This window comes from Mixophyes fleayi, chromosome 5 (genome assembly GCF_038048845.1).
Source record: "Mixophyes fleayi isolate aMixFle1 chromosome 5, aMixFle1.hap1, whole genome shotgun sequence".
Lineage (NCBI taxonomy): Eukaryota > Metazoa > Chordata > Amphibia > Anura > Limnodynastidae > Mixophyes > Mixophyes fleayi.
Window position 1 is genome coordinate 141,531,856 of NC_134406.1, and position 144,179 is coordinate 141,676,034.

A 144,179-nucleotide genomic window follows, 5' to 3' on the forward strand; every position below is an offset into this window, starting at 1 on the left:
CTCAACCTCTGATTCCTCTCCCCCTACAGTGTGTACTTCCTCCTCATCACACATTATCAATTCGTCCCCGCTGGACTCCACAACCACAGGTCCCTCTGTAGTATCTGGAGGGCAGTGCTGTACTTCATTGAGGAATTGATTATTCATTTTTATAAACATCATTTTTTCAACGTTGTGAGGAAGCAACCTCCTTCGCCGCTCACTGACCAGGTTCCCCGCTGCACTAAAAACTCTTTCCGAGTACACACTGGAGGGGGGACAACTCAGGTAAAATAGAGCCAGTTTGTACAGGGGCTTCCAAACTGCCTTTTTTTCCTGCCAGTAACAATATGGACTGTCTGACATGTCTACTTGGATGGTGTCAGCAAAGTAATCATCCACAATTTTTTCTATTGTGACAGCATCCAATGCAGCGAGAGTAGACATGTCTGCAATGGTTGGCAGGTCCTTCAGTCCGGACCAGATGTTATCAGCATCCCCGCCAGTGCCTCTTTTGGGAAAACTGAGCTTTTTCTTCGCAGCCATAGATGTGGAAGAAAATGAGGGTGGAGCTGTTGGCATGTCACGGTCCTCTTCAGAGGACAATCTCCTGACCAGCAGGTCTTTGCACCGCTGTAGACTTGTGTCCGCCGGAAACAGAGACACAACATACGCTTTAAACCGAGGATCGAGCACGGTGGCCAGAATGTATTCCTCTGACTTTAAAAGAGTGACCACCCTCGGATCCTGGCAAAGCGTACGAAGGGCTACATCCACAAGAGCTACATGCTTGGTGTAATCGCAATGGCTTACCAGCTCCTCCCTCACTTTCTCCAGCTGCTTCTGCAACAGCCTGATCAGGGGAATGACCTGATTCAAGCTGGCAGTGTCGGAACTGACTTCTCGTGTGGCAAGTTCAAATGGCTGCAGAACCTTGCACAACACGGAAATCAGTCTCCACTGCGCTTGACTGAGGCGCATCCCCACTCCTTTGCCTATGTCGTAGGTGGCTGTGTAGGCCTGAATGGCCTTTTGCTGCTCCTCCATCCTCTGCAGCATATAGAGGGTGGAGTTCCAGCGCGTCACAACCTCTTGTTTGAGGTGATGGCAGGGCAGGTTCATGCTTTTTTGATGTGCCTCTAGTCTGCGGTAGGCACTGGCTGAATGCCGAAAGTGTCCAGCAATTTTGCGCGCCACCGCAAGCATCTCCTGCACACCCCTGTCACTCTTGAGGTAATGCTGCACCACCAAATTAATGGTGTGGGCAAAACATGGGACGTGCTGGAAATTGCCCATATTTAATGCCGCACAATGTTACTGGCATTGTCTGACACCACAAATCCCCATGAGAGTCTAAGTGGGGTAAGCCACTGGGAGATAATTTCCCTCATTTTCTCTAATATGTTGTCAGCGTTGTGCCTCTTATTAAAGCCTGTAATGCACAATGTTGCCTGCCTTTGCATGAGCAGCCATTTTGTAGATGCTGCTACTGATGCAGCTGTTGCTGTTGCTGCGGAAGGGGATGCATCTACCCAGTGGGCTGTCACAGTCATATAGTCCTTCGTTTGCCCAGAACCACTTGTCCACATGTCCGTGGTTAAGTGGACAGTGGGTACAACCGCATTTTTAAGAGCACTGAGGACACTTGATCGTACTTCTCTGTACATTTTTGGTATCGCCTGCCTAGTGAAGTGGAATCTCGAGGGGATTTGGTACCGGGGACACAATACCTCCATCAACCCTCTAAATCCCACTCCACTGATGGCGGACACCGGGCGCACGTCTAACACCAACATTGCAGTTACAGCCGCAGTTATACGCTTTGCAATAGGGTGACTACTATCGTATTTGGTGGTCATGGCAAACGACTGTTGGACGGTCAATTGTTTTGTGAAAGACTTAGCGGTCTTACGACTTCCCCTCTGGGAAGATGACTGACTAACAGCAGCAACAGCAGCAGTGGCAGTAGTAGGCGTACCGCTGCAGGATTCCTCGGATGAATCCCGTATTGAGGAGGACTCAGTCTGGCTGCTGACTTGGGCTGCAGGACTGAATCTGATGGAGATTGTGGAGGAAGTTGACGAGGAGGGTGTTGCTGGTGTGTATCCAACTGGACCACGGGATTTAGGTGTCCCTGTACCGATGAGGGTCCTAGCCCCAGTTCCTGAACTAACCACTGAACTATGAAGGTTATTCAGGTGACGTATAAGGGAGGATGTTCCTAGGTGGGCAAGATCCTTACCCCTGCTTATTTGAGCTTTACATAAGCTACATATTGCCATACATTGGTTGTCTGGATTTGGATAAAAATAACTCCAGACCGAAGAGGTGCATTTTTTGGTCTTCTGACCAGGCATGACGATGGGCTTTTTCATCCCATGGACATCAGCTGTTTCCCCCCCTGGTGCCTCATTTACAATAACCACATCACCATCCTCATCATCAAGTTCCTCCACAGCGCCAGCTACATCATCAATAGCCTCCTCCCGAGCCACCTCTTCCCGTACAGTGATGGGAAGGTCAGGCTTGACAACCACCAACACCCTTGGACTCGCCTTGGGGATTTGTGATAATTTCTCTTTAGAAGGCAGAGTTGTTTGCTGTTTTGTTGCTGACAGCATAACTCTCTTCAATTTTTTGTAGGGGGGGAGGAGGAGGAGGGCTAAGATCCGTGGGTGAAGCTGAACCACTAGTCATGAACACGGGCCAGGGCCTAAGCCGTTCCTTGCCACTCCGTGTCGTAAATGGCATATTGGCAACTTTACGCTTCTCCTCAGATGATTTTAAGTTTCTCTTTTTGCTACTTTTTCTTAACTTGGGCTTTTTGGATTTTACATGCCCGGTACTACGAGATTGGGCATCGGGCTTGGAAGACGACGTTGATGGCATTTCATCGTCTATGTCATGACTAGTGGCAGCAGCTTCAGCATTAGGAGGAAGTGGGTCTTGATCTTTCCCTACTTTATCATCCAAATTTTTGGTCTCCATTATATGTAGCACAAGATACTGCAGAATGTGTGAACTTGGTAATATTGCAGTACCAATGGACTTATACTGCTGGATTGGTTTTGCAAATTTGGTTATAATTATTATATATTTATTTTTTTTTAAATTTTTTATTTTTTTTTACTTTTTTTTTTATTTTTAAAAAACTTGGGAATAGTGGGGAAATAACTATGCCCTTAGAAGCACAGAGCACAGGACACAGCACCACTGGACTGAACAGGACACGGCACAGGACCCAGCAGCACTACGGAACTCAGCAGGACAGAGCACAGGACACAGCACCACTGGACTGATACTGCAGAATGTGTGAACTTGGTAATATTGCAGTACCAATGGACTTATAAATTATAATGCTGGATTGGTTTTGCAAATTTGGTTATAATTATTATATATTTTTTTTTTTTTTAAATTTTTTATTTTTTTTTACTTTTTTTTTATTTTTTAAAAACTTGGGAATAATGGGGAAATAACTATGCCCTTAGAAGCACAGAGCACAGGACACAGCACCTCTGGACTGAACAGGACACGGCACAGGACCCAGCAGCACTACGGAACTCAGCAGGACAGAGCACAGGACACAGCACCACTGGACTGATACTGCAGAATGTGTAAACTTTGTAATATTGCAGTACCACTGGACTTTTACTGCTGAATGTGTGAACTTGGTAATATTGCAGTACCAATGGGCTTATACTGCAGGATTGGTTGTGCAAATTTTGTGGTAATTAAAAAATATTAAAGTAGTTTTTGGTATTTTTTAAAAAAACTTTTTTTTATTTTTTTAAACACAGGGGAATATTGGGGAAATAACTATGCCCTTAGAAGCACAGAGCACAGGACACAGCACCACTGGACTGAACAGGACACAGCACAGGACCCAGCAGCACCACTGACCTCAGAAGGACAGAGCACAGCACACAGCACCACTGGACTGATACTGCAGAACACAGCACAGCACAGCACAGCACAGCACAGCACAGCACAGCACAGAACTAAACAGCACAGAACTAAACAGCACAGAGGACCACCTAACACACCCTCCCTCTACCCTGATCAATGCCCGAGTGAAGATGGCGGCGACTAGCGGGGAATTTATAGGATCCGAGTATCGCGAGATCCGACAACGGGATTATGAGTCAGAGCCTCAGTTTCACTTTTGAATTTGGCGCCAATACCCGGATCTGTCTCGGATCCGACTCGGATCCGCAACGTTCGGGTGGGCTCGGATTTCATAAATCCGAGTGCGCTCATCCCTAATAATTACCTGACTATATATAGTGCCAAAGGGTTGTCAGCTGTAGCTCAGTTTAGGAAATTGTCAATTCTAGTGCATGTGTCCACCATCCACACTGTAACAAACAATATGTGTTCCACCCTGGAACGCATATGAAGGTCACATGGTTTCAGACTTCTTTTGATAAACTACTTCTAAATACTACATTCTACAACAACACAGTAAATATCATTTCCCATTACTCCACCAATGAACATATCCCCTTCTCCAGACTCAATTTATAGCTGCACAACAAATTAGCTATAGATTCTTTAATACAAGTTCATAATTCTAATTTCGTCATGCGTTCCACTGTGGAACACATAGCAGGAAGTCTAAGAAGGCATTTCTGGTTCGGAGTCTCAATGTATGCATTTTGTTAGAGGAACCAACAGGTGATGTATTTATCTTCAGCTTGTCTTGTCTTCTGTTCAACGAAAATCCGTCTTGAAAAAGGTCTGGATGTAAGACCGAAATGTTGACTATAATATAAACGAACTGGATTGAAAATAAAGAATATCTGTTTGAAATGGTGAGTGCCCTCTCTATTTATTGATTATCTATCTATCTATCTATCTATCTATCTATCTATCTGTATGTATATATTAACTTTGTGTTTTGGTTTTGGTTTTGTCAAAACCTCCGTTGCATGTTTTTGTTTTTGTTTTGGTTTTGGATCCCAATTTTTTTCTAACATCCTTATTTCTTTTTCTAAAATCACATAAGTTTGCTTTTTTCCCCAATACATTACTATTAACCTCAATAACAATAATTTCAAGTCATTTGCAGTCAATTTTGACCACCTCACAGGTCACAATATTATTTTCATACACTTTAAAACAAAGAATGCAGCAGTTCTTGCCAGTGATAAGAAGAAGGCCATTGTAATGCCTGGGCATAAGACCAAAAAATTCACCTTTTTTGTGTGAAATTATTTTTACACAAATCCTGATAGTTGTCTAGCCATTTGAGAGCATTATAAAGCCACACTCAGTAGAGGTAGGGACTTTAACCATCTAGGAACCTCATCCATGTTTGAGGCGAGTTCATGGAAAGCTTTTGTGAAAATCAGAAACTTACGCTAAAAAATAACAACAAGCAGTCCAGCATCAGTTACCTCCCTTCTCTTAGCTAGATCCCAGCACCTGCGATCTACACCCGCAACACCTTCATCATCAATATCCTCACAAGTGATTGAAGGTAGCCCTGCTTCCATGTTTCTAAGGCGAGATGACTTCTCCCCTATCCAGGACTTCTCAGAAGAATCCTTCAGCGTTAGGTCCACTGCTGCTGCTCATGCTGCTGGTGGTGGATCTTCAACCCAGAATCAGACCAAGAAGAAGACTACTAGTAGTTTAAGACAATTGACTGTTAAATAATCCTTTTTCACAGATGCCATGGCGACTATACTAGTATTAGATCTGCGTCCAATATCCACTATTAATGCAGCTGGTTTTAGACAGTTACTTGAGGTCTTCTGTCCCCGTTACCAAATTCCATCACAACACCATTTTACTGGAAAAGCTATTCATCACCTCTACCAGAAGGTTCGTAAAAATGTAATTATTGGGCTACAAAATGCCATTCTACCCACTGTACACTTAACCACAGATATGTGGACAAGCGAAGCTGGGCACTCTAAAAATGATATGATTGTGAAAGCCCACTGGGTTGGTGATTCGCCTACACCAGCAGGGACAGCAGCAGCATATACCAAAGGATGTCACAAATTTCAGAGGCTACTCTGTGTATCATCTACTTCACTAAGAGGCATATTATTATTATTATTATCGTAGATTTGTAAGGCACCACAGTGCTCCACAGCGCCGTACATTAGGGAAGGCAAGGACATACATAACACAAGACATACATAAAATAAGAACAGTCAAGGCAGAATAAATTAATGGAGACATGAAAACAAACGGTATGGAGGACCCTGCTCGTTAGAGAGCTTACATTCTAAAGGGAAGAGGGCACAGCTGAAACAAGAGGAGCAAGTGTGACTCAGAGTGGAGATTGGGATAGTTGTGAGGGTGCATTAGTGTAAATAGTGTTATCGAGGATAAGGTTGTTAAGCACATCTAGTTGCTATCCAATAACGATTGTCGATTGCCGTAATGTGGTTCCAAAGCACAATGTGATTTAATAGCTAAAAGTAGCAGAATAACAAATCAGAATAAAATAAGTACAGCCGTTACTTATCGCAGGCGCCCTAAATCCAGTGTACAGTTATTCAGGTCTGAAAGCTGTGGTCAAGTAGACTGTCCACTAGGTCCAGAGCCTATATATACAGTCAATGAATACAGTAAAACAATGCAGATGATGTGGCTTGCTTCTATAGGTCCAGGCTTCAGGAGGGTCCAGTGTAATGCAAGTCATAGACCAGTCCAAACGAAAATATCTAAAGGTAGGGGTCAGCTCTCCAGGGTTTGCACTCCAATTTTCCCTCCAAGAATCCAGTTTCAACAAGTCTATTAACATTACACAGACAGTATAATTTTAAACATTTATTCCCTATCATCGCTAGAGTATGCAATGTGCAATCCCTTCCGCGAATGAACCGTACAACTGTGGATAAATAGGGGATTAAAATGATACTAAACATGACATATTTCCTGTAACCCGAACCTTTGATTTCACTAACATGTATATAACTTATAATATTAACCTACCTTTGCTACATTTTGACATAAATAACTATATGTTGTAACTACAATTAGTGTGTACTAATTACAAATGTGTATGTTCGTGTGAATGCGTGTAAATGTGTAAAACCTGTTATTTCCACGTGTTGCGGCTGGATACGCTTCTCCATGCTGTAGCGTGCTCTACGCATAATTTTCAGACAAAGACGATCAAGTTTGCTAGATATTAATTGAAATGACTTTACCCAATTAGTTGACTTCGACAGCTCCACCCTTTGATGGTATAAGAAACTATCACCCAATCATATTCTCAATATCAGGATTGTAATGTATTTCTTCAAAGACCATGGTTTCCTTATCCCTCACCACCATTTCATTCTCATTTTTAGTGTTTACCTCAGTAGACTACTTTCCACACTTCCACACAGTAGAAACACATCTGACACATAAGCCAATTACTAAGATGACACCAAGGGGTAAATGTATCAATATGCGGGTTCTTCAACACCCGCGTGTTCAGCCTCTTCCGCGATTAAATTTCAAGCAGCGCTGTATTGTAAAGGGTTAACTTCCCTTTACAATGCAGCGCCGCTTGAAATTTAATCGCGGAAGAGGCTGAACACGCTCGTGTTGAAGAACCCGCATATTGATACATTTACCCCCAAGTATGAGGAGAAGAAGCTTACCTATGCTAGCAACCATTTCCTGCACCCACTCTCCTAGACCAGAGAACCATTTTACAGGATTTAACCATAAGAACCATCCTGACACCTTTTCTCCTATCTCATACAATGAAGAATTATGGTTCCTTCGAAATTCCCATTTCAGTTGCAAAATTTCATCCATCATCCGGTCTATGACTTCCTTGGGGTCATCAGTATTATTGGTGATGTATGTGCAACAACATTTGACACCAAACTGGGTGGCCAATGTCACACAATATCCAACATTAATAGATGTTAGATAATTCAATACCAGTCTATTGTCACTCACCGGACTGTGAGTGCTACTTCTAAGGTAGCTAGGAACCGTGTCCGTCCATTATTATGAGGCACTGCGCATGTGCAGTCCCTTTTAACCTTCAGTTCTGTTCCTTTAACTTAATTGGCTGATCAGGCAACACTCCCTATATTAAGCACCTGTGGTCAATACCACGTTGCCTGATCTTGGAGTCTCATTCCTCATGAGTCTCTGAAGGTGTTCCAGTGCCTGCTCGTGTGTTCAGCTTATGCTGATTCCTGTTTGCCGTTTGTGGTTTCCAGACCACTTCTATTCCTCGTGTTCCTAGTGTCTTCAGCAGCTGATTCCTATCCGCTGTCTCCGTGTATCTACAGTTACAGATTACTGCATACTCTCCTGTGTTTCATCGTGACTCCAGCAGCTCATTCCTATCCGCTGCCTCCGTGTATCTACAGTTAAAGATTACTGCAAACTCTCCTGTGTTTCATTGTGACTCCAGCAGCTGATTCCTATCCGCTGCCTCCGTATATCTACAGTTACAGATTACTGCTAACTCTCCTGTGTTTCATCGTGACTCCAGCAGCTCATTCCTATCCGCTGCCTCCGTGTATCTACAGTTACAGATTACTGCAAACTCTCCTGTGTTTCATCGTGACTCCAGCAGCTGATTCCTGTTCGCTACTTCAGTGTGTCTACAGAGTCTGCCCATCTCAGCGCTCCAGTCTGCATTCTACCTGCCGTCAGTTGACCCGCTGCCTACTGCTTCTACAGTGTGTCCATTTGTGTCAACTTGCCTGTTGCATCGAGTCTACGCTCCTCGGCTTCCAGCTTTGCTACATCGCTTCAACTCTCCCGTGGTCTCCTGCTGTTCTATTCAATATACTACTGCTTCCTGAGTATTTGTCATCCTTGCTGGCCTACCTACAGTGCGCTGCACCTACCTGCCGCTTCCATTCTGCAAGGACTTCTCATCTCGTCTGTTCCCGGCCGCTCAGGTATCCCTGCAGCTATCTCTAACAGCCTGCTCATCTGAACCACGGTATGCATACTTCTCATTGACTGTGCTGGTGTATTGCATATCCATCTGGACTGAGTTGTTCTCCTCCGGAGTTTCCATCCTCTGAGACTATTGCTATTATTGACTGTGTTTCCTTTTGCTGGACTATTTGAGTGACTTTATTTATCTGTGCAGTGCTGTTCATTCATTATTATCATATTGTGCAGTTCAACGTGGGATCAAGTTCAGTGTACCCGTGTAGACTCTGCATAGCATTGATCTCCTCGTGTCCTTCCTCACATATATGTTCAGTGGTACAACTTGCTAGAGGCAGACCACTGATTCCTGTTTCCCTGTGTCACCAGTTGCATATATCCTCTCACATAAGCAGTGGTACAACTTGCTACTCGCAGACCACTGACTTCCCCGTTACCTTCACCTGGATTCCATTCCTTCACTACAGACAGCGGTACAACTTGCTAAACGCAGACCGCTGACTTCCACCTCCTTATTACTCCTGGACATTCTTCTCACTATAGCAGTGGTACAACTTGCCGTGCGCAGACCACTGACTACCCTCACGTGTCCTTGTCCATCCAGATCCTCGTGTTCAGTTACCTATTGTTTACCAGTGCTGCTAGTCATAGACTTTCTGAGCATTCTCTAACCATCTGCTGTTTCCAGTTCCATTATCACCCTGCCATCAGAGTATCATATACCAACTCTACTGCTCTGATAAGACCATCAGCGGGTGATACTGGGTAAAGACTCCTAGTGCCCGTGACATCTATGTTGCACCAACTCCTTTTTATAATCTTGTAGCTCTCTTCACGTATACCTGAAAGTGTCATCATACATCTCGGTGATATTATCTATCAATTTAGCTAGATCTTGAATATACTTCAAATTTAAAGTTCCCCGATCGCTCCTGGTGGAATCTAGAGCAACCATAACCTGAAAACCAGTGGTTTCACTAATCAATTTTGTATCTATGGGTTCTTCACCAGGAATCATATTTCTTTTGCCACGATGTTCATACTGTGTGTGTATGTATGGTGGAGATGTAGTCTTATGATTACCAACCATTTCTTCATGTGTAGTAGTCATGATTTTAGGAACTAGTTTACCTAAGAACCACAAACCCTTGGAACTCGGAGCTAACCAGGAATAAGCCTTTCTCCCACAAACATAGTACACCACATCTGGGAGGACATAAGGTACAGTACAATCGCTAATAATATTGCACAGTGTCTTGACAAAACTTCCCATACCTATTGTCTCCATCTGTTCAAAACAAGTTTCGGCATGGATTATATCCTGACAATAATTCTGAGGAACCCTCCCAACGAGTACTTTCTTATGTCTGTTGATGCGTCCCAGTCTATGATGCCCATCAACATTTCTGCCTATTGAATTGGTGACCTTGCAATTCTCCCTCCAAAATGAGTGTGGCGAGCCATTGTCTGATCTGGTAGGTTAGCTTCCCAATTCTCCAGTCGTTTTACATGTAAGATATTTAGACACAGTAAAGACCAGTCTAAAGAGTATTGGCGAAGCTTCAGACTAGGCAGGGGCGCACGGAGCATTTTTAAGGGGGGTGTTTTCCCTCCACCGAAAGAAAAAAAAAAGCAAGAGAGCTGCGTTTACAGCACCACCGCGGACGCTTCTTTGACAGCACCGCGGCTGCTGTATAGTACAGTGCCGCTATATAGGGCACTTTTTTAGTGGAGGGGAGGGGCTTCTAGAGACCCAGAAGCCCCCCCCCTGCGTGTGCCACTGCTAGGGGACTGTCAGGCGCCGTCTCCGCACTGACACTTGGTGCAGGAGATGGACGCCTGCACCTTCTCAGCAACCACGTCCTGTTGCCTAGCAGCGGGATGCTATCTCTGCTCACCTGTCTACAGCCAGCATGTCTTACCGCCAAAATCTCCCTAACCCAATCAGAAGGCACCTTAGGGTATATAAAGCAGCCTCTGACACAAGTCTAGTGTCAGAGTGTTTGGTCTTCAGCTTTGCTCCAGTGTTTGTTCCTGTGTTGCTGTTATTTGGATTCTGACCCCAGCTTTTTCCTGACTTCTCCTTTGGTTCCTGATTCTGGCTTAGAGTGATATTTGGTATTGACCCGACTTCCTGACCATTCTTCTGCTTCTGATTTGGCTATATCCGTTCCTCTGGTTTTTACCCGGCTTGCTGACTTCTCTTCCTTCCTGCCTCCTGGTGGGCTGTCACCGCTGCCTCAATTGTTACCTCGCCAGCTGACTGATACTGAGGGCCACGACCTGCACGTCCCTTGCAGTAAAGTCCATACCTCCTTGCGGGGGATTCTGGTGAAAACCAGGGGCATGTTAGACTCCACGCCTCAGTACTCAGTAGTGCCAACTGCTGGCAGGTATCATCAATTCCACCTAGTGATTCTAACAGGGACCTAGTGTTATTGTACTTCCCTTCTATGGACCTTCCTCCCCTTAATTTGAGGACCTCAGAGATATTTAGTGGGAATGGCACTAGTCCTATGTTATGCTGTCCATGAGGCACATGAGAGCACACCCAGCACTCAGTTTGGTTTAGGAACTTACCCACTAGGTAGTGATAATCCTTCAGAGGATGCCCGCCCATGTCCAGATTACTATTCGACTGGCATCGCTGGATGCATTTCTCTTCAACTAGGGAGTCACAGTACTTACAAATACAATATTCATCAGACAATAGCCCCTCACACTGTCTCCGTGTTCCAGAGCTAGCAGACCTTTTCATAACCCCTAGACCAAGCTTGATAATGCGCTGGAGGTTCTAACAACCTTTCTTCCAACTCCATCTCATCAGTATCACTACCAGATCCTGCCTCTTCATCCATCCTCCTTCACAAAAATAGGGTGTCCTATAAAAAATGAAAACAAGAAAAATCCTGGGACAGAAGAAAAACATAAATCGCCACTCCATTGCTGGGAGGATAGTCTGGGTAATGTCCTTGGCTCAGGTGTCTTGACTGCAGGCTTTAGGTCTCCCGGAACAGATTTACGAGTGACAGATCAGTATCGTCGGTCTCAGCTTTGTCTCGCACTTTCTCTGGGCTACTGACTTTCCTGCAGTTAGTGGAATGGACCCAAGTGTCTCTTTCTGCAACCTTCAGAGATGTGCTACTAGTCATCAACACTTGCTACAGGCCTTCCCAATGATCTGTTAAACAACCTAAGCGTTAGAAATTGCAGATTATAATATATTCCCCAGGTTCAACATCATGACAGTTCGTTTCTGGCATACCAGGTGACAGTATTTTCAGCTTTTGTTGTTGTTGTTTTAGCTGTCTGCTCATTTTTATGAGATATTGTGCAGTCACTTGATTATTGCATTTCAAATCGTCCTGTGGACTTATGATTAAATTAGGTTGTCTGCCAAAAAGGGGAATAGATTAAGAGGAGGTCTGGGAGTGGTACTGATGCTATGGAGGACTAGTGGCAAAGCTTCTGGCCACGCCAACCCAGTTTCAGCCATTATCTTACACAGCTTGTTCTTAATGGTACCGTTTACCCTTTCCACCTTACCACTGGCTTGTGGAGTATGAAGTCTGCTATTGATTCCCATGAGTTTACACATGTTCTGAAAGATATCACCGGTAAAGTGGGTACCCCTATCACTTTCTATTATTCTAGGGATACCGTATCTACACACAAATTCCTGAACAAGTTTCTTTGCAGTGAAAACAGCAGTATTAGTGGCTGCTGGTTATGCCTCTACCCAACTGGAAAACACATCAGTACACACTAGCACATATTTGAAATTCCTGCAAGGTGGTAATTGGATATAGTCAATTTGTATTACCTGAAAAGGTCCGTCTGTAGGAGGGATATGGGATGGCTCAGTTGGTATTGTCTTCTCGACGTTTTTCCTCAGACACATAAGACAGGATATTGCCTTCTTACCGGCCTGAGAAGAAAAGCCAGGTGCACACCAGTATGCTTCCACCAGTTTGCACATACCTTCTTTACCCAGATGAGTCAGACCATGTGCTGCCTCAGCCAGGTTTGGGTAATATGCTGTAGGAGCTACGGGCCTACCTTGTCCATCTCTCCAGCGTCTCGAGGACTCTTGAACACATCCCTTTGCCTTCCAGACCGCCTTTTTCTGTAGGGAACACAAATCTTGCATTTCAATCAATTTCTGAGTGTCTAATGTCTGAAAAACCATATTGTCTCTGTCAATACAGTTATAGGTTGCCCTGCTGCCCAATTGTCAGCTTCATCCGCCCTGTTATTGCCCACTGACACCGGGTCTTCTTCGGATGTGTGGGATTTACACTTTATGATGGCTACTATCTTGGGTAACTATATTGCTGTCAAGAGTCCTTTAATGTGTTGTGAGTGTGCCACTGTTGTGCCTGCTGCTGTTGTAAAGTTTCTAAGACACCAAAGGGCCTCGAAATCATGTACTACTCCGAAGGCGTACGTAAAGTCAGTATATATATTAGCTGATTTACCCTCTGCCAACTCACACACTCTCCTTAGTGCTACTAGTTCAGCCACTTGGGCTGAGTGAGGTGGGCCAAGGGGTTTAGCTTCTACAACATCCTGATCGTCTACGACAGCGTAACCAGTCTCAGTCTGTCTATGACAACTCCTATCTGTGTAAAACGTAAAATCTACATTTTCTAAGGGGGTGTCACGTATGTCGAGTCTTGCAGTAAAGAACTGGTTCAGATATTCCATACAATAATGCGTATCAGTATACCTACAAAATTTATCTCCACCCAGGGTCTTCTCACCACCTCCCATCCTTTGTGCATCTCGAGGCATATATGGAAGGTATGTAGCTGTATTTAAAGTGCTACACCATTTGATGATGATGTGTGCGGGTGCCATCAGAGCTAGTTCCCATTTTGTGAACCTAGCTGAAGAGACATGTCTGGTTTGAGCTGAATTCAACAGAGCGGATACTGCATGAGGTGTATAGACGGTTGAATCATGCCCTAATACTACATCCTCGTTCTTACTTACCAGAAGATCCGTTGCTGTTACACTTCTTAGACATGTTGGGAGTGATCTTGCCACAGTGTCCAATTGTGCACTGTAGTATGCTACCAGTCTGCTAGCATCACCATGTTTCTGTGTGAGGACACCTGCTGCATAACCATCAGCTTCCGTACAGTATAACTCAAAGGACTTTTCACAATCAGGTATTCCCAATGCAGGTGCTCTAGTCAGACTAACTTTAAGATTAAAGAATGCTTGCTCTGACTCCACACCTCAGGTTTTGAGGAAGAGATTAACTTCCGCAATGGTAATGCCAGAATAGAAAAACCTGGGATCCAGGATCTACAGTATCCACACATCCCCAAGAAGGTACGGATTTGCTTTTGGTTCTGTGGCAGAGTCATGTGTGGTATTGCCTCGATTCTGTCCCTTGTCAAGTGTTTTAGCCCCTGGGTGAGACAGTGTTCCAAGTATTTAACCTTTGTCTGACATGGCTATATCTTGTCCTTTGCAACCTTGTGCCCTGTTTGCGAGAGATGAAGCAACAACAATTTAGTATCATGTAAACATGACATAAATGAATCAGAGCACAACAGCAAATTGTTCACATATTGAATCAGAACAGACCCATTGCTTGGTTGGAAGGATTGTAAACAGTCATGTAAGGCTTGGGAGAAAATACTAGGGCTGTTAATGAACCCCTGGGGAAGTCTAGTCCATGTGTATTGCACCCCCCTATAGGAGAATACAAAAATGTATTGGCAGTCAGGGTGAAGAGGGACTGAGAAGAAGGCAAAACAGAGGTCAATGACAGTAAAGTGACTAGCAGACGGTGGAATCTGCATGAGGATGACGGCTGGATTGGGCCCTATGGGGAATTGGCTCTCAACAACTTTATTAATTTCCCTTAGGTCCTGGACTAATCTATAGCCCTTCCCCCCACTCTTCACAGGGAATATGGGACTATTGGCTGTGCTGGATGCACAAATTAAGACCCCTTGTTGCAACAGCCTCTCAATAACAGGATACACCCCTAATTCCACCTCCGGTTTCAATGAATACTGTAGGATTTTTGGAGCTATCCTACCACTTTTTAGATTTACCATCACAGGAGCTACATTTGCCATCAATCCAGTGTCCTGTCCATCTTTGGTCCATAGGGAACCCGGTATTTCCAGCAACATTCCCTTTAAGCGAGATGGACTTTGTTCTATAACAGTAGAGTGTAACATTAACCTTTGTGGGGTGTTCAATATGTCCTGTACCTCATGTGCAACCTTCTCTGGTATGTCTAGGAATACACCATCAGGGGTACAGTATTTGACACATCCCATCTTGCACAACAAATCCCTTCCTAGTAAGTTAGTAGGAGCTGCTACAGCCAAGAGAAATGAATACTTGGTATGCAGAGGCCCGATAGTGACGCCTGTGGGTTTAGTCAAAGGGTAGTGTAACACTCTCTCCGTTGCCCCCATAGCTGGAACAGTTTTGCTATTACCTGTAGATTTAAAGGAGAGGTTATCACTGATCTGGCCACCCCTGTATCTACAAGAAAAGTTTGTTTCCTACCAGCTATGTCAACTATCATTGTAGGTTCTTCCCTCAGACTCTCAGTTAACCTCACTGGCTGTAGACTACAGGTATGACCTGAACCCTAGCGCTGACTAATACTTTTGCTGCTATAACATGCAGGGGTAGCTGTGAGCTCTCTAACCTATGTGTGTTTCTCCTTTGTGGGTATCTATGTGATCCCCCTCTAAGAGTCTCCAATCTTCTTTCTGGACAAAATCTCCTTATGTGTCCCTCTTTATGACAGTAGACAAAACACGTCACTATCCCATTTCCTTTATTGTGTGTGTGGTATGTTTGTGGTTGTGTTGGCAGTCCCTCTAAAGAATGTATACTTACCATCATCAACCTATCACTCTTCTCTTCTCTCTTTCTAAAAATGTTCTTGTCATGCTCCACGGCAATCTCTCTAAGAGAATCTACCATGATGCTCCTCCAACTAGGAGTTGAGGTTTGTACCCTTGTCTTTAGATTTTCTCTGAGACCATCCATTAGTACTGTTACAGCCACTTCCCTATGATGTGGATCCTCTCTTATATCTGATATCCCAGTAAACTGTGACATCGCTGCAAGATCTCTAGAAAATTAATCAGCTGCCGTTTCACTCTCCTTTTGCTTAATGGTGAAAATCTTGCTCCAATTCACTACTACTGGAAAATAGTTGGCCAAATGTGAGACAATTTTCTGAACATTCTCTTGATTATCCTCATCTGTTAAGGTTTTGTCTTCCTCCAACAAACAATCTTTAATAAATGTTTGTATGTCAGTATTGGGAGGAAGACATGCCCTCAACACCACTCGCCAATCCTTATTGATTGGTTTGCGTGCATTTCCTAAGTCCTTGACAAACTTCTGACGTTTGGCCAACTCTTTTATAGGATCTGGGAACTCAGTCATAATTGAACGCAGTTCCGATCTAGTCCAAGGACAATGCATTGAAATATTTTTTACAGGAACTATACTATTCTTGTGTGCTTTCCCATTTGGAACTGCTATTGTGCGGACAGAATAAGCACCAACCGGTTCACTACATTCAAGATTAATCACAGGAATTGCTGTTTCAGAACCATGGATGTTCTCCCTCCTAGTGGTTACCCCACTACTCTCACCTATCTCAACCGCTGCCCCTGCTGGTGGGACCGCTCCCTTTCCATACTTGCGTTGTACTTCTAACATGTTAATAGCATGGGCAATGGCTGAAATCACAGTGGGTTCATTCTCTTCCTCAGAAACACTTGTTTAAAATTGACTTAAAATAGGATATAACTTGTTAATTTCATTTTTATAATTTTTGGTAACAGCTGTACTTACGCCCCCAACCACATATGATGGCGGGGGCGCATTTGCGCTTAGTTCTCCACGCTTTTCAGCAGCTACTTCTGCTGTGCGAGCGCTTTTTGCCACGCCTACTTCCGCTGTCACACACTGCCTTGCCACGTGTTCCCCTCTAGTTGCCACAATTTCAAACAGTTATCATGTTCAACTCTTACTTTAGTTGATTTAATCAATCGCACTTTTTAGACACAGTAAAGACCAGCTCTTACATTATTCAGTACCTCTGAATCGAAACTACCGATCTTTGGGAAAGGTCTCAAACAATCCTTGGTCATCTTGACCCATTTATTACAATACGCCGTTGCGTATGCACCATACTTCGTAAACATAGGAAACCTGGCCGAACCAATCGGTCCTTCCTTAGGAAGCACACCCTTAACCATCTCTAGCGCTTACTTAGCACCCATTGTGAAAACAGACTATTTCTCAACGCTACACAACACAGGCCTCTTTAACTATTCTCCTTTCAAACAGAGCCTACCGCTAGAGATTTTACCCGTGGACGATTTCACAGGCTACGTCCACTCACCTCCTAACACAGAAATATCAACGTGAACCACAGGAATATCAGCTCCTCCATACCCTGCCTCTTCAACATATCTGCTGAGTATATTACTGAACTGGTAGCATCAGAGTTACCCACCTTGCCAGCGTAATTCCTCCCGCAGCTCCACTCAAGTCACAATCACGGTTACACAATAAACCATACGGTCCAATCCCACCGCTTAGTGATACTAGCTATCGCTAAACTTTGCGATTACTATTGGGGAGTGCATCTCAATAGCCTCTTTAACTGTTCTCCTTTCAAACAGAGCTTTTGCTGCCAGTATACCTGCCGTGTATACCTATCCTTGGCCATCCAACCCACCTCGTCAGGCAGCAATCGATATCCCTGTCTTTTGCAACAGTAAATCAACTTTCACTTCAAAATCATACAATTCACAAACACATACACCTTAGTTTTCTGCGCAGAAAATAAATTTCCCAAACAAAAGTAATATATTTTCAGAGGCTTTATGTTATGTACTTGCCCTTAGATTTGCCCTCATTCAAGATGGCCGTGATTGCCTCATGAAGTTTCCATCTGGGATCTCTGTTATGAACTTGCCCTTACAATAGCCCTTATCCAAGATGGCCGGGACTGTCTCATGAAGATTCCATCTTGGATCTTATTTAATGAGAAAAGGCACTTCCTGTTATGAAGCCTTTGCTCGAGTATTGTGTTTGTGTCTGAACCAGATGCTTCCACAGAACCTTGCTCCCTTGTGATTTGGACTACAATTCCTTGATACTTCTACAAGACCTTTATCTCATTGAGACTTTGGATGTTTCTTGTTGGACTCTTGAGATTTATTTATATATATGTTTACCTGGCTATTGGGTTCCGTTTGTGATACCAGTAGTGTGACAGGATACTTGAGCCCAAAATGATGGACCCCGCTGGTACAGAACCAATTGCTTTACAGCGACTTTCAGATCAGAGTTTCCACATGCATTCTGCCTCAAGACAGCTACAGAAATTTCATGCAAAATTTCAAGGACAGTGTACAAATAATTTTCAACTGCAAAACCAACAGGTAACTGAGTTGCAAATAAATGTTCAAGAACTCAAAGATCAAATAGCGCTCCAAAATGGAGTTATTATAGAACTACAGGTCCGGCTTCAAGAAGCTAATGCTGTAGCACCTTTGGCTGCAGTACATCAGCCCACACTCCCATTACCTCCGGCTCGATTTTCAGATGATCGTAAAAAATGCAGAGGTTTTATTAATCAATGTAATATGCATTTTGATTTACATCCTACTTATTTTTTGACTGATGTACAAAAAGTACGTTGTATTCTTTTATTGTTGAAAGATGATGCCCTGGCATGGGCTTCTCCTTTGATAGAAGCAGAAAGTCCAATATTTTAAAATCTTTCTAATTTCATGGATGCAATGAAACAAATATTTGATGATCCAAATCGAAGTGCTACTGCTGAGTCGGTTTTTTTAAAGATGTGTTAGGGAAGACGTTCAGTGGCTGAATACACCCCTGATTTTCGAAGATGGATCTTGGACACAGATTGGAATTCGGCAGCCAAGGTGTCTGTTTATCGAAAGGGATTATCTGAGTTTAATAAAGATGAATTATCTAGAGCTGATGCACCCACTGAATTTGAAGCCTTTGTTAAACATTATATTCATATTGATGCTCGTCAAATGGAGAGGAAACAGAGAAGATGGGGCTCCATGTGGACTCGCCCTAATTATTCAGAACCAGCAATATCAAATTACTCTGCAACTCCTGCAACACAGCAAATTGAGGAGCCTGAGCCAATGCAAATAGAAACCATTCGCAAGCAGATTTCTATTGAGAGAAGAGATCAACGACGGCAAGAGAATCTCTGTTTGTATTTTGGTAAATCTGGACATTATGTATCTAATTGTTCTCAACAACCTCGCAAGACAGTTGCTACATTGATGGAACCTAAAGATTCTGACCAGGAATCTATTATTTCATGCTGTTCACATCACATGAATGCTATTATTCCTCAAATCTCTTCGCTGTCTACAATTAAGAAAGAGAACAGAAGAATAAAAAATCATTTTTCAATTCCAATACAACTTGAGATAAACTCTCCACTTATTTCAACCATGGCAATGCTGGTTTCTGGAGCCAATGGTAACTTCATGGATATAGATTTTGCTAACCATATAGTATTTCAGGAAAGAAAGGCTCCTATATTGATGGAGATAGTTGATGGATCCCCTGTGAATTCTGGTCCCATCACACATGAGACAGAACTTATGACCCTGATGATAAAACCCAATCATAAAGAGGAACTGACTTTTTTTCTCATCTCCTCTCCAAAATTTCCTATAATTGTTGGTCTCCCTTGGTTCACTAACAATAACCCAGCCATTAATTGGGAGTCTCAAACCTTAAATTTTCAAAACCCTATCAGTGTGGTCCCTCTTGTTGCACAAAAAGAGAATCAGATCTCAGTGTCCCCCTCTTCGGTGGAGGAACAACTGCCTGTTCAATATCAGGATTTTGCAGATATCTGTAACAAACAGAATGCTGACAAGTTACCCCCCCAATCGATCATATGACTGTCCCATTGACCTACTACCTGGAGCTGCTATTCCGTTTGATCGAATTTATCCATTAGCTGAACCTGAATTAAAGACTCTAAAGACATACCTGGAGGAAAATGAAACTAAAGGTTTTATACGTTCTTCAAAATCTCTCTATTTTTTTGTGAAAAAAAAGATGGTTCTTTGCGTCCATGCATTGATTATAGAGAATTAAATAATGTTAATATAAAGAATAGACATCCACTTCCTCTCATCCCAGAATTATTGGAAAGACTGCAGACAGCAAGTATTTTCACAAAGCTCGATTTAAGAGGAGCTTACAACCAAATACGCATTCGACCAGGTGATGAATGGAAAACGGCTTTTCGAACAAAGTATGGACATTATGAGTACCTCATGATGCCGTTCGGGTTATGTAATACCCCTGCTACCTTCCAACATTTTATAAATGATGTCTTTTGAGATTTGCTTGATCTGTTCATCATCGTATATCTTGATGATATCCATATCTTTTCTAATTCTTTACCAGAACATCAAGAATTTGTTCGAATTATTCTACAACGGCTACGCACACACCAATTATACATTAAGTTGGAGAAATGCGAATTCCATTGCACTCAAATAATATTTTTGGGTTACATTATATCCCCTCAAGGACTGTGTATGGATCCCTTTAAAGTACATGCTGTGGTAGATTGGTCCATAACTAAAAATGTCAAAGATGTACAACGATTTATGGGCTTTGCTAATTTTTATTGACGCTTTATAAAAGAACTTTTCTGGAATAACTGCCCCCATTACTCAGCTCACAAAAAAGGGTTCTTCCTTTCAGTGGTCACCAGCCACTGATAAAGCTTTTTCCATTTTGAAAACAAAGTTCATATCAGCTCCTATATGAATTCATCCGGATCCTACACTCCCATTTGTTTTGGAAACTGATGCATTGGATGCAGCTATAGGAGCAGTAATTTCACAAAGAGTAGGAGAAAAGATGTTACTTCACCCCTGTGCTTTTATTCAAGGCAAATGACTGCTCATGAAAGGAACTATGATGTGGGAAATAAAGAACTTCATGCCATTATAGCTGCTTTTTCAGAATGGAGGCATCTTTTAGAAGGTGCAAAGCATCAAGTGATAGTCCTAACCGATCATTGGAATTTGGAATTCCTTAAATTAGTAAAAAGATTATCTCCCCGACAAGCTCAATGGGCTCTCTTTTTAAGCTGTTTTGATTTCCTAATTTCCTATAGACCTGGATCGAAGAATGGAAAAGCTGATGCCCTCTCAAGAGCCTATGTGGAGAATCCTCAACAGGTAAAGCCTATTCAAACAATAATTCCTGATTCAAACTATTTGGGGGTTATTTGTACAACTGAGTTATTAACAGAGATCAAGAGTGGATATGATACGGATTCTACCCTCATGAATCCTCCAAAAAATGTTAAATTAACTTATGACAACAGGTTCTGGCATATGGCACATCAAGTATACGTTCCAGAAAAAGCATGGTTAACAGTCATGCAACTATTTTCATGACTCAACGTGTACCAGATTTAAGACTCCTCATGCTTCTCCTTTCGGACTATTACAACCTTTGCCAATACCTACATGTCCATGGGATTCCATTTCCATGGACTTTATTGTTGACCTTCCGAGATCTAAGAATATGACCACTATCTTTGTGGTAATCGACAGACTGACAAAGAAGAAGGCTCACTTTATACCCTGCCAGGGTACTCCTACAGCAAAAGAAACAGCCAACTTACTTATAAAATAAGTTGTTCGTTTGCAGGGCATTCCTAATAATGTGGTGTCAGACCAAGGTGTTCAATTTACATTACGATTTTGGAAACAGTTTTGCAAATCCCTTGACATTTTGGTGAACTTGTCCACCGCATTTCATCCACAGTCAAATGGACAAACGGAGCAAACAAATCAAACACTTGAGCAAGTCCTTAGATGTTATATCTGTCACCTACAAGATGATTAGGTTGATATCCTCCCCATGGCTGAGTTTGCATACAATAATTCTCAACATTCATCTAGAAGATTTAGCCCTTTCTATGCTAATCTAGGATATCATCAAAACATCCCAATCTACCTTGTGACTCTCTGCTGTGGAAGATAGACTGATTCTTATGCAAAGTAATCTTGAATTATTAAAAGAGACATTGAAAACTGCATAAGAAAGATATAAACGTGATGCTGACAGATCATGAAGGGCTGCTCCTACTTTTAATATTGGTGATAAAGTATGGTTGTCAACTAGACATTTAAGGATGAAGGTACCATCTGCTAAGTTGGGAAGTAAGTTTATTGGTCCATATAAGATCATTGCCCAGATTAGTTCAGTGGCTTTTCAATTGGATCTTCCTGATTCCATGAAGGTACATCCTGTTTTTCATGTGTCATTACTAAAACCTTCAGTTAAGAATCCATTTCCTGGTCGCTCATTACCTCCTCCTGAGCCAATTCAAGTTGATGAGCATGAGGAATTTATAGTTGATAAGATCCTGGACTCTCGTATATTTCGAAATCAATTTACAGTATCTGCTACGTTGGCAGGGGTATGGGCCAGAAGATGACCCACTTTTGGTAAAAACATTTCATCGACAGCATCCTGGGAAGCCTGGTCCTAAGTCGTCCGGAGGACGTTGTTGAGAAGGTGGCATCCTGTTATGTACTTATATATTAAAATAAAATCCTGTTTATTTCAGAACTACCTGGCTATTGGGTTCCGTTTGTGATACCAGAAGTGTGACACTTTACCAAGTGATTATACTATGCATATATAACAGACTATGAACACGACTGTTTAAACACGTGGCAACAACACCGGAAGTACACATACGCAATGCAGGAAGTACACATACGCTATGCAATGCAATACATTTAAAACGCAAAACGACAATAAAAAGATACAGTTTTCTTTCTTGTCCCTAGATTCAAGTTCGCGCTCCATATATAATGCAAAAACTGACATTTGGTTTCACAACACAGAATGATAAACAGGATTTGAACACATAGCGTTCCACCCTTTGTTGAGGAACCGAAATCCGTAGGCCTTACGTATCGTCCGGTAGCATAACCTCTGCCACGAGCCCCCAAATTGTTATGCACGTCTAGTTGCTATCCAATAACGATTGTCAATTGCCGAAATGTGTTTCCAAAGCACAATGTGATTTAATAGCCAATAGTAGCAGAATAACAATCAGAATAAAATAATTATAGCCTTTACTTATCGCAGGTGCCCAGGATCCAGTGTACAGTCATTGACGTCTGAAGGTCAAGTAGACTATCTACTAGGTTCAGAGCCTCTGCTTATATACAGCCAGTGAATACAGTAAAACAATGCAGATGATGTGGCTTGCTTCTATAGGTTCAGACTTCAGGAGGGTCCAATGTAATGCAGGTCATAGGCCAGTTCAAACGAAAATATACAAAGGTAGGGGTCAGTTCTCCAGGGGATCCAATCCGATTTTCCCGCCAAGAATCCAGTTTAAACTAGTCTATTTACATTACACAGTGTCACTCACAGGACCGTGAGTGCCTCTTCCTGGACATTTAGGAACCGTGGCCGTCCTCCATTCTGAGGGTCTGCGCATGCGCAGCCCTTTCCTATACTTCAGTGTATGTCCCTTTAACTCAATTGGCAGATCAGGCAACACTCCCTATATTAAGCACCTGTGGTCAACACCACGTTGCCTGATCTTGGAGTCTCATTCCTCATGAGTCTCTGAAGGTGTTCCTGCGTTTCCTCGTGTATTCAGCGCTGCTGATTCCTGTGGTTTCCAAACCACTTCTACACCTGTGGTTTCCAAACCACTTCTACTACTGTGGTTCCATACCACTTCTACAATCAACTTTATCATCGTGACTGTGAGCTGATTCCTATCCGCTGCCTCCGTGCACTACAGTCTTCTATACCACTTCAACGCTATTATATTCCATAGTGACTGTTCGCTGATTCCTATCCGCTGCCTCCGTGCACTACAGTCTCCTCTACCACTTCAACGCTATTATATTCCATAGTGACGGTTTGCTGATTCCTATCCGCTGCCTCCGTGCACTACAGCCTTCTCTCCTTATTCACTCACCTGTGCATCATCAAGTCTGTGAGCTGATTCCTAGCCGCTGCCTCCGTGCACTACAGTCTCCAACTTGCAACTCGCCTGTGTTCATCATCGTGACTGTGAGCTGATTCCTATCCGCTGCCTCCGTGCACTACAGTCTCCAGCTGGCAACTCGCCTGTGTTCATCATCGTGACTGTGAGCTGATTCCTATCTGCTGCCTCCGTGCACTACAGCCTCCAGCTGGCAACTCGCCTGTGTTCATCATCGTGACTGTGAGCTGATTCCTATCCGCTGCCTCCGTGCACTACAGTCTCCAGCTGGCAACTCGCCTGTGTTCATCATCGTGACTGCTAGCTGATTCCTATCCGCTGCTCCTGTGCACGTCAGCCTCATCTCATCTCTCCCGTGGGTCCGCAGAGTCCTGCTGCCGCTGCCAGCGCTATCGTCCATCTACTGCTGATCCGCTCTCCACGCCTTCCTGTTTCCCGCTGGTCTCTACCCTCCTGTCAGCATTGGATTCGTATCTCATCAGCTACTCCTCTGCTAGATCATCTCCATTCTCCTGGGTGCTCCATGAGTCCAGTTCCATGTGTTACTGATTCCTGTGGATTCGTGTCCCTGTTGGTCTACTTACCTGTGCGCTGCACCTACTAGACACCTGCCTCTTACATCCAGGGACTTCTCATCCTGTCGGCCTCCTGCCGCCCAGGTATCACTGCACTCCTATCTGACTGCCTTCTGAACCACGGTATGCATACTTCTCATTGACTATGCTGGTGTATTGCATATGTTGCTGGACTGTGTTGGTTCTCCTCTGGAGTCTGCAATCCGCTGAGTCTTTTGCCATCATTGACTGTGTTACCTTGTGCTGGATTACTTCAGAGACTTCCTACATTTGCAGACCTGTTCAGTCATTTATATATATTGTGCATATTACTGTGGATCGTGTTTAATGTGCCCGTGTACATCCTGTGTTGCAGTCCCTCCCCGTACACCTCCTCACATATATATTCAGTGGTACAACTTGCTGAAGGCAGACCACTGATTCCTGTTCCGGTATCACCTGTTCCATTCCTCTCACATAGCAGTGGTACAACTTGCTACCGCAGACCACTGACTTCCCGGATACCTCCACTTGGATTCCATTCCTTCACTCAGACAGCGGTACCACTTGCTATCCGCAGACCGCTGACTCTCATCACCTCCTCGTTTCTGTTGGACATTCCTCCTCACTATAGCAGTGGTACAACTTGCTATCGCAGACCACTGACTACCTCCACTTGCCCTTGTCCATACAGTTCCTCGTGTATTATTACCTCCATATTACCAGTGCTGCTAGTCATAGACTTTCCTGAGCATCTCATCATCTACTATTGCCTGTTCCGTGATCACCCTGCTACCAGAGCACACTATTACCATCTACATTGCTCTGGTAAGCTTACCACCTGGTGATTCCTGGGTAAAGACTCCTAGTGCCCGTGACAGTAAGATCAGGCCATGACAGACCCAGATACGGAACCTACCGCCAAAGAGATGCTGCAGCATTTGGTCAGCCGTGTGGAGCAACAGGATGCCCGCCAACAGCTGTTACTTCAGTGTTATCAGTCATTAACCTCCCAAGGAACATCTGGACAGACTGTGACAGCTATTCCTGAGGCTTCTGTGCTTTCCTCCGTTTCCCCAGTGCCATCCCAGGTGTCTACAGCTTCCACGCTTCACCTGCCTACTCCGTCAAAGTACGATGGAGACCCCAAAACTTGTAGGGGTTTCCTTAACCAATGTTCAGTCCATTTTGAGCTCCAACCTCAAAATTTTTCTACCCATCGTTCCAGAGTGGCCTATCTTATCTCTTTGTTTTCAGGACAAGCCCTGACTTGGGCCTCCCCTCTGTGGGAGAGAAATGATCCTATATTGCAAGATAGTGCCAAATTCATTTCTACATTTCGAAGTGTGTTCGATGAACCAGGTCGTGTGACCTCCGCTGCTTCCAGCATCCTCCGCCTGCGACAAGGACCTCATACAGTAGGCCAGTACGTCATTCAATTTAGGATCTTAGCCTCTGAACTTCAGTGGAACACTGAAGCCCTAGTTGCCGCCTTCTGGCAGGGGCTCTCCGATAAAATTAAAGATGCACTGACTACTCAAGAGCTTCCTTCGTCACTTGAAGATTTGATCTCTCTATGCCATCGTGTTGATATGAGATTTCGTGAAAGGGAGGCTGAGAAAACAACTTCTGCTAAAGCACCTCTTCGTTCTAACCCTCAATTTCGTCCAGTTTCACCCTCTGTGATTCCCATGGAGATAGGACGTTCCAAATTATCTTCCGAGGAGAGAAAACGAAGAGTAAAGAATAGACTCTGTATCTATTGTGCTGATTCCACTCATATTCTCAGCTCCTGCCCTAAGAGATCGGGAAATGCCAGGCCCTAACTAGTTCCGGAGAGGTGAAGTTAGGGTCCCTGGAGTCCTCTCCATCTTCCATGAAATCTAAAGTCTGCGCTTTTGATGTTACGATTTCCTCTGCTACCAAAACCTTTGAGTCACAGGCATTAATTGATTCCGGAGCAGCAGGAAATTTTATTTCCAAATCATTAGTAAATCAATGGTCTCTACCAGTGATTACCTTAAAAACACCCATTACTGTGACGGCTATAGATGGATCACGTCTCATCAACGGTCTCATCACTCAGAGTACGTCTCCAGTAACACTTCAGATTGGTGCCCTGCATCATGAAGTAATATCGTTTTTAATCCTTCCTGTTACGACAAGTCCGATTGTCTTAGGCCTTCCATGGCTTCAGTGTCACTCTCCCCAGATTGACTGGCGCACCCCTCAAGTCACGTCTTGGGGGCCTGAATGTCACCATCGTTGCCTTTCCCAAGTTATTCCTCTCAAAGTACAGCAATCTTCCATCTCATCTACCTCACCGGGACTCCCTCCTCAATATGCTTCATTTACCGATGTGTTTGATAAAGCTCAGTCTGAACGTCTTCCTCCTCATCGTTCTTGGGATTGTCCGATCGACCTTCTACCTGGCAAGACTCCCCCCAGGGGCCGGGTCTATCCACTCTCGTTACCTGAGACTCAAGCTACATCTGAGTATATACAGGAGAACCTCCAGCGTGGGTTTATTCGACCTTCCACCTCTCCCGCTGGAGCTGGGTTCTTCTTCGTCAAAAAGAAGGATGGATCATTACGCCCTTGCATAGATTTTCGTGGACTCAATGCCATTACTATCAAGAATCGGTATCCCATTCCGCTGATCACTGAGCTATTCGATCGCATCAAGGGAGCCCGTATTTTTACTAAGTTGGATCTTCGTGGTGCCTACAATCTAATCAGAATCCGTTCCGGTGACGAATGGAAGACAGCGTTTAACACCAGAGACGGGCATTACGAATATCTGGTAATGCCTTTCGGGCTGTGTAATGCCCCCGCTGTTTTTCAAGGCTTCATCAATGAGATCTTTCGGGACTTATTATATGAATGTGTCGTCGTCTACCTGGACGACATATTGATCTTTTCCCAGGACCTGCCTTCTCACCACCAACACGTGGCAGAAGTCCTCTCCAGGCTACGAAAAAATTCATTGTTCTGTAAATTAGAAAAATGTTCATTCGAATTGCCCCAGATTCCATTCTTGGGGTATATAGTTTCCGGAGTTGGCCTGAAGATGGATCCAGACAAGGTGAATGCTGTACTACATTGGCCCCAGCCAACTACTCTTCGTGCTATTCAGCGTTTTTTAGGTTTTGCCAATTACTATAGACGCTTCATTCAAGACTTTTCTTCCATTGCATCTCCTATTGTGGCCCTGACTCGAAAAGGGGCTAATCCTAAGCAATGGTCGCCTGAGGCTCTTCAAGCCTTTCAAACACTCAAAGAGTCCTTCTCTTCGGCTCCAATCCTTCGACAGCCTGATGTGACACTCCCCTTCTTTCTAGAAGTAGATGCCTCTAATGTGGGCTTGGGAGCTATTCTCTCCCAACGCTCTGAACAGCAAAAATTCCATCCTTGTGCCTTCTATTCTCGGGGTCTTCTGCCCGCAGAGAAGAATTATACTATCGGGGACAAGGAGTTACTGGCTATCAAAGCTGCATTAGAGGAGTGGAGATACCTATTGGAAGGAGCTCGCCATCCGGTGACGATCTTCACGGATCATAAGAACTTGTCATATCTTCAGTCTGCTCAATGCTTGAACCCTCGCCAAGCAAGATGGTCTCTTTTCTTTTCCCGTTTCGAATTAATAATAACCTTCAAACCAGCTGCCAAGAACAAAAAAGCTGACGCTTTATCTAGAGCTTTTGTGACGTCCTCTGATATAGAAGAGGTTTCCAACCATACCATTCTAGACCCCAAATGTATCTCACTGGCTGCCTCATCCACCAAAACGCTACCATTTGGGAAGACTCTCGTGCCTCCTACTCTAAGGAGGAAAATCCTTTCGTGGTTCCATGCCTCTCGTTTTTCTGGACACGCCGGTGAACACAAGACCTTTGAGATGCTCTCTCGAAGTTACTGGTGGCCTTCAATGAGGAGAGACGTCAAAGAGTTCATTGCTTCCTGTGAATTATGTTCCCAGTTCAAATCCTCCCGCAGAACTCCAGCAGGGTTGCTGCGACCACTACCCATTCCGTCCAAGCCGTGGACCCATATTAGTATGGATTTCGTTACTGACTTACCACCTAGTAAGAATCATAACACTATTTGGGTGGTGGTGGACAGATTTTCGAAGGTGGCTCATTTCGTCCCTCTGTCTGGTTTGCCTTCCTCGTCTATCCTGGCTGAACATTTCATTAAAGAGATCTTCCGCATCCATGGATGTCCGTCTGAGATTGTGTCAGATAGAGGAGTACAATTCGTTTCCAGATTCTGGCGAGCCCTTTGTAAAACCTTGGGCATACGATTAGCACTCTCATCTTCTTACCATCCGCAATCTAACGGACAGACTGAGCGTGTCAATCAAGATCTTGAGACTTTTATAAGGATGTTCTCTTCAGCCAATCAAGACAACTGGGTAGAATTGCTTCCTTGGGCCGAATTCGCCCATAACAACATGTACCATGAGTCATCATCCAAAACTCCATTTTTTGTAGTCTACGGTCACCATCCGTCTTTTCCGGAATTTCCTGCCCTCCCGCCCACCCAAGTTCCAGCGGTGGAGACTGCCTGTCAGACCTTTAAAAATATCTGGTCTCAGGTCAAAACCTGTTTGAAGAAAACATCTATCAAATATAAATCTTTCGCAGATAAGAAGAGGCGGGCTATTCCACCACTAAAAATTGGAGATCGTGTCTGGTTATCTACTAAAAACATTCGTTTGAAGGTCCCATCTATGAAATTCGCCCCTCGTTTTATTGGTCCATATAGGATCATTCAAGTAATCAATCCAGTATGTGTGAAACTTCTTCCTAAGAATCTTCGGATTTCTAATGCCTTCCATGTGTCCTTACTCAAGCCTCTTATTATCTACCGTTTTTCAAAATCTCCCTCAGCTCCGCAGCCAGTTCAAGTTCATCAGGAGGAGGATTTCGAAATTACTGAGGTACTAGACGCAAAAATTTTGCGAGGAGTACTCCGTTTCCTCGTTCATTGGAAGGGCTTTGGTCCTGAGGAGCGCTCTTGGATCAAAGCTGAAGATCTTAATGCTCCTGCCCTTTTGAAGAAGTTTTATTCCAAAAATCCGGACAAGCCCGGTTCCAGGCGTTCTGTGCCCACCTTTAAAAGGGGGGGTACTGTCACTCACCGGACCGTGAGTGCCTCTTCCCGGACATTTAGGAACCGTGGCCGTCCTCCATCCTGAGGGTCTGCGCATGCGCAGCCCTTTCCTATACTTCAGTGTATGTCCCTTTAACTCAATTGGCAGATCAGGCAACACTCCCTATATTAAGCACCTGTGGTCAACACCACGTTGCCTGATCTTGGAGTCTCATTCCTCATGAGTCTCTGAAGGTGTTCCTGCGTTTCCTCGTGTATTCAGCGCTGCTGATTCCTGTGGTTTCCAAACCACTTCTACACCTGTGGTTTCCAAACCACTTCTACTACTGTGGTTCCATACCACTTCTACAATCAACTTTATCATCGTGACTGTGAGCTGATTCCTATCCGCTGCCTCCGTGCACTACAGTCTTCTATACCACTTCAACGCTATTATATTCCATAGTGACTGTTCGCTGATTCCTATCCGCTGCCTCCGTGCACTACAGTCTCCTCTACCACTTCAACGCTATTATATTCCATAGTGACGGTTTGCTGATTCCTATCCGCTGCCTCCGTGCACTACAGCCTTCTCTCCTTATTCACTCACCTGTGCATCATCAAGTCTGTGAGCTGATTCCTAGCCGCTGCCTCCGTGCACTGCAGTCTCCAACTTGCAACTCGCCTGTGTTCATCATTGTGACTGTGAGCTGATTCCTATCCGCTGCCTCCGTGCACTACAGTCTCCAGCTGGCAACTCGCCTGTGTTCATCATCGTGACTGTGAGCTGATTCCTATCCGCTGCCTCCGTGCACTACAGCCTCCAGCTGGCAACTCGCCTGTGTTCATCATCGTGACTGTGAGCTGATTCCTATCCGCTGCCTCCGTGCACTACAGTCTCCAGCTGGCAACTCGCCTGTGTTCATCATCGTGACTGTGAGCTGATTCCTATCCGCTGCTCCTGTGCACGTCAGCCTCATCTCATCTCTCCCGTGGGTCCGCAGAGTCCTGCTGCCGCTGCCAGCGCTATCGTCCATCTACTGCTGATCCGCTCTCCACGCCTTCCTGTTTCCCGCTGGTCTCTACCCTCCTGTCAGCATTGGATTCGTATCTCATCAGCTACTCCTCTGCTAGATCATCTCCATTCTCCTGGGTGCTCCATGAGTCCAGTTCCATGTGTTACTGATTCCTGTGGATTCGTGTCCCTGTTGGTCTACTTACCTGTGCGCTGCACCTACTAGACACCTGCCTCTTACATCCAGGGACTTCTCATCCTGTCGGCCTCCTGCCGCCCAGGTATCACTGCACTCCTATCTGACTGCCTTCTGAACCACGGTATGCATACTTCTCATTGACTGTGCTGGTGTATTGCATATGTTGCTGGACTGTGTTGGTTCTCCTCTGGAGTCTGCAATCCGCTGAGTCTTTTGCCATCATTGACTGTGTTACCTTGGGCTGGATTACTTCAGAGACTTCCTACATTTGCAGACCTGTTCAGTCATTTATATATATTGTGCATATTACTGTGGATCGTGTTTAATGTGCCCGTGTACATCCTGTGTTGCAGTCCCTCCCCGTACACCTCCTCACATATATATTCAGTGGTACAACTTGCTGAAGGCAGACCACTGATTCCTGTTCCGGTATCACCTGTTCCATTCCTCTCACATAGCAGTGGTACAACTTGCTACCGCAGACCACTGACTTCCCGGATACCTCCACTTGGATTCCATTCCTTCACTCAGACAGCGGTACCACTTGCTATCCGCAGACCGCTGACTCTCATCACCTCCTCGTTTCTGTTGGACATTCCTCCTCACTATAGCAGTGGTACAACTTGCTATCGCAGACCACTGACTACCTCCACTTGCCCTTGTCCATACAGTTCCTCGTGTATTATTACCTCCATATTACCAGTGCTGCTAGTCATAGACTTTCCTGAGCATCTCATCATCTACTATTGCCTGTTCCGTGATCACCCTGCTACCAGAGCACACTATTACCATCTACATTGCTCTGGTAAGCTTACCACCTGGTGATTCCTGGGTAAAGACTCCTAGTGCCCGTGACACACAGACAATATCATTTTAAACATTTTTTCCCTATCATTGATAACTAGAGTATGCAATGTGTGATCCTTTCGGTGAATGAACCGTACAACTGTGGATAAATAGGGGATTAAAATTATACTAAACATGATATGTTTCCTGTAACCTGTCCCTTTGATTTCACTAACATGTATATAACTTATAATATTAACCGTAAATATTGCTACATTTCGACATAAATAACTATGTGTTGCAACTACTATTAGTGTGTATTAATTTCAAATGTGTATGTTCGTGTGAATGCGTGTAAATACGGAAAACCTGTTATTGCCACGTATTGAAGCTGTATAAGCTTCTCCACGCCGTAGCGTGCTATACGCATAATTTTCAGACAAAGACAATCAAGTTGTTAGATATTAATTGAAATAACTTTATCCAATTAGCTGACTTCGACAATATATATATATATATTGTGGCAAGAGCCCGCTACTGCTGAAGCACACGTGACCAACTTCTTCTTTTTATGCAGCTTCATTGTTAGGATGGAAAAATGTATTTGACACCATATGAATTTCACAACAATTCTGGAGAACCTACATGCTAGCTAGACATAGACCAGCTCTCTAAGGACCAGTCAGCTTCCCTAGCGTTGGTCTCCCTGAACAAATTATACAAGCAAGCTTTTATACATGATACTCCTCCCCACGCCTTAGCTTGATGGGCAGGTGATACACCCACCTTCCCTTTAAGAGGAAACTCCCATCAGTGGTTCTGTTTGCACTAGCAGACACACCCTGTCTGTTTGCTGAGAGGAAGGAGCTTTCAAACCATGTGAGTTAACCAAACTTAAACTATTGTTTGTCACACATAAGTTTTTACCTGGTTTATCATCAATCTAGGTGCATAACTGCACCAATGTTTCACTCTGCTTGTATGCTTTCTCTGCATCTTGTCAGATAAATGCCTACCTCTGTTACATATGCCTCCCCCTAGCGTCTCCAAGTAGGGGGACACGGACTTCGCGAGGAGCGCATATTTTCGTGACAATGCATCTGCATTCTTGTGTAGAATCCCAGGTCTATGTTCTACTGAGAACTTGAAAGGTTGCAGTGGCAAGAACCAGCAGGTTACCTTGGCATTTACTTCCCGGTTGTTCTGCATCCATCGCAAAGGTGCATGATCTGTTATTAAGATGAACTCTCTGCCTAGGAGATTATAGCGCAGAGCTTCTGTAGCCCATTTTATGGAGAGACATTCTTTCTCCACGGTGGCATATTTTTGTTACCCCGGAAGTAACTTACGACTTAGGTACAGGACAGGATTTTCTACTCCATTCTTCTCCTGTGACAAGACTGCACCTAGGCCAACACCAGAAACATCAGTTTGAAGGAAAAACCTCCCGGTAAAGTCTGGTGCTTGTAGAACTGGAGAGGAACAAAGTGCTAACCGAAGATCAGACCATGCTGCTTCTGCAGAGTCAGACCAGGTTAATCTATCCGGACAACTTTTTTTTAACATGTCCGTAAGTGGAGCAGCTCTAGTGGCAAAGTGGCTTACAAACCGCCTGTAGTAACCTACTAAGCCTAGAAAGGTTCTTAACTGCGATTTTTTTCTGGCCTTGCACAATTTTTGACTGCCTCCACTTCGTCTAGCTGGGGTTTTACATGCCCTCGACCAACAACGTACCCCAAATATTTGGTTCTCTCATGGCTTTGGCACATTTCTCTGGGTTAGTTTTTAGTCCTGCTGACCTTAATGAAGCTAAGACCTCCTCGACTTTGGCTAAATGTGATCCCCAGTCTGGGGTATAAATCACTATATCGTCCAAATAAGCGGCTGCATAAGCTGTGTGAGTGTCACGGTTCTTACGAGGAGACTCGGCAGATGTAGCGAAACCAAGTGATTCAAACAGTTTGGCACTACTCCAACAGGGCGCGGAGTCTAACGAGGAGATGGTGTTCACCAGGAACCGCCGCAAAGCGGTATGGGCTTAGCTGCGTCTACCTCGCAGGTCGCGGTCCCTACTAGAGCACTGTACGGAAGTCCCTGGGAAGACTACAGGCAGTAGTACCGTAGGAAGGATGGTCAATACAATAATAATGGCAATGAAGATAATGCAGATCGGTGTAACTCTGTAAACCACTATGTGGTGTAAGGTTCAGGAGAATGAGCGTCAGCTCTAAAGGCAAATGTAGAGGAGTTGTCCAGAGATGAGCGTCAGCCCTGCAGGCCACTATGTGGCGGAGAGTTCAGTAGAATGAGCGTCAGCTCTGCAGACCACTATGTGGTAAAAGTTCAGGAGATTGAGCGTCAGCTCTGGAGACAAATGTAGTGGAGATGTCCGAAGATAAGCATCAGAGCTCTGCAGGCCACTATGTGGCGGAGAGTTCCGTAGAGTGAGCGTCAGCTTTGCAGACCACTATGTGGCGTAGAGTTCGGTAGAGTGAGCGTCAGCTCTGCAGACCACTATGTGGCGGAGAGTTTGGTAGAGTGAGCGTCAGCTCTGCAGACCACTATGTGGCGGAGAGTTCGGTAGAGTGAGCGTCAGCTCTGCAGACCAGAATGGAGGTAAATAACTGGAAAGTAACAGGAAGCCACTTCAATCACCAGGAGGTAACACAAAGAACAGGCACTGAAGAAAGAGAGGAGGTGCCTTTTAAACTTGCCGCCAGGGAGAAGGGCCAATCAGCAGAGAGTAGGGGAATTAGAGTAATCGCCTGACCCGAATCCAATATGGCGGCGCCCAGCGGGAAGCGGAGCGCCGATGAGAGGTAAGTCTGCCGGGTGTCAGGTGCGCTGCCTGAACACCCGGCGCGTGATAGTGAGGCTGTAGCAATTTATTCATGGCCCTTTGGAAGGTGGCAGGGGCCCCATACAGCCCAAAGGGAAGGACTTTATATTGATAGAGACCATCAGGGATGGAAAATGCAGTCTTTGGCTTGGCCGTAGAAGTCAGGAGGACTTGCCCATAAGCCTTTGTTAGATCAAGAGTTGTCAAATAGTTACAACCAGCAAGATTTTCTACCAGTTCATCCACACGTGGCGTTAGATATGCATCAAACTGGGACACACTGTTTAGGCGCCTAAAGTCATTGCAAAAATTGTCCCATTGGATTTCGGGACAAGCAAAATGGGACTATTCCACTCACTAGTGGACTCTTAAATCACATCTAATTGGAGCATTTTCTCGATCACCTTTCACACGTCCACCCGTCTGGCCTCGGGAATGCGATACGGCTTCTGTTTTAGAATTATTCCTGGCGGAGTGACAATATCGTGTTCGATTAAGGTAGTGCGCCCAGGAATGGAAGTGAAGACATCCCTATTCCGGTGAATCATTTCTTCAGTCTGTTGTCTCTGCTTAATAGACAAAGCTGGCACTATGGACATTTCAGACTTTTCCATGGCAATACTCACTATCTGAGGAGATGTTTCCTCGTCATGCCAAGGTTTAATGAGGTTATCATGGTATATTTGTTCCTCCCTTCTCCTACCTAACTGGCGGACCCTGTAATTGACAGGACCGACAGCTTCTAGAACTTCATCTATAGTGCTGGACTTTATGTTTCGTAGGGGAATTGCCTCTGTATACCTGGTTGCATAGTCAAGCACCACTAGTATATATTGGTGCCCATGTGCGTATTTTTCCAGTGGCCCCACAAGGTCCATGGCTATCTGTTCAAAGGGAACTTGTACTACAGAAATTGGAATGAGAGATGCCCTGTACATGGGTTTGGGACAGGTTCTCTGACAAATAGGAAAGGACCAGCAATACTTTTTTACTGCCATGTGTACACTGAGCCAGTAAAATCTAAGCAGAACTCGTTCCCTTGTTTTATCCTCCCCTAGGTGTCCCCCACAGACATGTCTGTGTGCTGCTGTTAACACTAGGGGTATATGGACCTGATTAACCATTAACTGTTCTACTTTTTCACCCTGTACAATAGCAACTCTATACAGAAAATTATTTTTGACAATAAAATATGGTATACCTTCTGCAGGCTGGGCAGCTTTCGCTACCCCATTTACCTCAGTCACACTTTTAAAGGCATATTCCAAAGTGCCATCATTAAGTTGGTCCCAAGCAAAGTCCTGCAGAGGAAACAAAATTGGTATTGCGGACCAGTCCATATCCTCACTGACAGGCGAGGTGGGCTCATCTGTGACATCACCGACCAATGCTAGTTTGGACTGTCCATGTTTCCCCGCAGGTGGATGCTTTTGTGGAACTCCTGCTGTGACTCCCAGGATGGCATTCTGGTTTGGCGGTTCCCAAAGATCGATGTCAAGATGTTGTGGATTCTTAGGCGGTTTCTTTAAGACCGGGCTTCCGACCGTTGCATCAGTTGCCGGCATGTCTGGCCGGATCCGCTCAACGAGGACCTTATTAAACAGTGGGAAGTCTTGCCCTAAAATGAGTGGATATGGGAGTTTAGGTGCTATGGCAGCTATCACCATAACGGTTTTGTCTTTGAGTGTGACTGGTAGTAGTGTTCTTTCATACTCCTCTGTCGTCCCATGTACGCAAAGAACCTTCACCTTGGGCAACTGAGAAGTTATGGTTTCGGGCAAGGCAGAGCTGGTAACCAATGAAAGTTCACTCCCTGAGTCAACCAAGGCCAGGACAAGGTTTTGGTTGATTAGCACCGTCACCCGGAACAAACAAGGACTTCCTGACGTGGGACTCATGGTAAAATGGGTTCCAGTAGTTTAGGACACTCTGTCTTAAAGTGGCCTGGCTCACCACATTCGAAGCACTTCACATTAGACACCTTTGTAACTGTCCCTCTGTTTGTAGCAGTTTTGCCATTGGGCCCTGTAGCAAGGATTGTCAATGCTGGCTTTTGGCGTGGCATTGACTTTGGTACAAATGCAGGTTCTTTAGTCATTTGCTGTAGCGCACAAAACCTCTCTACCACTGTGGCAAGCTCTTCATAAGTTTATGGGTCTGATTGCAGCACCCACCTTTGCAAAATTGCGGTTCAGCCCCCGGATGCAGTGATCTATTGGCAGAACTTCAATAATCCAAGAAGGCGAATTCTCCTCAGGCTGCAGCCATTTTTTTAAAACTTTAGAAAGCTCAGCCAATTGCGCTCTGACCGGCTTATATTTATCATAGCACCATTGGTGATAGCGCTGGGCTTGGCCTGGCCCAGAAACCCCAATGCGAGCCAATATCTCAGACTTTAGACACAAATAATCAGAGGCCCGGTCCTCATCTAGATCCATATAAGCTCGCTGAGCTTCACCAGTCAGATATGGCGCCAGCCTCTAAGCCCAATTTTTAGGAGGCCATTTTGCCCTTTTTGCAAGTCTCTCAAAGGACACCAGATATGCTTCTACGTCATCACCTGGCGACATTTTCTACAGAGCCGGACCAGGTGGTTCATTTCTGTCATGCCTCACCTGGCTTAACTTCCCTTTACAGCCACCTGTGCTTCGGCGACTCGTAGCATCTGAGCTTGCTGCTCTTGCTGCGCAGCGGCCACATTCACAAGGGTTCTCAGTACTTCCTCCATGTTGACGTTGGCGCGGGTTGGGTAGCGAAAACTTGCTTCCCAGAGCATCCAACTCCTGACACCACTTGTGGCAAGAGCTCGATACTTCTGAAGCACACGCAAACAACTTCTTCTTTTTATGCAGCTTTATTGTCAGGATGGAAAAATGTATTTGACACCATACGAATTTCACAGCAATTCTGGAGACCCTACACAATAGCTAGACATAAACCAGCTCTCTAAGGACCAGTCAGCTTCCCCAGCATTGGTCTCCCTGAACAAATGATACAAGCAAGCTTTTATACATGATACTCCTCCCCCAGCCTTAGCTTGATGGGCAGGTGACACACCCACCTTCCCTTTAAGAGGAAACTCCCATCAGTGGTTCTGTTTGCACTAACAGACACACCGTCTGTTTGCTCAGAAGAAGGAGCTTTCAAACTATGTGAGTGAACCAAACTTAAACTATTTGTCACACATAAGTGAATTTTAACTAAATGTATCTAATGTGTAGAAATGGAGATTTCTATGGTCATCCATAGAAATCAGAGAATTGGGGCACTAAGAAAACACTTTGTAATGTGTTCAGCATTTGATTACACGAGCAATAAATTTTTCCAGCACTTTTGACTATCTTTCTTACTTAGCAGCTTTATAGTCCCACTGCACAATGCTAAAGAATAGTATATTAATGATGTGTACATAATGGATTAAAATATTAATAATAAATTATAGTAGAAGTTAAAAAACAGGGTACTCGTTTACAAAGAGAGACAGTAACTGTAGTTAGACCCAGAGTATTGCATGTCACTGTTTTAACATATGCTTTTTTAACACCCCATATATTTTACTAATTTGATGAGTGACCTAGCCAGAGCCTCAGAGACTGCTCAATGCCAACGATCTTCCCAGTAGCACATCAATCCCGCTTGCCACTTTAAAATGGCGGTGGAGGGGGTGTGTGACCAGATGCACCATCAGAAACCACAGTATTTCAATGTCCACAAAGCTGTTGTGCCTGCATGAATAAAAGAAGAAAATAAATCTGTTTTAATCAATATGCAACAATGGCAATTTGAATGAACCAGTAGAGATATTTAATAGGTTAAATACTGTATGCAGCATGACTTTATTAGGGGATGAGTATAAAACTCAAAATCTTTATGTGGCTCAGTAAAATAAAAATCAGTTTTCTTCTTCAAACACACTCTTTTCTCTTTCTACTTTCTTTTTTTTAACCCTAGCTATTTTTACAAGCCCCATGCTCTCTTTTCTCCTTTATTTCATGGGAACATTGGAACTCCAAGCCACCCGCTCTGCCATCAGGTACATGATGCCAGCTGCCATTGTTCTGATTTTGTGTGACGATGCGTGGATAAGTACGCTATGTGGATGTGGCTTGCTGTATACCAGCCACCAGATTTGGAGGTCTGCTCTACACTCAGGCTGGGCTGGGGGGCAGGGGTGGTCCTCCAGGCCGGTCCCATAGTGGGCTACCTTGGGCTGGGTCACTGGGCCACCTGCATTTTTTCCCTTTAAATTAGGCTGCTAAGTCGAGTTTTGTCCCCCGTACTAAAATTTGCAAGCCCTGCCTTGTCTACACTAACCATATATCACAGTTGTCTCACTGTTAGATTTCCTTTTACATATGCTCTGTGTTAAGTTGTTTAGGCTTGGCACTGTAATTAAGATCCCAGAACTTTCCTAAACATGGCTGGATGGAATTAACCAATTTGCACTTGAAGTGATTCAAGGCAATATAGTGACACAATGATTGAAGGTCTTCCCAAACAGTCAATTGTCACCTCAATTAGTTGGTTGTACCGTTCAATATTTTCGTTCCAATCATCTTTCCATCGTGTAGTGTGTATAAATTTACAATCCATCCACGATAATCCTCCGATACTTCCTTGAGCTGGGGCTCCATTGGGGGTGTGTGTATGTAAATTTCAGATGGCTGTACTTGTCCCATGTGGTGTGGTGGCCGCACATCACTGACTTGTTAATTAGATGATGGCAACGGAATAGCAATAGCAATAGTCTATTGCATTGATGCGTCTAGCATATGGCAGCCAGTTTACTAAAGTGTAGTGTTATACCAACCCTTTACATCTATATTGGCAACCTATTCATATTTACTCTTTGTAAACTTATACCTGTATAAACGATTAAACTTATAAACTTTATAAACTAATATTATCCTTTAACAAGCTTTATTAACTAATATTTGTAACATACCCAGAATAAACCACACAGTGTTAATGCAACAGTTTTATTGCAGAAAAAATTACAAAAATATTTAGTGCAGAATATTAAAAGTTATAAAAATAGTACTACACTTTAAAGGTGCTAATGGGTTGTAGCAGAACCGTTCAAAACAGCATAGACATTTCAACAAAACTCTTCGTAAGCTTTTACATTTTTTCTTGATGTCACTTATAATCTCTGTTATTTCTTTAAAATAATTGTTGAGCTTTACAATTTTATTTTTTCTCCCTCAGAACTTTCAGCGGATATGATGATGGTATCCAGTAAATAAGTAACTAAAAATGTTTAGCATTAAAATTCTATATCTGTATTAAAGTTAACACCAGAAATAGTTCAATTTGCTCACCTTGCAAACTGCTCGAGATCAGTTTATGTTGTGGTCCCTCTAGTACAATCGCAAAAATATCGGGCTTAACCTCCATAGGTTCCGTAAAACAGACTCCATTTTGGTTATTATAACAAAACAGGTATTTGCCCAAAGCATTGTGTTGCCTACAGATGTTCATTTAAATACCTTCCTGTAGAACTTCTTTCATATGTCCGTATTCGACATCAATTTTTTCTTGTTTGATAACAGGTGTAACATTAGTGGTATCAGTGGTATCTAAGCTGCTCTTATCAACGTTAATTCTTCATTCTGAAAAAAAACCGGCCTATGTGTCACTAACTCCCAGCCTGTCCCAGATACAGCAATCTGAATAGCTGTCTGTGACTGGCGTCACCTTAGTCACTTAGCAATAAATACACCTTTTCTGCCACCACGAAGGATTTATTATTGTGTCCTTACATTCACCAAAACCACTTATTAAAGTTTCACACTTAAATCACATATACATGAAACATGAGCCTCCCTGGGCTTCGTAAATTCCCAAAGAATCAAGGAGAATACACTAGATTAAATTTATTTAATCTGAAAAATGTTTTTATTTACAAAAATTAATAACAAAGACATACAATATGTTGCACAGAAGAGTTTCAGAAAATAAAATAGGAAATAAAATCAGAGTACTACTTACGAGGTAGACTGGCTCTGTGTGAGGGAACACAAATTAAATGGATGTGACATTTCAGTCTTGATAGACCCTTCATGAAATGAATAATCTGATGTCTAAGGCAGAAGATTTTAAACCATTTCTTGTTGGCTCTTTACCCCCCACCTTAGGAATTTAGCTGCCAATAAAGACAGATTGATCTCCTAAATGTCACAGGGCTTTCGAAGTGAGCTGAGATCGGAATGTCCACAGGACCTTGAAGTCTCACCTCTGCTCGTTCGTTCGGCTCGGCTAAGTCTAACTCCTCTGCATGCACAAACTACTTATAGATTTATCTGGGCCTGGCTACTTTCACAAGACCATTGACACTTGCCTAGGTCAGACTCAGGTCAGTTAACAAAATACACTTTGAAAGGTTACATAAAATATTCACAGTGTTAAACATAAATTCAACAGAAAATAACAATCAGTCATTAGATATACTAAATTTCGTGACAGTATGTTACAAATCTAGCTTTTGCATTGCTTCATGTTAAATTGAAATGAAATAAACTCCTTCAAACTGGTACACTACACGTGGTACACACATTTTTTTATGTTTCTTCGAATTTGCACCAGTCTCCAGTGGTCCAGTACTTTTACCATTATCTCCACCTCTTTTGGGCTCTTTAGCTTTACTCTTTTAACACCATATAGCACCATCTCAGCCTCCATTCACTCACACATGGGTGTTGGTTTCTGCTGTGGACCAATTAGCAATGATGCTTGTCAGAATGGAGCATTGTGAGTGAAGAATATTTGAGAAATTTAGCAGAATTTTGTTGTCTTTTGTTTTTTATGCGTTTTTGGGTATTAACTATAGTGAAAGCTCTGCCCCTTTTATGCTAATGTCTTTGGTATATCGTTACATGACTCGCAAATATCGTTTCAGTGTGTACGAAATTTAAATCATTGTTCACGGCAACATGGATGTAAAAGTCGCTACCAGGACAGTCGCTCTTCCATCTAAAACGAGGCTAGTGTATGCAGTCTATAGACCGAGCGATCGAACCATCGATCGGATGTTAAAAATTAGGCAGTGTGTACCCAGCTTAAATTAACAGTATTTACATTCCATAAATACTCCAATTTCCCCACATCCTGCCCCAGCAAAAAATAGGATTTACATTTAATAAATAAACATATTTCTCCCCAACCTGCCACAAGATTAAATTAATAGTATTCACATTTAATAAATGCACCTATTTCCATCCCTAAAGAACCCAAATATTAAATAATCAGTTTTCACATTTTATAAACAGCCTTCCTTCCCCGAAATCTCCCTACATTCAATAATTAGCCCCCAAACTATACCAGCATTAAAAAGCCCCATCAACTCACTTTGAACTAATAGGCACCACTATTAAATATCCCCCACTATCTCCCCACCACACACGATACATTAATATCACAACCCTCTCCCTACACTTACATTTTTACATCCATCACTGCAGAGGCAGAGTCTTCTGTCTTCTCGTCTGTATTTACAATATTACAGCTTACGCAATTAGAGTAGCGCATGCGCAATGAGCTACGTTACTTGCTTAAGCTCTAATTACAGTTTTAGGTGATATCCCCACTAGCGTGGGATAATCACATAATACAGTAGTTAGAGCTTGCGCAATGAACGTAAGTTCATTGCGTACTGGACCGCCTACTGGGTAGGAGGTGTTAGCGTCGGGTCCAGAGTTTTTGTCACTCACCAGACTGTGAGTGCTTCTTCCCGTGTGTTTAGGAACCGTGGCCGTCCACCATCCTGAGGGTCTGCGCATGCGCAGCCCTTTCAATACCTTCAGTACCTGTTCCTTTAACTTAATTGGCTGATCAGGCAACACTCCCTATTTAAAGCACCTGCTGTCCATTCCTCGTTGCCTGATCTTGGAGTCTCATTCCCCATGAGCCTCTGAAGGTGTTCCTGTGTTTCCTCGTGTATTCAGCGCTGCTGATTCCTGTGGTTTCCAGACCACTTCTACTCCTGTGGTTTCCAGACCACTTCAACTCTCCTGTGTTTCATCAGAACTGTTAGCTGATTCCTATCCGCTGCCTCCGTGCACTACAGTCTTCAGACCACTTCAACTCTGCTGTGTTTTATCGTGACTGTTAGCTGATTCCTATCCGCTGCCTCCGTGCACTACAGTCTTCAGACCACTTCAACTCTCCTGTGTTTCATCGTGACTGTTGCTGATTCCTATCTGCTGCCTCCGTGCACTACAGTCCTCAGACCACTTCAACTCTCCTGTGTTTCATCGTGACTGTTTGGCTGATTCCTATCTGCTGCCTCCGTGCGCTACAGTCTTCAGCTCATCTCAACTCTCCCGTGTTTCCTCGAGACTGCTACAACTGATTCCTATCCGCTGCTCTCCGTGCTCAACAGTTCCAGCTCAGCTCTACTCTCCCGTGTTTCATCGTGGCTGCACCTGCTGGTTGCTATCCGCTACCTCCGTGTACCTGCAGAGTCCTGCTGGCTGCTACTCCTCAGTTCTACTCGTGTCTGCAGCAGCTGATCCGCTCTCCGTGCTTCTCAGTGTTCCTGCTGGTCTCTACTCGCCAGTCTGCATCGGATCTGCGCCTCACTGCTTTCATCTCGTCTAGACCATCGCTACTATTCAGGGTCCTCCAGGAGTCCAGTTCTACATACTACTGCTTCCTGAGTATTTGTTCCCCTGCTGGTCTACCTACCTGTGCGCTGCACCTACTTGATTACCGCTTCACCCTCCAGGGACTTCGCATCCTGCCGGCCTCCAGCCGTTCAGGTATCTCTGCACTCCTGTCTGACAGCCTGCTTCTGAACCACGGTATGCATACTTCTCATTGACTGCGCTGGTGTATTGCATATCTTGCTGGACTGAGTTGTTCTCCTCTAAAGCTTACTATCCGCTGAGACTTTTGCCATCATTGACTGTGTTATCTTTTGCCGGATAGTTTCTATGACTTTGTATTATTGCAGTGCTGTTCAGTCATTACTATATTGTGCAGGTCATTGTGGATCAAGTTCAAGGTGCCCGTGTATCCTCTGTATTGCAGTCTCTCCCCGTGCTCCTCCTCACATATATATTCAGTGGTACAACTTGCTAGAGGCAGACCACTGATTCCTGTTTCCAGTGTCACCTGTTCCAGTGTCCTCTCACATAGCAGTGGTACAACTTGCTAACGCAGACCACTGACTTCCCGGATACCTTCACCTGGATCCCATTCCTTCACCCAGACAGCGGTACAACTTGCTAAACGCAGACCGCTGACTCTCATCACCTCCTCGTTTCTGTTGGACATTCCTCCTCACTATAGCAGTGGTACAACTTGCTACCGCAGACCACTGACTACCCTCACGTGTCCTTTGTCCATTCAGTTCCTCGTGTATTACTACATATATATTACCAGTGCTGCTAGTCATAGACTTTCCCGAGCATCTCTATCATCTGCTGTCTCCTGTTCCGTGATCACCCCGCTACCAGAGTACCATATTACCACCTATACTGCTCTGGTAAGCTTATCACCTGGTGATCCCTGGGTAAAGACTCCTAGTGCCCGTGACAGTAAGATCAGGCCATGACAGACCCAGATACGGAACCTACAGCCAAAGAGATGCTGCAGCATCTGGTCACCCGTCTGGAGCAACAGGATGCTCGCCAACAGCCGTTACTCCAATGCTACCAGTCGTTAGCCTCCCAAGGAACATCTGGACAGACCGTTACAGCTAATGTTGAAGCTCCTGTGCTTTCCTCCGTTTCCCCAGTGCAATCCCAGGTGTCTACAGCTCCCACGCTTCACCTGCCTACTCCGTCAAAGTACGATGGAGACCCCAAAACTTGTAGGGGTTTTCTCAACCAATGCTCAGTTCATTTTGAGCTCCAGCCTCAAAATTTTTCTACCCATCGTTCCAGAGTGGCCTATCTTATCTCATTGTTTTCTGGACAAGCTCTGGCTTGGGCCTCCCCTCTGTGGGAGAGAAACGATCCTGTATTACAAGATAGTGCCAAATTCATTTCTATGTTCCGAAGTGTGTTCGATGAACCAGGTCGTGTGACCTCCGCTGCTTCCAGCATTCTTCGTTTACGTCAGGGTTCTCATACAGTAGGCCAGTACGTCATTCAATTTAGGATATTAGCCTCTGAACTTCAGTGGAACACTGAAGCATTAATTGCCGCCTTCTGGCAGGGGCTCTCCGATAAAATTAAAGATGCACTGACTACCCAAGAGCTTCCTACGTCATTAGAAGATTTGATCTCTCTTTGCCATCGTGTAGACATGAGGTTTCGTGAAAGAGAATCTGAGAAAACAACTTCAGTTAAAGCACCTCTTCGCTCAACCCCTCAATTTCGTCCAGCTTCACCTTCTGTGATTCCCATGGAGATAGGACGTTCCAAATTAACTTTAGAGGAAAGGAACCGAAGAGTAAAGAATAGACTTTGTATCTATTGTGCTGATTCCACACATATGCTCAGTTCTTGCCCTAAGAAATCGGGAAATGCCAGGCCCTAACTAGTTCTGGAGAGGTGAAGTTAGGGTCCCTGGAGTCCTCTCCATCTTCTACGAAATTAAAAGTCTGCGCTTTTGATGTTACGATTTCCTTTGCTACCAAATCCTTTGAGTCTCAAGCACTGATTGATTCTGGAGCAGCAGGAAATTTCATTTCTAAATCCCTAGTGAATCAATGGTCCCTACCAGTGATTACCTTGAAAACACTGATTACTGTGACTGCTATAGATGGATCAAGTCTCATCAATGGTCTCATCACCCAGAGTACGTCTCCAGTAACGCGTCAGATTGGTGTGCTACACCATGAAGAGATTTCGTTTTTAATTCTTCCTGTTACGACAAGTCCGATTGTCTTAGGCCTTCCATGGCTTCAATGTCATTCTCCCCAGATTGACTGGCGCACTCCTCAAGTTACGTCTTGGGGAGCTGAATGTCATCATCGTTGTCTTTCTCAAGTCATTCCTCTTAAAATACAGCAATCTTCCATCTCATCTTCCTCACCGGGACTCCCTCCTCAGTATGCTTCATTTGCCGATGTTTTTGATAAAGCTCAGTCTGAACGTCTTCCTCCTCATCGTTCATGGGATTGTCCGATCGATCTTCTACCTGGCAAGACTCCTCCTAGGGGTCGGGTCTATCCACTTTCGTTACCTGAAACTCAAGCTACATCTGATTACATACAGGAGAATCTCCAGCGAGGGTTTATTCGACCTTCCACCTCTCCCGCTGGAGCCGGGTTCTTCTTCGTAAAAAAGAAGGATGGATCACTACGCCCCTGCATAGATTTTCGTGGACTCAATGCCATTACTATTAAAAATCGGTATCCCATTCCGTTGATCACTGAGTTATTTAATCGCATCAAGGGAGCTTGGATCTTTACCAAGTTGGATCTTCGTGGTGCCTATAATTTAATTAGAATCCGGCCCGGTGACGAATGGAAGACAGCGTTCAACACCAGAGATGGGCATTATGAATATCTAGTAATGCCTTTCGGGTTGTGTAATGCCCCCGCTGTTTTCCAGGGCTTCGTTAATGAGATCTTTCGGGACCTGTTATATGTATGTGTCGTTGTCTACCTGGACGACATATTGATCTTTTCACAGGACCTGCCTTCTCATCACCAACATGTGGCAGAGGTCCTTTCCAGACTCCGGAAAAATTCATTATTCTGCAAACTAGAAAAATGTTCATTCGAGTTGCCCCAGATTCCATTTTTGGGGTATATTGTTTCCGGAGTTGGCCTAAAAATGGATCCAGAAAAGGTGAATGCTGTATTACATTGGCCCCAGCCAACTACTCTTCATGCTATCCAGCGTTTTTTAGGTTTTGCCAATTACTATAGACGCTTCATTCAAGACTTCTCGTCCATTGCATCTCCTATTGTGGCCCTGACTCGTAAAGGGGCCAATACTAAGCAATGGTCATCCGAGGCCCTCCAAGCCTTTCAATTTCTTAAAGAGTCCTTCTCCTCTGCTCCCATTCTTCGACAGCCTGATGTGACACTTCCCTTCTTCCTAGAAGTAGATGCCTCTAATGTGGGCTTAGGAGCCATTCTCTCTCAACGCTCGAAGCAACAAAAATTCCATCCTTGTGCCTTTTACTCTCGGGGTCTCCTGCCTGCGGAGAAAAATTACACTATCGGGGACAAGGAATTGCTGGCTATCAAAGTTGCATTAGAGGAGTGGAGATACTTATTGGAAGGAGCTCGTCACCCTGTGGCGATTTTCACGGATCATAAGAACTTGTCATACCTACAGTCTGCCCAATGCTTGAATCCTCGTCAAGCAAGATGGTCTCTTTTTTTTTCCCGTTTCGAATTAATCATAACCTTCAAACCAGCTGCCAAGAACAAGAAAGCTGACGCTCTATCTCGAGCTTTTGTGACGTCCTCTGACGTTGAAGAGGTTGTCAACTATTCTATACTAGACCCCAAATGTATCTCGCTGGCTGCTTCTTCCACTAAAGTGCTACCATTTGGGAAGACCCTCGTGCCTCCTACTCTTAGGAGGAAAATCCTTTCGTGGTTCCATTCTTCTCGTTTTTCTGGACATGCTGGTGAACGCAAGACCTTTGAGATTCTCTCTCGAAGTTACTGGTGGCCCTCGATGAGGAGAGACGTCAAAGAGTTTGTTGCTTCTTGTGAATTGTGTTCTCAGTTTAAATCCTCCCGCAGAACTCCAGCGGGGTTGCTGCAACCACTACCCATTCCGTCCAAGCCCTGGACCCATATTAGTATGGACTTTGTTACTGATCTGCCATCTAGTAAAAATTGTAATACTATTTGGGTAGTGGTAGACAGATTTTCGAAGATGGCTCATTTTGTCCCTTTGTCTGGTTTGCCTTCCTCGTCTACTCTGGCTGAACATTTCGTTAAGGAAATCTTTCGTATTCATGGATGTCCGTCTGAGATTGTGTCAGATAGAGGAGTACAATTCGTTTCCAGATTCTGGCGGGCCCTTTGTAAGACCTTGGGAATACGATTAGCACTCTCATCTTCTTACCATCCGCAATCAAACGGACAAACTGAACGGGTCAATCAAGATCTCGAAAACTTTATAAGGATGTTCTCATCAGCCAATCAAGACAACTGGGTAGAATTGCTTCCTTGGGCTGAATTCGCTCATAACAACATGTACCATGAGTCATCGTCCAAAACTCCATTCTTTGTGGTTTACGGTCACCATCCGTCTTTTCCGGAATTTCCTGCCCTCCCTCCCACCCAAGTTCCTGCTGTAGAGACTGTTTGTCAGACCTTCAAACATATTTGGTCTCAGGTCAAAACCTGTTTAAAGAAGACATCTGCCAAATATAAGTCTTTCGCAGATAAGAAGAGGCGGGCTATTCCACCACTGAAAATTGGAGATCGTGTCTGGTTATCTACCAAAAATATTCGTTTGAAGGTCCCATCTATGAAATTCGCTCCCCGTTTTATTGGTCCATATAGGATCATTCAAGTGATAAATCCAGTTTGTTTCAAACTTCTACTTCCTAAGAACCTTCGTATTTCCAATGCCTTCCATGTGTCCTTGCTCAAACCTCTCATCATCAACCGTTTCTCGGCTCCTCCTTCAGCACCTCAGCCAGTTCAAGTTCATCAGGAGGAAGATTTCGAGATTACTCATGTATTGGACGCAAAAATTTCGCGAGGAGTTCTCCGTTTCCTTGTTCATTGGAAGGGCTTTGGTCCTGAGGAGCGTTCATGGATCAAAGCTGAAGATCTCAACGCCCCAGCTCTTCTTAAGAAGTTTTATTCCAAAAATCCGGACAAGCCCGGTTCCAGGCGTTCTGTGCCCACCTTTAAAAGGGGGGGTACTGTCACTCACCAGACTGTGAGTGCTTCTTCCCGTGTGTTTAGGAACCGTGGCCGTCCACCATCCTGAAGGTCTGCGCATGCGCAGCCCTTTCAATACCTTCAGTACCTGTTCCTTTAACTTAATTGGCTGATCAGGCAACACTCCCTATTTAAAGCACCTGCTGTCCATTCCTCGTTGCCTGATCTTGGAGTCTCATTCCCCATGAGCCTCTGAAGGTGTTCCTGTGTTTCCTCGTGTATTCAGCGCTGCTGATTCCTGTGGTTTCCAGACCACTTCTACTCCTGTGGTTTCCAGACCACTTCAACTCTCCTGTGTTTCATCGTGACTGTTAGCTGATTCCTATCCGCTGCCTCCGTGCACTACAGTCTTCAGACCACTTCAACTCTGCTGTGTTTTATCGTGACTGTTAGCTGATTCCTATCCGCTGCCTCCGTGCACTACAGTCTTCAGACCACTTCAACTCTCCTGTGTTTCATCGTGACTGTTGCTGATTCCTATCCGCTGCCTCCGTGCACTACAGTCCTCAGACCACTTCAACTCTCCTGTGTTTCATCGTGACTGTTTGGCTGATTCCTATCTGCTGCCTCCGTGCGCTACAGTCTTCAGCTCATCTCAACTCTCCCGTGTTTCCTCGAGACTGCTACAACTGATTCCTATCCGCTGCTCTCCGTACTCAACAGTTCCAGCTCAGCTCTACTCTCCAGTGTTTCATCGTGGCTGCAACTGCTGGTTGCTATCCGCTACCTCCGTGTACCTGCAGAGTCCTGCTGGCTGCTACTCCTCAGTTCTACTCGTGTCTGCAGCAGCTGATCCGCTCTCCGTGCTTCTCAGTGTTCCTGCTGGTCTCTACTCGCCAGTCTGCATCGGATCTGCGCCTCACTGCTTTCATCTCGTCTAGACCATCGCTACTCTTCAGGGTCCTCCAGGAGTCCAGTTCTACATACTACTGCTTCCTGAGTATTTGTTCCCCTGCTGGTCTACCTACCTGTGCGCTGCACCTACTTGATTACCGCTTCACCCTCCAGGGACTTCGCATCCTGCCGGCCTCCAGCCGTTCAGGTATCTCTGCACTCCTGTCTGACAGCCTGCTCCTGAACCACGGTATGCATACTTCTCATTGACTGCGCTGGTGTATTGCATATCTTGCTGGACTGAGTTGTTCTCCTCTGGAGCTTACTATCCGCTGAGACTTTTGCCATCATTGACTGTGTTATCTTTTGACCGGATAGTTTCTATGACTTTGTATTATTGCAGTGCTGTTCAGTCATTACTATATTGTGCAGGTCATTGTGGATCAAGTTCAAGGTGCCCGTGTATCCTCTGTATTGCAGTCTCTCCCCGTGCTCCTCCTCACATATATATTCAGTGGTACAACTTGCTAGAGGCAGACCACTGATTCCTGTTTCCAGTGTCACCTGTTCCAGTGTCCTCTCACATAGCAGTGGTACAACTTGCTAACGCAGACCACTGACTTCCCGGATACCTTCACCTGGATCCCATTCCTTCATCCAGACAGCGGTACAACTTGCTAAACGCAGACTGCTGACTCTCATCACCTCCTCGTTTCTGTTGGACATTCCTCCTCACTATAGCAGTGGTACAACTTGCTACCGCAGACCACTGACTACCCTCAAGTGTCCTTTGTCCATTCAGTTCCTCGTGTATTACTACATATATATTACCAGTGCTGCTAGTCATAGACTTTCCCGAGCATCTCTATCATCTGCTGTCTCCTGTTCCGTGATCACCCCGCTACCAGAGTACCATATTACCACCTATACTGCTCTGGTAAACTTATCACCTGGTGATCCCTGGGTAAAGACTCCTAGTGCCCGTGACAGTTTTTTTATTTTTCTGCAATCAACATTAAAGAGTCATGGGATGTACAAATATGGGGCCCTCCTGGCCAAAGCAAAGAAGACTTCTATCAACAAGGGGCCCCTTCTGGGTGAAGTACAGAAGAGATTGCCCAAGCCAAAACTTTTGGAAGGTATAATTATTCTGGGACTGGGGCAAGCAGAACTATTGGAAGGTATAATTACTATGGGACTGGGGCAAGCACGGACCTTTTGGACAAGAAAAAAGACATCTATGGTGAGTATTTGGGGTGTTTTTATTTTTATTAAATAGATGTGTTATAAATGAAGGTGTGTCACGGGCACTAGGAGTCTTGTCCAGGAATTCACCAGATGACTGGGCTTACCAGAGTAGTGAAGTTCACACAACGGTCCTCTGGTAGCAGGGTGACTAGCGGAACATATATCACAGCAGATGGAGAGAGAATGCCAATAAAGAATAGGAAAGTCAGTGACTTGCAGCAATCTTGGTCAATGAGTCAGCGACTAGCTGATATAGTGGAAAGGCAGATTTGAACACGGAGATCAGGATGGACGTGAGCAGATGTGGGAGGTAGTAGGGAAGTCAGTGGTCTGCGTACAGCAAGTTGTACCACTGCTTATGGTGAGAAGACTTGTCCAGGTGCAGGTAGGTAGTGGGGAAGTCAGTGGTCTGCGTACAACAAGTTGTACCACTGCTTAATAGGTGAGGATGTGTACAGGTGTCGATGAGTGGAGGCATACAAAGGATAATAGGATGCAGACACAGAGCACAGAGGAACTTGATCCCAATAGATATGCAGCGTATCCAGCAAAGTCTATAACGGTATGTGGCGCTGCTTGGTAGAGACTTGCTCAGCACAGATATGCAGGCCAATAAAGGATAGTCAATCACAATTATGCATATAACGACTGAGTAGTACGGTTAATTCCAAACAGGTATGCAGCGTAACAATAATAGTCTATAGCGGGTATGGATACCGCTGCTGAGAGTGGAAACTTGTCCTAGCGGATATGCAGAGTAAACGTAGAAAGTCAATAACAGATAGGCATACCGCTATTCAGTAGAACAGTCTGTCCACATGGAGATGCAGGAACTGCAGAGACACTGGACGGCAGAGACGAGTGTAGGAACCACAGGTGAGTAGATCCGGTAATCAGAGTCCAGCTGAGGACACAGGCAGGAAACAGGAGACTGTAGCATGTATGGAAACCAGCGATGAGTAGCACAGGGAATCCACAGAAACTGAAGACACTAGTAGAACACAGGGGACACCTTCAGAGACTCACAGGGAATAAGACTCCAAGATCAGGCAATGAGGTAATGCACACAGGTGCCTTAAATAGGGAGTTGCCTGATCAACCAATTTGGATTAAAAGCAACAGTCACAAGAGTTCTTGGGAGCTGCGCATGCGCAGACCATCAGGATGGCGGACGGCCGTGGTTCAGGATAGGTGCCGGCAGGAAGGCTAGGGAGCCACGCACCAGCGCAGAGGCACTCACGGTCCAGTGAGTGACAGTACCCCCCCTTTTAAAGGTGGGCACAGAACACATGGAGCCGGGTTTGCCCGGATTCTGGGAATATAATTTTTTCAGGAGAGCTTGGGCGTTGAGATCATCAGCCCGGATCCAGGAATGCTCCTCTGGGCCAAAGCCCTTCCAGTGCACAAGGAAACGAAGAACTCCTCGCGAAATTTTTGCGTCTAATATATGAGTGATCTCAAACTCCTCCTCTTGATGAACTTGAACTTGCCGAGGTGCTGAAGGAGGAACAGAGAAACGGTTGATGATAAGAGGCTTGAGTAATGACACATGGAAGGCGTTGGAGATAGGAAGGTTCTTGGGTAGTAGAAGTTTGAAGCAGACTGGATTTATCACTTGAATGATCCTATATGGACCGATGAAACGAGGAGCGAACTTCATAGATGGAACCTTCAAGCGAATATTTTTGGTAGAAAGCCATACACGATTTCCAATCTTTAGTGGTGGAATAGCCCGCCTCTTTTTATCCGCAAAGGACTTGTATCTGGCAGATGTCTTTTTTAAACAGGTTTTGACCTGAGACCAGATATATTTCAAGGTCTGACAAACAGTCTCCACAGCGGGAACTTGGGTGGAAGGGAGGGCAGGAAATTCCGGGAAAGACGGATGGTGACCGTAAACCACAAAGAATGGACTTCTTGAAGATGACTCGTGATACATGTTGTTATGGGCGAATTCAGCCCATAGGAGTAAATCTACCCAGTTGTCTTGGTTGGCTGAGGCGAAAATCCTAATGAAAGTTTCAAGATCTTGATTGACTCTCTCGGTCTGTCCATTTGATTGAGGATGGTAGAAAGATGAGAGTAATAACCGATTACCCAAGGTCTTACAAAGGGTTCGCCAGAATCTGGAAACGAATTGCACTCCCCTATCCGAAACAATCTCAGAAGGACATCCATGAATTCGGAAAATCTCTTTGATGAAATGATCAGCCAGAGTAGATGAAGAAGGTAAACCGGTCAAAGGAACGAAATGTGCCATTTTCGAAAATCGATCCACCACTACCCAGATGGTATTACACTTTTTACTTGGAGGAAGATCGGTGACAAAGTCCATACTAATATGGGTCCAAGGTTTGGAAGGAATGGGTAGTGGTTGTAGTAATCCCGCTGGTGTTCTGCGGGGAGTTTTAAACTGGGAACACAGCTCACAAGTGGCCACAAAGTCTTAGCTTTTGTCACAAACACCCAGCCTGTCCCAGATACATCAATCTGAACAGCTGGCCGTGACTGGCATCACTTTAGTCACTTAGCAGTGAATACACCTTTTCTGCCACCACAAAGAAATTATTATGGTGTCCTTACGTTCACCAGAACCATTTTTTAATGTTCCACACTTAAATCACATACACATGTAATATAAGCCTCCCTGGGCTTCGTAAATTCACAAAGAATCACAGAGAATACATTAGATTAAATTTATTTAATCTGAAAAATGATTCCAAAGCTTGGTTATAAAAATTAATAACAAGACATGCAGAAAATAAGTTTCAGAAATAAAATCAGAGTCACTACTGACTAGTTAAGGCCTGTTGTGTGAGGGAACACAATTGAGGAAAATGGGACATTTCACTCTTGATAGTCCCCCTCAAGAAAATGCACACGTTATTGTTTAAGTCAGAACATTTTAAACCTTTTTTCAATATATCTCTCACCCCCCACCTTTGGAGTTTAGCTGTCAATAAGGACAGATTGATCTCCCAAATGTCACAGGGTTTTCGAAGGGAACTAGGGATGTCCTGAGATCGGGAATGTTAACAGGACCTGATTTCCCACCTTTGCTCGTTCTGCTTGGCTAGATGATTTACTACTTTGGTGCTTCAAACTCCTCAGATGCCTATTGCTCCCTGGTCTAACTATTTTCAACAGATTAATGACACTTGCATAAGTTCAAACTCATGTCATCTAGCAAAGCACATGTTGAGATTACATTACAAGGTTACATAAAATATTCACATTGTCATACATGAATTCAACAGAAAATAACAATCAGTCATTAAATATACTACATAATCGTTACACCTCCCCCTAAACCTAGGGCATGGAGAACTGTGACCTGTCACTGTCTCTCATGTCCATTCACCACTTCTGCCCCATGCGCGTGAGGCCATCTGAGTCTCCATATTCTGCGCCCTTCCGGTGCTGAATGTTGAAGTTATACTGCTGCAAAATTAAACTCTATCTTAAAAGCTTACCTTTATCCCCAGAAACTCTATTTAGCAAGCTTGGAGGATTATGGTCTGTAATAATGGTGAAATCCCATCCAAGCAGATAGGGCTTTAGCTTTTGAAGTCCCCATACGATGGTTAGGCACATACGTTCAATGGTAGCATACACCACCTCCCAGGGGAGTAATTTTCTAGGGTAGAGTGCTCCTCCCTCTGCGCTGTCACCTGGCTAAGGACAGCTCTGCGTCCATAGTTAGACGCGTCAGACTGTACTATAAATCTCCGTTTGAGATCTGGGGCCTGTAGCACAGGGTACTGGGCCAGAGCAGATTTCAGAGCTGTAAATGCATTTTCACAATCCTCTGTCCAATTAACCACCTGTGGTAACTTCTTTTTTGGTAAGTCAGTCAGAGGTTTGGCTAGGGTGCCATAATGGGGTGCAAACTTTCGATAATACCCAGCTGTTCCTAAGAAAGACATGACCTGTTTTTGTGGTAGTGGTTGGCCACACTGTGATAGCCTCTACCTTGCCTGACTCTGGGCGGAGGGTACCTCCCCCTACATGGAGCCCCAAGTACTGCACTTCATGCATGCCAAGCTGACATTTCTCTGGCTTGATAGTCAGACCTGACTCAGTAATTTGGCCTAACACACAATTCAGATGGATCAGGTGCTCTTCCCAGATCTGGCTGAACACTACAATGTCATCCAAGTAGGCAACTGCATGTCCCTCCTGGCCCTCTAGCAGTTCATTGACCAGGCACTGGAAGTACGCAGGGGCATTTTTCATTCCAAAGGGCATGACCAAAAACTCAAACAGCCCAAATGGGGTGATAAATGCGCAGCGCTCACGTGCCTCAATGACAGTGAGATCTGCCAGTACCCTCTTCTGAGATCCATGATAGTGATGTAGCGTGCCTGGGCAAGGTGATCTAGTAGTTCATCTATCCTAGGCATAGGATAAGTATCAAACACTCTGGCGTCATTCAACCTCCAATAGTCTACACAGAACCGGGTGCCCCCTCATTTCTTGGGGACCAGTACCCCTTGGGCAGCCCAAGAACTGTGAAACTTTTGAATTACCCATAGCTGAAACATCTTGTCTATTTCCTTTTTCTTTGCTTCTAACACTTCTAGGGAAGTACGATATGCTGTCTGTCTGATGAAAGTCTAGTTGCCTGTGTTTACATGATGTGTGACCAAGTGAGTTTTTCCATTTTTCCCTATAAAATAGGACTGATAGGGCCATAGCATGTCAGCTAGCTGCTCTATTGCAATATTGTCATCAGACACCTCTATCAGTGCAGGAGCTGGAAGAAGGGGGTTAGAGAGACTGATTCAGGGTCACTGTTACTCTCTGGCATTCGCCTTCCCTCCCCCTCAGGGGTTAATTCTGAGGACTTGGCCTGCACTGCTTGCTGGTATGTGAACACTGACACTTCAGACAGTTTACACATTCCAGGTACACTCAGACCTAAATTTTCTCTGTCACATCCTCGCTTACACATTTCATGTACAATGGAACCTACATTTCCCTTGTCATATAGTAGTACCTGGGTACAAACAGAGGTACTCTCAGCAGATTCTAACACAGTTGCATGAACATTGTCACATGTCCCTACCTCTTGACAAGAGGTCAGTGGAAAAACAGGTTTAGATTCTACTACAGCACCATGTGTGACATTCACACCATTACACATCTCACTATTATTAGGGGTTTCCCAATTATCCCAACTTACATCTGGATCTTCGCATAAATCCACATAATTGCCAGAGTTAACACTGGCACCTATCTGCTTCTCACCCTTACGTATCTCTATCACATTACAGGATGCGGAATGATCACAGAGCATTTCAGGTTCTTCACACAGAGTGACATATATTTCTCGGTAAAAAAGACAATTTTCCCAACAAATTCTAATTCCCTTACTTTCAAGACTGGACAGACTGACCCTCCCCGTCGATAAACTGGGATCAGCATTTTGTTCTCTTCCTAGCTTGTAAGTGTTGCACACAGCATGAGGTTGTTTATTCAAATCACTGCCTGAATCTGCAGCTTCAACAGTGAGGGAGTGGGGTGGAGGGGGATTAGCTTCTAGTGAACTTCCCTACATAATTTCAGGGGTTAATGCTCAGCTTCTCTGTGCTGCTCTCCTGGTCACTACTTCTAAGACAGTGGATACATTTTCACACTTTAGGTCACCTTAAGAACTGAGCACATGTAAATCAATCTGATTACCTAAGACATTAGCAGACATGGTATCATATTTAGGCACAATTTCATAAATTTTGCCCTGATCAAATTCACAACCTAGGGGATTTGTCTCTCCAACAAGAGCATTATCATCAAACAGATGGACACATAAGCCCTCCATCTGCATCACAGGTACCTGCAAATCTGCATGCGTATTCTCAGCAGCACATGAAATTTCATTACATATTTTTGCACTTATTCTATGCTGGTCAGCAGAGTTCATCTGGGAAAGATTAAGGTCAGTTTGCACCAGTGTATCAGAAATGACATCACTTTCATTTATATAAGCAGCGTGCATCCTTCATAAATCAGTCCACAACAGTACAGCAGGCAGATTAGTACCCCAACATCTCCTATTCTGCCAGATCCCCAATCTAGGTACACTCTGGCTAGGGGTACTGCAGAATGTAGGCCCCCCCACTCCTCGCACAGCAATATTTCTGGGGATAATGTTCACTGGGCTCACTAGAGCTGGATGTACAAGAGTCAGGTCTGCACCAGAGTCTAATAACCAAGGACACCAAGTGCGACTTGGTGTCCTACCTTAACCGCATGCAGATTGGCTCTGGGGTGTTTTTGGGGTCCTCCTGCAAACAGGACGGCCGGCACTGGCTTTCCTGCTGGGCCTTTCACAGGGGAAGGAGTTGTTTTCTTCTTTCTGGGGCAATTAACACTGATGTGTCCCACTTCATCACATGTAAAACACCTGCGGCCAGTTGCCAAAACAGGTTTTCCCCCCGCCCCCTAAAAGGTGCAGCAGCAGCTGGTTTATTTGATGGGGAACTCAGAGGTGATCCTCCAGGTTGCCTCTCTTTCCATGTAGTTTGCCCTGACGCTCCCCAACTTTTCTTCGTTACAGGAGCCCTGGTAACTGTATCGGCCAGGCTAGCAGCCACTTACACTGTCTTAGATTCATGATCCACAACCCATTCCCTCACCTCAGCTGGGCACAGTGTGAAAAACTTCTCCTTGAGAATAAAATCCTTTAGATTATCATAGTCCAGTACCTTCAATCCCTCAATCCACTGATGCATGGATGATAATTGCACTAACAGTCCGGCATAGGTATCAGAGGGACCGTACCTTGAGTCTCTGAATATCAACCGGTAAGCCTCAGGAGTTATGTTGAAACAAAGTAACAAGGCTTTCTTTATTTCAACATAATTGCAGTCCAGTTCCTGGGGAAGGTCTGCAAATGCTTTCAAAGCTTTCCCTCTCAGTCCAGGGGTTAAATAACTGGCCCACTCACCGGAGTCCAGTAAAAACTGTCGGGAAGCCCCTTCAAATCCCCTCAGTAATATATCAAGGTCACCGTCTTTTTCCAACACAGGGAATTGGACGTGCCTGGGTTCTTTTCTACCTGGACCTCAGTCCGCCAACTGGTTGCTGAGTCTGGCTAGCTCCAGCTGGTGTTCGTGTTTGTCTTGATGCTCTGCAGCAGCAGCCTTCCTGTCTGCAGCAGCATGGCTTTCAGCAGCCTCCCTGACTGCTCGGCGTTCTGCAACCTCTTGGAGTTGCTGGATCAACCGCAGTGATGTTGCAAGATCGGCATCCTTCACCTATTTGACAGCAGTTTGAAGGAAACTGTCCAGTGTAGACTCCTCAATTGGTTCATCAGAGGTATTTGTGGTAATGCCCAGTGCTGACTGCTCTGCTAAAGCAGAGAGATTTCCTCCACTGCCTCCCCCGACTCTTGGTTTCTTATCAGCCTCCACAACACTTGAATCAGTTGCTCTCAGTTCCTGCCGGAAATGACAGCAATTCTTCTGTCGACACACAAAGCGAAAAGCTCATCTTTTTCATCTGCTAATAATAAGGGGCCATAGAAAACAAGAACCAGGGGAACAGAAACTATTTGCGCACTATGCCTTCTTAAGTTTTTGTAAGCCTTGAGCGTAATCTCCATTCAATTAGGATGCTGACTCTCTAGAATCACACACCACTTATTCACTATTATCAATCCCACCAAGCTGCCAACCAGTTTGTTACGAACGCCCAGCCAGTTCCAGATACAGCAATCTAAACAACTGGCCGTGACTGGTGTCACCTTAGTCACTTAGCAATGAATACACCTTTTGTGCCACCACAAAGGATATATTATGGTGTTCTTACGTTCACTAGTACCACTTATTAAAGTTTCACACTTAAATCACATACACATGTAGCATGAGACTCCCTGGGCTTCGTAAGTTCACAAATAATCATGGAGAATACACTAGATTCAATTTATTTAATCTAAAAAATGGTTCCAAGGCTTGAGTTACAAAAATGAATAACAAGACATACAATATGTTTGCACAAATAAGTTTCAGAAAATAAAATAGAAAATAAAATTAGAGTCACTACTTACTAGTTAAGACCTGGGGCCTGATTCATTAAGGATCTTAACTTAAGAAACATCTTATTTAAGTCTCCTGGACAAAACCATGTTACAATGCAAGGGGTTTTAAACAAAATATAGTAATGCGCTCAACTCTAGGTGGGCAAGAGCTGCACTATAATGGAATCCCTTCCTATATATAACTAAACAAAATATAATGCGCTCAATTGCCTACAATAGTGATTGTCTACTAATCTCAAGGATTACACATTCTGATAGGTGTGATTTTCTGGTTAAAATAAAAAGGTTATTTATTGTTATTCTAAACACTTGAACAACTAAAACAGTTCACATTAAACAATGAATAATCTGATTGCACCCCTTACAAAGCAAGGGGTGCAAATTAGTATTTTGTTTTGCACATAAGTTAAAAACTGACTGTTTTTTCATGTAGAACACAAATATCAACTTTAAATTTCAGTGTACAAATAAGCTTTCAAGTATTTGTGTGCTACATGAAAATACAGCCAGTATTTAACTTATGTGCAAAACAGAATACTAATTTGCACCCTTTGCATTGTAACATGGTTTTGTCCAAGAGACTGAAATAAGAAGTTTCTTAAGTAAAGATCTTTAATCAGGCCCCTGGTGTGTGAGGGAACACAATTGAGGAAAATGGGACATTGCGGTCTTGATAGACCCTCTCATGAAAATGCACACGCTATTGTTTAAATCAGAAGTGTCACGTCTTTCACTAGAAATATCACTGACTGGTGTTGGCGCTACTAAGCTGGGAGGCGCGGAGTCTAACGCACCACCAGTGTTCACCAGGGACCACCGCAAGGAGGTTTGGGCTTTGCTGCGTGTGATGCGCAGGTCGCGGTTCTCCCAGATAGTCACCAGTGCAAGGAATGGAGCGTAGTTAGACAGGTTGAAAGCAGAGAAGCGCAGTACCATGGAGAGAAGACAAAGAGTAATCAGGAATGGTCCAAGGATCAATACCAGTACGGGCAGCGAAGTACAAAGGGAGATCCGGAAGAGTAGTCAGACAAGCCAAGGAATCAGAACACAGGAGTCAATTTGGAACAAGGATAATGCTGGAGCAGGGTAGAACCAAATTCTGGCACCCTAATGGTGCCAGAGTGAGGTTTAAATAGAGGACAGCAGGAAATAGGTAGTGGGAGGATTTCCGGCGATCAGTCTTCAGTCTTCAGTAATAATCATACTGAAGACTCAGCTGATCGCCGGGTGGCGTCTTCGTTGCCTAGCAACAAGGCAAAGCATTGCGGATGCGCGTGTGCCACGATCATGTGACCGCATCCCATTGCCTAGCAACGGGACGTAAACTGCGGCCAGAGGGCGTCCATCTCCGGCACCCATAGGAGGTGCGGAGACGGCAGATGCACTATGGGAAGAAAAGTCGGTGGAGATTATGTTATGTTCTGGGCAATATTCTGCTGGGAATACTTGGGTCCTGACATTCATGTGGATGTTACTTTGATCTGTACCACCTACCTAATCATTTATACAGCTAAAGTACACCCCTTCATGGCAATGTTGTTCCCTGATGGCAGTGGCCTCTTTCAGCAGGATAATGTACCCTGCCACACTGCAAAAATTGTTCAGGAATGGTTTGAGGAAAATGACAAAGAGTTCAAGTTGTTGATTTGGCCTCCAAATTCCCCAGATTTCAATCCAATCAAGCATCTATGAGATGTACTGGTAAAGCATGTCAGAGCCATGGAGGCCCTACCTCCTAACTTAGAGGACTTAAAGGATCTGCTGATAATATCTTGGTGCCAAATAACACAAAACTGTTAGGGCCCACGACCACCAGGATGAGCTTTTAGAACAGTGGAGTAGAGGTCTTCACCTTTAGCAGCTGCTTTTCCCGTAGAGCTTTATGTGCTCACATGTACTCAGATGTCCCCAGGTCTTAGGCTCAGAGTAGTAAATGCTCATCCAAGATAGCCACAGTGCAGATGGAAGCGGGTGTGCTAGTTCAGACTGGAGTGGGTGGTCTGAGACAGGCTGAGGTCAGACATCTGTGGCAAAATAGCAAAGTCCAGAATACAAACCAAAAGTCCAGGGTCACAGGCAAACAGCGAAGTCCAGAATACAAGCCAATAGGTCAAGGTCACAGGCAAACAGGCAACGGCAGATCAGGTAAATAGAAATCTCACAGCAGGTCAGCACAGCTCAGAACTTGAACGCTATAACCAGCAGGGAGACTATGCCCTCCCTGCCTTAAATACTGAAGATAGCCAATCAGGGCCTTGCCCTAAAACCAGCCCCAGGCACTGCCTAATTAATAAATACAAACATTCATTAGCCGGCAGGTAGTTTTGATTTACCGTGCACACGCCCGGCTGCCCTGCATTGCTGGGACGTGGCGCTGAGAGGCTTGGTGTCCGGTCGTTGCCCTGGCAACAGTCGGGCTGAACCAGAAGTGGCGTCCCGGACGTCAAGGAGTGGGCCGGGTAGCCAGGTAGTGAAGAGAACAAAAACCACATCAGTGATCATGTGGAGTCCATGACTCGGTCAGAGCTGTTTTGGAAGCATGAAGGAACCTACACAATATTGAGTAAATGGTTTTAATGTTGTGGTGGTCAGTATATATATATATTGTGATACTGACACATGGCAGATGACAGACACAAACAACATCATGCTGTAAAAACTGTGCTTTTTATTGTTTACATCACAATATAGGCAGTTTATTAAATATACCCCTAAATGTTTAAAATGTCTATAAATGCGCTAATAGAGTGATAAATAATATAATATTGAAATTAACAGTGTTCACTAAAAAGGTGTCAAAGCATAAAATCAGTTAAAGAACTCCATGTTGGTTTGCCCAGTGTTTGTAGAAGCTGGGCAGTGAATAGGTTCACTCGATCCTGACAGCACAGTCCAGTGGTTTTGTATTTGTATATGGGGAAAAAAAATGTTAATACAGTGAAATGTTTGCACATTTATTAAAAGAAAAATTGCACTTACAATGTTAAAATAGTAACAGGCTTAATACAATCTCCTGTTTCTCGTTCGGTAATGCGGAAGTACGGTCAGCGTCTTTGCAGGAGAGGCCTCCATAATCTTCAAATCAAATGGTGTTATGAGATTCTAGTGATGTCAATCCTGATTACAGAAATTGTTTGGTCTGTTCAGTAAATAGACCCTACTTGTTTTGTCATCATGACTTTGTCTGGGTATTATGTCCATAACTTGCATATATATTCGATTCATTCAGTACTGTATCAATTATCACATAATTTAGCCTATTCTAAGTGATATGTAAATTGTCAGAACTTTTCTCACAACAAAAATGAACAAAATGAAATAAACAATAAAAGCAGACATTAATCAAATCAAAATACAAATACAATAGAAATAAGACTAAAATACTAATAATCATACTGAAGTGACCTTAATGCCATGCAAATTCTGAGAGGAAGTTGAAAAGGAGTAATAATAATAATAATTTCATCATGATTGCAATAGAAGCAATCACCTTGTATAACTGATTTGACATTGCATAGTAAAGATTCTCAGACTTTCTTCAGGTTATGTAAAATAAGGTATAATTAGAATAAAATCATGTTATAAAATTATAAATTATATCTCCCCAGCGCTTACTTTTACACTCCAAGCTCACTCGGTACCTTCAGTGGTGGTCCTGTTCTGCCAAGTGCCTCTATAGCCCTGCTCCAACGCAGACTTTATCCATTTCAAACAAATCACGTCTTCCTATTATACTGTCATTTCTCTTTCCAAACTATCTCTATCTCCTCTAAATCTAACAATTCCCATCACCTCTTTCCCGCCATCAACACCCTTCTCCTCCACTGCCCACTACTTTGCTTCTTACTTCAAGGGAAAAAAAGATTCCATCTTTCACAACATCTCCTCCTTATGGCTCTTCCTTCCACAGCCCCAGCTTATTTCAAAGCCCCTGCCATCCTGTCCACCTTCCTTTCTGTCATGGAAGTTGAGGTTATCTAACGCCTCCCCTCCTCTTCCCCACTTTGTTAAAGTTGTGTCGTCTAATGTAGTTGCTTTCTCTTGTGTCTTCTTATTTCTTGTTTCTTACTTATTTGTATATTGTTTTGCTTATATTTCTGTGATGCCTTATAAATAAAATAGAAATATATATACATAATATATGATGAGTTATTTAGGAAAAAGGCAATATTTTCATGGTACAAAGAAAGTAATGTATTTAGTATTCCACTTGTAATACAAAGCACAGTCCTGTAATACTATGCATATAATCCCAATGGATAGTTCAATAACAGCTCAATAATTTAAATCTTCACTCACATGATACACAACCCCATGCATCCATATACAGCCCAATTATAATACTCCCAATATGATATAATATGCTGGGCATTCAGCTGAACACTATGTATCATGTACTGTGTACGGCGCTGCGGAAACCTTGTGTTGCCTAACAAATAAACGATAATAATAATATCATTCCAAGTAATAAGCCCAACAAAGTGTAACTTGACAATAATCCCAAATAGATGTAAAGTGCCAAACTCAACAAACTGTGACATGTCAAGATAAGACAAGCAAGTGAAAATATGGAAACTAATACAACATGACCTAGATGTGCCCATGAAAATGCTCTGGTTATAGCTACTAAGATTCCATGGTTTGCCCATCAAGATGTCAAAGATGTGAACAGCAAGATGCCCTGGATGTTTCCCGCTAGATGTTGTGGATGTGCCTAGCAATATGTAATTGATTTTCCAAGCAATTTGTCTAGGCCAGTAAAATGCTCTAAAGTGCCCAGAATGATGTACTGTCTGAACCCAGCAAGATTTGAAGAATGTGCCCACCATGATGCTATTAATGTGGCGAGAAAGATTTCTGGCTGTGCCCAGCAATATGCACATATCCTTACCACATTGCTCAGGTTGTAACCAACAAGATGCCCTGGATATTTCCCAAAAAGAAGTCTCGGATGTGCCCAGCATGTTGTCCTGTAACTGACCAAAAGTCACCTTAGCTTCAAGAACGCTGTGTTATTCTTCTCAGCCTCTAATTCAGGTACTGACATGGTTACACTGTTACAAGACGCAGGTAACATATTAGTACTGCTGGTTTCTAATTTGACTCCGGTAATGCCCAACTGAAACCAAACAATGTTCTTGCACTATCACAGTAAGAACACAAAATGCAGCTGGTTCTCCCCCTGATAACCACCAAATTTCACAGCAATTTCCCCCATTTTCTACTCCATAGTAAAAAGAAAGACAGAAGAAGTGTGCAGAAAAATTACCATGGACATCTGTGTTGTCAAATGATGCCAAACCTTGGCAAGAAAGTTTTATAGCATTGGCAAAATGTTTTGCTGCAAATAAGTTATGAGACAGTGAAAATATAATTTACATTCTGCAATAGTATTTTCTATTAATATAACTATACATGGTCAGTTACACGGGGATACATTGTCACTCTTCCTCCTCTATATCAGCTAATACTGTTTGGCAAAACTCTGCATGCTTGTCATGCTAGAGTAACATACAGTTACAGATATTTTGTGCAATAAAGTTTAATCACTCCCAAAAGACTCATTATGACAAAGTTGTTTTCTCAGAGCATCCGCACATCTTGCTCAGTTGAATACAATAAGAATGTTAAGATGTCAAAAAGATTGTCAAAACATCTAATCAAAATATATTTTTGTTCTGAGAGATGGCTCCCTGGGGCTTTACTTACCTTCCATTGCAACATAACATCACTGTATTAGGTGTCACTCTATTTCAGTCCTAATCTTCAACGTTGAAGCTATTTTGTATTTTATTTTTCTTAATGTCAAAACCTAAACGCAAGATTTTACCAAATATTGGCCAGATTGTAATAAGGTATCCTTTCATATTGAATAAGTTTAACGATTATAATAATTTTACGTACAAAAATAGCCTTAGGGCTAGATTTACTAAACTGCGGGTTTGAAAAAGTGGGGATGTTGCCTATAGCAACCAATCAGATTCCAGCTGTCATTTTGTAGAAGGTACTAAATAAATGAAAGCTAGAATCTGATTGGTTGCTATAGGCAACATCCCCACTTTTTCAAACCCGCAGCTTAGTAAATCTAGCCCTTAGAGTTAAATAATTTTTTTACATATTTTTTTCCTTTATACTTGTTGTATATTGTTTTTCACAGTTGTTAAGATATGTATTTGTAAAATGTATTTCCACATAAACATTTATGAATATTTTTCTTTTCTATGCACAGATTACATCCAAATCCCAGGCCCATTTACTTCTTCACATTTCACTTGCATTTCATGCCTCTCTTGGTGGTTCTTAGTTTTTTCTCTATGCTAGCAGGGATGAGACTACCCTTTAAGTGCAGAGAACCAATGGAAATTAACCTATTAAATTTCATCCAGTGAGACTTTAGGGATCTCCTCCAACGAACTCACAGGTTGATTGAGCCAGTGAACCCACTGTGATTTCATATAGTGAAGCCAAAGCTGTTTCATATTGAAACTGTAGTTTCTATTCACAGCAACAAAAATCTGTTTGCTATAAAGGGAGAGTGGAGCTTAAGTGGTCAATGTCATTGCTAAGCATCACAGTGGGGGACTGTCAATGCAGCCCATCATGCTGAAGGTCACGTACTGTACTTCTACATAACCAATCATTGCAAAATATCCAAATGTGAGGAAATATGTCATGTTATCAATATTTACAAGTACTTTGTTCATTCTAACCTCAAAGCAGCTACACCTAAAAACTATCCCAATAAGAACGTACATGTATCTACTCATCCAACAACAGGAGTGCAATATCTAAATTATACCATACGATGCTTACTCTAGAAAGACTGACACTAGATGCTCACAAATCTGCCTCGGGGGTTGATTTTAGAAACCCCCCCGTGGAAGAGGAAGTGTGGGGGGTGGTTTGTACTAGGACAGCAAAATGCCCATTCTGCTACTGGCTCCATCAACACATTTATCCTCTCTTCTGCCACACATTCCCTTCTCTTTGTCACGGGCACTAGGAGTCTTTACCCAGGGATCACCAGGTGATAGGCTTACCAGAGCAGTATAGGTGGTAATATGGTACTCTGGTAGCAGGGTGATCACGGAACAGGAAATAGCAGATGATGAGATGCTCAGGAAAGTCTATGACTAGCAGCACCGGCAATATGGAGGTAATAATACACGAGGAACTGTATGGACAAAGGACATGTGAAGGTAGTCAGTGGTCTGCGGTAGCAAGTTGTACCACTGCTATAGTGAGGAGGAATGTCCAACAGAAACGAGGAGGTGATGAGAGTCAGCGGTCTGCGGATAGCAAGTTGTACCACTGTCTGAGTGAAGGAATGGAATCCAAGTGGAGGTATCCAGGGAGTCAGTGGTCTGCGTTAGCAAGTTGTACCACTGCTATGTGAGAGGATACTGGAACAGGTGAAACTGGAAACAGGGGTCAGTGGTCTGCCACTAGCAAGTTGTACCACTGAATATATATGTGAGGAGGTGCACGGGGAGAGACTGCAACACAAGATATACACGGGCACCTTAACTTTGATCCACAGTAATATGCACAATATATATGTATATATGACTGAACAGCACTGCCAATATAGAAAGTCTCTTGAAGTAATCCAGCACGAGATAACACAGTCAATGATGGCAATAGACTCAGCGGATAGCAAACTCCAGAGGAGAACCAACACAGTCCAGCAAGGTATGCAATACACAGCACAGTCAATGAGGAGTATGCATACCGTGGTTCAGAAGTAGGCAGTCAGACAGGAGTGCAGAGATACCTGAACGGCAGGAGGCCGGCAGGATGCAAAGTCCCTGGATGGGTGAAGCGGTGGTCTAGTAGGTGCAGCGCACAGGTAGGTAGACCAGCAGGGAACACAGGAAAGCGTGGAGAGCGGATCAGCAGTAGATGGATGAGTAGCGCTGAGGAGTAGCAACAGCGGGTCTCTGCGGAAACACGGAGGTAGCCAATAGCAACCAGCAGGTGCAGTAACGATGGGACACGGGAGAGCAGAGTTGAACTGGAACTGTTGATCACGGAGAGTAGCGGGTAGCAATAGTGGCAGCAGCCTCAAGGAAACACGGGAGAGTTGACAAGAACTGAAGACTGAAGCGCACAGAGGCAGCGGATAGGAATCAGCCAAACAGTCACGATGAAACACAGACGGGTTGCAGGTTGAAGACTGTAGTGCACGGAGGCAGCGGATAGGAATCAGCTAACAGTCACGATGATGAAACACAGACGAGTTGCAGGTTGAAGACTGTAGTGCATGGAGGCAGCGGATAGGAATCAGCTAACAGTCACGGTGATGAAACACAGACGAGTTGCAGGTTGAAGACTGTAGTGCACGGAGGCAGCGGATAGGAATCAGCTAACAGTCACGATGATGAAACACAGACGAGTTGCAGGTTGAAGACTGTAGAGCACGGAGGCAGCGGATAGGAATCAGCTAACAGTCACGATGATGAACAGGTGAGTGGATGTGGATGGAAGACTGTAGTGCACGGAGGCAGCGGATAGGCATCAGCTAACAGTCCCAATAATACACGGTAGAGTTGAAGTGGTTAGAAGACTGTAGTGCACGGAGGCAGCGGATAGGAATCAGCTCACAGTCACGATGATACACAGAGGGGTAGCTGTGGTATGGGAACCACAGTAGTAGAAGTGGTTTGGAAACCACAGAGGTAGAAGTGGTTTGGACACCACAGGAATCAGCTGGGCTGAATAAACGAGGAAACACAGGAACACCTTCAGAGACTCATGGGGAATGAGACTCCAAGATCAGGCAACGTGGTGTTGACCACAGGTGCTTAATATAGGGAGTGTTGCCTGATCTGCCAATTAAGTTAAAGGAACATACACTGAAGGTTTAGAAAGGGCTGCGCATGCGCAGTCCCTCAGGATGGAGGACGGCCACGGTTCCTAAATGTCTGGGAAGAAGCACTCACAGTCCGGTGAGTGACAGTACCCCCCCTTTTAAAGGTGGGCACAGAACGCCTGGAACCGGGCTTGTCCGGATTTTTGGAATAAAACTTCTTCAGAAGGGCAGGAGCATTAAGATCTTCAGCTTTGATCCATGAACGCTCTTCAGGACCAAAGCCCTTCCAATGAACGAGGAAACGGAGGACTCCTCGCGAAATTTTTGCATCCAATACCTCAGTAATCTCGAAATCCTCCTCCTGATGAACTTGAACTGGCTGCGGTGCTGAGGGAGGAGTCGAGAAACGGTTGATGATGAGAGGTTTGAGCAAGGACACATGGAAGGCATTGGAAATCCGAAGATTCTTAGGAAGAAGAAGTTTAACACATACTGGATTGATAACTTGAATGATCCTATATGGACCAATAAAACGAGGGGCGAATTTCATAGATGGAACCTTCAAACGAATATTTTTGGTAGATAACCAGACACGATCTCCAATTTTTAGTGGTGGAATAGCCCGCCTCTTCTTATCTGCGAAAGACTTATATTTGTTAGATGTCTTCTTTAAACAGGTTTTGACCTGAGACCAGATATTTTTGAAGGTCTGACAAGCAGTCTCCACAGCAGGAACTTGGGTGGGCGGGAGGGCAGGAAATTCCGGAAAAGACGGATGGTGACCGTAGACCACAAAGAATGGAGTTTTGGATGATGACTCATGGTACATGTTGTTATGGGCGAATTCAGCCCAAGGGAGCAATTCTACCCAGTTGTCTTGGTTGGCTGAAGAGAACATCCTAATAAAAGTCTCAAGATCTTGATTGACTCGTTCCGTTTGTCCGTTAGATTGCGGATGGTAAGAAGATGAGAGTGCTAATCGTATGCCCAAGGTTTTACAAAGGGCCCGCCAGAATCTGGAAACGAATTGTACTCCTCTATCAGACACAATCTCAGACGGACATCCATGGATGCGGAAGATTTCTTTAATGAAATGTTCAGCCAAAGTAGACGAGGAAGGTAACCCGGACAGAGGGACGAAATGAGCCATCTTCGAAAATCTGTCTACCACTACCCAAATAGTATTGTGATTCTTACTTGGTGGCAAATCAGTAACGAAATCCATACTAATATGGGTCCAAGGCTTGGAGGGAATGGGTAGTGGTCGCAGCAACCCTGCTGGAGTTCTGCGGGAGGATTTGAACTGAGAACATAAATCACAGGAAGCAATGAACTCTTTGACGTCTCTCCTCATTGAAGGCCACCAGTAACTTCGAGAGAGAATCTCAAAGGTCTTGTGTTCACCGGCGTGTCCAGAAAAACGAGAGGCATGGAACCACGAAAGGATTTTCCTCCTCAGAGTAGGAGGCACAAGGGTCTTCGCAAATGGTAGCATTTTGGTGGATGAAGCAGCCAGAGAAATACATTTGGGGTCTAGAATAGCATGGTTGGGAACCTCTTCTACATCAGAGGACGTCACAAAAGCTCGAGATAGAGCGTCAGCTTTCTTGTTCTTAGCGGCTGGTTTGAAGGTTATAATTAATTCAAAACGGGAAAAGAAAAGAGACCATCTTGCTTGACGAGGGTTCAAGCATTGGGCAGATTGCAAATATGACAAGTTCTTATGATCCGTGAAGATCGTCACCGGATGGCGAGCTCCTTCCAACAAGTATCTCCATTCCTCTAATGCAGCTTTGATGGCCAGCAACTCCTTGTCCCCGATAGTATAATTTTTCTCTGCGGGCAGAAGGCCCCGAGAGTAGAAGGCACAAGGATGTAATTTTTGTTGCTCCGAGCGTTGGGAGAGAATGGCTCCTAAGCCCACATTAGAGGCATCTACTTCTAGGAAGAAGGGGAGTGTCACATCAGGCTGTCGAAGAATGGGAGCAGACGAGAAGGACTCTTTGAGAATTTGAAAGGCTTGGAGAGCCTCAGATGACCATTGCTTAGTATTAGCCCCTTTCCGAGTCAGGGCCACAATAGGAGATGCAATGGATGAAAAGTCTTGAATGAAGCGTCTATAGTAATTGGCAAAACCTAAAAAACGCTGGATGGCACGAAGAATAGTTGGCTGAGGCCAATGTAATACAGCATTTACTTTGTCTGGATCCATCTTCAGGCCAACTCCGGAAACTATATACCCCAAGAATGGAATCTGGGGTAACTCGAATGAACATTTTTCCAATTTACAGAACAATGAATTTTTCCGTAGTCTGGAGAGGACCTCTGCCACATGTTGGTGATGAGAAGGCAGGTCCTGTGAGAAGATCAATATGTCGTCCAGGTAGACAACGACACATACATATAATAAGTCCCGAAAGATCTCATTGATGAAGCCTTGGAAAACAGCGGGGGCATTACACAGCCCGAAGGGCATTACTAAATATTCGTAATGCCCATCTCTGGTGTTGAACGCGGTCTTCCATTCGTCACCGGAACGGATTCTAATTAAGTTGTAGGCACCACGAAGATCCAATTTAGTAAATATCCGAGCTCCCTTGATGCGATCGAATAGCTCAGCGATCAGCGGAATGGGATACCGATTCTTGATAGTAATGGCATTGAGTCCACGAAAATCTATACAAGGGCGTAATGATCCATCCTTCTTTTTGACGAAGAAGAACCCAGCTCCAGCGGGAGAGGTGGAAGGTCGAATAAACCCACGCTGGAGATTCTCCTGTATGTACTCAGATGTAGCTTGAGTTTCAGGTAACGAGAGAGGATAGACCCGACCCCTGGGAGGAGTCTTGCCAGGTAGAAGGTCGATCGGACAATCCCAAGAACGATGAGGAGGAAGACGTTCAGACTGAGCTTTATCAAACACATCAGCAAATGAAGCATACTGAGGAGGGAGTCCCGGGGAGGTAGATGAGATGGAAGATTGCTGTACTTTAAGAGGAATAACTTGGGAAAGGCAACGATGGTGACATTCAGACCCCCAAGACGTAACTTGAGGGGTGCGCCAGTCAATCTGTGGAGAGTGACACTGAAGCCATGGAAGGCCTAAGACAATCGGACTTGTCGTAACTGGAAGAATTAAAAACGAAATTTCTTAATGGTGTAGTACACCAATCTGAAGAGTTACTGGAGACGTACTCTGGGTGATGAGACCATTGATGAGACGTGATCCATCTATAGCCGTCACAGTAATGGGTGTTTTTAAAGTAATCACTGGTAGGGACCATTGATTCACTAGTGATTTAGAAATGAAATTTCCTGCTGCTCCGGAATCAATCAATGCCTGTGACTTAAAGGATTTGGTAGCAAAGGAAATCGTAACATCAAAAGCGCAGACTTTAGATTTCATAGACGATGGAGAGGACTCCAGGGACCCTAACTTCACCTCTCCAGAACTAGTTAGGGCCTGGCATTTCCCGATCTCTTAGGGCAAGAGCTGAGCATATGCGTGGAATCAGCACAATAGATACAGAGTCTATTCTTTACTCTTCGTTTCCTCTCCTCTGAAGATAATTTGGAACGTCCTATCTCCATGGGAATCACAGAGGGTGGAGCTGGACGAAATTGAGAGGTTGAACGAAGAGGTGCTTTGACAGCCGTTGTTTTCTCAGACTCTCTTTCACGAAATCTCATATCTACACGATGGCAAAGAGAGATCAAATCTTCTAGTGACGAAGGAAGCTCTTGGGTAGTCAGTGCATCTTTAATTTTATCGGAGAGCCCCTGCCAGAAGGCGGCAACTAATGCTTCAGTGTTCCACTGAAGTTCAGAGGCTAGGATCCTAAATTGAATGACATACTGGCCTACTGTATGGGAGCCTTGTCGCAAACGAAGAATGCTGGAAGCAGCGGAGGTCACATGACCTGGTTCATCGAACACACTTCGGAACGTGGAAATGAATTTGGCACTATCTTGTAGAATTGGATCGTTTCTCTCCCACAGAGGGGAGGCCCAAGCCAGGGCTTGTCCAGAAAACAATGAGATAAGATAGGCCACTCTGGAACGATGGGTAGAAAAAATTTGAGGTTGGAGTTCAAAATGGACTGAACATTGGTTGAGGAAACCTCTACAAGTTTTGGGGTCCCCGTCATATTTTGACGGAGTAGGCAGGTGAAGCGTAGGAGCTGTAGACACCTGGGATGGCACTGGGGAAACGGAGGAAAGCACAGGAGCTTCAATATTAGCTGTAACAGTCTGTCCAGATGTTCCTTGGGAGGTTAACGATTGGTAACATTGAAGTAACAGCTGTTGGCGAGCATCCTGTTGCTCCACACGGCTGACCAGATGCTGCAGCATCTCTTTAGCGGTAGGTTCCGTATCTGGGTCTGTCATGGCCTGATCTTACTGTCACGGGCACTAGGAGTCTTTACCCAGGGATCACCAGGTGATAGGCTTACCAGAGCAGTATAGGTGGTAATATGGTACTCTGGTAGCAGGGTGATCACGGAACAGGAAATAGCAGATGATGAGATGCTCAGGAAAGTCTATGACTAGCAGCACCGGCAATATGGAGGTAATAATACACGAGGAACTGTATGGACAAAGGACACGTGAAGGTAGTCAGTGGTCTGCGGTAGCAAGTTGTACCACTGCTATAGTGAGGAGGAATGTCCAACAGAAACGAGGAGGTGATGAGAGTCAGCGGTCTGCGGATAGCAAGTTGTACCGCTGTCTGAGTGAAGGAATGGAATCCAAGTGGAGGTATCCAGGGAGTCAGTGGTCTGCGTTAGCAAGTTGTACCACTGCTATGTGAGAGGATACTGGAACAGGTGAAACTGGAAACAGGGGTCAGTGGTCTGCCACTAGCAAGTTGTACCACTGAATATATATGTGAGGAGGTGCACGGGGAGAGACTGCAACACAAGATATACACGGGCACCTTAACTTTGATCCACAGTAATATGCACAATATATATGTATATATGACTGAACAGCACTGCCAATATAGAAAGTCTCTTGAAGTAATCCAGCACGAGATAACACAGTCAATGATGGCAATAGACTCAGCGGATAGCAAACTCCAGAGGAGAACCAACACAGTCCAGCAAGGTATGCAATACACAGCACAGTCAATGAGGAGTATGCATACCGTGGTTCAGAAGTAGGCAGTCAGACAGGAGTGCAGAGATACCTGAACGGCAGGAGGCCGGCAGGATGCAAAGTCCCTGGATGGGTGAAGCGGTGGTCTAGTAGGTGCAGCGCACAGGTAGGTAGACCAGCAGGGAACACAGGAAAGCGTGGAGAGCGGATCAGCAGTAGATGGATGAGTAGCGCTGAGGAGTAGCAACAGCGTGTCTCTGCGGAAACACGGAGGTAGCCAATAGCAACCAGCAGGTGCAGTAACGATGGGACACGGGAGAGCAGAGTTGAACTGGAACTGTTGATCACGGAGAGTAGCGGGTAGCAATAGTGGCAGCAGCCTCAAGGAAACACGGGAGAGTTGACAAGAACTGAAGACTGAAGCGCACAGAGGCAGCGGATAGGAATCAGCCAAACAGTCACGATGAAACACAGACGGGTTGCAGGTTGAAGACTGTAGTGCACGGAGGCAGCGGATAGGAATCAGCTAACAGTCACGATGATGAAACACAGACGAGTTGCAGGTTGAAGACTGTAGTGCATGGAGGCAGCGGATAGGAATCAGCTAACAGTCACGGTGATGAAACACAGACGAGTTGCAGGTTAAAGACTGTAGTGCACGGAGGCAGCGGATAGGAATCAGCTAACAGTCACGATGATGAAACACAGACGAGTTGCAGGTTGAAGACTGTAGAGCACGGAGGCAGCGGATAGGAATCAGCTAACAGTCACGATGATGAACAGGTGAGTGGATGTGGATGGAAGACTGTAGTGCACGGAGGCAGCGGATAGGCATCAGCTAACAGTCCCAATAATACACGGTAGAGTTGAAGTGGTTAGAAGACTGTAGTGCACGGAGGCAGCGGATAGGAATCAGCTCACAGTCACGATGATACACAGAGGGGTAGCTGTGGTATGGGAACCACAGTAGTAGAAGTGGTTTGGAAACCACAGAGGTAGAAGTGGTTTGGACACCACAGGAATCAGCTGGGCTGAATAAATGAGGAAACACAGGAACACCTTCAGAGACTCATGGGGAATGAGACTCCAAGATCAGGCAACGTGGTGTTGACCACAGGTGCTTAATATAGGGAGTGTTGCCTGATCTGCCAATTAAGTTAAAGGAACATACACTGAAGGTTTAGAAAGGGCTGCGCATGCGCAGTCCCTCAGGATGGAGGACGGCCACGGTTCCTAAATGTCCGGGAAGAAGCACTCACAGTCCGGTGAGTGACACTCTTGTTGTGAGAGTGTGCCCTGCTAAGGTGCCCGTCAAGAGGGTGAAGATAGAAGAAACAAGAAGCTGGAAGAAGAATAGAAGGGTTGAAAGAACAAAAAAAAGACTCACCATTCCTGGGATCTAGCAGCGTTAAATTCCGACCTTCTTTCCCAGGTCCTGGCGCCAGTAACAGTAGGCAGTTGAGCCAATCAGGGCTGGGTGTGATTGCGAAGGCACAAGACCTTTGAGTAGGCCTAGTAGAGCCCATGGCCTACTACGAGTGTTGCCTGAACATTCATCCACATTCCTGCTGGAGCAGCTTTTCAAGTATTTTTTACAGGTTCATTTCTACTAGAGATGGGCGGGTCCGGTTCCCCGAGAACCGAACCCACCCGAACTTTGGGTATCCGAGTACCGAGCTGAGCAGCTCGGTACTCTCCCGCCCGTTCCGAATCCAAATCGAGGCCGAACGTCATCGTGACGTCGTCGGATCTGCGGGCTCGGTTCTCGCGATACTTCAACATTATAAATACACGCCTCCACAGCAATCCATCGCCATTTGACAGAGGGAGAGAGCAGGGTGTAGTCACAGGCTGATTAGAGCAGGGACAGAGAATCCAATATTCTTCTTGCAATTGCTGTAACAAAAATCGCTAGAGAAGAGAATGAGGGGGAGATTTATGGAGGTGACGAGGGCGCTAATGAGGATGTTGATGATTATGATGCAGACAGATACCAAATTGCCTTTCTCAATTTCTATTTATATTCTAGATTATACAACGGCTGAATAGTTTTCTATTTTATTCCTAGTGGAGAGGGGATCTGATGCAGACAGATAGCAAACTGCCTTTGTCCATTTCTTTGTATATTCAAATTTCTAGTTCTACAATCTATGCAGGCTGCTTTTTTTTTATTCCACTACAAGTGGAGAGCGATGGGCTTAGATAGCCACCAAAGTACCGTGGTCCATTTAATTCTACTTTCTAGCTCCACAGTCTGTGCAGGCTGCTTTTTTAATATTCAACTACAAGTGAAGGGTCTAATATACACCCAAAGATGATGGCTACATTGCCAATAATCAAAGATGGAGGAGGTAGACAACCAGGTTTGACTGTATAATTTGCAGACAAGTGTTCGCATTAAGGACGGCCTACCAGGGATTCAACTGTTTTTTCATAATTTATTAGCTTTAGAATTACCTCACTTATCTAAGAAACTGGTGGAGCACTAAATTAGGTTATTTTAGACCCAAATTTTTTTATTTTTTTCAAAAATAGCAAAACAAAACCAAACAAAACCAAAACCAAAAAAAAAACACGCAAGGGCGGTTTTGCAAAACCAAAACCAAAACCAAAACACGAAGGTAATCCAGATCCAAAACCGAATACAAAACCAAAACACGGGGGTCAGTGACCATCTCTAATTTCTACTAGTTTATGGAAAGTTTCCAGGAAAGGGCCATTTGTGAAGTTGGGTAAGAAATTGCTTTGTGGTTTAAAGTTTGTATGTACGAACTGGCTTGCTTATTGCACTTGGTTGGAAAAACTGGATTCTTCATATAGCATTTTTTTAGAAAGCTTTCACGAACGAAGATCTTTGTAAGTTTCAAATTTCAGCTTTAGATTGGAGTGTGTGATCTTTATAACATTATGCCACCTCGGTTGATTTTCTTTAAGCAATGTGTTGCTAAACTTATAGATACCTTTGTATGTGTTTATTTTTCAGTTTCTTTTTTAGGTTAGTTCCTCCTCTAGCCTCTTTTTATTTTCGCTATTTTTTTGTTTTCAGAGATGTAAATAATTCTGTTTGTGGTTCTGGCAGATCCACTGTTCTGAAAAGAAATTCTAAAAAATCTTCTGAATCGATAGTGTTCTTTCTCCCATGTTTCATTTGGTTCTTATTTATACTTAGGACACCTATATTAAACAAAGTGAAGACCTAATAGGAAAATTCCTGTAAAGAAAATACAATAAAGAAGCAGTAAACAAAACTTTAGAAAAAGACTGAAGAGAATTTCTCCAATATAATCCTATAAAGACATCACAAAAGTTAGACACCACATTGATAACACAATACAAAAGCATGTTATGATTACCTCGGTATTTGCAACGATAGCAAAGAGTCCACAATAGATGAATCATAATCTGTTTATTGAACCACAAACAGTTGCAAACAAGTCTTGCAGAACCAAATCACCAAAACATAATCCAGGAATAGTAGTGAGTAAACAGAGCACAGTCCAGGTATAAAAGGACATAAACAAAAACTTATAATGCAGTTGAATGCAGGCATAGACAAATGCTGCAAACAAGATTCTAAAGGAATCAAGATACCTCCCACAATAAAGGCTGGCAATAAAAGTCTTAAACAAACAAACAGCAAAACACAGCATACCATATATTCAGTGTAGATACAAGTACAGGCAAAGTATAGATAAATTCCATGAATTAAGAAAAAATAGCACTTTCTTAATTCAGTTCAGATACTGGTGCAGACAATAAATACCATGCATCAATAAATAATAAAACTTTTTTGGTTCAGTTCAGATATTAGTGCAGACAAGGTATAGGTAAATTCCATGCATTAAGAACAAAATAGCACTTTCTTAATTTAGTTCATGTTCTGCTGCTAACAAGGCTTTGTGGATAAAGGAAAGAATGAAGTGATTAGTCACAGTGCATACCCTCTTTGCCTAGTGTATAACTAAAACTGACATAAAGCACTTACTAATTGCTAGGACAATAGTTATGTACCAACAAAGAACAGGTGAGATTTGCTCTTGGGTGCTATAGTGTTACTATCAGGAATTAAGCTGCAGTCCAGAGAGGTTTGTGGATACCTCACATTTGATAAATGTATCCAAAAAAAAAGAAAAGAATGGACTGCGCTAATCCTGAGAATAAGGTAGCAACCCACTAATATAAATTAATGTTGCAATTCCTTTTTACATATAAAAGGTACAAATTTATGAAAAGTAAAAAATTGCAAACAAATGTTATATAAAGCAGTGGCGCATACAGAGTGGGTTTCTGGGTCTCCAGAAACCCCTCCCCTCCGTTAAAGAAGTGCCCTACATATTGGCACTGTACTATACAGCAGCTGCTGCTGCTGTATAGTACAGCGCTGCCTAAACGGAGCTGCTGCGCATGCAGCTCTTTCGCTTTTTTTTTTTTTCGGTGGAGGGGAAACCCCTCCTTAAAAATCCTCTGTGTGCCCCTGTAAAGCTATAGGATATTAATATCAAATATTAAAACATTCCCTGTTTAGCGCTGCAGATAATATGAGCTATGATCACAAAGGTAATTGTTTATCAGTCATAAAACATATAGGGCCTGAGTCATTAAAACCATGTTGCATTGGAGGGGGAGGCAAATTTAAAATGTGATGGCAGATTTATAGCTGGGGTAAGGCACGTTCCAGATCAACTTTAAATTTCAGTGTACAAATAAAGATGTCAAGTATTTGTGTGCTCCATGAAAAACAGCCAATATTTACCTTATGTGCAAAATAATAAACTAATTTGCACCCCTTGCATTGTAATGTGGTTTTGTCTAGGACAAAACTTACTGGGTTTTTTTTGCCATACTTTCCTTAATGAATCAGGCCCATAATGTGGATCTTCATGGAGGGACAGTATTGCTGTCAATAAAATATTGGCTGTCAAAGTTGTCAAAAGTTATTATTATTATTATCCTTTATTTGTTAGGTGCCACAAGAGTTCCGCAGCGCCGTACACAGTACAAACAGTAGACTATACAGGGTGAGACATAACTGAACAGTAAACAAAAAATACCAAACTTCAGAGGCTCCAGGCAGGCTGATGCAGTACAGAAGGAGCAGAAGAACAGGTATGGGGACAGGAGGGAAGAGGGCCCTGCTCAAATGAGCTTACATCCTAAGGGAGGGTGAACAAAACTCAAGCATAAAGGGAGCCAGTTAACGTGTAAGGGAGAGAATAGGGGCAGGTAGGATGGGTTAGGTGGAAGATTGGTAGGCTTTAAGGAACAGGTGGGTTTTGAGTGCCCGTTTGAAGGAGCTAAGATTGGGAGAGAGACGGATGAAGCGCGGGAGGTCGTTCCAGTGAAGGGGGGCTGCACGGGAGAAGTCCTGGATTCTGGAGTGGGATGAGGTGACCAGGGTGGAGGAGAGGCGACGGTCATTTGCCGAGCGCAGGGAGCGGGCAGGAGTGTGAATGGAGAGGAAGTTAGAGATATAGGGGTCAGTAGACTGGGAGAGGGCCTTGTACGTGGTGGTCAGGAGTTTGAACAGGATTCTGAAGGGGATGGGGAGCCAGTGGAGGGCAAGGCAGAGAGGGGAAGCGGAGAAGGGGTGGCGAGAGAGGAAGATTAGTCTAGCCGCCACATTGAGAATAGAGCGGAGGGGGGCAAGTTGGGAGAGACGGAGGCCAGTAAGGAGGAGGTTGCAGTAGTCGAGGCGGGAGATAATGAGTACATGGATGATAGTTTTGGTGGCATCCTGAGAGAGGAAGGGTCGGATGCGGGCAATGTTTGGAAGTTGGAAGCGACAGGCTTGGGCAAGGGATTGAATGTGGGGGGCAAAAGAGAGGGAGGAGGCGAAGGTAACGCCCAGGCAGCGAAGTTGGGTGACAGTGGTGTTGTTGACAGTGATAGAGAGGTCAAAGTGGGAGAGGAGCCTGGCGGGAGGAAAGACAATGAGTTCAGTTTTAGAGATGTTAATTTTGAGAAAGCGCGAGGACATCCAGGAGGAGATGGCAGAGAGGCAGTCGGATACACGAGAGAGGAGGGTAAAGGAAAGATCGGGAGAGGAGATGTACAGTTGGATGTCGTCAGCATAGAGGTGATACTGAAGACCGAAGGAGGAGATGAGAGCACCAAGGGAGGAGGTGTAGAGCGAAAAGAGTAGAGGGCCGAGAACAGAGCCCTGAGGGAGCCCTGAGGGACTCCAACAGGGAGAGGGGAGGGGTCAGAGGAAGAGCCAGACGTGGATACAGAGAAGGAGCAGTTCGCAAGGTAGGAGGTGAACCAGGCGAGGACAGACCCAGATAGGCCAAGAGAGAGAAGAGTTTGTAGCAGAAGTGGATGGTCAACGGTGTCAAAGGCCGCAGAGAGGTCGAGGAGGATGAGTAGGGAGACGTGACCCTTGGATTTGGCTGTTAGAAGATCATTGGTGACTTTGGCTAGGGCAGTTTCAGTAGAGTGGAGGGGACGGAAACCTGATTGGAGAGGGTCGAGGAGGGAATGGACCGAGAGGTGTCTGGTGAGGCGGCAGCAGACAATCCTCTCAAGTAGTTTGGAGGCAAAGGGGAGAAGTGAGATAGGGCGATAGTTAGCAGGGGAGGTGGGGTCAAGATTGTTTTTTTTTAGGATGGGGGAGATAAGAGCATGTTTGTAAGAAGAGGGGACTACGCCAGAGGAGAGTGATAGGTTGAATAGGTGAGCGAGGTAAGAGCAGGCCATGGGAGAGAGAGAGCGAAGGAGGCGAGAGGGGATAGGATCGAGAGGACAGGTAGAGGGTGGAGAGGATAGAATAAGTGAGCGAACTTCATCCCCCGATGTGGGGCAGAAGGAGAACCAGAGTTGGTTGCTGGGGGGAGGTGTAGAGGAAAGGGAGGATGGAGAGGAATGGGAGGAGGAGATGTTGAGTCTGATGGCCTCAATTTTGGAAGAGAAAAAGGTGGTGAAGTCAGAAGCAGATAGGGAGGGCGGGATGGGAGGGGGCGGAGGAGAGAGGAGGGAGTTGAAGGTGGCAAAGAGGCGGCGGGGATTGGAGGGCCAGGGAGAGGGCGGAGCAGAATGAGGTGAGGATAAACTTAAAGTGAAGGAAGTCGGCCAGGGAGCGGGATTTTCTCCAGATGCGTTCAGCAGTGCGAGAGCACTTTTGGAGGAAGCGGGTGAGTTTGGAGTGCCAGGGTTGGGGAATGAGGCGGCATTGGCGGATAGAGGAGGCCAGGGCTACCATGTCCAGGGCAGTAGTGAGGGAGAGGTTGTAGAGAGAAGACGCCTGGTCAGGGCAGTCCAGGGAGGGGAGAGGTGAGAGGTGAGTTTCAAGAGAGGAGGAGAAAGTAGTGGGGTCAATAGCATCAAGGTTGCGCTTTGTGAAGGTAGATTTAGGTAAGGTGGGAGCCTGGGAAGAGGACAGAGTGAAGGAGAGAAGATGGTGGTCAGAGAGAGGGAAGGGAGAGTTGGAGAAGTCAGAGGGATAACAGAGATGGCCTTGTACGTGGTGGTCAGGAGTTTGGGGAGAGAGGTCCACTGAGTGAGGCCAAGTGAGGTGTAAAGGGTGAGAAGTTTGATTGTGGCAGGGTCAAAACGTTTGTCAACAGTGATATTAAAGTCGCCAAGTATGATGGAGGGAAGGTCAGAGGAAAGGTAGTGAGGGAGCCAGGCAGCAAAGTTGTCAAGTAAAAGGGAGGTGGGGCCAGGGGGACGGTAGATGACAGAGACGCGGAGGTGGATGGGGGAGAAGAGACGGATAGAGTGAACTTCTAAGGAGGAGAAGGAGAGGGAAGGTATAGTGGGAATTACCCGAAAGGTGCAGCTAGGGGATAGGAGGAGGCCCACACCGCCTCCCGGACGTCCATCAGGTCTGGTGGAGTGGGTGAAGGAGAGACCCCCATAGGAGAGAGCGGCAGGAGAGGTGGTATCAGAAGAAGAAAGCTAGGTTTCAGTGATGGCGAGGAGGTTAAGAGAGTTGGAGATAAAGAGGTCATGAATAGGGGGGGGTTGGTTACAGATGGATCTGGAGTTCCAAAGGGCACATGAGAAGGGGAGGGAGAGAAGAGGGGAGATGTGGATAAGATTGTCGGGGTTGATGGAGCGAGGGGGAGGGTGAGAGAAGAGACAGTGGTGGTTGGGGCCATGATGGTGGCGAGGGGAGAGGATGGGTATAGGAGCCGAGCGGGGCGAAATGGTGGGGGACAGGGGAACAGGAAGCGACAAAGGACAGAAGGCGCGGGCAGGGTGTTGAGACCGAAGCAGGGAGCCTTGTAGGCACAGAGAAGAGGATGCAGATGAGCAGGTTTCAATGAAATGAAGATAAAACAGTAGATGGGGAACAATAATAAAACCAAATTACAGTTGAAACAATAAGGTACAGCAACAGAAGTAATGGGCGGGGCAGGGCAAATCAGAGAGTCAGAAAACAAACGTAATTCCAGAGCAGGGTGTAGGTATCAATGAAATGAGGATAACAATAAGGTATCAAGGAAATGAGGATAACACAGTAGATGAGGAACAATGTTACGTAAGCAAGTTACAGTTAAACAAAAGGTTCAGCAATTGTAGTAGTGAGCAGGGCATAGCAAATCGGATGGTCAGAAAACAAACGGTAATTGCAAATCGGATGGTTAGAAAACAAACGGTAATTGCAGAGCTAAAACAGGCAGGTAGAGCTGGAGATAATACAGTAGCAGTCAGCATAGATAACACTCATGAAAGCAGAATGGTCACCAGTATGTCCGGAGCATGAGTGACCACGGGAGCAGGATGACCAGGATGGGTGTCCACAGAAGCAGGAGGATGAGAGTCCACAGGAGCAGGAGGATGAGAGTCCACAGGAGCAGCGGAGGTCAGCGGTGGGTGAATGGACGGGTCAGGGGTGCACCGAGCAGAAAGGAGAGATCCAAATCAGGGAGGAGCACGTGGAGGACGGTCAGCGACAGGCAGGCCATGGGGTCCGGACCAGGAAGTAGGAAATAGGAGAGCAGGCCAGGCGGTATCAGGAGGCTGAGGTGGTAGGTGATAGGGAAGGGTCAAGCAGGAGACTGCGGGCACCAGGGATGCATCAGGAGCCAGGGGCAGGCGGCAGGAAGCTTGATCGGAGCTTGGTCGGAGATAGCAGGAAACAGGAAGCAGCTGAGAGGTAGGCCCAAGCCGCGGCCTAGAGTGGGTTACTTTGTTTCCCCAAACAAACAAAGTGAGCTGTTAATTTTTGGGGACTTGCATGACCCCATAGGCAGCACATTCTGTGCCCAATTCAAATCACTAAGACTTGGTCGGAGATAGCCGGAAACAGGAAGCAGCTGAGAGGTAGGCCCAAGCCGTGGGCTAGAGTGGGTGGAAGTGGTGGCGGCGGCCAGGAATCAGACCGGGAGGCAGGGCGGCAAAACCCAAGAAAGTCCAAGACACGCACCTCACGGCAGCCGGGAGTCAGGACCAGGAAGAGCATCCACCGGCGCAGTAGAGGCCAAACGGTGAGTGGAGGAGGGAAGTGGAGGCCAGGTTGATTGCAGGCCGAGGCCACGGTCGGTAGTGGTAGGCGGCAGCCGGGAGTCGGGTCAGGCAGGGTACGAGGAGGACATCATCATGGATGGGCCGTGAGAGTCCGTGGAAGGCAGCGTGAGCAGGCAGCGTAAGGAGGCATCTCAAGGTGAGAGGTTCGGGCCCAGGTGGATGGCCAGGCAGGGCACCAGCAGAGCGCTCAGCAGAAACGTCTGCACACCTCGAAGTCTGGATGTGATAGGTTGTCACCAAAATACTGCTTTTGCAGCTCTAAGATCAGAAATGAAAATAACAGTCTCATCCTCTTTGTGATTCCCTCTAGTATCAGTCTTTCAGTATTGATATAGTTATTCCCTTTTTCCTGTATAAGTAAATCACTGCTGTCGGTGAAGCAGGTTATTGGTGTTCCACAGTTGTTGCAGTGTATAGATGATTGAAAGGTGGAAAGATAGATGTGCATATGAGTGATGAGATGTCAAACATATATTCCTCCTATTATAAAGATTAGTCCACTGTTAAGTGGATATCTGCTGTTCGGTATTTGTTTGAGAGCCGCTGTCAGGCTCCAGCAACTACAGTGCTGGTTAGCACACTGTCTTTACTTCCCTGATATTAGTTCAAACATTCATATACCGCTATTATAGACACTAATTCATTAGGAAAGTTACGGAACAGTACATACGTAAGGCAAAACCATGTTGCATTAGAGGGGAAGATAAATTTAAAATGTGATGGCAGGTTTATAGTTAGGATAAGGCATGTACTAGATCAACTTTAAATTTCAGTGTACAAGTAAGCTATATAATATTTGTTTACTACATGAAAAAACAGCCAGTATTTTCCTTATGTGCAAAATAATAAAGTCATTTGCACTCCTTGCATTGCAACATGGTTTTGTCCGAAAACTTGAGTAAGAAAACTTACTCAATTTTTGGCTTAACTTTCCTTTATGAATCAGACCTACTGTCATCAAGTGGCAATTAGAGTTAGAGACAACAAATATGAACTCTGCAGCCTCTACACACTCAAGTCACAATTACAAATAGTAGTATCAACAGACATTTTCCCTTTCACAATAATAATGAGTGCCAAAGATGCTGTAAAACTCTTTTTCTAAGGAAAAACATAACATGTCTTTTGTTGAATCTTTATCGATTTGTAAATTAACATGCGATTTGCTGTAATTGAATCGAATTTCCGTTTCGGGCAAATTGATTCATTCATCTGTAATCATCCCCTTACTTTTCAACAGCTATTTAATACAAACCTGAGGATTAATAATTTTAGTGAGGTGATTTAATGAGCAAAAAAGGGGAGAAAGCATACAGTTAGACAGTGCTTATGTGTGTACAAAGCTAGGTGTGCAGATGTAACGACACCGTTTTTGTACTGTCTGGTTGTTTTTGTAGTTTGTTTCAAACAGTATAACATTTGCCTGTTTAAGCAACTACTCAATATTTTATTTGTTATATTTTAAACCTGTTCATGTTTATCAGCTCTATTTGTTGTTTATAATTTATAATTCAAAATAATATTTTTCTCTACAAAAACAAAAACCTTTATTTTAGATGTAGATCTAGTACATGACACTTCTGAAATGTCCTTTATTATTTTGTCTGGGTCCTTATCTCATTGGTCCCAGATCTGATATTTGTCTGGATACAAGTCTGCATTGCTTTCTATTTTTGAACTGTGGCACCATATCAGAGTGTGTACTTATTTATTGTGTAACACCACCTAGAACAAACCACCCAGGCTAGACAGGCATGCAATAGTTGGCTCAATTGACAATGCCAGCAGTGTATAAGGTTATCTTTGGTAGAGTTGAAGGATTTAAATATCTGCGCTGATGTGGGACTAGGAGGCTCCGGGACTTAGCACTGTGCAGAGCTTCTTGAAGACCAAGAATATTAGTGGGTATTCTAGGACCAATGTCAACTTGATTTACTATTTGCATTTAAGTGAAGTGCTGGGGGAATAAATAAAGTAGTGTGATTTTATTGAGAGATGGTCTGGTGCCCATTCTTCTAACATCTGCATTATTATCTGTGTCATAACTACTGATCTGGCTGCAAAATTTGCATATCCATTGTCCTTTTTGCACACTACACCCTACAGAGCCTAAGAAAGGGGAAACGGGGTCTGAGAGCCTAGGAGAACCAAGAACAGGAGGTAGGTGCATGTGCAAGGAGCACTTACCCTGCCACACCTGTGTAAAAGAGGCTCCACAGTTTGCATAAGATATAAACCTAACTATTCCAGAATAAATGTGGATTCCAGAATGTTCAAGTCATAGCACTCCCTTTTTTATGGAGGAAGTTTCACAATTTGCAAGCAAATTGTTCCAATCTTCTCTCAAAAGCTGCAGACTTCTCATGAGAAAATCTGCTTTTTGGATTACTGTTTACTTATTTATTTTCACACCAAGTTTCAGAAATACCAAGTCTCAAAATATTAATATTTTAAAAGAAATATGATAAATAACTGTCCAAACCATGGTTTTCTCTACTAGAATATGCAGAAAATGTCTTGGCTCTTTGTTATCTACATACCCATACCTATTTGCTAACTGCAGTTTAATTTATCATGTCTGCAATACCTTATAACCTCTGGATGCCAGACTTTATTTTTGCTTGCAGTGTTTTCCGTTAGCTTTAGACTTTAATCATTGAAAACAGTAACACATTCACTTTCTAACATCAATGTATTCCTACTTTATAATAATAAGCAAATAATACATTTTTTAAAAAGTATTGTTCACCAGAGAGTCATTAAGATGAAAAACAGCCTGAGGTAAAATCTGATATTGATGATGATATTTGCAGCTTTATGCTATGGAGATTTAATCAAGTATTAGATAAACCTCACAACTATATTAATCATGTCACATCAATAGCAAAATTATGTGTGGCTCAGTTTACACAATTATGCCAAGCAAGGCATGAACCACAGAGTTTGCATTCAGCCTTTTATATACCCTGGACATAGAATACTGTGCAAAAGTTTTAGGGAGGTATGGAAACTAATGCTGCAATGTGAGAATGCTTTCAAAAATAGAAGTGCTAATAGTTTATTTGTATCAATTAACAAAATGCAAAGTGAATGAACAGAAGAGAAATCTAAATCAAATCAATATTTGGTGTGACCACCATTTGCCTTCGAAACAGCTCAAATTCTTCTAGGTACACTTGCACAAATCAGGGATTTTGTAGGATTATAGTTAATTGTATGATTAACCTATCATACCAAGCAGGTGATAATGATCATCAGTTTCAGATGGAGGTTGAAACATAAACAGTTGCATAGGAGGCTTAAAACTGGGTGAGGAACAGCCAAACTCTGCTACAAAGGTGAGTTTGTGGAAGACAGTTTCATGTCACAGGTCATACACCATGGCAATACTAAGTACAGCAACAAGACACAAGGTAGTTATACTGCATCAGCAAGGTCTCTCCCAGGCAAATATTTCAATGCAAACTGGGATTTCAAGATGTGCTGTTCCAGCTCTGTTGAAGAAGCACAAAGAAACAGGCAACGTTGAGGACCATAGATGCAGTGATCAGCCAAGGAAACTTAGTGCATCAGATGAAAGACACATCATGCTTACTTCCCTTCGAAATCGGAAGATGTCCAGCAGTGCCATCAGCTCAGAACTGGAATAATAACCAGTTAGACCCAGGTACACCAATCTACTGTTCGGAGAAGTCTGGCCAGAAGTGGTCTTCATGGAAGAATTGCAGCCAAAAAGACACACCTTCAACATGGAAACAAGATCAAACTATGCATGAAAATATAGGAACTGGGATGCAGAAAAATGGCAGCAGGTGCTCTGGACTGATGAGTCAAAATCTTAAATATTTGGCTGTAACAGAAGGCAGTTTGTTCACTGAAGGGCTGGAACGTGGTACAATGAGTGTCTGCAGGTAACAGTGAAGCATGGTGGAGGTTCCTTGCAAGTTTGAGGCTGCAATTCAGCAAATGAAGTTGGAGATTTGGTCAGGATGAATGGTATCCTCAATGCTGAAAAATACTGGCAGGTACTTATTGTAACACATCGGGGTCTTAGCCGTACTTACTACATCCGCCGCTGTCATATCACAGCTACCTGGGTCCCTCCTGTTCGCCTGCAGCATTCCTATCCATCAAATCTCTGTTTGTAAACAAACACATACTGTTTGTTCTGCTGCATTGTGTGGCCATCTTGGATGCAGTCAGGTGATCATTTCAGACCAATCATATTCAGCAGCTGTGATCACATTAACTGTGCAGCCAATAGTTGTTTGATACACCCGATTTAAACCTGATGCTGAGATCTGTTCATTGCCAAAACAACACACTTCTCTCCTGAAGATAGTTGTTGGCTCCAGGCTCCAGTTGTTCCTGCACTGTTTCTGAGTCTCTGTGTTTATAAAGTGATCACCTTCTGTTTACAGCCTACATTACCAACTACATATCACTTTGCAGGTACCCTGCATTCTGAAGTGCATATCTTCTTTCAAGCATCCTGCATTACCCGGAGTTCATTATTCTGCAAGTACTCTGTACTTTCAAGCAGCTCAGCTTTCTGCAATATTATGCATTCAGCAAGAGTGCTTACCTCAGTAAGAATTTTGCACCATCCAGTATCCATTCTGCAATACCAGTGACTTTACCAGTATCACCTGCTCTGTTGGTATGGCTGGTACTGAGTCTCTAGGGCTTATTTCCAGGTCTGCGTATCTGTCTATGGATCCAGGTCTGTGGCTGCCATGCAGTCCTGAGTTTGCCATGCCGTGTCATGGTTCTGAGTTCCTAATCCCTGTCTCCAGTTCCAGTTCGTTCTGTTCTGAGTTTCTGCGTGTTTCTTGTCTGAGTTCTCTTAGTGTTTCCCAGTCCTCTGTGCCTGGCTACAGGAGCCGGGATTGAGTTCCCACAAACAGTTGCAGTCAGTTATTACTAGGGATGTGCACTGGCGACTTTTGAGGTCTCGTGTTTTGTGTTTTGGATCCGGATTTTCATTATTTTTGGGGTTCGGATTTGTCTCGCAAAACACTTGACGAAAGGTCTCGGTTCGGATTTAAGGTTTTGGATTCGGATTTTTTTTGGAAAAAACATAAAAAGTTTAAAAATCAAGTTTTTGGGCTTATTTTCACTCCTATGCTATTAGTAACCTCAATAACATTCAATAACAAGCATTTCCACTAATTTCCAGTGTATTCTGAACACCTCACAATATAGTTATTAGTCCAAAACGTTGCAACGAGGTATCTTTCTGGACTGCGTAGAGGAGTGGGTCACCACAATATATATAATAAGAAAACCCTGAAGTTGTATGATTCGCAACAATAAATGTACCTGGACTGCGTAGAGGAGTAGGTCACCACAATATATATTAAAAACCCTGAACTTTTATGATTCGCACCAATAAATGTATCTGGACTGCGTAGAGGAGTGGGTCACCACAATATATATAATAAGAAAACCATCAACTTGTATGATTCGCACCAATAAATGTACCTGGACTGCGTAGAAGAGTGGGTCACCACAATATATATTAAAAACCCTGAACTTTTATGATTCGCACCAATAAATGTATCTGGACTGCGTAGAGGAGTGGGTCACCACAATATATATAATAAGAAAACCATCAACTTGTATGATTCGCACCAATAAATGTACCTGGACTGCGTAGAGGAGTGGGTCACCACAATATATATAATAAGAAAACCATCAACTTGTATGATTCGCACCAATAAATGTACCTGGACTGCGTAGAGGAGTGGGTCACCACAATATATATTAAAAACCCTGAACTTTTATGATTCACACCAATAAATGTATCTGGACTGCATAGAGGAGTGGGTCACCACAATATATATAATAAGAAAACCATCAACTTGTATGATTCGCACCAATAAATGTACCTGGACTGCGTAGAGGAGTGGGTCACCACAATATATATTAAAAACCCTGAACTTGTATGATTCGCACCAATAAATGTACCTGGACTGCGTAGAGGAGTGGGTCACCACAATATATATTAAAAACCCTGAACTTTTATGATTCGCACCAATAAATGTATCTGGACTGCGTAGAGGAGTGGGTCACCACAATATATATAATAAGAAAACCATCAACTTGTATGATTCGCACCAATAAATGTACCTGGACTGCGTAGAGGAGTGGGTCACCACAATATATATTAAAAACCCTGAACTTTTATGATTCGCACCAATAAATGTATCTGGACTGCGTAGAGGAGTGGGCACTGGGCACCACAATAAAATATATAAAAAACCTTCAACAGGTCTGCATTACACTGCACATACGGCTGCTCCTCCATCCTCTCCATCATATACATGTTGGAGTTTTAGCGTGTGACAACCTCTTGTTTTTGATAATGTCAGTGCATTTTGAATATTTTTCAATTTGCCCCACACCACTGAATGTACTTTATCTATGATACACATCTATCTATCTTGACTGCGTAGTGTGGTGGCCCCGGTACACAATTTGGTACCGAGGCCACAATATAATTAAAAAACCCTCCACGGGTCAGAATTCCACCAAAAAAGGGTATGGACTGCGTAGTGTGGTGGCCCCGGTACACAATTTGGTACCGAGGCCACAATATAATTAAAAAATTGGGCATCAACTGTCACCGTTGTTTAATATCTGATACACCTAAATATGGACTGCACAGTGGAGTGGCCCCGGTAGTAAATTTGGTGCCGGGGCCACAATACCTCCTCCAACTTCCAAGTGTAGTGTTTATAAAGACAGACAGCGTCGAAGTGTTATTAGTTGACTTTCTTAACCCAAAAATTGTCCCTGTTGCAAATATTCGTGCAATGGACAGTTACTTTTTTATTGAAAGACTCAAGCTTTCAAGTGTAGTGTTTATAAAATATAAACAACAATACAGTAATTTTAGAGCACGTCAATACCTCTTGTTTTAAATTATGACAGGGCATTTTACTTTTGGTTTAATTTCTTGAATTTGTTTAAATTTGGTTTTACTTTTTGAACATGGCAAACGACTGTTGATTGGTCATATAATGCAAAAAAAAAAGTTCCAAGATGGAATTGTCCTTGGGCCCTCACACCCACCCTTATGTTGTTGAAATAGGACATGCACACTTTAACAAACCAATCATTTCAGCGACAGGGCCTACCAAACAACTTTGGCTGAAATGATTGGTTTGTTTGGGCCCCCACACCAAAAAAGCTATTCATCTCTCCCTGTACAGACTAAACAGGCTCTACTGAGGCAAGATGTCGTCCTCATCCTCAACCTCTGATTCCTCTCCCCCTACAGTGTGTACTTCCTCCTCATCACACGTTATCAATTCGTCCCCGCTGGACTCCACAACCACAGGTCCCTCTGTAGTATCTGGAGGGCAGTGCTGTACTTCATTGAGGAATTGATTATTCATTTTTATAAACATCATTTTTTCAACGTTATGAGGAAGCAACCTCCTTCGCCGCTCACTGACCAGGTTCCCCGCTGCACTAAAAACTCTTTCCAAGTACACACTGGAGGGGGGACAACTCAGGTAAAATAGAGCCAGTTTGTACAGGGGCTTCCAAACTGCCTTTTTTTCCTGCCAGTAACAATATGGACTGTCTGACATGTCTACTTGGATGGTGTCAGCAAAGTAATCATCCACAATTTTTTCTATTGTGACAGCATCCAATGCAGCGAGAGTAGACATGTCTGTAATGGTTGGCAGGTCCTTCAGTCCGGACCAGATGTTATCAGCATCCCCGCCAGTGCCTCTTTTGGGAAAACTGAGCTTTTTCCTCGCAGCCATAGATGTGGAAGAAAATGAGGGTGGAGCTGTTGGCATGTCACGGTCCTCTTCAGAGGACAATCTCCTGACCAGCAGGTCTTTGCACCGCTGTAGACTTGTGTCCGCCGGAAACAGAGACACAACATACGCTTTAAACCGAGGATCGAGCACGGTGGCCAGAATGTATTCCTCTGACTTTAAAAGAGTGACCACCCTCGGATCCTGGCAAAGCGTACGAAGGGCTACATCCACAAGAGCTACATGCTTGGTGTAATCGCAATGGCTTACCAGCTCCTCCCTCACTTTCTCCAGCTGCTTCTGCAACAGCCTGATCAGGGGAATGACCTGACTCAAGCTGGCAGTGTCGGAACTGACTTCTCGTGTGGCAAGTTCAAATGGCTGCAGAACCTTGCACAACACGGAAATCAGTCTCCACTGCGCTTGACTGAGGCGCATCCCCACTCCTTTGCCTATGTCGTAGGTGGCTGTGTAGGCCTGAATGGCCTTTTGCTGCTCTTCCATCCTCTGCAGCATATAGAGGGTGGAGTTCCAGCGCGTCACAACCTCTTGTTTGAGGTGATGGCAGGGCAGGTTCATGCTTTTTTGATGTGCCTCTAGTCTGCGGTAGGCACTGGCTGAATGCCGAAAGTGTCCAGCAATTTTGCGCGCCACCGCAAGCATCTCCTGCACACCCCTGTCACTCTTAAGGTAATGCTGCACCACCAAATTAATGGTGTGGGCAAAACATGGGACGTGCTGGAAATTGCCCATATTTAATGCCCGCACAATGTTACTGGCATTGTCTGACACCACAAATCCCCATGAGAGTCTAAGTGGGGTAAGCCACTGGGAGATGATTTCCCTCATTTTCTCTAATATGTTGTCAGCGTTGTGCCTCTTATTAAAGCCTGTAATACACAATGTTGCCTGCCTTTGCACGAGCAGCCATTTTGTAGTTGCTGCTACTGATGCAGCTGTTGCTGTTGCTGCGGAAGGGGATGCATCTACCCAGTGGGCTGTCACAGTATAGTCCTTCGTTTGCCCAGAACCACTTGTCCACATGTCCGTGGTTAAGTGGACAGTGGGTACAACCGCATTTTTTAGAGCACTGAGGACACTTGATCGTACTTCTCTGTACATTTTTGGTATCGCCTGCCTAGTGAAGTGGAATCTCGACGGGATTTGGTACTGGGGACACAATACCTCCATCAACCCTCTAAATCCCACTCCACTGATGGCGGACACCGGGCGCACGTCTAACACCAACATTGCAGTTACAGCCGCAGTTATACGCTTTGCAATAGGGTGACTACTATCGTATTTTGTGGTCATGGCAAACGACTGTTGGACGGTCAATTGTTTTGTGAAAGACTTAGCGGTCTTACGACTTCCCCTCTGGGAAGATGACCGACTAACAGCAGCAACAGCAGCAGTGGCAGTAGTAGGCGTACCGCTGCAGGATTCCTCGGATGAATCCCGTATTGAGGAGGACTCAGTCTGGCTGCTGACTTGGGCTGCAGGACTGAATCTGATGGAGATTGTGGAGGAAGTTCACGAGGAGGGTGTTGCTGGTGTGTATCCAACTGGACTACGGGATTTAGGTGTCCCTGTACCAATGAGGGTCCTAGCCCCAGTTCCTGAACTAACCACTGAACTATGAAGGTTATTCAGGTGACGTATAAGGGAGGATGTTCCTAGGTGGGCAAGATCCTTACCCCTGCTTTTTTGAGCTTTACATAAGCTACATATGGCCATACATTGGTTGTCTGGATTTGGATAAAAATAACTCCAGACCGAAGAGGTGCATTTTTTGGTCTTCTGACCAGGCATGACGATGGGCTTTTTCATCCCATGGACATCAGCTGTTTCCCCCCCTGGTGCCTCATTTACAATAACCACATCACCATCCTCATCATCAAGTTCCTCCACAGCGCCAGCTACATCATCAATAGCCTCCTCCCAAGCCACCTCTTCCCGTACAGTGATGGGAAGGTCAGGCTTGACAACCACCAACATCCTTGTACTCGCCTTGTGGATTTGTGATAATTTCTCTTTAGAAGGCAGAGTTGTTTGCTGTTTTGTTGCTGATAGCATAACTCTCTTCAATTTTTTGTAGGGGGGGGGAGGAGGAGGACGGCTAAGATCCGTGGGTGAAGCTGAACCACTAGTCATGAACACGGGCCAGGGCCTAAGCCGTTCCTTGCCACTCCGTGTCGTAAATGGCATATTGGCAACTTTACGTTTCTCCTCAGATGATTTTAAGTTTCTCTTTTTGCTACTTTTTCTTAACTTGGGCTTTTTGGATTTTACATGCCCGGTACTACGAGATTGGGCATCGGGCTTGGAAGACGACGTTGATGGCATTTCATCGTCTATGTCATGACTAGTGGCAGCAGCTTCAGCATTAGGAGGAAGTGGGTCTTGATCTTTCCCTACTTTATCCTCCAAATTTTTGCTCTCCATTATATGTAGCACAAGATACTGCAGAATGTGTGAACTTGGTAATATTGCAGTACCAATGGACTTATACTGCTGGATTGGTTTTGCAAATTTGGTTATAATTATATTTTTTTTTTTTAATTTTTAATTTTTAATTTTTTTTAACTTTTTTTTTATTTTTTTAAAAACTTGGGAATAATGGGGAAATAACTATGCCCTTAGAAGCACAGAGCACAGGACACAGCACCACTGGACTGAACAGGACACGGCACAGGACCCAGCAGCACTACGGAACTCAGCAGGACAGAGCACAGGACACAGCACCACTGGACTGATACTGCAGAATGTGTGAACTTTGTAATATTGCAGTACCACTGGACTTTTACTGCTGAATGTGTGAACTTGGTAATATTGCAGTACCAATGGGCTTATACTGCAGGATTGGTTGTGCAAATTTTGTGGTAATTAAAAAAAATTTAATTAGTTTTTGGTATTTTTTTAAATAACTTTTTTTTATTTTTTTAAACACAGGGGAATATTGGGGAAATAACTATGCCCTTAGAAGCACAGAGCACCACTGGACACAGCACCACTGGACTGAACAGGACACAGCACAGGACCCAGCAGCACCACTGACCTCAGAAGGACAGAGCACAGCACACAGCACCACTGGACTGATACTGCAGAACACAGCACAGCACAGCACAGAACTAAACAGCACAGCACAGAACTAAACAGCACAGCACGAGATCTACCAGGACAGAGGACCACCTAACACACCCTCCCTCTACCCTGATCAATGCCCGAGTGAAGATGGCGGCGACTAGCGGGGAATTTATAGGATCCGAGTATCGCGAGATCCGACAACGGAATTATGAGTCAGAGCCTCAGTTTCAGATTTGAATTTGGCGCCAATACCCGGATCTGTCTCGGATCCGACTCGGATCGGCAACGTTCGGGTGGGCTCGGATTTCAGAAATCCGAGTGCGCTCATCTCTAGTTATTACGCCAGATTCAAGATCAGTACTCAGGCACAGACTCTGGTTCTAGGAGTCCTATACTGCTTGTGCTACTCTGAGGTCTCTAGATGAGCAGAGATATCATCAAGGCCTCTAGGTTCCGTGTCAGTTCTGTTGCAGCTAGACTCAAAGGTCCCGAATCAGATCGATATGTCTGCGACACTTATCGATCATACAATAATAATAATAAAAGAACATATATCGCACCAGGTAGACTAGTCCTCCTTCCTCCTTAATTTATTTGTTCATTATCTGTCCACTTATATGAAAGGAGTCCTAGAGGATAGGTGCACCCACATAGTAAAGCATTATATTCAAAAAGAAGAGAAAGTAGAGCTATGTATTTAGGGTACTCATAAGTCTAAATAAATATATATCAATTTTTATTGGTATGCATTAAAAATGACCCTATGTGAGGAACATATTCATTTGTTTAATACAATTGGAATAGCGAAATATTAAAAAAGGTTAATGAACAATAAATGAACAAATGTGATTATCTGTTAAAAAGGTAGCTTAAAACTACCCTATCACGCCACTAAAGAGATTGTATAACAATGTTATTTATTCTATAATGTATATTTGTATATTTTCCTCCTGCTTTTATATATGTGAGATACAGACTAAAAGTATGTTGATCAATGATCTAAAAAAAATCAGATCAAATGAAGGAAGGATGGCTGCTGCCTATTGTCTCCAGCCTTATCTATATCCCTACTATTAGTATAATACACACTGTATCTTTAATAGGATTAAATGGATTTAATACATATGTGGCTACGTTATATAGATGACGTATTCATCCTGTGGGATGGTGGAGTTACCCTCTTCCAGGAATTTACCAACTCTTTAAATATGAATAAATTGAATTTAAAACTTACATCAGAGATCCATCAAGACAAAATTAATTTTCTGGACCTAACAATATCTAAAAATCAGATCAAATGAAGGAATGATGGCTGCTGCCTATTGTCTCCAGCCTTATCTCTATCCCTACTATTAGTATAATACACACTATCTTTAATAGGATTAAATGGATTTGCTATAGTAAGAGATTAACACCCATGCTGTGTTACTAGCCATCACAATAAACAGATTAATCTCCATACATAGTTAATAAGCATCTAAGCCCCAACGTCCTGTAGTCAGCTGTTTTATAATAGAGCTGACTCTCATACACTATCTGCATGTAGCGCTATACAGGCGCTCTATGTCTGGATCTAATTGCAAAGTTTTTTTTAAGCAGGGTAGCCAGGGCCTGATTAAGGGTTCTGGCCGCACTAGGCTAATACGGCCGCAGCGCCCCCCACCCCCCCCCCCCTCCTCCGAATATATAGGTGTATAGGAACACTCCTGAATATGAATGTTCAGGTGTATTCTCCAGCATTCAAATTTAGACAGATTGTGCCATTGTCTCTTACCTGTCCTTGCTCTTCTCTCTTGCAACTTTGTTATCCTCTCGCTAGCTTCTGGAAAGTTGGCGTCCTTTTTTGAAAATGCAAAAATGTATTATAATGCAAACCCTGAATGATTAGGCCCTTTAGTTAAAACAAAACACTCCATTATGGCCAGCTAAAAGTACCCCATTGGACAGGCATATATAAGCAATATCTGAATATTTGTTGTCAATCAAATACAAACCTCTACCAGCCCCATCTCACTAATATTTAGTATTCTAGTGATTGCTGAGACCACCCATGTGACCACCACACAATCATGAGATTCTGCCCCCCAAAGCTGCTCTATTTTTTAAATACCCCCTGCAGCCATTTTCCTTAACCACAACCCCCCCCCCCGCACAGCCATTTTCCTTAACCCCTGCTGCAGCCATTTTCTTTACCTCCCACCCTGCATCCATCCCCCTTGCAGCTATTTTCCTTACCTCCACTCTGCTAGCTAGCTATCCCCCCCCCCGTCACATCAAAACTCCCCCAGTCACATATATCAGCCCCCCTCCTCTGCCCTCCTTCATACATATCAACCTCTCTACCTCCCTATAGATTTTCATGGCAGCCCCCCCCTCCCACCCTATAGATTTGTATGACAGTCCCCCTCTCCCTCCCTATACATATGCATGACAGTCCCCCCTCTCCCTCCCTATAGATATGCAGGGTAGTCACCCCCCCTCCCTATAGATATGCAGGGTAGTTCCCCCCTTCCTATAAATATGCAGGGTAGTTCCCCCCCCCCTTCCTATAGATATGCAGGGCAGTTCTCCCCCTCCCTATAGATATGCAGGGCAGTTCCCCCCCTCCCTATAGATATGCAGGGCAGTTCCCCCCCTCCCTATAGATATGCAGGGCAGTTCCCCCCCTCCCTATAGATATGCAGGGCAGTTCCCCCCCCCTCCCTATAGATATGCAGGGCAGTTCTCCCCCCTCCCTATAGATATGCAGGGCAGTTCCCCCCCCCTCCCTATAGATATGCAGGGTAGTTCCCCCCCCTTCCTATAGATATGCAGGGTAGTTCCCCCCCTTCCTATAGATATGCAGGGCAGTTCCCCCTCCCTATAGATATGCAGGGCAGTTCTCCCCCTCCCTATAGATATGCAGGGCAGTTCCCCCCCCTTCCTATAGATATGCAGGGTAGTTCCCCCCCCTTCCTATAGATATGCAGGGCAGTTCCCCCTCCCTATAGATATGCAGGGCAGTTCTCCCCCTCCCTATAGATATGCAGGGCAGTTCCCCCCCTCCCTATAGATATGCAGGGCAGTTCCCCCCCTCCCTATAGATATGCAGGGCAGTTCCCCCCCCCTCCCTATAGATATGCAGGGCAGTTCCCCCCCCCTCCCTATAGATATGCAGGGCAGTTCCTCCCCCTCCCTATAGATATGCAGGGCAGTTCCCCCCCTCCCTATAGATATGCAGGGCAGTTCCCCCCTCCCTATAGATATGCAGGGCAGTTTCCCCCCCTCCCTATAGATATGCAGGGCAGTTCCCCCCCCTCCCTATAGATATGCAGGGCAGTTCCCCCCCCCTCCCTATAGATATGCAGGGCAGTTCCCCCCCCCTCCCTATAGATATGCAGGGCAGTTCCCCCCCTCCCTATAGATATGCAGGGCAGTTCCCCCCCCCCTCCCTATAGATATGCAGGGCAGTTCCCCCCCCTCCCTATAGATATGCAGGGCAGTTCCCCCCCCTCCCTATAGATATGCAGGGCAGTTCCCCCCCTCCCTATAGATATGCAGGGCAGTTCCCCCCTTCACTTAACTGTAGTTGTGCCAGCGTCGCTCCTCTCCTCAGATCAGCAGATAGGAAGTGAAGAGTCCTGCTTTCTGTCTGCTGCACAGCAACAGGCAGCCTGGCGATTGGCTGTGTGTTGCTAACCACTGACCACCAATGCTTTTGATCGTTGAGCCCTCCACCCCCCTGCGGCGATCCCCAGCGGCGACCCCCCCCTCCCCCACCCCGAAAAAAAAATGAATGAAGAGAGAAAAAAAATAAATAAATAAATAAATAAAAAAATAAAATAAAATAAAAAAAATACCCACAGTAGAGCGCCCCCCCGGGACCCAGCGCCCCAGGCTGCAGCCTGGTCAGCCTAGTGGTTGATCAGGCCCTGAGGGTAGCGGTGTGTTGTGCTGCTACACGCGCGTTTGGCTATCTGTCTTTTTCAAGGCAACCAGATAGAGCCAAAAAATCAGTCTTTTATAATCCAAGACTCCGCCTCTAAAAAACGTCTCTCTTAGAGACGTTTATAGCAACCAGGAAGTTCCTGGTTGATAGACAGGTCAGCCAACCAATGTAATTCTCTATTATTGTTTTTATTATTATTATTGCATTTGGTCTCCGTTTTTTTCAATAAGAGGCTGAAATATCTGACTATGGGCTATAGCTACATCTGTGATAACTAATATCAGGACAGTACCTCTTACATGTGAGTTCAAAAGCAATTATTCCATATACATATGTGTATTAGCGATTATAAAACCTTATTTATCCCTTGAGAATCCCCACACAGCCTGTGGTTATGATCCCTCTGAAAAACGCATTATAACACACATATTATAAAAATATAAATCTATGAATCTTAATGAATTGGATTCCTATTAATCTTATATGGAAATTAAATTATCCAGAAATCTATTTCTGAACTATATATCCTAGATGTTATGTTATTTTGATAGCCATATTATTTCTCAGATAGCATTAATAATTCCAGTATTTGTACTGTAGCCAGTATAAGTGTAATTTGTTGAAGTTCCTTGTATGGATTATAGTCCAAAAGGTGAGTATATATGTGAAAAAAATACTATGTAAAAAATATTAATAGGAGTTTATAAGACACTTATAATCTCCTTGAATTAGTGATTCGGAGTGAATAACCATTAAGCAATTCCTTCCTTAAAGTTTGCGTGAATTATTTATCTTAAATATACTTAACTAGTCATACTAACATGAATAATATTAGAAAGATTTTCTGATTATGAAAATGTGTGAGTAATAAGTTCCAGACAAAAACTGGAAAAATAATAAAATGTGAAATTAACCTTAATATCCTCCTAAACAAAAATTAATAAATGATTAAACACTGTGTTCAGTAACGTGATCTATGTCTGGACAATATCCAGTAAATATAAATACACTATTATAACTTGAACTTTATTAATTTGGTCATAGATGTTTAGAAATCATACTTGAATCAGAGAAAAACCATAAAATTAGTATGGTCATTCAAGCCCCTAGGTGCAAGGCTATCCATAAGAAAGATTTTTTTAGATTCTCTTTTTAGTAATTCTTGATTATAATCCCCCCCTCTCAGACCAGCTTTAAATTGTTCCATTGCATATGTTCTGAGTCCTACCGGGTTTCCTTCATGGCATTTCAAAAAATGTCTAGCTACCGTTGTCAATTGTTTAAAATTCTCCTTATCCTGCTGGGCTCTTCTAATATTTCCAACATGCTCTAAAACCCTTCTATTTAATGGTCTGCTGGTCATGCCAACATAGTATAGACCACAGGGGCAAATTAGACAATAAACTACATTTATGGTATTACAGTTCATGAATCCTTTAATTTTCCATATCTTCGAATAACGATCCCTGTACTCTTTCTTTGGGATCATAAACTGGCATGCTTTACAAGTCCCACATTTAAAAAACCCTTGTGGTTTAAGGGATTGTTTTTTCTCTGGAAGTAGTGTACTGTGAACCAGTTGGTCTTTCAGATTCAGAGACCTGCACCATGTCATGGCAATACGGTCCTCCAATATTTCCTTCAGATCGTCATCTGATCTTAAGACATGCCAATGTCTCTGAAAAATATCTGTGATCTGTTTCCATTCAAAACAGTAAGTTCCAATCATACGTATCTTTGAATGTTCATCTTTAAGTTTTGGGGGTGGGTAAATCAATGATTCCCTTTGTTTTGTTCTGGTGGATTTCTCCGCATTACGTATATTCCTTGCACTGTAACCTCTATTTCTAAGTCTTCTTTTTAGTTCTCCTGCTCTCAGATTAAAGGTAACCTCTTCTGAACAGTTGCGTTTTGTTCTTAATAACTCCCCCTTGGGTATTCCGCGGATTACCGCAGGGAAATGAGAACTGTTAGAGTGTAGTAAATTGTTAGTTGCAGTTTTTTTGCGGTATAGATCCGTTACAAGTTTACCACCATCACTTTTAGATATTGTTAGGTCCAGAAAATTAATTTTGTCTTGATGGATCTCTGATGTAAGTTTTAAATTCAATTTATTCATATTTAAAGAGTTGGTAAATTCCTGGAAGAGGGTAACTCCACCATCCCACAGGATGAATACGTCATCTATATAACGTAGCCACATCTGTATTAAATCCATTTAATCCTATTAAAGATACAGTGTGTATTATACTAATAGTAGGGATATAGATAAGGCTGGAGACAATAGGCAGCAGCCATCCTTCCTTCATTTGATCTGATTTTTTTTAGATCATTGATCAACATACTTTTAGTCTGTATCTCACATATATAAAAGCAGGAGGAAAATATACAAATATACATTATAGAATAAATAACATTGTTATACAATCTCTTTAGTGGCGTGATAGGGTAGTTTTAAGCTACCTTTTTAACAGATAATCACATTTGTTCATTTATTGTTCATTAACCTTTTTTAATATTTCGCTATTCCAATTGTATTAAACAAATGAATATGTTCCTCACATAGGGTCATTTTTAATGCATACCAATAAAAATTGATATATATTTATTTAGACTTATGAGTACCCTAAATACATAGCTCTACTTTCTCTTCTTTTTGAATATAATGCTTTACTATGTGGGTGCACCTAGGGGCTTGAATGACCATACTAATTTTATGGTTTTTCTCTGATTCAAGTATGATTTCTAAACATCTATGACCAAATTAATAAAGTTCAAGTTATAATAGTGTATTTATATTTATTGGATATTGTCCAGACATAGATCACGTTACTGAACACAGTGTTTAATCATTTATTAATTTTTGTTTAGGAGGATATTAAGGTTAATTTCACATTTTATTATTTTTCCAGTTTTTGTCTGGAACTTATTACTCACACATTTTCATAATCAGAAAATCTTTCTAATATTAGTCATGTTAGTATGACTAGTTAAGTATATTTAAGATAAATAATTCACGCAAACTTTAAGGAAGGAATTGCTTAATGGTTATTCACTCAGAATCACTAATTCAAGGAGATTATAAGTGTCTTATAAACTCCTATTAATATTTTTTACATAGTATTTTTTTCACATATATACTCACCTTTTGGACTATAATCCATACAAGGAACTTCAACAAATTACACTTATACTGGCTACAGTACAAATATTGGAATTATTAATGCTATCTGAGAATTTATATGGCTATCAAAATAACATAACATCTAGGATATATAGATCAGAAATAGATTTCTGGATCATTTAATTTCCATATAAGATTAATAGGAATCCAATTCATTAAGATTCATAGATTTATATTTTTATAATATGTGTGTTATAATGCGTTTTTCAGAGGGATCATAACCACAGGCTGTGTGGGGATTCTCAAGGGATAAATAAGGTTTTATAATCGCTAATACACATATGTATATGGAATAATTGCTTTTGAACTCACATGTAAGAGGTACTGTCCTGATATTTGTTATCACAGATGTAGCTATAGCCAGCCTCGGACTGGCCCGCCGGACAGCCGGTCAATCCACCGGTAGGCCCAGCGGGGTTGAAGCTCCGCCCCCTCTGTTGTTAGGGCGGAGCTTGATGTTGAACTTTGTTTATATGGCGGCGGCGGTCACATCTCCTGTAACCACACTACCGCGCAGATGCAGAGAGCCCAGGCGCGGTAGTGTGTTTTTCAGCAGTTTGAGCAGGGGAGGAGGACGTCCTGATATCAACATACTGATCCAAGGTCAGTTTGGTCATCATAGGTTCATACAACACTGGACGCAATAGACCACGCCCCCTCTGACGCTGCAGAGTTTCCCCGGGTTATCTGAAGCCCAGCCAGTTTGATCGTGGCTGGGATACAGAAGCTGGATACTGCCGTTTGATCGAGGAAACATATGGACTGAAAGATACCTTTTTAACATACAAAATGTGAGTGTTTTTAACCCCATGTTTTAACTTAATAAATAGAGAACGTAAAACACCATGAGATCTTTCTCTGTTCTCTCCCTGGTCTCCAATATGTGCACTCTGGTGAGGAGAAGAAACAGGTTTAGAGGGGAGTAAAAGTACATCGTGGTGGTGCTTTTTTGAAGCAAGAGGACACATTATTCAAATACTGTATGGAATAGAAAAGGTCACATTGATGTAAGTTTACCATCTGGGACATCGGTATAGGTGGAACTAGAAGACCAACATCCTTTAATGACTTTGGGACCTTTTTCCCCTTGACTTATTCATTGACCCAATCCTTGTGTTTCTTTACCCTTCCCCCATTTGCGCCCGTCCTTTGATATTTATATTCTCTTTCATACAACACTGGCAGCATACCAGCATATATGGAATAAATGTGACAGGCTTTGGATGGGCTGTATTCTGTTCATTTTTTTGTTTTTTAAAATTTCCCTTCTCAACAAGCATTCATTGGTGAAGTACGCAACCGTAGTAGCACTGATGCTGTGTGTATGGTCTTTGACGAGTGGCATATTCTGTAAGAGTCCTTAAAAAATAATTATAACAAAGAGTCATTTTAATAATCAGACTGTGTATACAAGATCTGGCAAATGAAGGGAGCTTTTCATGTAGTCTAGTATTCCAATTGCATCCAGTTGAAAATATAATCATTCAGGGTTGTATAATATGTTGGTCTATATTGTATGTTAGTGTAGAAAGGCACATACATAGGAGAACATAATTATATTTATATATTTTTCCTTTTGCCTATTGTGCATTCTTTTTGATGGTTGTCCTGTTTAGAATTTAGGGGTGATATAGTGAAAGTATTATAGGCATATATCAACCGTATTTAAAATGAAATTAGATGGATTTCACTGAGATTTGTTGAGAATTACAATCACTTGTTTTTTATGAATTGACTTTTATTCCAGGACATGTCACAGCAACAACAGGTTGGTAACCATTGTACTAAAAAATTAATTGTGCAGTTTATGTCTTCTAATTGATGATGTTATTATTTGGTTTGTGTAGCCCTTGTAATGGCTTTTAATAAGCTCAATACATGATGGGCAATAACAACATATGAGGCGAGGGTTGGAGGTAACCAAATGATGCACTTATCATAAGTAACTGTCTTGGTGCATTAGGAGACGACAGGAGCTGGTACTGGAGTTTCTACCAAACCACAAGTGTTTTATTAATGGGTCCCATGTAGTTCCCTACCAGTAGAATGGGCAGGGTCTAATGCAAAAGGTGCACATTTAAAATAGTGCTATAAGTTGTCCTCCATGGCCTGACCACACCCCCTTTACTGGCCACACCCACTCCTAAAGTTGGCCACACCCCAATATAGTGGGCCCCTATCACTGAATTCCCCCGGTGGGCCCTTCATGCCCCAGTCCGACACTGGCTATAGCCCATAGTCAGATATTTCAGCCTCTTATTGAAAAAAACGGAGACCTAATGCAATAATAATAATAAAAACAATAATAGAGAATTACATTGGTCGGCTGACCTGTCTATCAACCAGGAACTTCCTGGTTGCTATAAACGTCTCTAAGAGTGACGTTTTTTAGAGGCGGAATCTTGGATTATAAAAGACTGATTTTTTGGCTCTATCTGGTTGCCTTGAAAAAGACAGATAGCCAAACGCGCGTTGGCAGCACAACACACCGCTACCCCATACTTGCCAACTCTCCCGGATTGTCCGGGAGACTCCCGCATTTTGCGAGAGTCTCCCGGACGAGTGTGGCAATCTCCCTGATAGGAAGGGGGGAAAATTTAGTTTAAACGCCGCGATTCACCCGGAATCGCGGGGGCGGGGCCAAAATGACGCGATTTCGCAGCCCCGCCCCCTGCACGCCCACGTCCCAGCCGGCATCTCCCGGAAAAAGAAAAAAAAATGTTGGCAAGTATGCGCTACCCTGCTTAAAAAATCTTTGCAATTAGATCCAGACATAGAGCGCCTGTATAGCGCTACATGCAGATAGTGTATGAGAGTCAGCTCTATTATAAAACAGCTGACTACAGGGCGTTGAGGCTTAGATGCTAATTAACTATGTATGGAGATTAATCTGTTTATTGTGACGGCTAATAACACAGCATGGGTGTTAATCTCTTTCTATAGCAAATCCATTTAATCCTATTAAAGATACAGTGTGTATTGTACTAATAGTAGGGATATAGATAAGGCTGTAGACAATAGGCAGCAGCCATCCTTCCTTCATTTGATCTGATTTTTTTCAGATCATTGATCAACATACTTTTAGTCTGGATCTCACATATATAAAAGCAGGAGGTTAAGAAAATATACATTATAGAATACATAACATTGTTATACAATCTCTTTAGTGGCGTGATAGGGTAGTTTTAAGCTACCTTTTTAACAAATAATCACATTTGTTCATTTATTGTTCATTAACCTTTTTTAATATTTCGCTATTCCAATTGTATTAAACAAATTACCGTAATATGTTCCTCACATAGGGACATTTTTAATGCATACCAATAAAAATTGATATATATTAATTTAGACTTATGAGTGCCCTAAATACATAGCTCTACTTTCTCTTCTTTTTGAATATAATATCTTCAGGGAAGCATCTGATTAGCTCCAACTTCATTCTGCAGCAGTACAATGACCTCAAACATACAGTCATAGTAACATAGTAACATGCATAGTTGATGAGGTTGAAAAAATACACCAGTCCATCAAGTTCAACCTATTTTGGATCTCCTGCAATCCCTCACTTATATTTGAATAAAATTGATCCAGAGTGAGCAACCGCCAATCTGCTTCAATTGTGAAAATCCCCCCAGACCCAATATTGCAGTCCTATTTTTACCCTATATTCACTACTATCCTTCATTTTAATTAACGGTCATATCCCTGGATACAATTTTTCTACAAAAATTTTGTCTAACCCTTTCTTAAACATATCTTTTGAATCTGCCATCACAACCTTCCCTGGCAGTGAATTCCATATCTTGACTGCCCTTACTGTAAAGAACCCATTCCTTTGCTTGTTGTGAAATTTCCTCTCGTCTAACCTTGGGAGGTGACCGCGTGTCCTGTGTATAGTCCTTGGGGTAAAAGTTCCTATGAAAGTTCTCTGTATTGACCCTTAATATATTTGTACATAGTAATCATATCTCCTCTTAGACGTCACTTTTCTAAAGTAAACATGCCTAAACTGGCTAACCTTTCCTCATAACTTAATGACTCCATTCCCTTTATCAATTTTGTCGCCCTTCTCCGAATTCTTTCTAGTTCCATATTATCTTTTTTATAGAGTGGTGCCCAGAACTGTACTGCATATTCAAGATGAGGTCTTACCAACGATTTATACAGTGGCAAAATTACACTGTCTTCCCTTGCATCTATACCCCTTTTTATGCATGGCAATACTTTAGTTGACCTTGCAGCTGTTGCTTGACATTGAGCACTATTGCTAAGTCTACTGTCTACGAGCACTCCCAAATCCTTTTCCATTATAGATTCTCCTAAATTAATTCCATTTAATTTATAGATTGTGTTCTTGTTTTTGATACCTAAATGCATAACCTTACATTTATCTATGTTAAACCTCATATTCCATTTGGCCGCCCAATCCTCCAGTTTATTTAAGTCCCTCTGTAGAGAAGCTACATCTTGCTCTGATTTTATTACTGTACACAGTTTAGTGTCATATGCAAAAATATAAACTTTACTCTCTAAACCATCACCAAGGTCATTAATAAATGTATTAAAAAGGAGTGACCCCAGCACGGAACCATGAGGTACTCCACTTAAAACGTTTGACCTATTAGAAAATGTTCCATTTATCACAACTCTCTTTTCCCTATTCTCCAACCAGTTTTTGATCCAAGTACAATTGTTGTTTCCTAGATCCAGTTCCCTTATTTTGTAAACCAACCTCTTGTGTCATTAAGAAGTATTTTAAGGGTAAAGAAAAACAAGGAGTCCTGAAAGTGATGATATGGCCTCAACAGAGCCCTGATTTCAATATCATCGAATATATCTGGGATTACATGAAGAGACAGAAGTATTTGAGCAAGCCTACATCCTCAGAAGATCTATGATTATTTCTCCAAGATGTTTGGAACAACCTTCCTGCTGAGTTCCTTCTAAAGCTGTGTGCAAGTGTATTTAGAGAATTGATGCTATTTTGAAGGCAAAGGGCTAGATTTACTAAGCTGCGGGTTTGAAAAAGTGGGGATGTTGCCTATAGCAACCAATCAGATTCTAGCTTTCATTTATTTAGTACTGTCTACAAAATGACAGCTAGAATCTGATTGGTTGCTATACGCAACATCCCCACTTTTTCAAACCCGCAGCTTAGTAAATCTATCCCAAAGTGTGGTCACACCAAATATTCATTTGGTTTAGATTTATCTTCTGTCAATTCACTTTACATTTTGTTAATTGATTAAAATAAACTATTAACACTTCTAATTTTGAAAGCATTCTTACTTTGCAACATTATTTCCACACCTACCTAAAATTTTTGCATAGTACTGTACATATATGATAACAACTGACTTTTGGCGATTAGTATAAAATTATGTCTGTATGAAATTTAAGGTTGATTTCTATTCTAATGATGAAATTGTTTTTTATAAAAATGTTTTTATAAGATTTATTTAGATTCAAATGTGTTATTTATTTAACTTGATGATTCAAGATCTTCATTTTTTACAATTTTACAGTAGTAGGTTGAATATGTTTTAATTGGTAAATAAATGTAGTCATAGTTTAACATGTGGCTATAATTCTTTATCACATTTAATTAATTGATTATGCACTTGGCACTATAATTATGTGCCTGACACACTGGATCTGCAGCTACCTTGATAAAGACCCCTCTTTGGGTCAAAATGTGTTGGCAGGTGCAGTTTGAGTATGGCAGGAGAACCTACTGTCGAAGTTGTAGCTGTCAATATATCCTGGGTCCCAATTAACATCTTTGTGATATGCTTGACTTTGACATCTATCCAGTAGGAGTACCCAAACCCCTAATTTGTTGTATTACTTTGTGGAAATTTTTTCTAGTGTTGAATAAAATATTTGCTATTGTTTTTTTGTTTTGTTTTTTAAAAACTTTGAAAAAACCTTTTACACTAGATTTTCCTTTCAATTTTATTTTATATTATGGCGTTGAAATTCCATCTAAGATTTCGTTCCCATTCTAAGGAAAATCATTAGAGATGTTAAAGATTTGAATTACACGAAAGTGTCAAGATTACAACCAGTAAGAGCATTACTTATAGGGGAGACTCACTTTGGAAGGTGGAACTCACTCACATCAGTACCTGCCCCATTGGAGCTTACCAAAAGTAATACAAACAAATTTGGTTTTTTTCTGTGCAAGGAGACCAAATGCAGCCGTTCACCTTATAGTACTCAAACCCCAATGAGTGCTCTATAAAAACATATAAACAACAGGTTTAAGGCGAAGATGGCGCTATTGGTTAATATGCTTATAGTCCTTTTACATATATGGTATATATAATAGTTCATCCAATATCCTGAACTCCAAGAGGTAAAGGTGTGGTCTTCTATAGTGTTTCCAATCCACTCTCGCTTATCTCATGACTATACATGAAAGAAAATAAAATACAGACATAGTGCAACCTGTAGATCCAATATAGTAATGAATTATATCCCTTTTAGTGCCCATGCACTGATCAAAGATATGCAAGCCCCACGTGATTGGGAAACTCTTCTTAACCCCTCAAGGGTATGCACTTACTAGATAAAGTTGATTTCAAAGCATATGAATTAATCACACTCTTCCTGTTAAGTCATCATTCCAACACGAAATTCCACTCCACCATAGTTAGAGCAATGGGAGAAAAAAAATGCTCCATGGTGTAAAATCTTTTACAAAATTTATTTCCAACACATAAAATATTTTACATAAAAAACATCTCCAGCGTCAGATCCCGCTAAAATGGGGATAGATGGACCCTTATTGTCCTTTTCTTTCTTTAAAAAACAAGGGGGGGCATAGAGGGGTTAAAAAACAAGGGGGCAGCATGACACAGTGGGGTTAAAAAATGGGGGGGCATGGCACAGTGGGGTTAAAAAACAGGGGTGTGCATGTCACAGTGGGGTTAAAAAACAGGGGGGCAGAATGCCACAATGGGGTTAAAAAACGGGGGCAGCATGGCACAGTGGGATTAAAAGGGGAGGTGGGAAAGTAAAATGGCACAGTGGGATTGAAAAAGAGGGGGGGAGCAGCATAGTATAGTGTGATGAAGGGGAGCCAGATGAAGGGGCAAAAGCAGCATGGAGGGCAAAGTGTGATTATAAGGCATGGCGATGATGAAGGGGCACATTATCGTAATATTGGAGCTGGAGGAAGGCCTAATTATTAATCATGGGTGGTATTGATTTAACGCCAGGGTTGTTTGGAATTATCTAAATGTAGCCATTTTTTTCCAAATAGGGCACCCAGCATTCCAGGATTCAGACAAGCCGCAACTAAAGAAACATGCAGCCACAGGTGGTGAAAGTGAGAAGAACAGGTAGGAGAGAGCAGGACAGTATGTGGAATGTTGTGATTCTAGTAGGGACAATGGCAATTTTTGGTGGGTGTTGTGCCCAATGTAAGGTGCAGGCCAAGACTGAACTCTTTGTGTACACACTGCATTCTTTGTATACTACACTGTGGTGCTAGATGTCCTGAAAGTCAGGAGTGCTTGGACATATGTGACGCTCCGGCGAATTGAGAGCCTAGTGATTTTCAATGTGTTAGCCACGCCTCAATGGCGCATTTACCACGCCCCCAAATGCATGACCACACCTCCGAAAAATTTTGCGCTGTCGTAGGGCGGCGCAAATTTTGTTAGCATACTCGACTATGAGAGGGACCCCATGAATTTGTTGTACCGGGGCCCTGAATTCCTCTTGGCAGCCCTGGTTGTGGTTTTAAATCAGCTGTAAAGTGTTTCTTTCAAAATCGCCATTTCCAAAATCTCTACAAATAGCAGTTCCAACATTTTGCCACTCTAGCAATACAAATAGTCAAAAGTATGAAGCAGTGATTTTGCATACTCACCTGAGTTTGAATTAAAATGGCAATTACTCTGAGGTTGTTGAAAATGGTGTTGTAGCAAAAACCTTGTTGGGTGTTTTGGAGCAACATCTAAGTTTGGACTCAGCACTCAGCGAGAGAGAGGAACATCTGCAGCGCCAGGCTCCAACATGGGTTGTTTTTTTTTTGGTGATTGGTGTTTTATGTGATGTTTACATTATCTACATGTATTGTTGTTTTTATTCTAGATGATTCAGGATATAGTTGTCAATCCTGGTTCGTGACAACTCTGTCATAGAGGGGTGATAGAACGTACCTTTGGCATTTTGAAGTCCACATTCAGGTGGCTTGATACATCTGGTGGTGTGCTTCTCTATGCCCCAGGTAAGGTGGCTGATATTGTGTTGTTGTGCTGTCTACTGCATAATTTGCTCCTAAACCAAAGTGTACCCCTAACACCAGCAGTAGACAGTGACAAAGCAGGTGAGATCATTCCATCAGCTGATGTGCATAATACAGAGGGGGAGGCAAGTCAGAGAAACGATCAGCTAGACATATTTTTCAGCTAAGGATGGTTTTTAAGTAAGTGTAATTTTTTGATAAATCAATAACCTAATTTTAATGGTACGTGTATGTTTTTTAAATAACCATTGGAAGATAAAAGCAATATCATAACTTTTCCCAGATTACTCATGTAAACATATTACAGACCTTCAACTTTGTTAAGACCACTGTGCATAGAGAAATTATTTATTTTCTAACTAAATGTAAAGCAACATAAATAACACAGTCTGCACTATGTCACTTATACTATATCACTATGTCTGTCTTGCTGAAAGGAAAAAAGCAGTTTGCCATAAATGCATAAGAAAAAAACATTAACTTGTTTATTTTATTTTTTTGGAAGCAGGCTCTGGAGACTTGGCCCGGCTGGTGGATACACATCGGCCACCACTTATCCTCCCACTGCTACGCAATGGAGTATTGGGCAATGAGGTGGTTGGGGTACTGGTCTGACTGCTTCCACCTGAAGATGGGGGCACTGGTAGCCGTGTCGTGATTTGCCCACAAATAGCCACTAAATTGGAGGACAACTCTCAGATGGCCCCAGTAAGATTGCTTACTCCACTGTTCATTTGCACCAAAGAACTGTCCCTCGTTTCCATAGTGGTACAGAATTGCATTTGATTGTCCTGAACCTTTCGCAAATAGCGAAACCCTCTGATAAGCTGATTTTGTATCCCCCTCAGAGAGTCCTGGTGGAAGGCAACCAAATTAGCCTGCACCTCACTAAATTGCTGTACAGCTTGTCCCAAAATAGGAATGGTGGAGGATTTGCTGAACAGGCTAGTGGTGTAGACTCAGCATGCTGCGGCATTTCAATACCTTCAATGTCCCCAATTGTGCCACTTGATTCATGGGCTTGTGATGTGCCTTTCAAAATAAAATAAATAAATAAAATACTATTCACTAACAGAGAAAATGCATTTTCCAGATTTTACATAAACTTGAAAATAAAAAAACAGTGTTTACACATTATGCAATGACAATATAGGTGCATTTACTTTAGAAGGAGTCATCACCTTCTGTCCTGGCGACTGATGCTGGTGGCTGTGTTTGAGAGGACCCCGTGAGTTAGAAAATTGGACATATCTGAAATTATTATGTTTGGATGGTTTATACCAGTGGTTTTTAACCTTTTAAGAGATACTGAACCCCGTAAGTTTCATAGGTGCATTCACCGAACCCTTCATAGTTGAAAAAAAAAAAATGTAATTCAAAACATAGAGATATATATTTTATTAGTGCTTAAAATGAACAATGCATCAGTTGCACATAAAATCACTGTGTTCAAAGAACACAAAACAACAAAATATGAACAACCAACAAAATATGAATGTCACACAAAAACATAACTCAATAAATATTTACTGCAAATCAATATGACTTTTGCTGTTGCCTTTTAGAGACAAGCTCAGAAATGCGCGCCTTCATCTTGGAAAGTGCCACTCTCATATCATTTTCGCAACAGTCTGTTCCTTTTCTTAGTTTTTATGTCTACCATCCTCGAAAAGGATTGCGCGCAAGGATACACTGCAACAAACGGAATGAGTATATCAAGGGTTTTCTTAGCAATAAGAGGGTACGGTACAATTTGGTGACACCAAAATGTTGAGAGCTTTTTTGTTCTGAAGAGTTGCTGTTGAACCTGGCTCTGCTGAAGTTCAATGATTTCGTCGAGGTACTCATCAAACATTATTCAGCACCTTTCCCCGGGAAAGACGCATATTCGTTCGACCACTTTCTTATTTTGCTCCACATAATATGAAGGGATTGGATTGGAATATTAAAAAGGAAATACAGTGCATGGGATACTGATGAATGTTGTGCACATACGAAACACAGATGAATAAATGTTATAGCTCTTTTGGATGGTTGAAATATGTGTTCTTACCCTACTCTTTCCCTGTTTATGCGCTGATCCTCCCAGCTCTCGATCCAACGCATTCCCTGCAGCACAAATAAAAGTATTGTTTAAATGCAAAAAGTATATTAATGCACCTGGCAACCCTGGCGAACAGACACACACCTCCGCTGAACCCCTGAGACTAACTCATTGAACCCCTGGGGTTCGATCGAACACAGGTTAAGAACCACTTGTTTATATAGTACATTAAATAACCAATTTCAGCCAAAGACTTTCAATTTGCAGAGACGTTTTACATTTACATGATGCTGCATTATTGTTTGACCATAAAGGAATAAAAAATAAATATATAAACAACGCACCCACCTGGAGTACATTTTCCTGTAAAAATTGTCATTATTTAACAGGGAACAGAGTGCCATATGAAATAGAGAACAGAGCGCTACACAGAATACATAGGAACTCTCTCACTGTGACCATATACTATCGTGAATCACCTACTTCTCATTACAAAATAATAAATATATAAGTATATATATTACTGGGATAGAACCAGTAAGCCTATATTATTTAATAATATACAATAATAATAATAAGATCAACTAATTGGATTGAATTTGAAAATTAGAGCAGAGATATACAACTATAATTCCTTGTACTTTGATTTGATTTGTATGATGTGTATGATTTTGGATATAATAGGGAGAACCTTTTTGAGACCCAATTTATCTATAATTGGAATATAGAGCCTATATTGTGTCCACTAAGAATGTTTTCTTAACAATACAGTCCCCTGTATATAATATCATATGATTTCCTGTGTAAGACTAATATAGTTCAAGTGGACCAATACGATAATTTAAGCTCCTTGTCATATAAGGAGCCTACAATAATAATTTCTAGGGACTCTCCAGTTTTCATTGTGGTATATCATCATATCATAATGTAGAGATGTGCCCCTCTACTGTGCCCACGAAGAGGGTGATGAAAATGAGCCCCGCTGCTGTGCCCTGGAACAGGGTGAGGAGAGAAGAGATGGAAATCTACTCACCATTCCAAATCTACTCACCATTCCTGCATTCTAGCATTGCTGAGTATTTCGTCTTTTCTGTAGGTCCCGGCAGCAGAGGGCAAGTGAGCCAATCAGGGCACACCCCCCCCTGCATGCCAAGCGGCGGCCAGATAGGTGAGCCAATCTCCGGCCATTTGAATCATTGGCGCTGCGGTGAGCCAATCACCGCTCGCAGCAGCGCCGAGTGACGTTAGCGCTCCGGCGGCTTTTTAAGCAGCAGGGCGCTGCCATCTTGAGAACAGTCCAGCAGAGCAGAGAGAACAGGGCGTCGTGGGACATCCGGTGTCAAGAAGACAGAAGATGCTGGTGAAAGTGACAGGGTGCCCTTGTTAAACAGCTCCGGAGTCGTCGGTGGGAAGCCTTTGTAGGGGCTAGGAGTGCCACCGCCCAGAATACAGCTGCGCCGAACAGACGAAAAGGGGCCGCCGGCTGGAGGGTCTGGAAGACTTGGAGAAGAAGGTGCCGAGGACAAGCTGAGTATCCTGTGCAGAGCAGGTAAGTATAGCCTATGCAGTTAGGTCGGGCACAAGGCCCGTGGGCACTGATGGCACTAGGCCCATGGCACTGTAGTGGGCACAAGGCCCTGGCACAGATAGGTATAGGTAGGGAATTATAAGGGCACAAGGCCCTAGTTAGTCAGGCTCAGAGCCCATAGTCAGAAGGGGCACAAGGCCCTAGTTAGTAGGGCTTAAAGCCCATAGTTAGAAAGGGCATAAGACCCTATAGTTAGGGACCACAAGGCCCAGTAGAGAGGGCACAAGGCCCTGTAGTTAAAGAGAGCACAATGCCCTGTAATTACAGAGGGACACAAGGCCCAGTAGAGAGACATGGCACAAGGTCCTTGGAGTTAGAGTGGACATAAGAGCCCTGAATTAGAATAGGGCGCAAGATCCAGAGAGTAGTGTGGCACGAGAGAGAGTGAGTCTCAGGCACTAGACATGAGGTAACAGTTGAGCAGAAGGCTTCTGTTGTTCTACATAACCGGCTGGTTATGTAGAGGTAAGTGCCTTCCGTTGTCAGCCTTCCATAATCAGTAGCAACGTGTATTACACCGGTGTGGTGAAATATAGCATTGTGTATTGTTTGGTTGTGCTGTGTATGTTTCTTTCCAGGTGCAAGATGTCAGGCCCCCATTAAAGGTAGGCTCTTGTTTCCTGACTGTAATCCTGTGATTCTCTGTGTCTGTGGGGATAAGGGGTAGTTAGAGCACACATGCAGTGAGGGTTAGGACACACAGTAGTCTTCCCGTCACGTAGATCCCTGGGGTTACAAGGAATTCCTGAGGCAGTGATTGAGCACCTCACTGGCAGTGCAGCACAGCCCTTTTGAGTTTCAGGGGTGCGTCCCGTGGTTCCAATTGGGGGTCCCAGCCTGAGTTCTGGCAGATTCCCCGGCGGTTCCAGATTGGGGTGGTATTCCACCAGGATGAATGCAACCGTCTTGAATTCCGGCAGTGGCCACTAATGGTTCTGAGCGGAAGTCGCTACCCTGGTGGTGCGTTGCTCCAGTGAGCCCTGGTCGTACAGGTGGCAACTGGTCCTTTGGATTCTGTGAGTGACCCAATAGTGAGAAGATAGTCTTCTCAGTACGACCTGGGTGAGGGACAGGGTCAGCCCCAGAGTAGAAGGCGAACACTGGCTGGTGTTCCCCGCAGGTAGAGGGAGGATGTCTAGGGAGTGCACTCCACCCAGTACTTAGCGAAGTTGCGTTACCCAACCGTGGTTTGTTGTAGAGTCAGGGCGCCTGTTGTTAGCTAGTATCAGTTGTGTGGGTAGTACATACTAGTCTCACCTATAGAGTAGAGGGAGGCTGTGTTGTGTTCTGTCTTCCACAGGTGACGGAGAGAAGCAGGAGTGCAGGGACTGGAAGTTGGAGTGTCCCGGGTGAGTACTTCTGGTTAGGCTCTCACCAAGGGGTGAGTGGAGTGTTTGGGGCGGGACTGTTCCTGGTCCCAAATACTCGTAGTCCCGCACCCTTGGCAAGAGCAAAATGAGGTAGCGGCACGCGGGGTTGAGTGAAGGTCTCTTCTCCTTGCCGTAGCCTCGGACAGTCCCTTTCTGGTAAGCACTGGTCTTAATTTCTGTTTCTCCTCATAGTGAAGGGGAGTGAACTGACAGAGGTTCAGTTGCTGGTCTGCCAGAAAGGGAAAGAGACGGTGCAGAGAGGGAGAGCGGCTGGAGTGAATCCGAAGCGGACAGAAGGTGGTCATCATTTGGAAGGTACGATATCTGTGTGCATCTGTCCTGTTTCCCCGCAGGCGTTACTACACAGTGCATGGGATACTGATGAATGTTGTGCACATACGAAACACAGTTGAATAAATGTTATAGCTCTTTTGGATGGTTGAAATATGTGTTCTTACCCTACTCTTTCCCTGTTTATGCGCTGATCCTCCCAGCTCTCAGCTCTTTTCGTCTGTGGTTGGAATCTTCTGAGATGGATAGATGTGTCCAATACCAACTGAACTCTCAGTTGTGGTATTTTCTCCCGACCGGAAACTTCTGGAACGCAGGTGGAGCACATAAAACTTCCTGTCTACGGAAGCCTGAGTGAGTCAAAAAAAAATTTCCAGTAAAACTTCAATATGATTTCAAAGGTCTCGATCCAACGCATTCCCTGCAGCACAAATAAAAGTATTGTTTAAATGCAAAAAGTATATTAATGCACCTGGCAACCCTGGCGAACAGACACACACCTCCGCTGAACCCCTGAGACAAACTCATCGAACCCCTGGGGTTCGATCGAACACAGGTAAAGAACCACTTGTTTATATAGTACATTAAATAACCAATTTCAGCCAAAGACTTTCAATTTGCAGAGACGTTTTACATTTACATGATGCTGCATTATTGTTTGACCATAAAGGAATAAAAAATAAATATATAAACAACGCACCCACCTGGAGTACATTTTCCTGTAAAAATTGTCATTATTTAACAGGGAACAGAGTGCCATATGAAATAGAGAACAGAGCGCTACACAGAATACATAGGAACTCTCTCACTGTGACCATATACTATCGTGAATCACCTACTTCTCATTACAAAATAATAAATATATAAGTATATATATTACTGGGATAGAACCAGTAAGCCTATATTATTTAATAATATACAATAATAATAATAAGATCAACTTATTGGATTGAATTTGAAAATTAGAGCAGAGATATACAACTATAATTCCTTGTACTTTGATTTGATTTGTATGATGTGTATGATTTTGGATATAATAGGGAGAACCTTTTTGAGACCCAATTTATCTATAATTGGAATATAGAGCCTATATTGTGTCCACTAAGAATGTTTTCTTAACAATACAGTCCCCTGTATATAATATCATATGATTTCCTGTGTAAGACTAATATAGTTCAAGTGGACCAATACGATAATTTAAGCTCCTTGTCATATAAGGAGCCTACAATAATAATTTCTAGGGACTCTCCAGTTTTCATTGTGGTATATCATCATATCATAATGTAGAGATGTGCCCCTCTACTGTGCCCACGAAGAGGGTGATGAAAATGAGCCCCGCTGCTGTGCCCTGGAACAGGGTGAAGAGAGAAGAGATGGAAATCTACTCACCATTCTAAATCTACTCACCATTCCTGCGTTCTAGCATTGGTGAGTATTTCGAGCATTGGTGAGTATTGGTGAGAGAAGCAGGAGTGCAGGGACCGGAAGTTGGAGTATCCCGGGTGAGTACTTCTGGTTAGGCTCTCACCGAGGGGTGAGTGGAGTGTTTGGGGCGGGACTGTTCCTGGTCCCAAATACTCGTAGTCCCGCACCCTTGGCAAGAGCAAAATGAGGTAGCGGCACGCGGGGTTGAGTGAAGGTCTCTTCTCCTTGCCGTAGCCTCGGACAGTCCCTTTCTGGTAAGCACTGGTCTTAATTTCTGTTTCTCCTCATAGTGAAGGGGAGTGAACTGACAGAGGTTCAGTTGCTGGTCTGCCAGAAAGGGAAAGAGACGGTGTAGAGAGGGAGAGCGGCTGGAGTGAATCCGAAGCGGACAGAAGGTGGTCATCATTTGGAAGGTACGATATCTGTGTGCATCTGTCCTGTTTCCCCGCAGGCGTTACAATAACATCCTAACATCAGACATGTTGGATTAACTAATTTTTCTGATATTATGTATGTGTGATGGGTTAAATAAATAACAGTACAACAATTTCAGATGTAATACACGCTTTTATGGTAACAAGAACAAATTGATTAGCTGATTGGACAACAATAGTATTCCTGTCATAACACCATATAGCATCATAATCAGCTCTACAGAAAGGTTCTCTATTCATCATCATCATCATCATCATCATTTATTTATATAGCGCCACTAATTCCGCAGCGCTGTACAGAGAACCCATTCACATCAGTCCCTGCCCATTGGAGCTTACAGTCTAAATTCCCTAATATAGACACACACTCACACACACAGACAGACACTAGGGTAAATTTTTGACAGCAGTTAATTAACCTACCAGTATGTTTTTGGAGTGTGGGAGGAAACCGGAGCACCCAGAAGAAACCCACACAAACACAGGGAGAACATACAAACTCCACACAGATAAGGCCAGAGGCAGAAGTGATAATCACTAGGCCACTGTGCTGCTCTATTTTTTTAGTCTTATTTTCACCTCATTTTCTTTTTTGATTTTAAATAATTATGCAATTTTTTGGATATGTATAGTAATGAACAAAATGAACTTCAATGTACAACCCTTTTAATCTGAATTACTACTAAAATTGATTTTATGGATATTTTTGGACTGGAGTGCTTTCAAGACCAACTTCATTTTGTACGTCTAAGCACATTCTTTTTGTAACTGGAGCTACTCTTACTCCTCTGCCATCTTTTCTTTAACTCTGTGTTTTATGTCACTGATGCGTTTGCAGCAATTTTCGATTGAACGCTTAATGGGGCCCACCGTATTCACTGCATCACACAATTGTGACCACAGATGCTTTTTGAGTGTAAATGTGGTGTTTGCAGCTAGGCTCCCCAAAATGCGCACATACACTGGCTTTAAATTATGAATGAGCACAACATTTTCAGCAACACTGAAGTGCACATTGCGCCTGGACTTAGTCTTGTCAACAGAAGGGACTGCCTCTTCCACCTGCTCCTCTCTCACTTCCTCTCCAGTGTCCCGAGCCTCCTCACCTCTCCTTCCTCTCACCATGCTGACAGACAAATACACAGGGAAAAGACAAACCAAAAAAACAAATAGACTTACAATGAAAGCACAGAGAAAAGACACAACAACAAACAAATACACTCACAAAAAGACACAGGTTAAATACAGAAATACCGACAAACATCACTCATCGAAAAAAAAATATTAATAAACACACAAACAATAAGACAAACAAGGGCAGCTTATTCAAATAAGACAGAAAAAAACAAATCTCACATTCCACACTCCTTAACACAAATTCACCTCTTTCCTGCACTGTCACCTGCTCTCTCTATGCCCCTGAAACCCCTATCGAGTTTTGCATATAAAACTTCCAACTAATTAGAAATAAGGATTGGTTTGGAAATTACAATTTTACAACATAACACGGGCGATTTTAAATCGTCGCAAATCGCTCAAGAGTTACAACGATTTCTTATTTGATACTTTTATTTGATAGTTAATACATATGGTGATTTGGTGGCTCAAATCGCCGGTGGTCTCTTGCATTTTGCAGCGATTTTATAGCGCTGAAAAAAATCGAACTTTGGTACATTTACCCCCAGGTGTCCCTTATACAGAATGGTCAACCTTATCCATTTCACCTGGAAGAAATGTGTCTACTCTTACTGTAGTACTGACCTACTGAAGGTAATTCAGTTAGCCTCAAATGTGTTTATGAATGAAATTAAACTTTTTGGCGCACCATTTATTTCACATATTTTCACGGTTTTGAGATCATTTGAGATGGCCTCAAAATGTCCAGTTCATTTGTTACAACCAATGAAGTTATCTCCTGTTATCGCACATTCATTGGTCATAAATTCTCTCAAAACAGTTTGCACCTCAGAAGGTGGTGAAGAGTTTTACACATGATCAACTTTAATGAGGAAACTTATGCTGATCATGGGAAATGCACCTGCCATTATGTATTTAGCAATTAATTAAATATAATAATGAAACAGGAAACAGATAAACATTTTATTTTAATAGTATGTCCTTTCACTATTTTGGTTTCTATTTATCATCATTATGGTTATCATAGAGAAAAGTACAACTTTTATATGGCCACCATAACAAAAATAAAAAAGAACCTATCCCCATGATTTCCCAATGACTATTGTCTTGGTACCTGAGCAATACTAAGATTCCGTGGCATAAAATATCCAGAAAGATAAGAGATACTTATTGATCTGGAATCTCCCGTTTAGCTCTACAGAACATGTGCAATGGCTCAGAGCATACGTGGAACTGGAAGGCTGGTTTGAGCTTTCACTTCAATTGTTACAATGGACAAAATAAAAGTTTTTTTTACAAATAAAACAAAAACAAATCTTTTATAAAGAATTAAGGCAGATATAATACATAACAGTTATATTATATTACAAATTATAATAAAATGTTATGTATTATATATTATGTATTTAATATTATAAACCACATAATATTGTCATTTTCTGAATAAGTTTGCTCTATTTAAGATAAAAATGTGTGGAGACAACCGTGTTTTGGTTTTGGTTATAAAACGATCTTTGTGTTTTTGTTTTGGATCTGGGTTTCATTAAATATGGTCACAAACAGCTAAAACAAGTAGTTTTTATCAGTTTCTGTTCCTACATTAGTATCTATATCATTAATATTAGCTTACAGTCACTTACATTTTCTAATGACCGTCTAATAACTGTCAATATTTTTACCAATATTGGCCAGAGGCTGCAGCTTGCTGGCTGGCTAAAAATAGAATATAAAAAATGTTTTGGTCCGCATCGGGCTTTGACTTTTCCTCATGTGTTATACTGTGTCAGCCAAATTGTTGTGAGGGGTGCTCTTCCAACTTATTGGAGTTTGCATCAAGACCAGAGCTGAATGAGAAGGCACTATAGTCCAATAATTTTTACATATATTTAATTGTAATTGAAACCACTTTTTATTATTAATTCTTTGCTTATATCAGCCAGATCACATAGGAGACAGTCAAGTATATTAAAACATACAGAGAAGCGATAAAGATAGAAATTATGTGTATATTAAAATTTCTTGTCACGCCCTTTGAAGGGGCCGATGAAAAATGTCTGCAGATTTCAAGACGGTTTCTGTTAAATGCTACTTAACTTGTACTTAAAGTGTTACTTTCATTGCATCTTTATTACCACATATTGTGGTTTTTCACAAGGGTATACTCACATCTAATAAAGTGTATCTTTGTTTCATTATTCTGTGTATAGCCTGAATATATGGTCTTTAACTCTATTCCACAGTTTATTCGGAATTCATATTTATCCTCCCTAACTCACACAGAAAGTACATCCATACAAAAGCATTCAAAATAATATATTTTATTATATTCCACCTCTCTGACATCATCCCAGATATACATATTATGACGTATTTATTAATGAATTTTTCTTATTCTTCCTTATCATTGTTTTCATTTTTATTTATATTTTTATGTGGATATCAGGGAAACTCCCTCTCTTAATAGTGGAATTATTTCTTGGCCAAATTTAAGGGAACTGGTGTCCACTAATAAATCCTTGTCCTTTAAAAAGGAGGGTAAATTAATGTTTATCAAATGCATTAGTCAATTTTTCTACTTAAACCTAGTATCAAGTATTATAGCCAAAATGTAGAGACCCAATTTCAAGATGCTGCAAACCTGTGGTTCCCGATGAAGCAAATAAAGAACTTGATCTACAAGGCTAACATACTTAGCAGAATAGCTCACCTTCATGTCCCCTTGACCTTCCTTAGCTGCTTTTTCAGTAGTTTGTTTAGGGGTATGATTTGACAGTGTCTGACCTCACTTCATTTGTTACAATTTCAAATGTTTTGAGTAGTTTTTGAGTAGTTTGGATTAAGGTAACATGTACCCCCTCTCCCTGTCTCATGGATTAATGTGTAGGTCTTGACGGCTTGTGGCTGTTCCTTCAGTCACTGAAGCATTTAAAGTGTGGAATTCCACCTTGTTAATACCTCTTGCTTCCCACACAAGCATGGGGAGAATATATAAACTCTACACAGATATGGCCTTGAACGGAATCAAACCCATACCCCAGCACTGTGTGGCAATGATGTTAACCACTGTGTCACAATTTTAGTGATGACATTTTCATGGTATTACCCTGTGTTTTCATTTCTCTTTCTACCCAAGCAAATTTTGTATTGTTTGTTTTCGGGACATAGCGGGACTTCCTCTGTTTACTACCGGTTGGAAGCTCTTATCACCTGGGGGCATAAGCTGTACATCTTTGTTTTTAGATCTCTTGCCAGTAAGAGAATTGGATTGGCAGTGGATTCATGCTGTCTGAACACATCAGGTTGACACTATGGATCTCCTGAGAGGAGCCTGATCACTGTTGATGAAATAAGCAAGTTCGTTAGATCTCACAATTGTGCCTATTCACTAGAGATGTAAATAGCAAGGACATTGTTCCATGGTTAACCCGTACATTGCTGATCTGCAATGATTGCTCTCCCCCAGGGTTGTTACAGCACTTTTCCAGATATAGTATCAGTATAGGCATGAAGACCAATATATGCACACATGAGATATAGTAAGTACACTGGCTTAAACATTTCTGGAAATATGCGCAGGAGAGTGGGTCTGGGCGGGTTTGACCTTTTTTTTAATATGTTGCTACTTGCCTCTCTGTAAGTTGCGGATTTTGGGTTACAGAGAGGGATAAAAACTATCCTGTTAAGTGTCCATATTGTTTGAGAAATGATGCACATCAATGGTAGTGTCAAGTCACCCTTTCATTTTCCACTTTTTTTTACTTTTCTAGGTGTCATTGAAGACTGTAGTAGGTTTTCCCCACCAATTTTATTTCTAAAAGGAAATCTGGATCTATTAGTAACTATAATAGCAGATACTATTAGACTCATGCCAATATACATCTAATAGTAATGCCTTAAATGAAATTTCTTATTCAGCTCTCCCAGCTCTCCCAAGAAAGGATGTAGGCCTGTTGACCTACCAGAAAGCCCAAACAGAATGCTATTTCATTGTCCAAACAGCTTTCAGTTTTGGAACTGTTTTGTTTGTTGGCCCGGTCTCTGCTTCCAATGGCAGTCAGTTACAGACACGATCAAGAAATGGAATTTCTCGTAGGAACACGATTCCCATATCTCGATCATGACATTAAAAATGTAAGTCTGCTGTATGGCCACAGCGGATGTATTTTTTCTATGTAATTTAGTGTCAAGGAGTCAATTCATATAAATCAAGCTATCTACATCAAGCAATAAATTGAATTCCAGTTAGTTCTATCAGAAGCAGACAAATATCTCCAAGATTAAATGGGTTGGGTTAAAATCTCTATAAAGTGTGTTAGAGTATCTGGTCATTTAAGCTATAATTTTGTGTATATTGCTATTTGGGTGTAATATTCTGCATCCTATATTTTTGTCTAACATTTTCATTCCTATGTTTCTGCTCTGCAGACCTGTATGAAAAGTGAAAAACCATTTTACCATAAAACTCTCCAGAGTGTAAGAAATCTGATGTCAGCTGTAACACTGCATTTTGTTGCTGATAAAGTTATTTCATATTTTTCCCCACCAGTTTCATTAAAATAATTTATCCTCAAAGATCAACAGCAGTGGTAACAAAGACAACTATTAAGCTGAAGCAAACATAGTGGCTAGTGAGTGCTCCAGCTGATGTGTCGGTAATACCCACAAGTCTTTATGTATGCCATCGCCTTTAGGAAAAGCTGGCAGTGGCATTATTTGTCATCACTACATTTTGCCTTTGGCGAAACTGTCCTATCATGCTGTTAAGTGATGTTTACAAATACAAACACCCCCAAGGGTAATTGTATTGTTAATGAAAGAAATGTGAGCAAATCATGTCCTCTATAGTTGTGTTCCTCTAATAAATAAAATGCTAGAATGTGATGACTGCTTTATTTAATATGCAGTATGTTTCTATTATTTTCTCTCCACCTGCTTGAATATCTGCTTCTGGAATCTGTGTCTCTCTTCACATCTGTCATGTAGTCAACAATGTGCTTGGCATTCAAAACAAGTTGTTAATTAAGTGAAGCAGATATATGTCTTTCTATTTCTTTGTTGTGGCTGAAAAAGCTTTTTGTTGTCTCTATCTCCTTTGTTTATATTGATGTACAAATATACAAATGGTCAGATTCATAGAGAAAAAAGAGGGTAAAATGACTTGGCTGCATGGGTAGAGTTAGAGAGTTGGTGCAAACAATCATGTCATTGCCCTTCATACAGATATACACTCTAAATCACAAAAGTAACTTGTGGCTTTCCAGAGAGTGTGGACCTACAAAACCCAGCGTAGCCTTGCTCTACACTCAGGCCTGGACCGGCACTAACACAGGCAGCTTTAGGGCGCCAGGCTCTGGGGGACGCCACTGATCTAGGGTACTATTGTGTAATGCTGTGCGGCGGACACTGAGCTTAACTTTCACAGCCGCTGGCCGCCAAATAGCATCATATCCATGGGGGGGGGGTTAGGCACTCGGGGCGATTAATTGCCACCACCCAACAAGCTGAAGGGATGCACTATCCCTCCTCCCTTCACCCTTCTCCCCCTTCCCTGACTGTTAATCGTGACATCATCATAACGCCCTGACACTGTCAGTGATGAGCCAAGCAGAGAGGAGTCACTGGAGACTTTGTGATGGAGGGGTGAAGTTGTGATACAAGGGGGACATTGTGATGGAGTGGAGACAGTGTGATGCAGAGGGGAACTTTGTGATGGAGGGGGGACAGCGTGATGCAGGGGGGACAGTGTGATGAAAGGGGAACAGTGTGATGAAGGAGGACATGGTGATGGATGGAGGATATTGTGCTGAAGGGGGGGGACAGCGTGATGAAAGGGGAACAGTGTGATGCAGGTTGACATTGCGATGGAGGGGAGACATTGTGATATTGGGGGACATTGTGATGGAGGGGGGCAGTGTGAGGCAGGGGTACATAGTGATGGATGGAGGGCATTGTGATGAAGGGGGACAGTGTGATGCAGGGGGACATTGTACTAAAGGGGGGACAGTATGATGGCGAGGGGACATTTGATGTAGAGGCTGACATTGTGATGAAGGGTAAACAGTGTGATGCAGAGGGGACAGTGTGATGTAGAGGTCAGAAGTGTGTTAAAGGGGGAACAGTGTGATGAAGGAGGAACTGCGTGATGCAGGGACATGTTAGGAGCGTCTATTCGGATTACCTGTCATTTTCATTTGGACCAATAAAGAATAGAAGATGTCCATTGCATTGCATTCTGGACTGACCAGAATGTGAATACTTTGGCGTGTATTTGTCAGCTTAACATATATTGCAATATGTGGAACTTGCATTTCCTGTTTTTAATATAGAAAAGTTGTCAGTACAGTATTAATTATGTATTTAGAGAGTGCAGAGTATCCCTGTTTTTGGATAGATAGATAGATAGATAGATAGATAGATAGATAGATAGATAGATAGATAGGTAGATACAAATATTAAGGTGTCAACTAATCCTGTAGAGTAAAGCTATTATGTTATATTTAATAACATTCAATAAATTAAATTTAATACAATAGTAACTAAACTAAGGAGATAAATAATGATATTAATAATAAAAAATCTAATATATATATGAAAATCCATCTATGGCAATAAAAGAGCATATGGCTCACTCAACATCTCACCCCGATAATCTAATATTCCACCCAATGAATATGATATAACTAAAATCACAAGTACATATAACTTCCATATAAAACAAACCATTATAGAAACATTTTATAAATAATTTCACAATTTAAAAGCCTATCACAAGCATAAATAATTGTTAAAATAATCATATGCCTAATCGCTACAAAAATGGTGCAATCTGATAACTTTCGCTAAAACCATAAGGGTAAGGGTGTTCAGCTGACGTATCCAGAACATTTCCCGTTGTGATAGGTTGTTCTGGATGTCCCCATTTCTGGGTCCTAATTTCACATGTTCTTTTGCTTTAACATGATACAACCCGGATCTGAGTTGTGTTTAAAATAAAAATGTTTAGAGTCCGAATGACTTTCCACCATTTTTTTAATATTCCGAATGTGTTCTTGGATTCTTAATTTTAGTGGTCACTTAGTCTTATCTACATATTTATGACCACAAGTGCATTCCAAGTATACCACTGTTGATGTTAGGCAATTTGTATACTGTTTGATATTAAACTTTTTACTATTACCAAAATTATAAAAAACTTTTTTTTCCAGAGCTGGTGAATCTGCAGATGAGGTTACACTTATTAAAACCATTGTAATTTAAAAAAAAAATCTTACTAGTTACTTCAGTTAACATACTGAGGGTCAGGGTATCTTTAAGTTTTTTTATTGTTCCTAAAGAAGATATCCATTTTTTCTAGGAGGATATTCTCCAGCACTGATTCTATTCACCAGACCTGAATCTATTTTCACAGCAGTTATACTGTGTAATAAACAAGATACTGTCTTTCTTTTTATCTCTGTTAGTATACTTTAGTAAATCAGTTCTGCTCACCCTCTCGATCCTGGTAATATACCAGTAATTAATTTCTCTGGATAGCTTCTATTCATGAACCATTCTGCATATATTGACAATTGTTCCGTACACTGAGTTTCATCACTGTACTTTCTCTTAACCCGATGAAATTGAGAATATGGAATGTTAGTTTTCCATCTTTTCACATAGCCACTTACAAAGTAAAGATAGCTATTTATGTCCACTGTTTTTATGAAATTCTTGGACTCTACTTTGTCATCTATACCTGATAAAAACAAATCTAAATATTCAATATTTAATTTAATCAGGCCTAGCTGTAAATTTTAAATTATATTCATTGATACTGTGGCAAGAGCCCGCTACTGCTAAAGCACACGTGAACAACTTTTTCCTTTTTATGTAGTTTTATTGTCAGGATGGTAAATGTTTTTGACACCGTACAGATTTCACAGCAATTCTGGAGACCCTACACACTAGCTAGACAAAGACCAGCTCTCTATAGACCAGCCAGCTTCCCCAGTGTTGGTCTCCCTGAACAAATGATACAAGCAAGCTTTTATACATAATACTCGTCCCCCTGCCCTAGCTTGATGGGCAGGTGACACACCCACTTTCCCTTTAAAAAGAAACTCCCATCAATGGTTCTGTTTGCACAGTCACACCCTGTTTGTTTGCTGTGAGGAAGGAGCTTTTAAACCATGTGAGTTAACCAAACTTAAACTATTGTTTGTCACACATAAGTCTTTACCTGGTTTATCATCAATCTAGGTGCATAACTGCACCAATGTTTTACTCTGCTTGCATGCTTCCTCTTCATCTTGTTAGCTAAATGCCTCCCTTTGTTATAATACTTATATATGTGAGTAAAGAATTTATTGAGTCTACATCTCCATCCCAGACCATTATGATATCATCAATATATCTTACAGATTTTTATATGATTACAGAAAGTGTTAGAATCCAGGATATATTTTTGTTTTCAACTGCCCATAAGAAGCTTGGCGCAAAAATTGTCCCCATAGCAGTCCCGCTGGCACAAAACACTAATAAAAAAAAAAAAAATCCAAATAGTAATAAAGGTTAAAACGATTATTTTTTCTCTGGTTTTGTCTCAAAATATGGCCTTATGTTGTCATAGCAACTGTCCATTAAGCCTATTTAAGGTTCATTTGGGTGTGGCTTACAAGCCAGCCCTTGCTAGATGTAAGCTCCTATACTGGGAGGTGAGTGCATCTGATTTAACTGTATTTTAATTGTGTTTTCAAGCATATAGCTCAGTATGGGACCTGTATCTAATGAGGTGGCCTTGGCGCTGGGATGCAGGTTTAAATGTTTGATCAAAATATGAACTAATACCTCATGTTTTAATTTTGCTAGATACACACAAATATGCAGTATAGGATAAGCGCTCACAATAACTGTCTTTTTGCTTAGCTAGCCAGAAAAAACAAGTCTCTTTGGAGCACTAGAAAGGACAGGAGGAGGGAGCTGTGATTTTCCTTATCCTGCAAAAAGTCACAGGCAAAGTTGCTGGAACTACGGAGTTTTGTATTCCCACTATCACGCATCTCACCAGTTTCGCTCTGTGTGGCTCATTGTGTGCTTTGGTTTCCGTTGGTAACCAATATCTGCTGTTTAGCCTGGCGTTCCTCTATCAGCGCCATCTTGCCTAGTGGTCTGCGCATACGTTTCCATGAGAACCTTCTAAACTTCTGCTCCGCAGTGATTGGATCATCTGCAACCAGTTCCCTTTATAAGGGCACTCCTCCCTTTAATGGGTGTCAGATCATAAGGTCTCTCTACCTGATAGGAACCATTCCCTCTGACTCCTGTTGTTCCTGACATCATGGATGGTGCAGCTTATTACTACTCTAAATTCCTGTACTGCTTACTGCTTCTCAGCAATTACCTGTGCAACTCTTCACTACTCAGCAACACCTGTGCAGCTCACCACTATCCAGCATTACCTGTGCAGCTCATCGCTACTCAGCAATACCTGTGCTGCTTACTGCTTCCCAGCAATTACCTGTGCAGCTCATCGCTACGTAGCATTACCTGTGCAGCTCATCCCTACTCAGCATTACCTGTGCAGCTCATCGCTACTCAGCATTACCTGTGCAGCTCATCGCTACTCAGAATTTACCTGTGCAGCTCATTACTTCCCAGCATTATCGCTGTAGAGCATCGCTCATCATTGGTCCTGTTCCAACTTTATTACACCTGTTTGGATCTTTGTGCTATTACTCTTTGCAGCTCATCGCTTCACTACCATATAAGCTCAGCCTATCTCACAGTCTAGACCTGTGGCTTCACTGCAGACCATCGCTCATTATTGGTCCTGTCCCAGCGATATAACACCTGTGTGGATCTCAGCGCTATTGCTCTCTGCAGCTCATCACTTCACCACCTTATTGGTTCAGCTTTCCTCACTGTCAAGAACTGTAGATTCACTGCAGAGCATTGCTCATCATTGGTTCTGTTCCAGAGTTATACACCTGTGTGGACCTCAGTGCTCCAGCTCTCTGTCGTGCATCTCTTCACCACTACTACTGTTCTACCTAACAACTACTTGGTGGTTCTGCACATTCTCAGCTCTGCACCCCCTAGAGGACTGCGACTTGCGGTGGAGAGCAGCCAAGGCCATATTCCCTTGCGAGAATCCCAGGTGGACACTTCTCCACCATTAGACTCTGCACCTCTCTGGGGGTAAGCTGTCACTCTAGCAGCATCAGGACCATTCCCATTATCTTTTGTGACACCCACTAGTCGCTGCATTTTATGCTTCTATTAATTCAGTCAGCAGGAATCAATTCTGAATAAGTCTAACCTTTCACTGGGAGCTATCTTCATGGACAGATCATTATATGTCAGTAGGACATAAATGTACACAGGAGTGTTGATAATTTTTGCCTCTCTTGCATTACTTCTTTGACACCTAAGCAAAGGAGAGACATAATCTAACAAGGGAAATGTCAGAAGGGGGTGGATAAAAGTTGAGTAGGCTCTACTTATTCCTGTCCCTGCTCTGTCATGCAATTTAGACAGATTTCCATGGCACAGCACCGGCGTCTCTCCATAAAGAACAATAATCTCTATGCGGGATTTCATCGCTCGTCCCACTTAGCTGTCAAAACTGAAATAGAGGCAAAATGTAATTAATTATGCTCATGTGCATATGCCCTTAATATTTTTATTTAATCTTTCAAAAGTTGTAATAGTAGCCCACCTTCTTAAACTGTTTGGCAAGGGTGCTGCCATATAAGCAGTGTCAGAAAAGATGGGTAGTACTTTAATATGAAAGTGGGCAATTTATCCTTCACGGACCAAAGATGACCAATGATCTCTATGATCCTCCATCATGTCTACTGACTCTGAACTGGAAGGCTCAAAATTAACAGGCTATAACACAGACTTACACAGATATGAAAGGCTCTAACACAGACTTGCACTGAAAAATAGAAAATACAAGATAGAATATACAATAGTGTGAAGATTGTTTAAATATGAAACCAGAAAAGAACTATTAATTTTACAGTCACATAGACATATAGGTGAATCAGCATGTAAATGAGAGAGCTGCAATACTTTATACTGCAGAGCAAGGATGTGTTTATCCGGATAGCACGTTATTGGAGAAGCTGTCCTTGATGAACAATTTTGATAAATAGATAAATAATATCTAATCATAGCAATAGGCGGCAAAAAAGAGATGATAGTCAACAAGGGAAAAATGCCATAGGAAAGAGATCCTGGTATATTTAATATACACTGTGTTTCACAACCAATGCTTTACTGTGTCAGCGTCATATGCTTGTGGATCTAAGTTACACTTGGCAATCAGGATGAATTGTGCATTTTGCTCATGTTTTTTACTCCAATGGTCAAGCCATTGCCCCTCATAGTGATATGCACCAATTTGAATAGGATTGATTAACTTAAACAAAGTTAGGATCAGAGGTACACTTTACATACCTTAATAATATTTGTAATGTGAAGTCAGTCTCATGTATACTGGGAAACAAAACAGTATATAATTTGTGTTGTTTTAATAAATTTTCTTACTTTAAGCAAGCATCTTTGTATAATAGAATGACAATCTAAAATTTAACTATGGAAAATGGATTAAAAGTACTCCAATGTAAAAAATACAACTCAATGTAATTTATAGCATGTTTGTTGCTAAGAGTACATTCACCTTGCATAGCAATTTCAAGTCAAGGATAGAAGAGTACTTTGTGGTAGATGTTCTGATAATTCATGCTACTATGACTACAGCATTTTAAAAAATGCCTGTATTGCTAGGGTAATCTTTAAGAAATAAACCATTGATTATTTTAATATCTACAATGAAATAAAAAATATTACAGTAAAACCTCAATTCTGTGTATGAAATGCAAGGTAAATAAAATATTATTTGGTTAATATTTTGCATTAGATACAGATTTAATCTCTTTAGCGCACCATATGTTCATATGATGTTATCACATTTTATTTATCAGCGTTCTAGTGGTTGTCTAAGTAATACCGTTCTTTTCTGCATGCCTGTAGACTATTTTCAAAGCAAGGGGGACTCTATTACTCATAAAAACAATCCTTTGCCACGTGTGACTGTTTCCTCTACTTAAGCTCCATGAGTCAGAAGCCTGAAAAGAGTGTTTTCTCCTCTAACAACTATCTAATATACCTGAACTGAGCAAAAATTCTTTCTTGCTTACTCGTAGATAACGTGCTAAATGGTATGAAAGTTACCTCTTCTCCCCTGTCATCAGCCCTAGTCCGCAGATTTAAAGTATGTGCTGTACAATTTAAATCTGCTTACATTAGGACGTGGCAGTTGGGACAGATGCTGCCCCTTCTTCCCACATAGCATCACAAAGAATAGATAAGAGAGAGGATTCATTGTTCAGTTCAGTTACATGTCACCAAACAACAATCTTATATAATATATATATATATATATATATATATATATATATATATATATATATATATATATATATATAATATTAATATAATATAATAGATATTGTAAAGTACTCTGTGGGTCCTTTTTTAATTATAATATTTAAAAAAAAAAAAACATTCAACAAATTTGGAAATACCCTTTTAAAATAACCTTGAATTGTATTTCCTGTCCAGTTTTCATCCAGTATTCAATGCATCATTAAGCATCCAGTACCTCTTGTTTTTTTCTACACTACCTCTTTACCCTATGTTCTGTGTTTGAGTTCCTGGACACTACCTAGACCGAGATCATATTGGTCTTGAGCCATCCTAGTCTTAAATGTTAAAATAATAGATTCAAATGTTAAAAATTAAATAAAAATATTTTAAAATATTAAATATTGAAAAAAATGTTTTTTTTCAAAGACTAAATAATGTTTTCATTAATTTTCTTCTGTTAACACAATCCTGACATGGCAGTAACAGATCAAGTTGGGCAACACGATGGCTTAGTGGTTAGCACTTCTGTCTCACAGAACTGGGGTCATGAGTTTGAATCCTCACCATGGCCTTACCTGTGTGGAGTTTGTATGTTCTTCCCGTATTTATGTGGGTTTCCTCCGGGTGCTCCGGTTTCCTCCCACAATCCAAAAACATACTGGTAGGTTAATTGGCTGCTATTAAATTGTCTCTCTCGGTCTGTGTGTGTTTGTTAGAGGACTTAGATTGAAAGCTCCAATGGGGCAGGGACTGATGTGAATGAGTTCTCTGTACAGCGCTGTGGAATTAGTGGTGCTATATAAATAAATAAATAGATGATGATGATGAAGTACTGCAGTTGTACAAGTACCAAAGCGAGACTTCTCTTGATTTTTTGAATCCTGGTGAATCTTATAATCAGTAGTACTCCCTTGATGTACAGGACCCATTAATAAATATATTTCTTAGACATTGTCGCTTCAAATAGTTGTGATATGGATGTAATTGTGATGATTGATGGCATATTGACTGCTACTTATAGGGATGAGATCCTCAGAGAAATAGTTTTGTTGTAGCTGTAACTTTTGCAAGGAATATGCTTGAAACTAGAATCTATGTAATCTTCCAAAAAATGCAAAACAAGAAAAAATGTTTTTACAAGGTGAGGCAAGTACTTCCAAATCAATATCAGTCATATGTTTAATGGTAGGCGTTAAAAAGTGGCACCTCATATAGGTGCCATGGAGAAGTTAATATAGAAGTATCAATGAAATTGTCCAGCCTAATTTTTTTGTTGCACTATAACTGTAACAAATTCACAAAATGTACACCTTATACATTTATCAGTAGTAGTCTTCTGAAAATCCATTAGTAATACCGCTTTATACACCTATTTATAATAAGGGTATACTTTTATTTTATTTTTATATACAGTATTGTAACTATAAAAAGGTTCACCCATTGAAATTGTTAACATTTAAATTTGTTACATCATGGCATAAAAATGCCATAAAAAATGTATTCTGCAATTCTTACCTCAAAAGACAAAGTCAGCACTAATATTAACCGTTTTTTTAAAAAAAAAAAAAAAAAAAGTTTTTTCCTTAATTTGTTATATTCTGGGGTGGTGATTATTCAATCAGGGGCTGACTGGTAAATTTTAGCCCGGGGAGACGAAACTTGGCTCAGTAGCCTATTAGAAATATTTTAAAGGGGAACAAATATAGGTAGCCCAGTGAACCAGCCCACGGTTGCCCACTTTTGGACTGGCCTAGGGGGCATATGCCCCCCAGACCAGCCAGCCCCTGTATGCTATAATGGATCAGGTTACTTTGCAATTTTCTCCCCAATCATTACCCCTAATGCTGTCAGGCATTCTCACCTGTTCCCCAATCCTACTACCACAACCAGTAGGGTCACAGGAGTACCCGTACAGTCTGCTCACATTGGCACTACCTCCTAGAAGGTGCAGAGTCTAATGGAGTGGAAGGTCTTCGCCAGAGGCTCCCGCAAGGGTGCTTGGTCTTCACAGCTCCCTGACTGCAGGTTGCGGTTCTCCTAGGAGGTGATAAGTGAAACTATAAAGAGAACCAGGACTATAACTGAAGATGCTTTGGATGAGGAGTAACAGGAAGACTGAGAGATTAGGAGACAGTAGAGCAGTCTGCTGATAAACACAGGAGGCTGGTAGCGATGGTAGTAATAACCGGCAGAGCGTTTACCAAAACGATAGTGGAGTAGACTCAGAGGCTGTGATGATTTGCGGATTGATGTGCGGGAGACTCAGAGAACAGGCAGTAATAATCTGCAGAGCGCTACCATAGGGTAGTGAAGTAGTCACAGAGGCTGTGTTGATCTGCGGAGACTTCAGAGAACAGGCAGCAAACAGGAGCCAGGGAACATGACATCTGAACAGGAGAGTAGACTTGAAGATCTGGCAACTTGGTAGAGAAGCAGGTTCTTTAAATAGACAGAGCTGACAGCAATTAGCCAATCAAGAGGATGCAGGAAGTATTGAGCAAACCAGGTGTGTGCATGCTCTGTTCAGCCCAGCAAGTGAATGCAAAAAGAGGGAAACAGATGAGAACAGTGACAATAATGTAGGATTAGCTGGTGTAATGTGTGACACATACAGTGCTTCAGATGTGCAAAGCAGTATTATGGTTGTTATTATTATTATTATTATTATTATTATAATTATTATTATCATTAGCTTTTATTTGTAAGGTACCACAAGCGATCCACAGTGCCATAAATAGGGAGATATACAGAGTACACAATTACAAATTTCACATTGGTATGGCGTAATTAGAACTTAATATGGTCTGATTAAAATTGACCAATGCTTTGTCAATATAAATTTTGCACCTTATTTATACTTTAGATTTTAAATTATATTTGGAATATTATCTAGATTACTATTTACAGATTTATTCAATTGTAAGGTTGAAAGTCCCAGAGCATTATTTTCATGTAATTAGTTTCATATATTTGATCTTTTAAATGCTATATTGTAAATGCTTAAGTATTCCTGAGACTCGAGAATGGTCCCTTTGGGGAACACTGACACATAAGGGAAGGGGAGTTAAGGACAGAAACAGAAAAGGAGTGGTTGGGTAGGAGGTAAGCCAGGAGAGGACAGTGCCATGGAGGCAAATGTTGTGGACGGTTTGTAAGAGGAGAGGGCAGTCAACAGTATCGAATGCAGAAGAGAGGTCACAAAGGAAAAATGTCACGACTGAGTATAGCGTACCTGCTATCATTGGCACTACTCGAAGGAAGGTGCGGAGTCTAACTTGCCCCTGGTGTTCACTTGGGACCCCCGCAAGGAGTCGTGCCCCTGGTGTTCACCAGGGACCCCCGCAAGGAGGTATGGACTTACCTGCAGGAAACACGCAGGTCGCGGTCCTTCCACGAGTCAGATAGCGAAGCATGAGAGAAATTGTAAGACAGGCCGGTTCGGCAATGGTGCGGACTAGGCAAGTACACAAGGGGAATCCGATGGGCTGATGAGTCAAGCCGGGTCGGTAGCGTTCTGGCAGTGCGGTACAAAGGGAGATCCAAAGGAGTAGTCAAGGCAATCCGGGTCACAAGGGTCGCAGGCAATACGGCAAAAATCAGGAGACACGCAAAAGGTCAGGAGACAAGCAATAACAGGAACACTGAGGGAAACGCTGGAGGACAGGAATGGACCTGAAACTCTGGCACTGGAGGTAGGACCAAGAGAGTCTTAAATACTTCTGGTAGCCAATAAGCCTGAGCGACGCAGCGCTGTCATAATACTAGCGCTGTAGCACTTCCCTAATGCAGCGTCCCGTTGCTTAGCAATGGGAATGCTTTCTGCACTTGTAGCCGGGCGGCCGAGTGGGGAGGAAGTGACTGATCAGCGAGGGGCCGTCATGGATACAGGTGGCGCCTGACAATAAATAGGGAAACGCTTATCTTAGGTTTGACAGTGAGAAATGTAGTTTTATGAGCTAACACCATTTTGCTCCATAGTAGCCATTTTGTTCTTTGTAAACTACAAATATCCAGATCTTAGTTGTTATTTATTAGTAGAACATTGCTTATAGAAGAATGTATACACGGCCTTGCATATAGCTGAAAAGTAACACTTCTTCCTAGGGAGTAGTTTGCGGAGTAAATATGTGGCTAGACAGTTAAACATTTCTAGGCCTTAGTGATAAGTGCAATCTTGTTTTTGGAGAGTGCTATAAATATGTGACCTTTGAAAAAAATAAAACCAGAGAATAACACACTCAGAACCTGCAGTGTGCTTCTTTCTCTCCAGCTGTATTGAGCTCAACCTGTTTAACTTGACACCTCAGTGAGAACTGGTCGATCAAGACTTGAGGGTCTTAGATCTGACATCATTGGAGGTTCCACTGAGATCAGCTCACCTGGCCCAACGGACGGACACCGGAGGCTATTCTGGACACAAGACTCTGACCTAAACCGCAGTAAGTAGTTTTCTACTCGTTAGACTCCTTTGTTTAGTGTTGCCTCATGTCTGTCTAAGGTATCAGGCACGCTGATCTATAAGTCTCAAGTTATACAGTAATTACTAACATTGGGCCTGATTCATCAAGGTACCAAACGCAACCGTATATGCGTTGCATACTTTGAGTGACGCAAACACTTACGTGAGTGAAATAAGCACCTCAGACTGCAAAAACACACCCTCCTGTGGTCTTCCACACTTAAGGCACGGAATTAAGCATTGCAAGCGCAATAAAACACACCCACCTGCGGATCTTTAAACAAGGCACAAGCACAAGCGACGGATCACAAGTGATTGACGGGAAGCTTATGCATACGTTACGCCCACTGTGGGAGGGACATGAACAGTTTGTTTGCACAGAACACGACACAATTGCCTGGGGCTTATTTTTACGGGATAGCTCTTTACTTATTATTGACTGCCAAATAACAATGATGTGGCACACTCTGAATGTTGTTTTTCCTTTGCTAATAGTGTGAAACACACTTTTTAACTGAAACACACATGGCCTTTCTGTGTTTTGGATTTTAAATCGACGAATAGTATGCAAAATGCAAGGATATGGCTACCTTAAAAGCACATACATAATGACTTGATTAAAATGTATATGTATGTTGTACTAGAAATGTATCTGGCTTTTCTGGAAAATGCATAGCATACTCTTCCATAAAGGATACACACACACACACACACACACACACACACACACACACGAGTGTCTACAATCTCCACACAGATTAAGGGTTTCAGCCTGGATTAGAATTTATGACTGTCTTTATGGGAAGTGGGAGAGCTACCCACTAGCCCAACCTGAAAGATGAAAAAACACAGAGAGCACCAACAATACAGCATGCGTGCTACACAGGCAAATGACAATTAATAGTACTCCTCATTATTCACACAAATTTCTGACAAAATAACAATCTCACAGGTAGCTCACTGGTTAGCACTTTGGACTCACAACACAGCAGCCATGAGCTCAAATACAAAGCATATTAGTTATTAATGTGTGGACTGTAATCATTATCCTAACAAGAAACGCATGACCGTGACACAATGGTTTCATTTTTTATTTGTTATACACGCTCAACCATATTGTAAAATATGCCCTCTGATTTATCCTGTATTGTAAGCAAATCATTTTTGGGAGGCAAATTACGAAAAGCCTCACGGCCCACACTTCACATGCTCATTATTATGTGCATGCTAACATTGATTTCTATGAATGGACTAAGAAAGGGTGGGTTGTAGGGGACAGCTTCCTTGGAGTTAAAGGCAACATTGGCAGCAAACAGACTTTCATCAGGATCCACGGCGTACACGTTATGTCATGTACTCAGCTTTATCCAAACAGGACGCTCACCACACTCCAGTACCATGGAGCTTTTCATCGCTTACACTTCTGCCTTACACCACTGACGCCACTTCTGGGTACACTTTCGATGTTCTCTTTAATGTGTGACTGGCTTTGCTCTGACAATTGAACGTAACCTTGGACTATCACTACAATGACACATGATGTGGGGAAATTGGTAACTAGCTAGGGCGTTTGACCTTTTTGGACTTTATCTTGCACACAGGGCCTACAGATGCAATACCTCTTATAGGGGTGGCTTGTTAGTGGAGGGCACATGTTCCTTTTGGATTACATGCAAAGAGCAAATCACAATCTTTTCTGCTAGCAAAATGATAATGGACTTCAAAACAAACCATCTTATTTAAATGTTAATGTTTTTGGATTATTATTTGTCCTTACACCCACATGTAGGAGAATTAGATGAATAAAGACACACACACACACCAAGGTTATTATTTTTTTCTTAAATGTATATAAATTTTGAGATAATAACAAATATTAACAAATTTACATGAATGTTTAAAACTATTTACATTTTAAATAAAAAAAACACCAAAAAACTATTCATACAATGTTGACCAATAGGCCATTTTCCCCTCCAGCTCCTCCATGCATTTTCGCTGCTCCTTTTGGAGCTGCTTTATTTTTTTCCAGGATGCAGCAGTTTCGGCCCACATCTCTGACAAGGTTGGTGGGGGGAGGCCAATTTTCAGCTTCCTCCATGTGTGCTGAAAGAAATCAGAAAAAAAACATTCAATACATGTATACATATTTTTCCAAACAGACAGGATTTACTAGAGATGCCTACTGTTACATTACTTTCAAATGTTAGGGCTCTAGGTACAAATGCATTTGGCTACAAAATAGACGTTGATAAGGCTTTGGTGTGGCATTTGGATAGATGTTCTACATTCTGGTGTGGCCTGGGGAGAGGCCTGTGGACAGGGTGGTCTTAACAGCATTATAGGTCCCAAGGCAAAGCACTACAGTGGCCCACTATCTACACAACCACTCACAGGAAGTTACAATACTTTGGATTAGATTTGAAGTAAAAAGAAAAACATTCATATACTGACAAGTTGACAAGGCTATTGGCCACATTTGTGTTGCCCTGCCCTGCGTGGCCATGTGTTATGATGGCTCTGTCTGTGGTTTGAGTGGTTAAAGAAATTTACATTTGTAGGGCCATTTAAACCTGTGACATTTAGGTCACCATTTAATCAACATGTGTGAAAGCAGGTTTTTTTTCCCAAGGATAATGGACATCTCAATCTTAGCCAATTATGTCCAGCACTTACAGCAAATACTTACTATCTCCAAAGGCGTCTGGCTCTTGGCTGGCCGATGATGCCTCCTCTGGACTCTCCTCCTCCTCAGCCACCACTGGCAGGCGCAGCTGGTCCTCCTCCTCCTCCTCAGCCACCACCGGCAGGCGCAGCTGGTTCTCCTCCTCCTCCTCAGCCACCACCGGCTGCTGCGGCTGCTGCTGCCACTGCTCCTCCTCTGGCTCCGCCTCCACCACCACCACCACTGCCGCCACCTCCTCCTCCTCTTCCTTTGCCTCCACCACCGGCCGATGCCATTGCCGGCATTCCCACCGTGCCCGGTCTGTTGGAAAAAACAAAATAAAAAAAGGGTCATGTTAACACATTCGCCAGCTTTATAAACCGATAGTATTATGACAATCAGGTGATCATACATGTTTAATAAACTTTGCATTGCCAGCAGACAGAAATATTACCTACTACCAAAGCAAGGAGGTAAACATGATGAACACAAAGCATTTCACATGACCTGTCACAAATGTTTGTATTTTGCATAGAGATGTGGAAATTCTCAGTGGCCTAGTGGTCACCACTTTGCTCTCACAGCACTGGGGTCAGGAGTTCAAGTCCCTGATTATTGTTTCCTCTTTGTGGAGTTTGCCGGTTTGCTCAATACTTGCATGTGTTGTCTACCACACTCCACAAACAAACTACTGGGCGGGTAATTTAGGTTTTGGAGAAATTGCCAGTAGTGTGCTTTGAAATGTTAGGGAATGTAAGTCTGCAATCTCCCATGGGGCTTGTAATGATGTCAATTAGTTTTCTCTGTACAGGACCACTGAATTAGTGGATGGATCACAAAATTTGTAAATGTTGAGTATACTTTGCGAAACACCCTTTGTTGGGACTACCTCACAGTGTAAGTAGCCAGTTATTTAATGAATGATTAGCTATATCTAGTACACTCTGTAATCTGTGTGCACCTTATGGGACCTTAAAAAAAATTGTGTCAACGCAAAGGTGTTTGGGCTTTCAAACCTGCCTTTTAAATCTTTGCACAATAATTACAACGCATCTGCCACTCCAAACTGTTTTTAAGGTTAGACCAGCAAGTTACAGTACTCGGGTGAAGAGTTTGAAGCCTGATTCCAAAAATCACCCTTAATGTTCTGAGGTTTCTATCGAATCCATTTAGGACAGTACATTGTCACCAGACAAATGTAGGAGACTGTCACTCACCGGACTGTTAGTGCCTCTAGGTTGGGACATGGGTCTCTCTCGCTCCTGCCGGCGCCTCTCCTGAGCCGCGGCCGTCCGCCATCTTGGCTAAGATTGCGCATGTGCAGAAACCCTGAACTGTTAATACCTCGCCTCTAGTTTCATTGGTTAATTAATCACCTCTCATTACTTAAGGCACCTGTTGCCCTATTACCTTTGCCTGTTCTTGGTTCTCATTCCTTGAGACTCTGAGGTGTTTCCTGTTTCTGCTTGTGTTATCCGTTTGTTCTGGACAAGTCTCCTCTCCACATCGGTAGTAGAACTTACCAGCTGCAGACTACTCTCGCTACCTTCATTACCTGCCTGCTTCTGGACAAGTCTTCTCTCCACATCGGTAGTAGAACTTACCCGCTGCAGACTACTCTCGCTACCTCCGTTACCTGCCTGCTCCTGGACAAGTCTCCTCTATGCATCAGTGGTACAACTTGCCTATTGCAGACCACTCACGTTGCTCCGTTACATGCCTGCACCTGGACAAGTCTTCCCTTCACATCAGTGGTACAACTTGCCTATTGCAGACCACTCATGTTACTCTGATCCACGCCTGCACCTGAACAAGTCTTCCCTTCACATCAGTGGTACAATTTGCCTATTGCAGACCACTCATGTTACTCCGTTCCATGCCTGCACCTGGACAAGTCTTCTCTACACATCAGTGGTAAAACTTGCCTTTTGCAGACCACTCACATTACTCCGTTCCATGCCTGCACCTGGACAAGTCTTCCCTTCCCATCAGTGGTACAACTTGCCAATTGCACACCACTCACGCTATTCTGTTACACACCTGCGCTGGACAAGTCTTCTCTACATATCCGTGGTGAAACTTACCAGCTGTAGACCATTCATGTTTCCTTGTGATATAGCTACTACTCTGTATGGTACCTATTAGCTGGACTAAAGTCTACAAGTGCCTCTGTATTGTAGCTGCAAGTCGCTGACTCTTCTACTATATTGTTGATTGGTCTTTGCCTAACGTTATCCAGTTATCAAGTACTGGCCTGCTATATGCTACCTGCGTGCTAAGGCACTTGGACCCTTTCCTCATTTTATCCTGTTTACTAAACTGCTGTACCATCACAGTTCCACGGTGCCAAGACTCAGCATTTATACTATTGACATTCCTTTACTCTATTCTACTGTATGGTTCCACTGATTCACCACACTACCCAGAGGTCCGCACTTCTGGTAAGTGTAGCTACACCTGGTGAATTCTGGGTAAAACTCCTAGTGCCCGTGACAGAGACAGGAGCCAAAGCATTTTGGGTGCACTGGAAGTGGAAATAACTTTATAGTGTGCTTGCACATTGTTATGTAGGCCTGGTTAGGTGTTTATGGTAAACACATTCAAACATAGAGCCAATATATATGTGTGTACACGATTTTTTGGCGATTATTAGAGAACTCACTTCTTCTTATCTCCTGGTGGAGTTCCTCCAGGAGCTGGGGCTGACGCCGGCAGAGGTCGATCCAGCGGCGCTGGACTTGTACTATACTGCGTTGTTGATTCCAACACAGCCGGATGTACCTGGGGACCCTTTGGTAGGCCCGCAGCTTAAGCTCATTGGAGCAGTAGAGGCCTGAGGGCACGCTATACATGCCCTCGGTGAGGACATGGAGCTCACGCCGGATGAACACACTTGCCCTCTTTTTTCTGTCGAAAATACTCCTCTGCAGTATTCTGCACTCTGATTGGTTCTCAGAGCACGTATGAGCGTGCTCACGCCACACGCGGATCTTTCAGACACCTGTGTGTTGTGGTTGCCTCTCCCACCAATAACATGGCGGCCGCCGCCGATGAGGCGAGTACTCTGTGCTCTGCAATTAGGAAAAAGAGTGTACACCTGGTTTATTAATACAAACCTCCATTTAAACATACCTGCACTTTGCTTTCCTTCCTATTCATTAGCTTATTTGCCAGGACTGGAGAATTTTATGATGCTTTGCCTAATAAGAAACCAACAAACAGTAAGTGTGAAATTATATAACATATTCTAATATATACCAATTGTTTGTATCTCATAATGTAGGCATCTGTTTAGGCAGAAATATGTGTGTCATTGCTGTAATGAAACTGTTACCAAAAGTGGCCTTGGCCTCACATTTTACAGGCAAAGAATACAATAGTAGGCTACACTATGCTAAGTACCTTTACCTTATGCCTATCAAACTGACTAATAATTTGCTTATAGCATTGATGGACACATGTCTCCAAATGTATCAACTTATTTAGAAGATTAGCTAACAATTTACATTTCTAGTACACACTATTAAGTGTGGTGGTGGTGATGGCTGATTTGTACAATAAGCTTACATTTTTAAGCACAATATAGGGTTTGCCACTCAGAAAATCTGAATGTGATATAAGTGACTTTTGTGTGTGGATAACCTGATAACCAATGTTATGCTTTTAAAAGTGACGAGTGGTAGTAGTCGCAGAATGTTGAAGTAGTTTTTGTAGGCCAATCATGTAAAAATGCAGTGGACTAAGTCAATGATGGTTAAATATTGAAGCAACAATGTTTATTATAATAAGGGGCATGTTTGATACATAGGTAGAAGTTTGCTAAATGCAACCTTTTAAGGGGGTGGATAGCCTTACAATTTTTATTTGCACCTGACTGTTAGCATTGCCAATAAATACACTCCTTATCTTTCAAATAGAAATATGTCTGAGCCAAGCCCCAGTGGCGAGCAGGCACCAGGGCGGCTAATCATGCGAAAAAAGAACTTTAGAAACGAGGAACTGGAGGTGTTGGTAACGGAGGTTTTAAGTCGGTTCCATTCAGAAGACCGGCAGATTAGTGGACATGAGCGTCACCGGCAATGGGAGCAAATTACAGCTGCAATTAATGAAATCTCGCCCTATGGCCGTAAACTGCATGAGGTCTAGAAACGGTACTAAGCAAATATTTTTCATAAAGCCCTAGATAATTTGAATGACTGTGTACAGTAGCTTATTAATATATATAGAAATAGATATGTATGTAGATTGTGAAATAGTATTAGTTAGGCAACTGTGAGCTTAAACCAGCCTTGTGTCTATAAAGTATTTCTCTATCAGGCCCTTAGTTGTTTTTAAAAAGCAGCATTGGTCTTGGTCACATTTACATAATCAGTTTTGCACATTATCCACGCTTGAAAAGGGCCCACTCATTTGTGTAAATTTTTGCATTAATAATTGTTGTGAATAGCAAACGTACACTGTCTTTTGTTTAAATTTTGATTTTTAAGCTGGTATTTGACGCCATAATGTTTGTCTATTCCACAGCTGGGCAGACTATAAAGGCAGACTTAAGAGCATGCTAGCTCGCCAACACCGTCATGCAGAAGGGACTGGGGGTGGTCCACCCCTGGACATAACATTGAACCCCCTAGAGGAGCGTGCAAGGGCCGCAATAGCAATGGTGGAGATTGTTGGGGTGGGTGACATAGACACTGGCTATAGCCCACCCCGAACAGGAGAGGCCCCTCCACTAGGTACATGATGAGTTTGCTTTGTTAATGTTTGCAAAGGTTTATGTCTGTCTGAGCAAATATGTCAACTCTCAGGATGTGTCTGAAGGAAAACTTTAATTTTACAATGTCTTAGTCTATCAGATTGTAGGAAATGAAATGTAGACACTAAAGAAAAAATGTCTCAATATGTAGGGCTTTCAGAAAAATGTAAAAACATAAGTGGCAATGTCTGCTTTTGGGGACTGTCAAGGCCTGCTAGCATATTCAATGTAATTTGAGACTTGACCAATGTAACATCACGCGTACTAAAATTTGTTAGCAAATATAATATTGAACCTTACTGTTTTAATATAATATCTTAGTGTTTCTTTTTCTCTTTACAGAATCTGAGCAGCAGCCTGCTGCACACGTGCAGGAGGAAGATGCCCGTGATGTGGAGGAGCCTCAGCTACAGCCAGTTGAACATGTAAGGGTGCGGACACTCTCACTCGCATCCCAAAGACTTCAAAACGCCACTGAAGCACAGAATGTTCACCTGGCACTAAAAGCTAACACTGTACAACACACGGATCAAGAAATGACCACTCTCAATAACACACTCTCCACTTGCATGAGCACAATCAACAGCAAATTTGATACTCTAAATAACACCATGTCACCTATCGCTACACTCCTGGGTGATCTCTTGCATGCCCACTCCCAACGCACCTCTGGCACATTCCCTTCACCCAGTTCAGATTATTGTTTCACCAGCCCCCATACCCAGTTGTCTGTTGGCTCCACCCTCCCTGTTGTGTCTGACTCCTCCCTCCCTGTTGTTTCTGACTCCTACCTCCCTGTTGTGTCTGACGCCACCCTCCCTGTTGTGTCTGTTGCCTCCTCCCTCCCTGTTGTGTCTGTTGCGTCCACCCTCCCTGTTGTGTCTGACGCCTCCCTTCCCGTTGTGTCTGACGCCACCCTCCCTGTTGTGTCTGACGCCACCCTCCCTGTTGTGTCTGTTGCGTCCACCCTCCCTGTTGTGTCTGTTGCGTCCACCCTCCCTGGTGTGTCTGTTGCGTCCACCCTCCCTGGTGTGTCTGACTCCTCCCTCCTTGACCCGAACCTTTCCCATCTTTATTGTTTAGCGTTTGCCCATGGCTTTGGCCCCCCCGTGTCGTGCCCCCTTCCCAACCCACTGTCGTGCCCCCTTCCCCCCCCCCTGCCCATGACCCTGCATCGGACACAATCTGTTCCCCTTACATGTTTGGCTGGTTTCTCTGACTCCTCTACATCACGGGTGACCAGAAGTCAGAGCCGGACCCAGAAGACTAATATCCCATATAAGAAACCAAAAAAAAAAAATGACGTATGTTTCTAATGTTTTTTGGTTAAATTTGATTTCATATATGTTGGAATATATGTTATTTTTGTTTTGTATAAAATTGGTTATAGTAATGAAACTATGTGGTTGTTATTGTGAGATTGCATATTCTATTATGGTTGTTTAAAAGCAATACTTGTTATCAAGTATAAGCACATTATTATCTCAGAACACATAGTCTACAGTCCATATTTTTTCGTTTAATTTTTTTACGTGTCAGACAAGACATTTCTTTGTCAAATGTGAGGTTTAGATATAGAATGACCACGAGAATCATGAGGAATCTAAACTTGAGACACTTCTCCTTTCAGCCTCCTGTCCAAAACCATGTTACAATGCAAGGGCAACAAAATAGTATTTGCTGAGGCTCTCTATTTAAATACTGACTGTTATTGCATGCAGCAGACCAATTTCAACGTGATTATTCCGTGTACAAATAAGCAAGCAATTATTTGTTTGCTACATTAACTAACAGTCAGATTTTTAAATATGTTGCAAGTCTAAAACTAATTTGAGGCCCTTGCATAGTAACATGCTTTTGGACAGGAGACTGAAAGAAGAAGTGTCTCAAGTTAAGTTCAACCATAACTCTGGGGCCCTTATGTCTATGTTGAATAATCTGTTGTGAACAAATAACTCTAGGATACGAGGTTAATGAAGATGTATATGATAAAAAGCAAATCTTTATTGGTATATGTTAAAATACACACATCCTAGCAAGGATGTGTGTATTTTAACATATACCAATAAAGATTTGCTTTTTATCATATACATCTTCATTAACCTCGTATCCTAGAGTGCCCCACGTTATAAACTCTGTTCTGTCTCTTCTTGTTACCAATATATTTTTAGGTTATAGGGTGCACCTTTCAGCGATTCTGCTGATTTCAATGATAATATATTATCAATTATAAACTGATATATATAGGATACTTGGCTATAGACCTAGTGCGGCTGTACTCCCCCCTTTTTCCGTGAACAAATAACTATTTAGTGGTGTGGTGGCAAAGCATCCATGCCATAACTAAATGTCTCTATAGTCCACACAATGTTTAATCTTTAATGTAAGCCTGGCTTGGATTTGCAGAGTAAAACTGTAAATTTTTGCACACCTGTACATCACAAATCCAGATTTGAAATCAATTACATTTAAACTATCGTCATGTGGATGCAGTTAACATGAAACTAATACTGGGTAATGTCTGCCAAAAACTGACATATTTGAACACAGTAGCAGTGTTTCTTGGTTTGTGTGAGTAAATGGTTGCAAACCAAGCATACAACTACTACAGTGTCCCTTTCTAGGTCGGCAAAATCCTCCAGTAAAGGAAGTATTGCATTTTTAAACTGTAACCTGACACAAAGGAGCCACAAATCACAGGTGCTAATGGCACCAAATGACTCGTAAAAATAATTGTAACGATGCAACAGGGCAATTAATGTTACTTACAAATATGTACCGTTATGATTATGGCCAATTGATATATATATATACAAAGGCATTAGCCTTTAAAAATACTGCTAATGCAGTGTCTGGTACACCGGCAGGGCTTCAGCATAACACTTGGATCAATGTTCATTCCTGTCCTTATTGCACTAGACACATATTGTTAGAAACAATATAAGGGTGTAGTGTTGTGTGAACTGTTTGCTGTGTGTCTGGCTAATAATGTATGAAGGGAAATAAAAATATGCCAGTTTTGATATTATTACCTCTGGCAAAGAATTACCCCCTGTAATCCAAGTAAGTAGACAACACATTATCTACATCACCTAGTGATGGATGTCCAAGAGCTCGTTTGTCTCCTAAATTGCACTATCCAGTAGTGCTTTTTCAAATCTCTATGGTCTGATACCCACAATCCATGTCAATTATATACAATATGGAAGCCTGTATACCTTAATTTCCCAAACTGACCTTTGAGTTTGTTTACTTCTGAACACTGGGATTCATACATTTTTATACTGGCCATGTCATTAGGTTTTAGCTCCCTTACAGCAGTTGCTTTCATTTAAGCAAGGGCAAGGTAATTGACATAACGGGCAACATAATCAAATTGGTAGTTTGGTATGTTTAGATTGATTTATATTACAGACACAGTTACCCATTTCGCACAATCAGCATTTATAAATATATCAACTAGGATGCCTCACATAACCATTTATACATTATCTGCAATATCAACCAGACATTAAACAGTCAAAGGACTAATGTGTGCTAGGGCAGACACTCTTGGATAAGTTGGTGTTCTTAAAGGAATTTGAACATGGGCCCATCATCTTAAAGCCACGTACATTTTTAATTTTT